Source organism: Astatotilapia calliptera, chromosome 12 (genome assembly GCF_964374335.1).
Source record: "Astatotilapia calliptera chromosome 12, fAstCal68.1, whole genome shotgun sequence".
Classification (NCBI taxonomy): Eukaryota; Metazoa; Chordata; class Actinopteri; order Cichliformes; family Cichlidae; genus Astatotilapia; species Astatotilapia calliptera.
The window spans coordinates 15,723,710-15,865,345 of record NC_137433.1 but is presented as its reverse complement, the minus strand read 5'-3'; the positions used below and the strand labels follow the sequence as shown (position 1 = coordinate 15,865,345).

General features: G+C 41.5%; 10 protein-coding genes across 12 annotated transcripts; 1 reads left to right on the top strand and 9 right to left on the bottom strand.

Annotated features, from left to right (window-relative positions):
- Positions 1-19,201: 19,201 nt before the first annotated feature.
- Positions 19,202-36,708, bottom strand: LOC113033703 (inositol polyphosphate-5-phosphatase A-like). Its single transcript, XM_026187755.2, has 9 exons — positions 36,584-36,708; positions 30,027-30,068; positions 29,242-29,342; positions 28,904-28,988; positions 21,609-21,682; positions 21,412-21,523; positions 20,596-20,664; positions 20,460-20,516; positions 19,202-19,809 (listed from the first exon to the last, which is right to left on the bottom strand). The coding sequence occupies exons 1-8, from the start codon at positions 36,593-36,595 to the stop codon at positions 20,472-20,474; spliced, it is 540 nt and encodes a 179-aa protein (XP_026043540.2). The 5' UTR covers positions 36,596-36,708; the 3' UTR covers positions 19,202-19,809; positions 20,460-20,471.
- A 19,311-nt stretch (positions 36,709-56,019) lies between these two features.
- On the bottom strand, positions 56,020-58,107 carry LOC145432364 (E3 ubiquitin-protein ligase NEURL3-like). The gene is made up of 4 exons (XM_080309149.1): positions 58,095-58,107; positions 57,056-57,565; positions 56,762-56,920; positions 56,020-56,612 (listed from the first exon to the last, which is right to left on the bottom strand). The coding sequence occupies exons 1-4, from the start codon at positions 58,105-58,107 to the stop codon at positions 56,437-56,439; spliced, it is 858 nt and encodes a 285-aa protein (XP_080165275.1). The 3' UTR covers positions 56,020-56,436.
- A 4,504-nt stretch (positions 58,108-62,611) lies between these two features.
- Positions 62,612-64,699, bottom strand: LOC113033334 (E3 ubiquitin-protein ligase NEURL3-like). Its single transcript, XM_080309148.1, has 4 exons — positions 64,687-64,699; positions 63,648-64,157; positions 63,354-63,512; positions 62,612-63,204 (listed from the first exon to the last, which is right to left on the bottom strand). Exons 1-4 carry the CDS (start codon positions 64,697-64,699, stop codon positions 63,029-63,031), a joined length of 858 nt encoding a protein of 285 aa, XP_080165274.1. The 3' UTR covers positions 62,612-63,028.
- Positions 64,700-69,106: 4,407 nt separating this feature from the next.
- Positions 69,107-71,848, bottom strand: LOC113033907 (E3 ubiquitin-protein ligase NEURL3-like). The gene is made up of 4 exons (XM_026188087.2): positions 71,716-71,848; positions 70,145-70,654; positions 69,851-70,009; positions 69,107-69,701 (listed from the first exon to the last, which is right to left on the bottom strand). Exons 1-4 carry the CDS (start codon positions 71,771-71,773, stop codon positions 69,526-69,528), a joined length of 903 nt encoding a protein of 300 aa, XP_026043872.1. The 5' UTR covers positions 71,774-71,848; the 3' UTR covers positions 69,107-69,525.
- A 4,348-nt stretch (positions 71,849-76,196) lies between these two features.
- Positions 76,197-78,453, bottom strand: LOC113033335 (E3 ubiquitin-protein ligase NEURL3-like). Of its 2 annotated transcripts, none has more exons than XM_026187031.2 (4): positions 78,333-78,453; positions 77,164-77,673; positions 76,880-77,029; positions 76,197-76,760 (listed from the first exon to the last, which is right to left on the bottom strand). In XM_026187031.2, the coding sequence occupies exons 1-4, from the start codon at positions 78,388-78,390 to the stop codon at positions 76,600-76,602; spliced, it is 879 nt and encodes a 292-aa protein (XP_026042816.2). In that variant the 5' UTR covers positions 78,391-78,453; the 3' UTR covers positions 76,197-76,599. The 2 variants fall into 2 exon arrangements, with proteins under 2 accessions (XP_026042816.2, XP_080165409.1); XM_080309283.1 differs by having other exon boundaries at positions 78,351-78,430.
- Positions 78,454-80,478: 2,025 nt separating this feature from the next.
- Positions 80,479-82,741, bottom strand: LOC113034186 (E3 ubiquitin-protein ligase NEURL3-like). Its single transcript, XM_026188576.2, has 4 exons — positions 82,593-82,741; positions 81,393-81,902; positions 81,121-81,264; positions 80,479-81,005 (listed from the first exon to the last, which is right to left on the bottom strand). Exons 1-4 carry the CDS (start codon positions 82,648-82,650, stop codon positions 80,842-80,844), a joined length of 876 nt encoding a protein of 291 aa, XP_026044361.1. The 5' UTR covers positions 82,651-82,741; the 3' UTR covers positions 80,479-80,841.
- Positions 82,742-85,759: 3,018 nt separating this feature from the next.
- On the top strand, positions 85,760-88,136 carry nkx6.3 (NK6 homeobox 3). The gene is made up of 3 exons (XM_026188134.2): positions 85,760-86,445; positions 87,022-87,191; positions 87,560-88,136. The coding sequence occupies exons 1-3, from the start codon at positions 86,031-86,033 to the stop codon at positions 87,788-87,790; spliced, it is 816 nt and encodes a 271-aa protein (XP_026043919.1). The 5' UTR covers positions 85,760-86,030; the 3' UTR covers positions 87,791-88,136.
- A 1,741-nt stretch (positions 88,137-89,877) lies between these two features.
- On the bottom strand, positions 89,878-110,716 carry LOC113033770 (inositol polyphosphate-5-phosphatase A-like). The gene is made up of 16 exons (XM_026187859.2): positions 110,271-110,716; positions 102,463-102,504; positions 101,554-101,654; positions 101,188-101,275; positions 97,328-97,391; positions 96,684-96,787; positions 96,398-96,450; positions 95,094-95,213; positions 94,833-94,917; positions 94,638-94,733; positions 94,472-94,546; positions 94,101-94,174; positions 93,904-94,015; positions 92,816-92,884; positions 92,680-92,736; positions 89,878-91,509 (listed from the first exon to the last, which is right to left on the bottom strand). Exons 1-15 carry the CDS (start codon positions 110,328-110,330, stop codon positions 92,692-92,694), a joined length of 1,188 nt encoding a protein of 395 aa, XP_026043644.2. The 5' UTR covers positions 110,331-110,716; the 3' UTR covers positions 89,878-91,509; positions 92,680-92,691.
- A 2,597-nt stretch (positions 110,717-113,313) lies between these two features.
- On the bottom strand, positions 113,314-129,365 carry LOC113033562 (glycerol-3-phosphate acyltransferase 4). Its single transcript, XM_026187501.2, has 13 exons — positions 129,228-129,365; positions 127,788-128,441; positions 125,474-125,543; positions 125,083-125,383; positions 123,720-123,794; positions 123,543-123,632; positions 118,317-118,410; positions 118,068-118,183; positions 117,801-117,856; positions 117,624-117,709; positions 117,403-117,531; positions 116,517-116,596; positions 113,314-114,691 (listed from the first exon to the last, which is right to left on the bottom strand). The coding sequence occupies exons 2-13, from the start codon at positions 127,953-127,955 to the stop codon at positions 114,583-114,585; spliced, it is 1,374 nt and encodes a 457-aa protein (XP_026043286.1). The 5' UTR covers positions 127,956-128,441; positions 129,228-129,365; the 3' UTR covers positions 113,314-114,582.
- A 1,120-nt stretch (positions 129,366-130,485) lies between these two features.
- On the bottom strand, positions 130,486-139,797 carry polr3d (polymerase (RNA) III (DNA directed) polypeptide D). 2 transcript variants are annotated; one of them, XM_026188322.2, is made up of 9 exons: positions 139,638-139,797; positions 132,833-132,995; positions 132,649-132,692; positions 132,413-132,567; positions 132,194-132,318; positions 131,673-131,832; positions 131,341-131,588; positions 131,106-131,258; positions 130,486-130,953 (listed from the first exon to the last, which is right to left on the bottom strand). In XM_026188322.2, the coding sequence occupies exons 2-9, from the start codon at positions 132,992-132,994 to the stop codon at positions 130,837-130,839; spliced, it is 1,164 nt and encodes a 387-aa protein (XP_026044107.2). In that variant the 5' UTR covers position 132,995; positions 139,638-139,797; the 3' UTR covers positions 130,486-130,836. The 2 variants fall into 2 exon arrangements, with proteins under 2 accessions (XP_026044107.2, XP_026044108.2); XM_026188323.2 differs by lacking the exon at positions 139,638-139,797 and adding an exon at positions 138,795-138,942.
- Positions 139,798-141,636: the final 1,839 nt, after the last annotated feature.

The following is a 141,636-nucleotide window of genomic DNA, read 5'->3' as shown; positions in this document are numbered from 1 at the left end:
GGGCTATTCAGGTATGATTCAGCTTTTTCAAATCTTTTACTGTTTTACTTTTATGCCTCTTAAAGTTTTGAGTTGCAAAATTGTGATTTTTCACAAAATACATGCGTTGTTATGGTTGCTATGCTCTTGGCTTCCAGTGTGCCACTGAAGGTTTTGCAATTTTCACTTCATGTCCGAACAACTTCCTGCTACTTGCTCAATTTTCACTCAACTTCCACAAATCATACATCAAAACGTAGGTATTTTTGCTGGCTTTCAGAAAATGTCACCATCATTGTTGTGGGATTTATAGAATTTTTGCAAATCTCCTCAGACTAACACAAGGTCAGAAAACTCTCCATATAAAGTGAATGGAGAGCTTGTTCAAAATCACCGCTGGATTTCTGTAATGAGAGGCATATTCGAATCGTCATATCTCCTTAACGAAGCAAAGTTAAGACATGAGGCTTGTCCCCGAATATCTTCAGACACCCCTGACGCTCACAATTCAAGAATTTCTTTCTCACCTATTACCGTTCTGAAATGAGTTGGACTTGTTTGAGGGTAGGAAATTCGTCCTTCGCTCAGATTTCTTCAGATTTCAAACTGTGGAAATGAACCACTTTTTTTCTCTCGTCATAACTTTTTGTTGGATTTCCACAGAGACCTGAAAATTTCCATGATTGTTCACCAAACCCTGCTGTCTCTTACGGTGAAAGAATGATATCGATACTCCAAATAGATTTAGAGTTACAAAGCGTTGTTTGAGGGCAAGTCAAGGCAGTTTTTGCTTCGCTCTACTCAGTTATGGTGCATTACAAGTCAAATATCTTTAATAATTCATATTTTAATGATAAATTGTAAACACTGGAAGATTCCCCCATCTCTTCTGAACAAAACGGTGTAAGAATGACCGCTCTAGCCCCTACGGTTTGGAAATTATGGTCATTTGTTTGAGGGGAGTCCTCACTATGAGAAATAGGCTGCAATAATCCTGTGCCTCTCTGTGCTGTGTGTGTAAAAAGAGGCACATGTTTTGGCGGGAAAAAGTACACAGGCTCTCTGATTGGTGGATTCAAATTCAGCAGCTCCCAGGCTGACCTAGAAACTTACTTCTCTCTCCCTGTGCATTTTTTTGCTGATTTTTTCATTTAACAAGTATATTTGAGGGACCCTCAGCATGTTCAGCATTTTTTCAGCTGTCCATTTTGCTTTTCCAATTTTTCTGTTTAACTTATTACTATTGTGCTAAATAATACTATTTCTGCTATTTTATAAGATTTGTGCCTAATATAGTATTTCTGCTAAATTACAATATTTCTGCTTTTTATACTAGTTGTGCTAAAACATAGTATTTCTACTAAATGTAGTATTTATGCTTAATCATACTATTTCTGCTTTTTATGGGATTTGTGCCTAATATAGTATTTCTGCTTTTTATAGGATTTTTGCTCAAACATAGTATTTCTACTAAATGTAGTGTTTATGCTTAATCATCCTATTTCTGCTTTTTATAGGATTTGTGCTTAATATAGTATTTCTGCTAAATTATAGTATTTCTGCTTTTTATAGTATTTGTGCTAAAACATAGTATTTCTACTAAATGTAGTATTTATGCTTAATCATAGTATTTCTATATATTTCTGCCAGGTCCCCAGGCAGCCAATCCTCTGTGAGGACTGAGAAATTCAAATTTTCAAATCAGGGCCTGCACGGCTTCCCAGCCAATCATATATGTGTCCTGAGGCATTCAAATTTGCATATTGGGGACTTCATGGCTTCTAAGCCAGCCAATCATATCTGAGGGCTGAGGAATTCAAATCCACAAATCAGGGCCTGCACAGCTTCCCAGCCAGCCAATCATGTATGTGGGCTCCAGGTATTCAAATTTGCATATTGGGGAATTCGTGACTTCTAAGTCAACAAGTCATCCATGTCATATATCTCTAAAAATTCATATTTTAATGATAAATTGTCAACACTTGAAGATTCCCCCATCTCTTCTGAACAAAACGGTGTAAGAATGACCGCTCTAGCCCCTATGGTTAGGAAATTATGGTCATTTGTTTGAGGGGAATCCTCACTATGTGAAATAAACTGCAAGAAGCAGGTCTATGTCTCTGTGCTGCGTGTGTAAAAAGATGCACCTGTTTTGGCGGGAAAACGTAAACAGCCTCTCTGATTGGTGGATTCAAATTCAGCAGCTCCCAGGCTGACCTAGAAACTTAGTCCTCTCTCCCTGTGTGTGTGTGTGTGTGTGTGTGTGTGTGTGTGTGTGTGTGTGTGTGTGTGTGTGTGTTTAGTGGGAGAGAGAGGACCCTGCCCTTATTTGACAGCATGTCATTGTAGGATTTAAATTGAACATAGTTAGACTGGTTGACTGGATTAGAGCCTGTGTTTGTGTGTCCCTCTGTGCATTTGTGTTTCAATAAGTTATTACTATTCTGCTAAATCATAGTATTTCTGGTACTTTTCGGTACTTGTGCTAAATACAGTATTTCTGCTAAATCATACTATTTCTGCTTTTCATAGGATTTGTGCCTAATATAGTATTTCTGCTAAATTATAGTATTTCTGCTTTTTATAGGATTTGTGCCTAACATAGTATTTCTGCTAAATTATAGTATTTCTGCTTTTTATAGGATTTGTGCCTAACATAGTATTTCTGCTAAATTATAGTATTTCTGCTTTTTATACTATTTGTTCTAAATTATAGTATTTCTGCTTTTTATAGGATTTGTGCTTAATATAGTATTTCTGCTAAATTATAGTTTTTCTTCTTTTTATAATATTTGTGCTAAAACATAGTATTTCTACTAAATGTAGTATTTATGCTTAATAATAGTATTTCTATATATTTCTGCCAGGTCCCCAGGCAGCCAATCCTCTGTGAGGACTGAGACATTCAAATTTTCAAATCAGGGCCTGCACAGTTTCCCAGCCAATCAAATAAGTGTCCTGAGGCATTCAAATTTGCATATTGGGGCCTTCGTGGCTTCTAAGCCAGCCAATCATATCTGAGGGCTGAGGAATTCAAATCCACAAATCAGGGCCTGCACGGCTTCCCAGCCAGCCAATCACATATGTGGTCTCAGGCATTCAAATTTGCATATTGGGGAATTCGTGGCTTCTAAGTCAACAAGTCATCCATGTCATATATCTCTAAAAATTCATATTTTAATATTAAATTGTCAACACTTGAAGATTCCCCCATCTCTTCTGAACAAAACGGTGTAAGAATGACCGTTCTAGCCCCTACGGTTAGGAAATTACGGTCATTTGTTTGAGGGGAGTCGTCACTATGAGAAATAGACTGCAAAAATCCTGTGTCTCTCTGTGCTGCTGCGTGTGTAAACAGATGCACCTGTTTTGGTGGGGAAAAGTGCACAGCCTCTCTGATTGGTGGATTCAAATTCACCAGCTCCCAGGCTGACCTAGAAACTTACTTCTCTCTCCCTGTGTGTGTGTGTGTGTGTGTGTGTTTGTGTGTGTGTGTGTGAGACAGAGAGAGAGAGAAAGCCTTTTAATGGGATGATCCCATTGTAAGATTCAAATTCAATATATTTAGACTGGTTGACTGAATTGGATCTTGTGTGTGTGTCTCTCTGTGCATGTGTGTTTCCTCATGTGTACATATTTGTAATTGTGTGGCAGTCATAAATTTTTTTGCTGATTTTTGTCATTTAACAAGTATATTTGAGGGAACCTCAGCATGTTCAGCATTTTTTCAGCTGTCCATTTTGATTTTCCAATTTTTCTTTTTAACTTATTACTATTGTGCTAAATCACACTATTTCTGCTATTTTATAAGATTTGTGCTTAATATACTATTTCTGCTTTTATAGGATTTGTGCTTAATATAGTATTTCTGCTTTTCATAGGATTTGTGCTAAAACAAAGTATTTCTACTAAATGTAGTATTTATGCTTAATCATACCATTTCTGCTTTTTATAGGATTTGTGCTTAATATAGTATTTCTGCTAAATTATAGTATTTCTGCCAAATTATAATATTTGTGCTAAAACATAGTCTTAATTTAAAATTACAATATTCATAGTTCATCACAGTGTCTCTGGTAAATCACAATATTTCTGCTCTGTTGTACTATTTTTCTAAATCCTAGTGTTTCTGTAATGTTTAAGTATTTTTGGCTAAATATATTCTTTCTGTTATCTTATACTATTTCTCCTAAATTCTTGTATTTTTGAGAAGTTATCATGTTTCTGGTAAGTTACAATATTTCTGCTAAATTCTGCTATGCTATTGTATTTCTGCCAAGTATTATGTTTCCTCTAAGATATTGCAGTTCTGCTAAGTTATTCCATTTTAGCAAACTTCTTTTGCTTCTGCAAAGTTTTTACAATTTCTGCAACTTTTCAGCTTTTTCAGCTACTTTTTGCATACAGCTTCAGCTTTAAGCATCCACACTGCATTTTCGCAGGAAATGCAAATTTTTCTAGTTCTTTATTATCTTTATTATTATTATTCTTCAAGTTGCTTCCGTACACTTTTCGCCGTAGAACTACTTCCACAATTTTCAGCCGATTTTCACCGTTCAAATTTTAAACTATTCTGCTATTTTTGCTCTTTCCGGCTATGACTTTTGCTATTTTTTGCTATTATACTTTTTAAAATATTAAGCTTTTTTCCTTTAATTTGTCCCATTGAAATGAATGGGAAACTTCAGCAATTCTGCTAAAATTTGCTTGTTTTTGAAACTTAACTACTTCCTCATACTTTCACCTAGAACAACCATTCAAATTTTAAAATGTTCACAAATTATTGGGCTATTCAGGTATGATTCAGCTTTTTCAAATCTTTTACTGTTTTACTTTTATGCCTCTTAAAGTTTTGAGTTGCAAAATTGTGATTTTTCACAAAATACATGTGTTGTTATGGTTGCTATGCTCTTGGCTTCCAGTGTGCCACTGAAGGTTTTGCAATTTTCACTTCATGTCCGAACAACTTCCTGCTACTTGCTCAATTTTCACTCAACTTCCACAAATTATACATCAAAACGTAGGTATATTTGCTGGCTTTCAGAAAATGTCACCATCATTGTTGTGGGATTTATAGAATTTTGGCAAATCTCCTCAGACTAACACAAGGTCAGAAAACTCTCCATATAAAGTCAATGGAGAGTTTGTTCAAAATCACCGCTGCATTTCTGTAATGAGAGGCATATTCGAATCGTCATATCTCCTTAACGAAGCAAAGTTAAGACATGAGGCTTGTCCCGGTATATCTTCAGACACTCGTGACGCTCACAATTCAAGAATTATTTTCTCACCTATTACCGTTCTGAAATGAGTTGGACTTGTTTGAGGGTAGGAAATTTGTCCTTCGCTCAGATTTCTTCAGATTTCAAACTGTGGAAATGAACCACTTTTTTCTCTCGTCATAACTTTTTGTTGGATTTCCACAGAGACCTGAAAATTTCCATGATTGTTCACCAAACCCTGCTGTCTCTTACGGTGAAAGAATGATATCGATACTCCAAATAGATTTAGAGTTAGAAAGCGTTGTTTGAGGGCAAGTCAAGGCAGTTTTTGCTTCGCTCTACTCAGTTATGGTGCATTAGAAGTCAAATATCTTAAATAATTCATATTTTAATGATAAATTGTAAACACTGGAAGATTCCCCCATCTCTTCTGAACAAAACGGTGTAAGAATGACCGCTCTAGCCCCTACGGTTAGGAAATTATTTTCATTTGTTTGAGGGGAGTCCTCACTATGAGAAATAGGCTGCAATAATCCTGTGCCTCTCTGTGCTGCGTGTGTAAAAAGAGGCACATGTTTTGGCGGGAAAAAGTACACAGGCTCTCTGATTGGTGGATTCAAATTCAGCAGCTCCCAGGCTGACCTAGAAACTTAGTTCTCTCTCCCTGTGCATTTTTTTGCTGATTTTTTCATTTAACAAGTATATTTGAGGGACCCTCAGCATGTTCAGCATTTTTTCAGCTGTCCATTTTGCTTTTCCAATTTTTCTGTTTAACTTATTACTATTGTGCTAAATAATACTATTTCTGCTATTTTATAAGATTTGTGCCTAATATAGTATTTCTGCTAAATTACAATATTTCTGCTTTTTATACTATTTGTGCTAAAACATAGTATTTCTACTAAATGTAGTATTTATGCTTAATCATACTATTTCTGCTTTTTATGGGATTTGTGCCTAATATAGTATTTCTGCTTTTTATAGGATTTTTGCTCAAACATAGTATTTCTACTAAATGTAGTGTTTATGCTTAATCATCCTATTTCTGCTTTTTATAGGATTTGTGCTTAATATAGTATTTCTGCTAAATTATAGTATTTCTGCTTTTTATAGTATTTGTGCTAAAACATAGTATTTCTACTAAATGTAGTATTTATGCTTAATCATAGTATTTCTATATATTTCTGCCAGGTCCCCAGGCAGCCAATCCTCTGTGAGGACTGAGAAATTCAAATTTTCAAATCAGGGCCTGCACGGCTTCCCAGCCAATCATATATGTGTCCTGAGGCATTCAAATTTGCATATTGGGGCCTTCGTGGCTTCTAAGCCAGCCAATCATATCTGAGGGCTGAGGAATTCAAATCCACAAATCAGGGCCTGCACAGCTTCCCAGCCAGCCAATCATGTATGTGGGCTCCAGGTATTCAAATTTGCATATTGGGGAATTCGTGGCTTCTAAGTCAACAAGTCATCCATGTCATATATCTCTAAAAATTCATATTTTAATGATAAATTGTCAACACTTGAAGATTCCCCCATCTCTTCTGAACAAAACGGTGTAAGAATGACCGCTCTAGCCCCTATGGTTAGGAAATTATGGTCATTTGTTTGAGGGGAATCCTCACTATGTGAAATAAACTGAAAGAAGCAGGTCTATGTCTCTGTGCTGCGTGTGTAAAAAGATGCACCTGTTTTGGCGGGAAAACGTAAACAGCCTCTCTGATTGGTGGATTCAAATTCAGCAGCTCCCAGGCTGACCTAGAAACTTAGTCCTCTCTCCCTGTGTGTGTGTGTGTGTGTGTGTGTGTGTGTGTGTGTGTGTGTGTTTAGTGGGAGAGAGAGGACCCTGCCCTTATTTGACAGCATGTCATTGTAGGATTTAAATTGAACATAGTTAGACTGGTTGACTGGATTAGAGCCTGTGTTTGTGTGTCCCTCTGTGCATTTGTGTTTCAATAAGTTATTACTATTCTGCTAAATCATAGTATTTCTGGTACTTTTCGGTACTTGTGCTAAATACAGTATTTCTGCTAAATCATACTATTTCTGCTTTTCATAGGATTTGTGCTTAATATAGTATTTCTGCTAAATTATAGTTTTTCTTCTTTTTATAATATTTGTGCTAAAACATAGTATTTCTACTAAATGTAGTATTTATGCTTAATAATAGTATTTCTATATATTTCTGCCAGGTCCCCAGGCAGCCAATCCTCTGTGAGGACTGAGACATTCAAATTTTCAAATCAGGGCCTGCACAGTTTCCCAGCCAATCAAATAAGTGTCCTGAGGCATTCAAATTTGCATATTGGGGCCTTCGTGGCTTCTAAGCCAGCCAATCATATCTGAGGGCTGAGGAATTCAAATCCACAAATCAGGGCCTGCACGGCTTCCCAGCCAGCCAATCACATATGTGGTCTCAGGCATTCAAATTTGCATATTGGGGAATTCGTGGCTTCTAAGTCAACAAGTCATCCATGTCATATATCTCTAAAAATTCATATTTTAATATTAAATTGTCAACACTTGAAGATTCCCCCATCTCTTCTGAACAAAACGGTGTAAGAATGACCGTTCTAGCCCCTACGGTTAGGAAATTACGGTCATTTGTTTGAGGGGAGTCGTCACTATGAGAAATAGACTGCAAAAATCCTGTGTCTCTCTGTGCTGCTGTGTGTGTAAACAGATGCACCTGTTTTGGTGGGGAAAAGTGCACAAACTCTCTGATTGGTGGATTCAAATTCACCAGCTCCCAGGCTGACCTAGAAACTTACTTCTCTCTCCCTGTGTGTGTGTGTGTGTGTGTGTGTGTGTGTGTGTGTGTGTGTGTGTGTGTGACAGAGAGAGAGAGAGAGAAAGGCTTTTAATGGGATGATCTCATTCTAAGATTTAAATTCAATATATTTAGACTGGTTGACTGAATTGGATCTTGTGTGTGGGTCTCTCTGTGCATGTGTGTTTCCTCATGTGTACATATTTGTGATTGTGTGGCTGTAATAAATGTTTTTGCAGATTTTTGTCATTTAACAAGTATATTTGAGGGACCCTCAGCATGTTCAGCATTTTTTCAGCTGTCCATTTTGCTTTTCCAATTTTTCTGTTTAACTTATTACTATTGTGCTAAATCATACTATTTCTGCTATTTTATAAGATTTGTGCTTAATATACTATTTCTGCTTTTATAGGATTTGTGCTTAATATAGTATTTCTGCTAAATGTAGTATTTATGCTTAATCATACTATTTCTGCTTTTCATAGTATTTGTGCTTAATATAGTATTTCTGCTAAATTTAGTATTTCTGATTAATTATAGTTTTTCTACTAAATCATAGTACAGTATTTCTGCTTTTTATGGGATTTGTGCTAAAACAAAGTATTTCTACTAAATGTAGTATTTGTGCTTAATCATACCATTTCTGCTTTTTATAGGATTTGTGCTTAATATGGTATTTCTGCTAAATTATAGTATTTCTGCCAAATTATAATATTTGTGCTAAAACATAGTCTCAATTTAAAATTACAATATTCATAGTTCATCACAGTGTCTCTGGTAAATCACAATATTTCTGCTCTGTTGTACTATTTTTCTAAATCATAGTGTTTCTGTAATGTTTAAGTATTTTTGGCTAAATATATTCTTTCTGTTATCTTATACTATTTCTCCTAAATTCTTGTATTTTTGAGAAGTTATCATGTTTCTGGTAAGTTACAATATTTCTGCTAAATTCTGCTATGCTATTGTATTTCTGCCAAGTATTATGTTTCCTCTAAGATATTGCAGTTCTGCTAAGTTATTCCATTTTAGCAAACTTCTTTTGCTTCTGCAAAGTTTTTACAATTTCTGCAACTTTTCAGCTTTTTCAGCTACTTTTTGCATACAGCTTCAGCTTTAAGCATCCACACTGCATTTTCGCAGGAAATGCAAATTTTTCTAGTTATTCTTCAAGTTGCTTCCGTACACTTTTCGCCGTAGAACTACTTCCACAATTTTCAGCCGATTTTCACCGTTCAAATTTTAAACTATTCTGCTATTTTTGCTCTTTCCGGCTATGACTTTTGCTATTTTTTGCTATTATACTTTTTAAAATATTAAGCTTTTTTCCTTTAATTTGTCCCATTGAAATGAATGGGAAACTTCAGCAATTCTGCTAAAATTTGCTTGTTTTTGAAACTTAACTACTTCCTCATACTTTCACCTAGAACAACCATTCAAATTTTAAAATGTTCACAAATTATTGGGCTATTCAGGTATGATTCAGCTTTTTCAAATCTTTTACTGTTTTACTTTTATGCCTCTTAAAGTTTTGAGTTGCAAAATTGTGATTTTTCACAAAATACATGTGTTGTTATGGTTGCTATGCTCTTGGCTTCCAGTGTGCCACTGAAGGTTTTGCAATTTTCACTTCATGTCCGAACAACTTCCTGCTACTTGCTCAATTTTCACTCAACTTCCACAAATTATACATCAAAACGTAGGTATTTTTGCTGGCTTTCAGAAAATGTCACCATCATTGTTGTGGGATTTATATAATTTTGGCAAATCTCCTCAGACTAACACAAGGTCAGAAAACTCTCCATATAAAGTCAATGGAGAGTTTGTTCAAAATCACCGCTGCATTTCTGTAATGAGAGGCATATTCGAATCGTCATATCTCCTTAACGAAGCAAAGTTAAGACATGAGGCTTGTCCCGGTATATCTTCAGACACTCGTGACGCTCACAATTCAAGAATTATTTTCTCACCTATTACCGTTCTGAAATGAGTTGGACTTGTTTGAGGGTAGGAAATTTGTCCTTCGCTCAGATTTCTTCAGATTTCAAACTGTGGAAATGAACCACTTTTTTCTCTCGTCATAACTTTTTGTTGGATTTCCACAGAGACCTGAAAATTTCCATGATTGTTCACCAAAGCCTGCTGTCTCTTACGGTGAAAGAATGATATCGATACTCTAAATAGATTTCGAGTTAGAAAGCGTTGTTTGAGGGCAAGTCAAGGAAGTTTTTGCTTCGCTCTACTCAGTTATGGTGCATTACAAGTCAAATATCTTTAATAATTCATATTTTAATGATAAATTGTAAACACTGGAAGATTCCCCCATCTCTTCTGAACAAAACGGTGTAAGAATGACCGCTCTAGCCCCTACGGTTAGGAAATTATTTTCATTTGTTTGAGGGGAGTCGTCACTATGAGAAATAGGCTGCAATAATCCTGTGCCTCTCTGTGCTGCGTGTGTAAAAAGAGGCACATGTTTTGGCGGGAAAAAGTACACAGGCTCTCTGATTGGTGGATTCAAATTCAGCAGCTCCCAGGCTGACCTAGAAACTTACTTCTCTCTCCCTGTGCATTTTTTTGCTGATTTTTTCATTTAACAAGTATATTTGAGGGACCCTCAGCATGTTCAGCATTTTTTCAGCTGTCCATTTTGCTTTTCCAATTTTTCTGTTTAACTTATTACTATTGTGCTAAATAATACAATTTCTGCTATTTTATAAGATTTGTGCCTAATATAGTATTTCTGCTAAATTACAATATTTCTGCTTTTTATACTATTTGTGCTAAAACATAGTATTTCTACTAAATGTAGTATTTATGCTTAATCATACTATTTCTGCTTTTTATGGGATTTGTGCCTAATATAGTATTTCTGCTTTTTATAGGATTTTTGCTCAAACATAGTATTTCTACTAAATGTAGTGTTTATGCTTAATCATCCTATTTCTGCTTTTTATAGGATTTGTGCTTAATATAGTATTTCTGCTAAATTATAGTATTTCTGCTTTTTATAGTATTTGTGCTAAAACATAGTATTTCTACTAAATGTAGTATTTATGCTTAATCATAGTATTTCTATATATTTCTGCCAGGTCCCCAGGCAGCCAATCCTCTGTGAGGACTGAGAAATTCAAATTTTCAAATCAGGGCCTGCACGGCTTCCCAGCCAATCATATATGTGTCCTGAGGCATTCAAATTTGCATATTGGGGCCTTCATGGCTTCTAAGCCAGCCAATCATATCTGAGGGCTGAGGAATTCAAATCCACAAATCAGGGCCTGCACAGCTTCCCAGCCAGCCAATCATGTATGTGGGCTCCAGGTATTCAAATTTGCATATTGGGGGAATTCGTGGCTTCTAAGTCAACAAGTCATCCATGTCATATATCTCTAAAAATTCATATTTTAATGATAAATTGTCAACACTTGAAGATTCCCCCATCTCTTCTGAACAAAACGGTGTAAGAATGACCGCTCTAGCCCCTATGGTTAGGAAATTATGGTCATTTGTTTGAGGGGAATCCTCACTATGTGAAATAAACTGAAAGAAGCAGGTCTATGTCTCTGTGCTGCGTGTGTAAAAAGATGCACCTGTTTTGGCGGGAAAACGTAAACAGCCTCTCTGATTGGTGGATTCAAATTCAGCAGCTCCCAGGCTGACCTAGAAACTTAGTCCTCTCTCCCTGTGTGTGTGTGTGTGTGTGTGTGTGTGTGTGTGTGTGTGTGTGTGTGTGTGTGTGTGTGTGTGTGTGTGTTTAGTGGGAGAGAGAGGACCCTGCCCTTATTTGACAGCATATCATTGTAGGATTTAAATTGAACATAGTTAGACTGGTTGACTGGATTAGAGCCTGTGTTTGTGTGTCCCTCTGTGCATTTGTGTTTCAATAAGTTATTACTATTCTGCTAAATCATAGTATTTCTGGTACTTTTCGGTACTTGTGCTAAATACAGTATTTCTGCTAAATTATAGTATTTCTGCTTTTTATAGGATTTGTGCCTAACATAGTATTTCTGCTAAATTATACTATTTCTGCTTTTTATAGGATTTGTGCTTAACATAGTATTTCTGCTAAATTATAGTATTTCTGCTTTTTATACTATTTGTTCTAAATTATAGTATTTCTGCTTTTTATAGGATTTGTGCTTAATATAGTATTTCTGCTAAATTATAGTTTTTCTTCTTTTTATAATATTTGTGCTAAAACATAGTATTTCTACTAAATGTAGTATTTATGCTTAATAATAGTATTTCTATATATTTCTGCCAGGTCCCCAGGCAGCCAATCCTCTGTGAGGACTGAGACATTCAAATTTTCAAATCAGGGCCTGCACAGTTTCCCAGCCAATCAAATAAGTGTCCTGAGGCATTCAAATTTGCATATTGGGGCCTTCGTGGCTTCTAAGCCAGCCAATCATATCTGAGGGCTGAGGAATTCAAACCCACAAATCAGGGCCTGCACGGCTTCCCAGCCAGCCAATCACATATGTGGTCTCAGGCATTCAAATTTGCATATTGGGGAATTCGTGGCTTCTAAGTCAACAAGTCATCCATGTCGTATATCTCTAAAAATTCACATTTTAATGATAAATTGTTAACACTGGAAGATTCCCCCATCTCTTCTGAACAAAACGGTGTAAGAATGACCGCTCTAGCCCCTACGGTTTGGAAATTATGGTCATTTGTTTGAGGGGAGTCCTCACTATGAGAAATAGGCTGCAATAATCCTGTGCCTCTCTCTGCTGCGTGTGTAAAAAGATGCACCTGTTTTGGCGGGAAAAAGTACACAGGCTCTCTGATTGGTGGATTCAAATTCAGCAGCTCCCAGGCTGACCTAGAAACTTACTTCTCTCTCCCTGTGCATTTTTTTGCTGATTTTTTCATTTAACAAGTATATTTGAGGGACCCTCAGCATGTTCAGCATTTTTTCAGCTGTCCATTTTGCTTTTCCAATTTTTCTGTTTAACTTATTACTATTGTGCTAAATCATACTGTTTCTGCTATTTCATAAGATTTGTGCTTAATATAGTATTTCTGCTTTTAATAGAATTTGTGCTTAATATAGTATTTCTGCTTTTTATATGATTTGTGCTTAACACTAGGAAGGCCCAGGCTTCTACCTTTCTACCTTTAAAACCCGCCACCAGCCAAATGGCTGGTAGGCTTTTAGCTAAGCTTTAGCTTCAGCCAAGTGGAAGCTAAATTGGCTAGTCATTCATATGTATATTAGGTTGTTACCTGGGAATTCTGGAGGGAGGGGAGTGGGGGTGTGTGATTGAGGGCGTGGGGGAGCTGCTAAAAGCTGTGCACAGTCACCAACTTGGAGTGTTTCAGTTTGCCGTCTTAGGGAGGACATTTTTACAAATAATAATAAAAAGTGAGAGTACATTCCAACATTTTCAGCAATCACTCACAATCCTGGCACTGCCATGGTATCTGTAGTCTGCATTTACCTTGGCTTGGCTTCCTGATCAATTGTCCACTACCAAAAGGAAGCCAAGCCCTGTGATCACACCCTGTTTTGTTGTAAAGGATGACAGGGCTTGATCAGTCGTCCATTGTGGCATCGTCCATTGTGGCATCAATGTGATCACACCTTGTTTTGTTGTAAAGGGTGACAGGGCTTGATCAGTCGTCCATTGTGGCATCAATGTGATCACACCCTTTTCCCATCAAGTTTTGGGTGGCCTGCGACCTAAAATCCAAGTACATTTGCAATGTCTTCCCATATCTTGGCAAGGACCCCAATCGTCCCACTGGGGAGAGACTTTCTGAAAATGTAGTAATGAGGCTGATGGAACCATTCCTAGACAAGGGCAGAAATGTTACCATGGACAATTTCTTCACATCGCTTTCACTTGCGCAAAAACTTCTTGGACGGAAAACCACCATCCTCAGCACAGTCAACAAGATTCGCAGGGAAATTCCTCAATCCACTAGACAGACAGATCGCAGTGAATTCACCACTCAGGTATGTTGCAGGTCTTTTGTGGTTCTATGTTTATGTGTTTCATTGTGTGTAAAAGGGCTATGGAAATAACAATTTATCTTATTTCTTAGGTGTTTTCAACCTCTGCTGCCACGTTGACGGCGTATGCGGCCAAACGGAAGAAGACAGTCTATATTCTTAGCAGCATGCACAGCGTGGTTCAGACTGATAACACTACCAAAAGGAAGCCAAACACGGTCACCCTTTACAACAAAACAAAGTGTGGCGTGGATGTGATGGACCAGATGGTTCGGGAGTACACTGTCCGCAAAGGAACACGGCGCTGGCCAGTTGCCGTGTTTTATAACATGATTGACATGGCAGCACTGAATGCACATGTGCTGTATCAAGCATGCACCGGGACGAAGGAAAGACGGGTGGACTTCCTGGTGGAGCTTGCAAGAGAGTTGGCTCACTCTCATGTAGCTGCGAAGAAGGCAAGAAAAGAACAGTTGCTTCGGACACAACCCTCCACACCGAGCCCTGGAAAAAGAGCCATGTGTCAGGTCAAACACAATTGCAAGAACAATCATGCCACTGTGCGATGTGTTCACTGCAACAGATACACATGTGGTAAATGCAGACTACAGATACCACGGCAGTGCCAGGATTGTGAGTGATTGCTGAAAATGTTGGAATGTACTCACTCACTTTTTATTATTATTTGTAAAAATGTGTACAAATGGTTGGTTTTTTGTACCGTTTTTATCAATAAATCTCAGCAACAAAGGACATACACCCATGTGTGTTGATTTCTCCCTAAGATGGCAAACTGAAACACTCCAAGTTGGTGACTTTTGGAGATTTATTTCCCTGGATGATTGAGAATGCATCAAACTGAAACACTCCAAGTTGGTGACTGTGCACAGCTTTTAGCAGCTCCCCCACCCCCTCAATCACACACCCCCACTCCCCTCCCTCCAGAATTCCCAGGTAACAACCCAATTTACATATGAATGACTAGCCAATTTAGCTTCCACTTGGCTGAAGCTAAAGCCTAGCTAAAAGCCATTTGGCAACTCTCCGGGTTTTATAGGTAGAAAAGCCAAATGGCTGGGCTCTGGGCCTTCCTAGTGTTAATATGGTATTTCTGCTAAATTATAGTATTTCTGCTTTTTATAGTATTTGTGCTAAAACATAGTATTTCTACTAAATGTAGTATTTATGCTTAATCATACTATTTCTATATATTTCTGCCAGGTCCCCAGGCAGCCAATCCTCTGTGAGGACTGAGACATTCAAATTTTCAAATCAGGGCCTGCACGGTTTCCCAGCCAATCATATAAGTGTCCTGAGGCATTCAAATTTGCATATTGGGGCCTTCATGGCTTCTAAGCCAGCCAATCATATCTGAGGGCTGAGGAATTCAAATCCACAAATCAGGGCCTGCACAGCTTCCCAGCCAGCCAATCATATATGTGGCCTCAGGCATTCAAATTTGCATATTGGGGAATTCGTGGCTTCTAAGTCAACAAGTCATCCATGTCATATATCTCTAAAAATTCATATTTGAATGATAAATTGTCAACACTTGAAGATTCCCCCATCTCTTCTGAACAAAACGGTGTAAGAATGACCCTTCTAGCCCCTACGGTTAGGAAATTATGGTCATTTGTTTGAGGGGAGTCGTCACTATGAGAAATAGACTGCAATAATCCTGTGCCTCTCTGTGCTGCGTGTGTAAACAGAAGCACCCGTTTTGGTGGGGAAAAGTGCACAGCCTCTCTGATTGGTGGATTCAAATTCAGCAGCTCCCAGGCTGACCTAGAAACTTACTTCTCTCTCCCTGTGTGTGTGTGTGTGTGTGTGTGTGTGTGTGTGTGTGTGTGTGTGTGTGTGTGTGTGTGTGTGTGTGTGTGTGTGTGTGTGACAGGGAGAGAGAGAGAGAGAGAGAGAGAGAGAGAGAAAGCCTTTTAATGGGATGATCTCATTGTAAGATTCAAATTCAATATATTTAGACTGTGACTCCCTCTGTGTCTGTGTGTGTGTGTGTGTGTGTGTGTGTGTGTGTGTGTGTGTGTGTGTGTGTGTGTGTGTTTAGTGGGAGAGAGAGGACCCTGCCTATATTTGGCAGCATGTCATTGTAGGATTTAAATTGAATATAGTTAGACTGGTTGACTGGATTAGAGCCTGTGTTTGTGTGTCCCTCTGTGCATTTGTGTTTCAATAAGTTATTACTATTCTGCTAAATCATAGTATTTCTGGTACTTTTCGGTACTTGTGCTAAATACAGTATTTCTGCTAAATCATACTATTTCTGCTTTTCATAGGATTTATGCCTAATATAGTATTTCTGCTAAATTATAGTATTTCTGCTTTTTATAGAATTTGTGCCTAACATAGTATTTCTGCTAAATTATAGTATTTCTGCTTTTTATACTATTTGTTCTAAATTATAGTATTTCTGCTTTTTATAGGATTTGTGCTTAATATAGTATTTCTGCTAAATTATAGTATTTCTGCCAAATTATAATATTTGTGCTAAAACATAGTCTTAATTTAAAATTACAATATTCATAGTTCATCACAGTGTCTCTGGTAAATCACAATATTTCTGCTATGTTGTACTATTTCTCTAAATCACAGTGTTTCTGTAATGTTTAAGTATTTTTGGCTAAATATATTCTTTCTGTTATCTTATACTATTTCTCCTAAATTCTTGTATTTTTGAGAAGTTATCATGTTTCTGGTAAGTTACAATATTTCTGCTAAGCTATTGTATTTCTGCCAAGTATTATATTTCCTCTAAGATATTGCAGTTCTGCTAAGTTATTCCATTTTAGCAAAGTTCTTTTGCTTCTGCAAAGTTTTTACAATTTCTGCAACTTTTCAGCTTTTTCAGCTACTTTTTGCATACAGCTTCAGCTTTAAGCATCCACACTGCATTTTCGCAGGAAATGCAAATTTTTCTAGTTATTATTCTAATACATAATCATTTCTAGTATGACTGGACGAACACTGTGCCTTCATTTCTGAAGGCTGTTTGAGTCTGAGTGTTGCACCTTGTGTGTCTTGTGTTCTCTGGCCTTTGCTGATCTCAGTCTTTTTGCAGGAAAAGAAGTCAAGTCAAGTTGCTTTATTGTCATTTCAACCATGTGCAGTGGTACAGTACACTGTGAAGTAGCACCAAGACCATGGTGCTACATAAAACAGACAATCAACACAGGACAACATAAAGTGCAAGTGTGCATTTCTGGCACACCTTCATACAACTTGATTTATGAAGGTGAGCATGTGTGTCAGACTCCTGAACACTCAGTGACTGGACTGACGGCTTGGTGGAAGAAAGTATTTTGCAGTCTGGCAATGAGGGTCCTAATCCTCCAGTACCTCTTGTCAAAAACACAGCAGGGTGAAGAGAGTGTGTGTGTGGGACGGGTGCGTGGGATTATCCCTAACGCTGGTTGCTTTGCGGATGCAACAGGTGCAATACAAAACCAGGTTTAGTTTAAATCTTTCTTCTTTCAGGTGGCTGATACCTCTTCCAAACTCTTCCTGGCAAAAGGCTTTGGTTTTGTGAGGGAGCAACGCTGAGGAAGTGTGACTGAGTCGTTATATGTGTACTGTTGAGAAGGATGTACAGGGATACCTGCAGCCAAAACCAAGCCTCCTCAGGTTAGTCATAGTTGCAGAATGCTACAGAGGGACTGAGACAGCTCAGGCATAAAATATTTGATTAAATGGATGAAAAAGAAGTTTCTACCCTGTAAGTATCACTTACAAATCTTTAAGTCTGCCAGCATGCTGAAGTCACAAAAACAAGAAAAGACTTCAGTGTTTCGACCTTTCTGTCATCATGAATTCCCCTGAAGTTCGTCACTATTAGCCAGGCAGTAATAGAATAGAGAATAGAATGCCTTTTGTTGTCACTATACACATGTACAATGAGATACAGAGAATCTCCTACTCAGTGCAAACATGTGGGAAAAGAAAGGAGGTGAGGTGCACAGTTTCTACAGCACTTTATACACATGAAGAGTATTAAGAAAAAATATAAAATGTACAAATATACAAATCAAAAAAAAAAAAAGTTTATATATTATTAATAGTTTTATATATTTACAGTGTGGGGTATTTTTGTTAAGGGAAAAGGAAAAAAAATGTAGTTTTGAAAAATTACTTTGACACCTGAATTGAAAGTGATACCTTACTGTATTCATTCAGAATTAAGAGATGCTCTATCATGCAACAATTCATTGGCCATAATTGTGAAATATAATGCCAAGCTGTCCACTAATCTCCTGTCTGTTCAATGGATTGTTGAAATTAAGAGCTAGTGTGACATATTTAGAGCTAAACTATCCAAACTTGAGCTCTAATAGTAGTAATGGTTTTCACTTCTGTGATTTTTCTACATGCTGGCAGAGCAGCAGTTTGTGCTCACAGATGGTGAAGGTGTGGCAAGATGGCAGTGTATCCTCAGAAGAACTACCAGAGTCACAAAGGGCACAAGTCCATCTCACCATCTTGACTGATGCTCTTCCGCACTGCACAGAAGAAATGGGGTGGCTGTAGCTCAGGTGGAAGAGCAGGTCACCTACTAACTGGAAGGTTGGTGGTTTGATCCTAGTCTGCTCCAGTCTGCCAAATCCCATGTTGCTCTCCGGTGCATTCAGGAGAGTATGAATGCATGTGAATGTTAGATAGAAAGCACTTAGAAAAAGCATAGAAACAGATGCTAATGCAAATAAGTGAATGTACAAGTTGTGTAAAGCACTTTGAGTGCTCAGAGTATAAAAGCGCTACATAGGAACCAGTCCATTTTGTCACTTCATGACATTCATACCAACAAACAGACGCAAGCACATCTTCTATCCAGACGCATATGAGAAGTATTACTTATTTCTTCAAGATGGTGAAGCAGAGCAACAACAAGAACTCTGGTAAGTCTTTATAGAGCATTTGATGCATAAAAAGCAACAAGAAAAAGTTGTTTTGTTTTTTTGCAGTTGATTTTACTAAATGAAATGGCTATACAAATTAAATTTCACATTTTAGAAGCATTTGGGTTTTTGTTTCTCTTTGTGTGTGTGTCGGGGGAAAGATTTTCTAAACGGTTCATTAAGAAATATTTTATGGCTGTGGTACCACTGGAGATAAGAGAGGGAGAATAGAAAGTTTATGTTTCACAGCAAATGAGCTGCTTGTTACTGATGAAGAGCATACACAATAACTGTGTCAGGCACACCTGCAAGATAAGTTTTTGAAGCTGCTTAGCAAACAAAGCTGACTGCAACTCTCTGATGAGGCAACTTGGAGAGTTCACTTTAAGCTCAAGTTTATTAAGCATGGATCAAACTTCATGTACTTCTCAAAAGTGAGTTTTAGTTTTTTATTCCTTCATTTCACCAACTATTTTAGTTACATTAACATTGTTTATAGTATATTTATTAATACACAGATTAAATATCAAGAAAATAATTTTTAATAAGATTTTGTTAAATGTTTATTTTCTGCTAGTTTAAATCTCGGTTTGGTTCAGATTGACATTTAAGTTTAAGGAAATATTGCCAATATTACAAATACAACATCCCTAAAAAGAAATTAAAAGTTAACTTGCTTAATTCCAAATAAAACAAAATATACACCCTACAAAAATAACCTACCTAATCACCACATAAACAGGAGAAAATTAGGGATAACAAATTAAAGGCAGCTCTACCCTACAAACACAGTCTAAACAAAATCACATGTGGCTAAAAATACAACTCAAAGGCATTTAAGCCTCTAAAACCCAATGAGTGAGTATGAGCAGTCAAAATGGCCAGAAGTACAGCTCCCCAGACATACAGGGCTTTGCTGATCGACTTGATTTAGGCAGCAGCACCCAATCAGGACGGAGGCAGCAAAGCCTAGACAAGACACAAGGCATTACTTCACAAAAAAACAACGGTTACATAAACAACATGTTTATGAACACACCTTGCAAGAGCTAAAATGTAGCCTAAAAATAATAGCAGTAGGCCAAACCTTTCATATGCCTTGAAATGTCAAAAACACAAAAGAAGATAGTTGTAGCCTCTTCAAGCACTCCCATTGTGAAGAAGGACAATCATGAAAAGGCAGTTCTTCCTTAAAAAAAAAATTGAAATGGCAGCAAAACAAAATCATGGCCATAAAAATGGCCGTAAAAATGCCCCGCACAATGTGAATGTGTCTCCAGCCAGCCATCCATGTGGTAATTAATGAAAAGCAGGCCAGCATTAAACCTAATGTGTAGCCACAGTGACAGTGAGGAGGATTCAATAGACATAGATCAGCGAGAGTGCAGATCGCCTGCACTCCAACTACGATGTGCACAAAGGATCTCTTATGTCCCGCACGCATTACTTAGTTCATATCCCGACTCCACTGGGCCAGTAAGGTTATGGCTCTCCAGGGACCAGAGAAAGATTACTGCGCTCACTCTCTCACACTGAATCCATTCACTGGAATTACCACATCGACTCAGCTGCACTTGCACATGCAGTACAGAACACACACACTCAGTGAAACTTCTTACCATTTAGAAGTATCAGATGTGGTCATTTGTCTTCAGTGAGAAGGACAAGAACACAGGCTACAGAAGAAAAACAAAAAACATCAGAGTCAGTCCACATGGCTGATGTGCACAACACACTGCTTATGTAATCTGTTACCTTATGATCTCCCATACAGACATTAGGACCCATTGTGTTGTAAACAACACTCTTCTCACCATCGTCTCTCTGAAAAGAAGAATGAACTTGAAGATCATTTATATGTAAACATAACGAACAGATTCTTCTTAAATTATATTAAGTTAAATTTTGAGTATCACATTTGTGTGGGCTGGATTATGTTCATAGTGGATTTACATCACATTATATATTAAAGGTTATACAGTATGTGTGCACGAATGTAAAACCGTGTACCAAAGTATGCGAAGCCCGTTGTCTAATGACTTGTGATTTACAACTTCTTATGCAATGAAGATGTAGTTTTACACCAAAGTTAATCCTCAATTTCAAAATATGATCCAGAACAATCCCAAAAACTCAGGAGGACTTTTACAGACTTTGGCTCACAGACTTCTACAGGAAAAGAAGTCTTTTTGCAAACACAGGTATCACCATCTGTTAGCTAACATTAGCTTTCCTGCAAAAACAGACAAACTGCAAGCTACATATTGTAGCGAAACACTATCTTAAATAGATAATGCTAGCTAATTTTTTTAAACCCCTAGAACTGCTCTGGCTGATAAATTAACCCGTCACTATCAGCAAAGGTTTACGAACTAACCAGAGTCAGAGTCATGCAGCATAATTGGTTAACCTTAAAATGTTGCTAACTAATGCTACTGCTAAAACACATTGACTAGAAATGTTGGCTGGCTAGCTTGCCAAAGTGCTTCCTTAACACGTCATGCTAACTCACGTATTATATCAAATTGTGTTCTTGTCATCATGAAATGATGTGATTGTGCAAAGACTCACCCTGTGGATTAAATCTTGGGCTGTATGTGACATAAGGATGCGATCACACCAGGCAGGACAGCGAGTGTTCATGTACTGGGTTGGTTTAGCATGCTCTTCACTGTATGGGTAGCTGAGCACAAGACAAGAGGGGAACAAATTCTTAAAGCATGAAAAGTAAATGGCAGAAATTTGCAGCAAGTAGCAGAGTTACAGACCTTGGTGGAAACTTGATGTCCTCTTCCCTAATAACATCATCGAAGGCTGCAACTTCTTTGTCATACTTCAAAAGCTGAGGGAAAGAAGCCACTATGGTTACAAATGACTACAAACATCAACACATGAAAAACAAGCATGATGTGAGTGAGTGCAGATTTAACATGGGGGATAATTTGGGTTACTGCTACTAATGTTTCTCCCTTTTTGTGTTTACTGCGCTGTCATTTCTTTGAAGTATTCCTGCTGATCTCCAAAAGTTGATTCTGTTCATCTGGACGTAGCGTTTTGTGGGAGAAACATTTCGTCACTCATCCAAGTGACTCCTTCAGTCTCAGTTCTTAGACTGGGGCAGGGGCAGTACTTTCTTCAAAGAAAGTAAGAACATTTGGTATGCTTTGTAGTTTGAATGTATGACACAGTGCATTGTTACTCTCCGAAAACACAGCAAACTTTAAATAATAGTCTTTCCTGGGGCCGATGCCCCAGGAGGGGCAGGAGGGGCTTTGCTGACACCTACTGCTTCCTGGCAGGAAGCACCATGCCACTCCTGTGTTTTAAATGCACTTTAGAACATTACACATCAACAAGACATATGAGCGGGCTGAGTAAGGTGTGGGGTCTTCACACCCCCATTCTCTGTACACGATCGGGGCAGGGGGTTGGGAGGAGTTGGCAGTCTGGTCGGGGTCTGGGACGCTGGGCCATCCCTGCAGCTGCCGGGCCGGGGGCAGTCCGTCCCTCCACCCCAGGGAAAAGGGTAACATCTCCTGGCTCTGGGGGCTCATTGCCCCCCTGGGGGCGGTGGTACCTGAACCTCGGAGTGTAAAGTATGTTTGGGAAGTGTGAAAGGGTGTATAGTGTTCATTTCTGTTTGTCTCCACGTTGCGCGAGTGCTGAGTATTTGTATTTATGTGCATGAGGGTGGGAATGTATGCTTGTGTCTGTGTGTGCCAGTTTGTCTATGTCAAACTGATGCCCTCAGCCCTCAGAACCTTTGGTGGTTCTCAGTGTCTGGGGCTGGGCGCTCAGGTATGTACCCCGCATACTCCCACTGGCTGCTTGGTGAGGCCTGGCGCCCCTGGCCAGGTCGGACCCTATCTGGGGGGGTGGGGTTCCCTCGGACCTCAGGGACTGGGGCTCGATCCGCTCTGGCATGACTGTCTGCCGGCATGGCCTGCGGGCTCATCACCGCAGCCACCTGTGGCATCTGCACCGTGGCTGCTGGGTGACCCCACATCTGGTGCTCTCCTCAGCTCTTTCTGGGAATGTGGTGCATTTGCCTCTCCAGTGGTCCTCCTTGGGCTTTCACACTCTGGAGGGCCTGTGGATGTCTGGGGCCTGGGTCTTCTCCATGGCTGCTTCATGCTCTGGGGCCAGGGCTATGGCTTCCCACACCCTCTAGCAGATTGTTACATGGAGAAACCTTTTGAACGCAAACGCGCTCATGCACACAGGTGTACACACGGGTGCTCACAGACACAAACTATATCTTCCTTGTATGCTATCTTAAAGCATATTGTGCGCTGTTGGCCTTGCGTGCTGCTCAATAACATTCAATATTTAGTATTTACTGTTACTTATACATATCTAGTTGTTGCTTTGATCTCTGTATTGTGTTGTTCTCTTGTTTGTTTTCTTTTTTCTTGTTTTAACAGGTGATCCAACGGATTCTCTCAGTGTCTTCTCTTACTGTCCCCCGTTCCCCTGTTTTTCTTGGCTGGCCTTAAGAAAACAATTCTGATTGCTAAAGTGACAAATGGCACAGGCAAATAACAACAACAACAACAACAATAATAATACTAAAATATTTCCAAAAGGGCCCTGAAGTGTGCGTGTCTGTTTTTGTACCCAATCATCCCTGACGTGGGGCTAACAATTTTAAATGTACTAACTCCCTGCTCCTCTTATCTGATTAATCGTGCAATGTAAAATCAATAAAGACAGAAAATTAAAACCATTTAAAAGGTATTAACCGCTTGTGCCCCAGCACACCTGGGCAAAGGAGGAAGAGTCTGTTTCATTGGCTGCAACACAAGGTTGTTGTGCAAGGACGTGTTGTGCCAAGGCAGGTATCCCCGACAGAATTTGCTTCCCTTGCATGGGGAGTACGCGCTGGGCAGGAAGAGTGGATCCATTTTACTCCACCTCCATTACAACCAACTATAGGTGGAAGTGGTGATGTTTTACTTTTGTGAAAGTGAAAGATGGATGTCGTTACATTACCGTTCAGTTTATGGGTTACAACAGAATGTGAACACACTAGTCCACTATCTCTGAAACGTGATTCTGTACTGTTCCCTGTTAATAAGGTCCGGTCAGAGACGGGGAATTATGTCACAGTGCTGAAGAACTTTATTTAAAACTGGCCCGCATCGAACACACGCTCTAGCTGGTACGGATGTGGTTCTTAAATTAGTACAATAACATAAACATCTTTCACTGGTTCAGCATCTCTCACATTAAGCACTACAGAGAACACCACCATTTAAGCGTGGACAGAAACAGACACCATGAAAAGATTATCATAAAGACATGACAGGATGGCTTATAGCCAATTTAGATTAAATCAACACCACCCTCTAGTGGACACAATTGCTCAATCAAATGCCGCTATGTTTACACAGGGGTTATTAGCAAGAACAGGTTCGTATGTTAGCACAGTAACTGCATCAGGTAAAACCTTTCTGAACAATTACTCTCCACAACAACAGAAAACAACTTAGAAATACCCTGTGAAGTCAGGCTACTATCTACTTTACTTCTACAGCATAGCTGTCACACAGGCAGTAGTAATGGGTGTCTACATGGGTAAATTAACTGCAACAGAAATAAAAATAGGTTCCCAACGTGACTTACTGGTTCTATGAACGCACACTTGCTAACATCGGCCCAAAGTATTGTTTATTTCTGTGCCTCTTCTCTGATCGCACGTTAAAAGAAATGCATGCGCAAATGTTGCATTTTGAGAAGAAGGTTATTTTGAGCGAAGAAAAGTTTAATTTGAGGGGACAAAATTAATTTCTTCATGCAAGAAGTGTATTTCAGTGTTTGCTATTATTTGTTATTATTGCACACACAATAACAGCCCCTCTCGCTCAGTTGTTGGCATTTGCTCTTGTTCAGATCTCTGCTGTGTGCTGACAGATACCTGCGGACCTGCCCTAGGTCTTCATGCTCACATCTCTGCTTCGTGCGCGCTCAACTCTCTATAGAGTGGTGCCTCGTTTATCGCGGGAGTTATGAAATAGATGAAATCCTCGAAGTAGCCAACTTTATTTTTTACAGTTATTATAGATGTTTTAAGGCTGTAAAACCCCGGACTACACACTTTATACATTTTTCTCAGACAGGCATGAACATTTTCACACTTTTCTCTCTTGTTTAAACACTCTCAAAGTTCAAACCTTCGTAGAAAAATAAGTCCAGTATCACAGAATGAAACCAAAGATACCCGCAGGTGCCTTTGACGACGGTGCAAAACGTTTCGTCGACATTGTGGTGTTTGTTGGGGAGAAAACGTACAAACATACAGTACAGCATTTCAGAGTCACACCGCTAACGATCGAATATTTATATAAATTGGACAACTGAACGCATTCTGTACTATTCAGGAGACAGGAGGCACGAGATTGATTGACAATGGTCTACAGCCAATCAGGACCGCGAGGGACCACTGTACACCGTTATACTGTAAGTGTGCCACAAAACCTGCCAATCACAGACTTGATGCAAAAATTCTGATTGGCTGTTACGGTCTCCAGTCAGCTCGCTACCTACTGCATTCGGAAACGCGGCCCAGAATGTAGCTAAATCCATTTTCGGTGAGTATGTTTAATTATTTTATTTTAAAATATATAATTGTTGGTTTTAATCTAGTTTAAACCAAACCACTCCACTGGATTTAGCTAGATTCTGTCTTCTGCCTTAGAAGACAGCTGCCCTAGTTTTAATCTAGACTTAAATGTATTGACTTTGTCCTGTCTCTACTCTCACCTGGCCACTGAGTATCCCCTTTTTTGACTTCACACAGCTTCAATCTGCAGATGCAGCCATTGACCCCTACTGTCAAATGTTCAGTGTGAGGGTATCACCTGGGAGGAGTGTGGGTTAATACTTAAAAAAACAAAACCAAAAAACACTACTGTGCAAAAGTCTTGAGTTGCTTTTCCTTTCTTTCTCTTTTGCTAGGAAGGTGGGAAAGTCATTCCAAAAACATCTATCCATCCATCCTCATCCGCTTTATCCGAGGCCGGGCCGCGGGGGCAGCAGCCTAAGCAAAGAGGCCCAGACCTCCCTCTCCCCAGCCACCTCCTCCAGCTTATCCGGGGGAACACCAAGGCTTTCCCTGGCCAGCCGAGAGATATAATCTCTCCAGCGTGTCCTGGGTCTGCCCCGGGGCCTCCTCCCGGTGGGACATGCCTGGAACACCTCACCCAGGAGGCGCCCAGGGGGCATCCTTGTCAGATGCCCGAACCACCTCAGCTGGCTCCTTTCGATGTGGAGCAGCAGCGGCTCTACTCTGAGCCCCTCCCGGATGGCCGAACGGATGCCGCTTGTATCCGCGATCTCGTTCTTTTGGTCACTACCCACAGCTCGTGGCCATAGGTGAGGGTAGGGACGTAGATTGACCGGTAAATTGAGAGCTTCGCTTTTACACTCAGCTCCCTCTTCACCACGACGGACCGGTGCAGCGTCTGCATTACTGCAGCTGCAGCCCCAATCCGTCTGTCGATCTCCGGCTCCCTTCTCCCATCACTCGCGAACAAAACCCCGAGATACTTGAACTCCTCCACTTGGGGCAGGAACTCATCCCCGACCCAGAGTGGGCACTCCACCCTTTTCCGGCTGAGAACCATGGCCTCAGATTTGGAGGTGCTGATCCTCATTCCCGCTGCTTCACACTCGGCTGCGAACCGTTCCAGTGCGAGCTGGAGGCCCTCACCCGATGAAGCCAACAGAACCACATCATCCGCAAAAATCAGAGATGAGATTCTGAGGCCACCAAAGTGAAAGTCCTCCGCCACTTGGCTGCGCCTAGAAATCCTATCCATAAAAATTATGAACAGAACCGGAGACAAAGCCCTGACGGAGCCCATCACCCACCGGGAACGAGTCCGACTTATTGCCGGCAATGCGAACCAAGCTCTTGGAACAGATGTATAGGAATCGAATGGCCCGTAGCAATGGGCCAGACACCCCATACTCCTGCAACACCTCCCACAGGACACCCCGAGGGACACGGTCAAATGCCTTCTCCAAGTCCACAAAACACATGTAGACTGGTTGGGCAAACTCCCATGCACCCTCAAGTATCCTCGAGAGGATAAAGAGCTGGTCCAGTGTTCCACGACCAGGACGAAAACCGCATTGTTCCTCCTGTATCCGAGGTTCGACTAGCAGACGAACTCTCCTTTCCAGCACCCTGGCATAGACTTTCCCAGGGAGGCTGAGGAGTGTGATCCCCCTGTAGTTGGAACACACCCTCCGGTCCCCCTTCTTAAAGATGGGGACCACCACCCCGGTCTGCCAGTCCACAGGTACTGCCCCTGATCTCCACGTAACATTGCAGAGGCGTGTCAACCAGGACAGCCCTACAACGTCCAGAGCCTTCAGGAACTCGGGGCGGACCTCACCAACACCCGGGGCTCTGCCACCAAGGAGTTGTTTAACTGCCTCAGTGACCTCGCCCCCGGAAATTGGCGGGTCATTCCCCTCATCCCCAGACTCTGCTTCCTCCTCGGAAGACGTGTCAGTGGGATTAAGGAGATCCTCGAAGTATTCCTTCCACCGCCTGACAATTTTCTCAGTCGAGGTCAGCAGCGCTCCGCCAGCACTATACACAGTGCAGGTAGAGCACCGCTTTCCCCTCCTGAGACGCCTGACGGTTTGCCAGAATCTCTTCGAGGCAGTCCGAAAGTCTTTTTCCATGGCCTCTCCGAACTCCTCCCACACCCGAGTTTTTGCTTCAGCCACTGCCCGAGCCGCATTCCGCTTGGCCTGTCGATACCTCGGCTGCCTCCGGAGTCCCACAGGCTAACCAAGCCCGATAGTACTCCTTCTTCAGCCTGGTGGCTCCCTTCACCTCTGGTGTCCACCATTTGGTTCGGGGATTACCACCACGGCAGGCACCAACCACCTTGCGGCCGCAGCTCAATGCAGCAGCTCCGGCAATGGAGACGCTGAACATGGTCCATTCGGACTCAATGTCCCCAGTCTCCCTCGGAATGCTGCTGAAGCTCTGCCGGAGGTGTGTGTTGAAGATCCCGCGGACTGGGGCCTCTGCTAGACGTTCCCAGCACACCCTCACTACGCGTTTAGGTGCACCAGCTCTGTCCAGCGTCCTCCCCCGCCACCTGATCCAACTCACCACCAGGTGGTGATCAGTTGACAGCTCAGCCCCTCTCTTTACCCGAGTGTCCAGAACATATGGTCACAGGTCTGATGATACGATTACAAAATCGATCATCGACCTATGGCCTAGAGCGTCCTGGTGCCACGTGCACTTATGGACACTCTTATGTTCGAACAAGGTGTTCGTTATGGCCAATAACAGGCAAATAAACCCCAACGTACCGGCAGCAAGCCGAGGGGATATTAGAATACCCACCCCAGCCCGCCGCCTCTCACCAGGGGCAACTCCAGACTGAGACAGAGTCCAGCCCCTCTCCAGGAGACTGGTTCCAGAGCCCAAGCCATGCGTAGAGGTGAGCCCGACTATATCTAGCCGGTACCTCTCAACCTCACGCACTAACTCAGACTTCTTCCCCACCAGAGAGGTGACATTCCATGTCCCTATTGCCAGTCTTGGCAGCCGGGGGTCAGTCCGCCAGGGCCTCCGCTCCTGGCCGCCACCCGGCACACAATGCACCCGACCCCTATGGCGCCTCCTGCGGGTGGTGGGCCTGCGGGAGGATGGGCCCATGTCACCTCTTCGGGCTGTGCCCGGCCGGGCCCCATGGACTAAGGCCCGGCCACCAGACGCTCGCCCTCGGGCACCCTCCCCGGGCCTGGCTCCAGGGCGGGGCCCCGGTAACCCTATCCCGGGCAGGGTAAACTGTTCCCTCGATGTTCTTTTCATAAGGATCTTCTGAATCGCTCTTTGTCTGGTCCCTCACCCAGGACCAATTTGCCATGGGAGACCCTACCAGGGGGCAAAAGCCCCCAGACAACATAGCCCCTGGGATCCCTGGGACGTCACTCTCAGAAACGTCTGATTTTCCCCAGCAGAATACATTGACTGCATCCAGTTATCACACAGCAACTGCTCTGTATGAGACATTTTTGTTTTTCTTACCGTGAAGCTATCTCCTTTGAACTGGTTGTCCACATAAATGCAAGACCTGTCAAAGTCTTTCATTTCTTCACTGGAACCGAGGGTCCTGGTAACAGCAGAGCAAAAAAGTATGATCACTGCAATGGAGGTTTCTTTGTATACATATCTAAAAGCCATCAATTAATGTTATGATTTTAAATAAAGATGTAATGACTTGACTGGTTCTCGCTTCTCAAATGACATATACTGTAACTGTAGATGGTTTTCATTTTTTTGACACATTATAACGAACTGTTTAATTGACAACAACGAATCAATGGAAATGGCAAAATGCATTATAATCAGCATATTAATCCTACCAGAACAAGTTTTCTGCATGGCCCATGTTTAACATGTAGTCCTTTCCTCCCACCTCCTGCAAGTGCAGGGCAATGAAGTGTGGCTTGTAGCTCTGGATAGTCTGTTATACAGCAAAGCAAAAAGTCTCAGTGCAACGTACATGCTTACACTAAAGAGCACTGAGCGGTGTAGAAGGTCAATAATGATGATCGTCTCCAGGGAAGCCTTTTAATTTGTAATGTCAGATACAAGAAATTTTGTGTTTGCAATGCCGCCCAAGTTAAATAGAGCAGGAGCAGCTCAAACGTACTAAAATATCCCAAATTATACTTAAAAAAGAGAGGTTCAGTTATCTTAAGCAGTTAAAGTATAAAAAAGGTAATCACATATCATTCCTGTTAATAAATAAAAACAGCAACATTGTAGTTAGCTTTGCTTACTGATTATTTGATAAAATAAAGGAAATCATCCTGCCTTTTTATCCTCACTAGTAAAGAACACCATTTGTACAAAAAGAGGCCACTTTCTCTCAATTTTAAAGTGGAATGTTTTCTTGTATGTTGAAGTATGTCCACATCTTAAATATTTGACCTTTCAGCTTGTCTCGAGTGGTCTTTTTAAAAAGCATATGCTTTAGTGATGTTTGAATGCAGATATGCTATCAGTAATTACAACTGTATAATAGAACAGTGGCCAGAACCAACACAGGTTTCGCTTCCTAGAAGTGGCCATACTCTCCACAAAACAAAACAAAACAAAACAAACTGTAATATTATTATTGCAACATGCAGAAGCTCAAGCTTACCTTGTACAGTTGTTTTAACCATTCACTTTGAATTTCACCGACCTATGAAATGTAAAAACAAACAAACATATATATATATGGGCTCAGATAATTTGGGCTCAGATCCACACATTTTTTTCAGTACATCTGGAAATCAGAATTTTTTTCATAGATTATTTATTTGTAGGTGTCAAAAATGGATAATATTTACTTTCCCGTTTTAATCTATGATAACATGATGTCCCTATTTAAATTTCACAGATCGTGAGGCTAAAGGCAGCAGAGGTTAACCAATTTGCAGTGAAGAAAAAGAAACTCATAACAAAATGGCGCCGGTGAGGTCGGCTGCCGTGCTGGATGCTCTGCCCTGACTTCTCCACTTTTTGCAGTTTTTCGTCACTTTTTGCTATATCTGCGATAATCTTGCATGGGCATCATGCAAAACACACAAATCTGCTACAGTAGAGACACTTTGGTTTCTATTGGTCTGCAGTACACGAGCATTTCACCATGTTTAACTCCGGACCCAACCTGGCCAAAGGAGATCCTGAGAGAGAACAAAGGACGCGACCCTAAGCGACGGCCTCGAGGTAAAAGAGCCGGCATCAGGAACAGGCTACGGGCTCGCGCACACCGCGCACCCATGCCCAGTATCCTGCTAGCCAATGTTCAATCCATCGAGAACAAGCTTGATGACCTCAGAGCCAGAATCAAGTTCCAGAGAGACATTCGGGACTGCAACCTCCTCTGCTTTACCGAGACTTGGCTGAACCCAGCGATACCAGACCACGCCGTACAGCCGACGGGGTTCTTTTCGGTTTACCGCATGGACAGGACAATGGAGTCGGGGAAGAAAAGAGGTGGTGGAGTGTGTTTGATGGTGAACAACAGATGGTGCGACAGCACAAACATCTCCCCACTCACACGCTCTTGCTCGCCCAATCTGGAGCTTTTGATCGTTAAGTGTCGCCCTTTCTATCTCCCTCGGGAATTCACTGCGGTCATTGCCTGCACTGTTTACATTCCGCCTCACGCGGACTCGGACACTGCCTTATGTGAGCTACATGAGGCTCTCACACATCAACAAACACTTCACCGAGATGCCGCACTCATTGTTATGGGAGATTTTAACAGAGTGAATCTCAAACGGACATTTCACAACCTTCACCAGCACATCAACTGCCCCACCCGGGGCACGAGGACATTAGACCACTGCTACACCCCGTTCAAGAACTGTTACAAGGCTCAACCCCTGCCGGCATTTGGAAAATCGGACCATTCCGCCATCTTCCTCATACCTGCTTACAAACAAAGGCTAAAGCAGCAACCACCAATCAGGAGGGAGGTCGCTCGCTGGACGGACCAATCGGTGGCCGCGCTGCAGGACGCACTGGATGACGCAGACTGGGACATGTTTCGGCGCAGCTCTGATGACATCAACATGTTTACGGAAGTGGTTGTGGGATTTATCGGGAAACTAGCGGACGACACAGCAGAAAGAACTATCATCCGAACGTTTCCCAACCAGAAGCCGTGGGTGGATAAAAACATCCGCGACGCTCTGAGATCACGCACCGCTGCCTACAATGAAGGGCTTGTCTCCGGTAATATGGACCTATACAAGGCTGCGTCCTACAACGTGCGCAGCGCGGTCCGAAAGGCAAAGCGGAGCTACGGGGAAAAACTAGAGTCACAGCTACGACAGTGCGACTCTAGGAGCCTGTGGAAAGGACTGCGGACTATAACGGACTATAAACGACCAGCTTCTTCAATGATGAATGCCGATGCTTCACTGGCTGATGAGCTGAACACGTTTTATGCTCGCTTCGACGCCGCATCAATTAAAACAACAAACGGCTGCCCGCGCTCGGAGTGCACCAATGAAGAAAATGCATTCGTCATCACAGAGCATGCCGTGAGGAACACCTTCAGGAGGGTGAACACCAGGAAGGCAGCAGGACCAGATGCAATCCCTGGCCGGGTCCTTAGAGCCTGCGCTGATCAACTAGCACCGGTGTTCACGGAGATCTTCAACCTCTCCCTGGCCCAAGCTGTGGTTCCCACGTGCTTCAAACGGTCCATTATTATCCCTGTTCCAAAGAAACAACAGCCCGCTTGCCACAATGACTACCGTCCAGTAGCACTGACTTCAATTGTGATGAAGTGTTTTGAAAGACTGATGAGAGATCACATCACTTCTTCACTTCCTCCCACCATCGACTCACTTCAGTTTGCTTACCGGACTAATCGTTCCACAGACGATGCCATATCTCACCTGCTCCACACATCCCTGAGTCACCTGGACACTGGCAGAGGGAATTATGTTAGGATGCTGTTCGTGGACTACAGTTCAGCATTCAACACAATAATTCCCTCTAAGCTTTTCACCAAGTTGACGGATCTAGGACTCAGCTCATCACTGTGTCAGTGGATCCTCAACTTCCTCACAGACAGACCCCAATCAGTGAGGGTAGGAAAACAAGTCTCCCCCTCCATCTCACTCAGCACTGGAGTGCCTCAGGGCTGTGTTTTAAGCCCCCTGCTGTACTCACTGTACACTTATGACTGTGTAGCCACATCCGACACCACCTCCATTGTCAAGTTTGCTGACGACACTGCTGTTGTGGGCCTGATCTCCGACAACATCGAGACGGCCTACCTGGAGGAGATTAGGAACCTGGAGACCTGGTGCCAGGAGAATAACCTCCTCCTAAACATCAGCAAGACTAAGGAGCTGATCGTGGACTTCACTACAAAGCAGGCGAGGAATTACAAACCCCTCATCATCAGTGGCACGCCAGTGGAGAGAGTGGACAGTTTCCGATACCTGGGTGTCCACATCACTCAGGACCTGTCATGGTCCTGTCACATCAACACCCTGGTTAAGAAAGCCCGTCAGCGTCTCTTCTTCCTCAGAAGACTTAGAGACTTCCATCTGCCACTGAAGGTGCTCAAGAACTTCTACTCCTGCACCATCGAGAGCGTCCTGACGTCAAACATCTGCACCTGGTTTGGGAACAGCACCAAGCAGGACAGACGAGATCTGCAAAGGGTGGTGCGCTCGGCAGAACGCATCATTCAATCAGAGCTCCCTGACCTGCTGTCCATCTACACCAAGCGGTGCAAGTCCAAAGCTAGGAAGATTATGATGGACCTCTCCCATCCCAACAATGGACTCTTCTCACTGTTGAGGTCTGGGAAGCGCTTCCGCTCCCTTAAGGCCAAAACAGAGAGAATGAGGAGGAGCTTCTTCCCCCAGGCTATTCGGGCCCTGAACCAGGTGTAGGACTGGACTCTCCCAAACACGTCACTATAAGACTGGACTCTCACACACGTCACCACACGCACCACCACACATTTCCTATAATCCTATAGTTCCTATAATTTATAATCCTTATCTTTATAATCTCTTCTGCTATTTGCACATTCTTTACTGTAAATTCCTAAGTTAATTTGTAAATTTTTGTAGTAAATTGTAAATATTGTAAAACTTTTCTTCTGTCATTTAATGGTCGGGCATTGTACAGCTACAAGCATTTCACCCCCATGTCATACTGTGTATGGTTGTGTGTGTGTGACAAATAAAATTTGAATTTGAATTTGAATTTGACAACACAATAGATATTTAATTCATGTTTTTTCCTTTCAAATGGTATTTTCTCCCTCACTTGCACAGATATAATCATATATCACTGCTATTGCAATGTCTCAATTATCACAGAGTCACAGTGCCATGATAGCAGTATTATTGTGGACAATGTATTTTGATATCACAGTTTTTTTACATTGCTCCTTTAAGTGGGCATGGAAATCATTTCCATGCCCACTTATTAATACATTTTAAAGTTATAACATCTCACTTTATATCATAACTACACCAAATTAAAGAAAAAAGGTTAGCCAATCTTCAACTATTTAAAATGTTCAAAGCTAAAGGACTAAAAATATTGCAGTCATGGTAAAATAAATAACACCCTCTCTCCGTTTTAAGCTTTTACTTACTAGGACATAATAAAAAATAGTTTATCTTGCCCCTAGCAGGTTCAAAAATTATTAAATACCGTCCCACATAAACAACTGCACATTACATATTACACTGTGGAATTATTTATTTAACAAAAACTAAAGCAAAATGCAGATCTAGTGTGTGGTAAACTAAGTAGACTAAATGATCTGATGTCTTGTAGGAGTATGCAGGAGTAACTTAGGAGTAATCATTATCTATATGACTTTATCACTCTCTCAAATCAATGTGGAGCTGCTTTGCTTGGGGTCATTGCCCTGCAGCACGACACAATCTGGGCTGTCAGACAGATGGCCTTATATTTGACTGTATAATACTTTTGCATACAGTAGAGTTCATGGCTCAATCACTGCAAGGCCCCCACAACCTCTGGCTGCTGTGCTGTGCTTGTCGGCTTGTATGAGGTCTTTGCTGATACGCTGTGTTTGGTTATTGTCAAATGTGATACTATGGATTATGGTGAAACATCTTCATCTTAGTCTCGTCTTTCTTAAGGACATTGGTTGAGAAATCTTGTGATTTGATGAGATGCAAATTTGCAAACCAAAGCTGTGCTGCCAAGTTAAATTAAATAAAATTAAATGCAGATAAGAGGCTTGTTATATACTTATGTGGTATGTGTATTTTGACTTTTTTTGCCATGATGCCAGGTCTCTCTTGAAAATGAGATTTTTAATCTCAATGAGATTTTTTACCTGGAGGTAAAAGGACTAATAATAATAATGAAAAACCCTGGTTATAGTGTGAATCGGTTGATAAAATAGTGCAAGTTACAGCGCTGATGTAAAATCTGTGATTGTTGGGAGCAGTTCTGATTGTACAGTCTGACAGCTGCAGGGAGGAAGGACCTGCGGAAACGCTCCTTCATGCATCGAGGATCCAGCAGTCCGTCACTGAAGGAGCTCTGCAGTTCACCAACATTTACATGCATGGGGTGGGAGACTCTGCCTATCAGAGATGTTATTTTGGCCAAAATACTGTCATGAGTTGTAACATTTAACATTCTAACTGAGACTTGTAGAATCTGATGTGTAGTTCTTAGGTTTTTATTTGCAATTTCATTGCGTTTCATTTCAAGATCATGGCTGGTGTCTTTCTGTCTTTGTTAACATATGCTAGAAAAACTTCTTTTTCATAAAGGTGCTCACACTTGCTGATGATCAGTTAATCACGCCCACTTAATTAGCAGCACCTGGCGGCTACTTACCTGGTATGGAAGCAATATGGTAGGGGTGCAACGATACACAAAATTCACGGTTCAGTTCGGTTCGATACTTTGGTGTCACGGTTCGATATTTTTTCGATACAAAAAAAAGGTTCATGCCTTTTTAATTTGTCATTTATTAAAATTATAAATATATATTTTAACTCAAAAGTACAGTTTTTAAATTTAACCCTAACCCTTGTGCGTGTTTTTTATTTTGACAGCGAATGCGCACCTGCGGACCACTTATGTGCAGCCCTGGTTATTTAGCTCGTCATATTGCAGCCATAGAAATTATTTTGTCCATGAAACCATAAAGCTGCACTTTCTTTTTGCCTTATAGTCTGATTTGTCATAACTTCTCCGTTTTGTGGTAAGCTTTTCTTTGGCTGTCACTTCTTCACCCTGACCTGTCTTATTTGGCTCAGCAGAACTAAAATATAAATCCTGCTGCTTTTACACACGCACTCACATAAGCTCAGCGATTCTCTGCACGATCAACCTCTCACATGTTTAAGCTTGCTGCGGGAGATTTCACTTGTCATGTTTGCATAGTAAGCTAACGATTAATAAGACGATGTCAGAGGAATTGGTGCACAAATTATCATCACTCACAGATCAGTGCTGTCGCTCTCTATACACAGTTCGCACGATTGCAAAGTGAAAGCAAAAAACAAGCGCAAATTCAAACGCGATTTCAATATGTCACATATTGACAGTGGCTCACCGATGCCAATGACATAATTACCCAGCTACATTTCTGAAAGAATGCAAAAGCATTGACATATATTTTTACTTCCTACAATAGCCCGACGGGCAGGGCAGAGATAGATTCTGGTAGCCCGACTGAAAAAATCTAGCCCCGGGACGTCGGGCTAGCGATATTGCAAGCCCTGTATCTGATTGAGGAATCACTCATCTTAGGAAAAGAGAGTTTATTACAGAGAAATGTCTCTTTCCAAAATAAAAGCGATACTATCCGCTTCTTCTGGGCTATATTCTCAGCAGCATAAGGAGAATCATGTGCTAACAGCTGTCTAAATGACTCGGCTAAAGTTAGTAGCATGCTTGTTGTTTTTGTCTTTGCACTAGGATGATGTAGGCGTAAATGTGCAGTCATATTCGTTGTGTTCCCACTAGTGCTTTCAGGTTAATCTCGTTGAAATGACCTTAACGCCACAACACGGCAAATCTCCGTTAACGAGCTACCGCCGATCGCCCCGTGCATGGGGCTAGACGGCCAACACGTTAACGAGCTAACTGCGCTAACACACTAGTTCACACCAATGTAATTGAGCATTGCATGGCACATCCAACATACTGTTTTACTTTAGTCCATGACTCGCTTACCTTCAGGGTCATACGTCACATGAAAACCAAAATAATTCCAAACGCCAGATCTGAATGAGGGTGGGGGAGTGCCATGTTGCAAGGAGAGCTTAACTTCTGTCTTGCTAGCTTGCCCTGCGCTCTTCCTTCTGACTATGCTGTCTGTGTTGAGCGCTCAGTGGATCTGCGCTTGACAGTGCAGCCTAGGCGGAGTAGTCGAACACAGATTCACTGAGCGCTCAACACAGACAGCATCGTCAGAAGGAAAGTTGATAAAATAAATTACAAATGTTGTATTGTTCGATACATATGCGTACCGAACCGAAAGCACTGTATCGAACGGTTCAATATCGATACGAATATCGTTGCACCCCTACAATATGGGTGTACTTAATTTTAGATACACTGTTTTTACATTTTCCCATAATAATAACATGTTGTTTTACATGTACATGTATAACATGTACATGTATAACTCAGTACATTAAACCTTAGAACTGAAAGAGAATGCCTTTTCTTTTTCACAAGACTATATCTGTGTGTGTGCGTTCTGTTAGAAGGAATTAATTTATTTTATAAAATAATTATAAATTATAAAATTATAATTATGAAATTATTTTTATAAAATAATTTTAAAATATAATATTAATATGCGTTTTTGCTGCACTGTGTTGCTGTTCCTGTGTTTTCATGCTTGCATGACTGGCCACACCTGAAGATATTGCCACGCACCTGCAGCTGATCAGCCTTGTCAGGGGAGCTATTTAAGAGTGTGATTGAGCTCCAAGTCAATTTTCCTAGTGAGCTGCGGCTAGTGAGTGTATGCTTTCTGTAGTTGAGTGTCCTGACAGATGCCTCTGTTATTTCCCCCAGAAGGAGCGTGGGAAAACAAGAAGACAGAGAGCACGGGGTGTGAGGACACACGGGAGCAGAGAACACAGAGCACCACACCCTCGTGACCATCAGTTGAACAGTACTGCACTGCAGAATGTAGTGTGTGGAAGAGAGACAGACCATCATAACATTCTAAACCTCCAGAAAAATTACAAAGAAAGTCAAGGTGTCAGTACAGTTTCCTTCACCGTCAAAAGGCACTCAGAAACAAACTCTAACAGGAAGAGGTCTGGCTGATCAAAAGCCACAGCTTAATCAGAGGATGTTTCTGATAGTTACCAGCTTGCGTGATAGGCGGTTCACAGGACAACAGCTTCAAGCGCAGCTTAATAGCGGTCGGAGTAAGCAAGTCTTAGTTTCAACTGTGATTAGAAGACTTCGAGTTGAAGGTTTGACTGGAAGAGTTGCAGCAAGAAAGGCATTGCTAAGATTTCAGAATAAGACAAGAGAAGACTTTTTCAGGATTCTAAACTTTTTCCTCGGAATTCTGGAAAAACAAACAAAAAGACGTCCAGTGGCCTTAATCCTCTTCCATGCAATGGAGCCCATTCAATGTTAAACCCCCCCCCCCCCCCCCCCCCCCCCCAGCTTTCCTCATACCCTATACCCTGCCTTACTTATTTATGCATGAGCCTATTAGAGTTTTTACATAATCCTGTGACTATACCATCATTATAGTGTGACTTTAATTGTGATGCCATTCTACTTACATTATTAAAGAGTGAGCCGACGTTTGCAGTGACAAGAAGCACATCCGTGTCTGTTTCCATGTTAACAACGCAAGCAGTTTCAAGGAAACTTCGTAGTAGCAGCAGCAGCGTCACCACTGACGTTCATGCAGCCCTGCGATACGAATCTGCAGGAGCTTATCAAGGTGTGTGTCTGAGAAAGAGAGAGCTTTATAAGCAGCCAGGACTGGGCATCTGCTGCTGACAAACCCTGGGAAACCTTCTGCAAGTGGGCGGTGTTCTAATGGGCTGACCACATGCTCTTCTATCCATTTGGTCAGATCGCAGCTTTTTTCTTTCTATTTCCATAGAATATGTTTATCAGTGATAAACCAACCATCACTAAATCAGAATCAGAATCAGAATCAGAATACTTTATTGATCCCTGGGGGAAATTATTTTTTGTTACAGTGCTCCATTTTAAACCAACATTAAGACAAGACAGACAATACGCTAACTAAGAATAGTACAATATATACATATATATACATACATACATACATAAGTCACTTATAAATAAATATTTGGAAAAGAAACGTGTAGTTGTAGCAGCAAACAGTGTGTTAAGTGGATGCGTTGTACAGGGAGATGGCCACAGGCAGGAATGATTTCCTGTGTCGTTCAGTGGTGCTTTTCGGTAATCTCAGTCTCTCACTGAACGAGCTCCTGTGACTGACCAACATGTCATGGAGTGGGTGGGAGGTGTTATCCAACATTGTCTTTATCTTGGACAGCATCCGCCTCTCCGACACCACCTTGAGGGAGTCCAGCTCCATCCCCACAACATTGCTGGCCTTACGGATCAGTTTATTAAGTCTGTTGGCATCTGCGACCCTCAGCCTGCTCCCCCAGCATGCAACAGCATAGAGGATCGCACTGGCCACCACAGACTCATAGAAAATCCTCAGCATTTTCTGGCAGATGTTGAAGGACCTCAGTCGCCTCAAAAAATAGAGACGACTCTGGCCCTTCCTGTAAAGTGCTGTGGTGTTTTTAGCCCAGTCCAGTTTATTGTCAATGTGTACTCCAAGGTATTTATAGTCCTCCACAATGTCAACACTGACCCCCTGGATTGAAACAGGGGTCAAGTGTTTCCTGGTCTTCCTGAAGTCCACGATCAGTTCCTTGGTCTTTGCCACGTTGAGCTGCAGATGATTCTGCTCACACCACGTGACAAAGGAGTCGACCACAGCCCGGTACTCTGTCTCATCATCCCTGCTGATGCATCCAACCACCGCAGAGTCATCAGAAAACTTCTGAAGATGGCAGGTCTCTGTGCAGTGGCTGAAGTCTGTGGTGTAGAGGGTGAAGAGGAAGGGGGAGAGGACAGTCCCCTGTGGTGCCCCTGTGTTGCTAATCACCTTGTCAGACACACACTGTGGGAGACGTACATATTGTGGTCTTCCTGTCAGGTAATCAACAATCCAGGACACCAGAGAAGCATCCACCTGCATCGCTGCTAACTTATCACCCAGGAGGGTCGGCCTGATGGTGTTGAAAGCACTGGAAAAGTCAAAAAACATGACCCTCACAGTGCTCGCCGGCTGGTCCAGATGGGTGTAGACACGATTGAGCAGGTAGATGATGGCGTCCTCTGTTCCGAGACGAGGCTGATAAGCGAACTGAAGGGGATCCAGATGTGGTCTTACTATGGGTCGCAGCTGGTCCAGGATGAGCCTTTCCAGGGTCTTCATGATGTGGGAGGTCAGTGCCACGGGCCTGTAATCCTGGGGGCCACTGGGACGAGGCGTCTTTGGTACAGGGACGAGGCATGATGTCTTCCACATCACCGGGACCCTCTGCAGACTCAGACTCAGCATAAACAGTTTATGAAAGACTCCACACAGCTGGGGGGCACAGGCCTTGAGGACAAGGGGACTCACTCCGTCTGGTCCAGCAGACTTGCCTGAGTGAAGTCTCCTCATTTGCATCTCAACCTGGTATTGAGTGAAGGTGATGGGTGGGGGAGGGGTGTCAGGAATCTCACAGGAGGCAACATGTGAAGAGAGAGGCTGGCACAGTGGTGTGGCTCTGGATTCCAGGCTGACTGCAGGTGAGGTTGTGGGGGTGGGAGCAGACACTGTGGTGTCGAATCTATTGAAAAACAGATTCAACTCGTCGGCTCTATTCTCACCTCCCTCAGCTCCCCTGCTGTTGGTTGGCCTGAATCCAGTGATGGTCTTCATGCCCCTCCACACCTCTCTCATGCTGTTCTGCTGGAGTTTCCACTCCAGCTTCCTCCTGTAATTGTCCTTAGCCTCTCTGATCTTGTCCTTTAGTAACACCTGGACCTTCCTCACCTCCTCTTTGTTGCCCCCTCTGAAAGCCCTCTTCTTGTTGTTGAGGAGGGCTTTGATGTCCTTAGTCACCCACGGCTTGTTATTTGGGTAACAATGAACAGTCTGAGCTGGAACAATGGAGTCGGTGCAGAAAGTTATGTAGTCTGTGATACACTCAGTAAGCCCATTGATGTCCTCGGCGTGAGGCTCACAGAGTGTTTCCCAGTCGGTCACCTCGAAACAGCCCTGTAGTTCCGCTATTGCCTCCTCTGACCACCTCCTAACAGTCCTGGTGGTCACAGGTTCCCTCCTCACAATTGGCACATAGCGGGGGGTGAGGTGAATCAGGTTATGATCTGACCTACCAAGTGGGGGGAGGGAGGAGGAGCTGTATGCATCCTTGACGTTAGCATACAGTAAGTCTAAAGTTTTCTCTCCCCTGGTGGGACAGTCCACATATTGTTTGAATGTTGGTAGTGTATTGTCCAGTGATACATGGTTGAAGTCACCCGAGATCACAATAAAGGCACTCGGGTGCTGAGTCTGTAGCCGAGCTATGGCAGAGTGGATAGTGTCACATGCAGCTGTGGGGTTAGCAGAGGGGGGAACATAAACAGCCACCAAGATGACGTGAGAGAATTCCCTGGGTAAATAATACGGCCTGAGTCCAACAGCACACAGTTCAGTGTCCGGGCAACAAATCCTTTCTTTGATTGTTATGTTGGCAGGGTTACACCACCGGTTGTTAACTAAAACAGCAAGCCCACCTCCTTTACGCTTACCGCTAGCGATGCTGTCCCTGTCCGCCCGAACAGTGTGGAAGCCTTCCACGGAAGCATTCTCATCGGGAATGACCTGGTGCAGCCATGATTCGGTGAAACACATCAGGCTACACTCTCGGTATTCCCTCTGACTCCGTACCAGTGCTGAGAGCTCGTCGATTTTACTTGCCAACGATCGCACATTTCCCATCACGATAGACGGCAGACACGGTTTAAACCTCCTCCTCGCTTCGAGCCTCCGCTGTCTCACCGTCACCTTTTTTCTTCTCTTCTGTCCTTGACCTCTGCATCCCCGATGTGTTTTCCTCCAAATTTCAGCTGGTACTTCTGCGGGCACTTCTGCGGGCACTTCTGCGGGCCTGGCCAGCGAGCCGGCCGGCATCAGGGCGATCAGCTGATCTCTGGAGTAAACAGTCCGTGCGTGTAGGAGATGTGCCGCGGTCCCGTTCCATGATAAAAGTAACAGTTCCACGGCCACCAGAAGAACAAAAACTCTCTCAATCCACATGATTGAGTAAGAGATAGAAAACGGAGGAAAATACAAGTCAGAAAAAAAAGAATACGTAAGAAAAAAGAGCTAAACTAAGAGAAAAGCAGGAGCGACTGTAACAGGCTGCACGCTGGTTGGCGCATGCGCACTATAAATAATAAGATAATTTGGAGATAATCTCAAAACATTTGAGCGTCCCAGGAACTTTTATATTTGCCTTAATGTACATGTCAAATCAGCTATCTTTTACTAACTGCAACCCCTCCATAACCACACTGAACATTATATTTTTACAACAATGATTTGGGAGGTGTTAGAAGCAGCATGTAATTTATGCACCACAAAAAGACACAAAAGAGGAACTTAATCATCTTCTCCCTGTGTAGCACTTCTTTTCACTTGGGGCAGGTTGCTTTTCTTCAGGGTGTATTAAAATTATATAACAGGTATATCTTGCCTTAATCTCACTTCCCCTTAGCTGTATGATCAGTGATTATACCCTGCTGCTATCACCATTAACTACACTGTAATGTGCAGTCCTGTGCCAACAGATGCATGACTTCCACTTTAGTCATTTTTCTTTAGATAACCCGCCTTCTCCAGTATCTTTTCATCACCACAGCAGCATAACAACATTTCCCCATCCTTAGTTTCCAGTGGAGCCAGAAGCTATAAAAGACTTATTTGGAGTCGATAGATGTTCCTTGAAGTCACTGTTGTTGTGATTTGGCGTTATATAAATAAAATTGAGCTGTCAAGTTTTCCACATTTTTTTCAATTGGTTTCAATAATCTCAAAACTAATTCTGTTTGATTGTTTTTTCATCAGTTTACACACCAACAAGATCAAGATGTTTTGATATTTTTATGCGTTCAAAATTCTTATTCAAACTACTTTAAAACAGGTCTGTCTTTTGTTTTCTCCCCTATACACTGTAAAAATTATCAACACTTTTAAGAATAAATGCTTTAGTCATTTGGACGCATATCATGAGCAGGTATCAGACTAAAAGTGAGCTTATGACATCTGACTGTGTGCTGAAACTCAGCAAATATTTGCTCCCTTCCTGGTTTATTCTCAGATTATCTACAACACAAGTCATTAATATGCTGCTGTGTGGTTTGGATGAATTTCTGATCCTAATCTTCATCTCCCCACTGAAATCTTAGTCAGCCTGGGAGTTATTCTTTTCTGATGGGTTAAAATGTTTGGTGCCTGGCAAACCTTGAGCCCATAGGTGGTAGATGTATGATAAGGTTTTAAAAACTGATCTTAGAGGCATTCTGCACATGAACAATGCTAACAAAGAAAAAGAAGACTGACAACAACCACTGGTTATTCTTAGTGGCTTGTTTATGTTAAATAAAACAGATACAAAATAATACAACACTTTAAAAAGACAAGAGTCTCAATGAACACCATAGGAGCTTGGGCATGAAAGCAGGAGGTCCATCATCATGTAACAAGCAGATAGGCTGCCATCTTGACTGCTTTTTAAAAAGCTATAGCAAATATATATACCAAAGGAAAATTGGATTTTTCATCTCAGGACAACAATGTTATGAGGTTTCATCAGTTTGCTCAATTCATCACATAGAAACATTAATGGATGTAGTTAAAACTGAGTAAACAAAATCTCACTCAAAGAGATCACGCACTGGGAATTATTTGCGTGTTGTCATTTGTTCACTGTAAATAAAAGCACTGTATTCTACATAATGTCTCAGGTTGGCCTTTACCATTTTCACATAGACACTCAATGTGTCAGGTTGGTAGAGTGTTATCTTACCTCAAGCGATCGCCTATGGTTGCGATTGGGAAACTGTACTGCATCGTCTCCCTCCTATTGGGAGGACCAACATAAATGTGATTCTGGTAAGCAGGTGGTCATAAATGATCAACAGCGTTGCTGCTATCAATTGCAAAATCTTGTTATTTTGTCTTGCTAGAAGAGATCTCGGTGGCAGCATATGTAGCTTCTATAGTAATAATATGTAGCAGATGCTCATAGGTTTACCAGTGATAAACCAACCATCACTCAATAACAAGATCATTTGGAGGTGATCTAACAACATATGAATGTCACAGAAACCTTTATATGCGCCTTACAGAACAAATCAAAACAGCTATCTTTTACCAAATGCAGCTCCTCCATAACCACACTGAGCATTACATTATTCCAATAATGTGAGGTGTCATAACATAACATGTAATTTATACACCACATAAAGTTGTTTGCAAGGATTTGAAACTGACAAATCAACGTGCCACAGGCTTGTTGTCCGCTCTTCCGGACCATACCCCTCCCAGTCCACCAAGTATTGGAAGCCCCTACCGCGGCACCTAGCGTCCATAATCCGCGTTATGGAATATGCAGGTGCGCCATCGATAATCCGGGCAGGTGGTGGGGACCCAGCAGGTGGGCACAACGGGCTGGTCTGGACTGGTTTCATCTGAGAAACATGAAACACATCATGAATCCGCATATTGCGGGGCAAAGACAGCCTCAATGTCACCGGATTGAGGACCGACTGAACAAGGAAAGGCCCGACGAAGCGGGGACCCAGCTTTTTGGACTCAGTCTGAAGGGGAATGTACCTGGTTGAGAGCCATACCCTCTGGCCAACCTGGTAAGCGGGCGCCAGGGTGTGGCGGCGGTCCGCCAAATGCTTGTTCCGTTCCACCGTCCTAAGCAAGGCTGCCCTAGTTGCCTTCCAGGCGCGCCGACATCGACGAATATGATGTTGGACAGATGGCACGGCAAGCTCACCCTCAATGATAGACAGGAGCGGAGGTAGATAACCCAGGGAGGCTTCAAAAGGTGACACTCCTGTTGCGGTTGACGTACTGGCGTTGTGGGCATATTCAATCCCGGCCAACTGCTCGCTCCAAGTGGACTGGTTAGATGAGATGACACAGCGGAGCATAGCCTCCAGTTCCTGATTTGCCCTCTCAGCCTGACCATTTGTCTGCGGGTGAAAGCCAGAAGACAAACTGACCTGGGCCCCCAGTTCCGCACAAAACTCCTTCCACACCCGGGAAGTAAACTGGGGCCCTCGGTCCGACACAATGTCTTGGGGAATGCCATGTAAACGGAAAACATGCTGGACGAGGAGTTTAGCAGTTTTGACAGTATTACCAGAAGATGGTGGCAAGCCAGTGACAAAGTCCACTGCTATGTGAGAACATGGATGGCTGGCGACAACAAGTGGCCGTAACTGACCCGAGGGTGGAGAGCTAAGAACTTTGTTCTGAGCACAGATGGTACATGCAGCGACATACTCCTGGACGTCCTTCGCCAGAGCAGGCCGGGATGATAGTCCTCTCCTCCTCCTCCCCCTCCCCACTGGGAGCAAACTGGCATGAGAGGTCATCTGACTTGGTGTTACGCAACCCTGGCCTGTAAGTGATGACAAGATCAAAATGAGTAAAAAACAAGGCCCACCTGGCTTGCCGGGCATTGAGGCGTTTGGCTGTTTGCAGGTACGACAGATTCTTATGGTTTGTCCAGACCAGCACCGGATGCACACTCCCCTCCAGCCAGTGGCGCCATTCTTCCAAGGCCAACTTGATCGCCAGGAGCTACCGATCCCCGACATCATAATTATGCTCCGCCTGGGAAAGACGATGGGAGAAGAAGGCGCAGGGATGGAGTTTACCTTCCACTCGTTGGGAAAGGACTGCTCCCACACCAGAACCGACGCATCCACTTCCACAATGAAGGGTTGAGATAAATCTGCTTGAACGAGAATGGGGGCAGACGAGAACAACAGTTTCAGTTGCACAAAAGCCTGTTGGGCCTGGGGTGACCACACAAACTGCTGTTTAGGAGAAGTGAGAGTAGTCAACGGCAACACCACTGTGCTAAAGTTACGAATGAACTTACGGTAGAAGTTTGCAAAGTCCAAGAATTTTTGGAATGCCTTTCAGGTCTTAGGTTCCGACCACTCCACCACTGCCTTGACCCTAGCAGGATCTGCTCTCAACTGCCCCCAATCAATCACAAATCCCAGAAAAGACACTGTCGGGACGTGAAATTCACATTTCTCACCTTTACATTACAGGCGATTCTCCAACAGCCGTTGAAGCACCAGTCTGACGTGTTCAACATGCTCCTCACGAGTCTTGGAAAAAATGAGAATATCATCCAAGTACACAAAAGCAAAGTGGTTAATGAAATCCCGAAGCACGTCATTCACCATAGCCTGTTCTTGATGGTTGTTTTGTTGAGATCACGGAAGTCAATGCAGGGGCGAAGGAATTTGTCCTTCTTTTCGACGAAAAATAATCCTGCCCCAAGCGGAGAAGTGGACGGTCGAATGATGCCAGCAGAGAGTGAGTCGGTAATATAGCGCTCCATGGACTTGCGCTCAGACTTGGACAGGCTGTACAGGCGGCTGGTGGGCAGTGTAGCTCCTGGAAGCAAATCAATGCCACAATCGTAAGGTTGGTGAGGCCGAAGCGATGAGGCCAAACTAGATCAACTAGCTAGATCATGGTATTCAGCCGGAACAACAGAGAGATCAGGAGCACAGACAGCATCCTTCGCCACAGTCGGCGTCAGATTGGGAACAGCTGACCGTAAGCACTGCTTGTGACACCACTCACTCCATCCCCCCACACTACCCTGGGCCCAATCTATCTGAGGGTTATGACGTTAAAGCCACGGGTAACCTAACACCAATGGAGTATCAGGCGCCTTAAACAGAAACAAACTTATATTTTCAACATGATTACCAGAAAGAACGTGAACGTGAAAGAACGAAAGCGTGATTTCATGCGTGCGATGCGTGACTTTGGCCAGCACTTCCCCATTGAGGGCAGACACATGTAAAGGAACATGCAGGGAAACAAGCGGGACCCCCAATCTCCTGGCTAAAGACTCGTCCATAAAGCTTTGTTCTGCGCCTGAATCCACTAGTGCGTTACAGGAATGAGTTATGGACTGAAAGATAAGCTTGGTGGGGTAGCTGAGGTGGGGTAACACATCTCCTGTCGCACCCATCAGTAACCCCACCGCTACTGACGGGCCAAATCTTTTAGCCGGGACGGGCAAGAGTCTGCAAAGTGCCCCTTCTTTCCGCATGCAAAGCACTCACCCATCTGTCATCTCTTCCTCCACCCGGAATCTAGCTGAATCTAGCTCGCCCTAGCTGCATCAGCTCCTCCTCCGTCTCCTCAAGCTCACGCTCCCCTTGTCCTCCCCCATCGGAAGAAGTGCTCAGCCAACCACCTGGGCTTCCTGTTGCCCGGCGGGCTTCCTCAGACCGCCCTCCATATTCTTGCATGTGGCCATCAAGGCTGATACACATATTAATCAAAGCATCCAACGATTTAGGTAATTCTTTGGTGGCCAACTCACGTCTGATTCCTTCATTCAGGCTATTGAGAAATGCCCCCCAAAGTGCTTTTTCCTCCCAGCCAGTTTCCTCAGCCAAGATCCAAAAATCCACAGAGAAATCCACCACACTCTTTTTGCCCTGTTTTAAAGAAAACAAACGGTGAGCAGCTGCATCTGGATTAGAACCTTTATCAAAAACACTGCGGAATTTGGTCAGAAAGTCAGGATAAGAAACATTGGGGTTGGAACGCAGCACTGCCTGAGACCACTTCAGTGCTCTCCCCGTCATGAGTTGCACCATGAGAGCAATTTTGGCACCGTCGGTAGCATAGGCTTGAGTCTGTTGGCGAAAACTCAAGTCGCACTGGGTTAAGAAGCCTCTACACTTATCTAAATCCTCTGAAAATTTTTCAGGCACAGGTAAGGTATGCTCACGCATGGGTGGAGGTGGAGAGGGAGGAAGAGGGCAGGCGGGTAAGGAGGGTAAATGAGGTGAAACATTAGCTGCTGCTGGGTGAGGGGAGTGCCACATACCTTTGAGTTCCGTTACTACCTGAAGCAGGGTGCCCTGTTCCTTAGAAATATGCTGAAGCATCTTCTCGTGTTGTTCCAATAGGTCCGCCTGAAGAGATAGCTCACGCTGTACAATCTAATTAAAACAATTAAAACCTCAAGGATTCGTAGTTTAGATTTAAAAGCACTTAATGAAATGAATTCAGTCATTTTCCATTCGTTCTGCAGTTTGTTCCAAGCCAAGGGTGCTAAATGGACAAAAGCTCTTTTACCAAATTCAGTTTGGGCAAATGGAAGAGAAAGCAACAATTTAAATGTATGTGAATGATAGATCATTCTGATTGGCACATTGACTTCAGGCTTATTTTTAATTGGTGGAGTTGTCTTCAGCAGACAGGTGGATTAAATCTAGGCAGCTGGAGTCAGTTGATGACTTTTAGAATCAACTTTTATGACTGGGTGATTATAGGGAGTGCAGAATTATTAGGCAAGTTGTATTTTTGAGGAATAATTTTATTATTGAACAACAACCATGTTCTCAATGAACCCAAAAAACTCATTAATATCAAAGCTGAATGTTTTTGGAAGTAGTTTTTAGTTTGTTTTTAGTTTTAGCTATTTTAGGGGGATATCTGTGTGTGCAGGTGACTATTACTGTGCATAATTATTAGGCAACTTAACAAAAAACAAATATATACCCATTTCAATCATTTATTTTTACCAGTGAAACCAATATAACATCTCCACATTCACAAATATACATTTCTGACATTCAAAAACAAAACAAAAACAAATCAGCGACCAATATAGCCACCTTTCTTTGCAAGGACACTCAAAAGCCTGCCATCCATGGATTCTGTCAGTGTTTTGATCTGTTCACCATCAACATTGCGTGCAGCAGCAACCACAGCCTCCCAGACACTGTTCAGAGAGGTGTACTGTTTTCCCTCCTTGTAAATCTCACATTTGATGATGGACCACAGGTTCTCAATGGGGTTCAGATCAGGTGAACAAGGTGGCCATGTCATTAGTTTTTCTTCTTTTATACCCTTTCTTGCCAGCCACGCTGTGGAGTACTTGGACGCGTGTGATGGAGCATTGTCCTGCATGAAAATCATGTTTTTCTTGAAGGGTCTTGTTCAGTGGTGGTCGTCTTTCAGCCTTTCTTACCTTGGCCATGTCTCTGAGTATTGCGCACCTTGTGCTTTTGGGCACTCCAGTGATGTTGCAGCTCTGAAATATGGCCAAACTGGTGGCAAGTGGCATCTTGGCAGCTGCACGCTTGACTTTTCTCAGTTCATGGGCAGTTATTTTGCGCCTTGGTTTTTCCACACACTTCTTGTGACCCTGTTGACTATTTTGAATGAAACGCTTGATTGTTCAGTGATCACGCTTCAGAAGCTTTGCAATTTTGAGACTGCTGCATCCCTCTGCAAGATATCTCACTATTTTTGACTTTTCTGAGCCTGTCAAGTCCTTCTTTTGACCCATTTTGCCAAAGGAAAGGAAGTTGCCTAATAATTATGCACACCTGATATAGGGTGTTGATGTCATTAGACCACACCCCTTCTCATTACAGAGATGCACATCACCTAATATGCTTAATTGGTAGTAGGCTTTCGAGCCTATACAGCTTGGAGTAAGACAACATGCATGAAGAGGATGATGTGGACAAAATACTCATTTGCCTAATAATTCTGCACTCCCTGTAGAACTGAAACCATTTACCCGTTTCTAGTGGATTCTCCCACATTTCAACTAATCTAACCTAATTTAATGTCTCTGTTTTAAATCTGACAGACACACAAACACAGAAGCACACTCACACAGACCATCTCACATACTGATACAGACATAAACACACAGACAGAAAAACACGCGCACACACACACACACACACGCATGCACACACACAGATAGACACACACACACGCACACACACACACACATACACACACACAAAAGTTGTGATTTTTTTTCTCCATTCACTTAAAAGGGAACCGTCTGAAAAAGTACACCAAACCAGCCACTTTGGATCCCTACTGCTCTGTAATACCTTATCACAAAAACATGATTTAAGGTTTATACGGGTCACAAGACTTTGGCTTGACAAAATCTATGTTTTGATATGTTTATGGTTTCTTCCAAGATTTCATGAAGAATTTTTATTTTTCATGGAATTTTCCTGTGACTGCATGATCACATGACCTGCTCTAAAAATTGAGTCTGGAGAATAATGTGAAAAAAAATATTTCTCTTTCTTTCATGCCCAAACCTTTTCTCTGACATGTATAATATTTACATTAAAATGTAGCCATTACTGTCCTCTTTCATGCAGTGTCATTCTCATTTAGATGGGATTTACAGTTCTGTCATAAATGTTATCAAAGTGCCTCCCCCATCTCTCTTTCCCATAGGAAACAATTTTAAAACAGCTCCCGAATTTTGGCTTAACTTCTCAGTCGGAAGCTGTCTTTACACTGTCACAATGTCCATATAATAAACTCTACAAATATGAAAATGGAGTAATTTTCCCTGCTCAAGGGAAAATAATTTTTCCAATATGACTTGTATTTTTCACTTGGGATGCATTTGTTTCAGACGTACATTTCTGTTTGTCGAGTCTGATTCTCAGGCTGTTTCCAAATTTAGGGGCTGTATCCTTAGGAGGACACATTACGTCACACCAACGCTACGAAGGCTGTTCAAATTCGACGGCTCCTCCAAATGCAGCCTAGAAATGCGCCCTCCTTTATATCAAATCAGTGATTTATAGCCGACCTGTCAAATGATTTATGACTTAGGAAGTAATAAAGGGAGGAATAAAAGTTAATGACAGTCATAACTTTTGTGAAATATCAAAAAATTATGATATTTCATAACTCGGTAATAATCAATAGTCAAAAATATGATCATGAAAATATTTCGATGGAATTGGATTACTTTTTTGACAAAAAGTTTACTTAGTTTTTTTTGATAAAAAATGCCACCTTATTGGACAACTGATTTTGGGGACCTGTGTGTGTGTGTGTGTGTGTGTGTGTTGTTGTTGTTGTTTTTTTGCTTTTTTTATACTTTCAGGAAGATTAACTTAATCAAAATAAGTCATCAGACAAGCAATTTTGATGGACACTAATTAAAGTAGATTCATGCACTTGACTGGTTGATTTACTGGTATTTTAATCTTTGCTAACACCACATGACCTTATTTAAAGTTTGACTTTGCCTACCAAAGCAGACTTTTTTGGCAGTTTAATCTAATGTATCGTGTCTGGGGGAAAAAAGAAAAACAACAACCCAAGAGTTAAATCTTTAAAGGCATCAGTTGCTATGTAACCATTGTTACATGTTAAAACAGTTCAATTAGAAAAAGAATGAAGAGGTATGGCTGATTTGACAGGGCTGACAGAGAAATGTGTATTAAACATGGCAGCATGTATGACTGCAGAGAGTCCCGTGAAAGCTTTCTTTTTCACATTACTGATGTTTTAACAAAAAGGAAGGTAACAACATTACAAGTTTTCGTGTTTGGATGTAAGATGCTGGTAAGTCAGATAGTCATATACTTTTTTATATTTCTTTTATGTTTTTGAAAATGATTTTAGTGTGATTATAAAAATAGAAGAATTCATGAACAAACAATAATGAAACTAGGAAGAGCCTGTGTTTGTACTTTAAAGAGGCACAGGAAGGTCTGGACTTTATCTGAAGACAGCACTTAAAGAGAAAACTGGAAACTGCTGCATTTGATTGTAAGAGGATGAGCCGCAGTCTAAAAGAGTCCACTAGATGGCCCTGAATTTCTAGTTCAGGAACTTGGATTTCACATGTGTCTGATGTCCTGGGTCTTTTTCCTTTTGAATGTTAAGATTGACCTGTTGAGAACCACAATTTTGCACAGAGATTTTGGAGAGCAGGTGCTTGAGCCAGCAAAGGGCACATAGGTTTTTACAAGATAAATAAGCTGAGCTCATTAGCAGTCCCTTTACATGCTTATGAATTTATTTATTTTAACACTGATACACTGATGCAGATGTCTATCACATCAAAATTCAAACCCAGCAGACTCCTACAGAATTATAAGTTCGCACGGAGACAATGGTATTTGTATTCATTATTTTTACATAGAGTTTTCAGGTGATAATAAATCTCCCTTACCCTTCTTACTGTTATATGGCCTGATGCACAACAGAAGAGAGCTGTTACCCTCTGCTGCCTGCTGTAGTTGCCCTTTTTTTCTAGTTTCTTTTACTGCATTTTTTTTGTCTGCAAATTAAAGGTGGGACCAGTTATAAAAAATAGTTATTGGACATTACTTTTTAAAATTATGAATTGATACAATGGATCAAATTTAAAATCAAAAATATGAAATCATAAAATATAAGTAATTGTTTTTAAAATTCTTGGAAAAAGAGCATTCATCAAAGAAGAGGCCTCGACCACCACCTGTATGGAGCCAAAGGAGTCACACACATCAAATAATTAAGTGTACAATAAAATATTGTTTGTTTTTCAAATATGACCACATATTTTCATTATGGTTGAAAATCACCTTCATGCCTACAAATATAATTCACTAATGTTTTCTGGGCTTCATCGAATTTACTGAGCATCTGTGCATGGAGAGACTTATCTCAGAGAAAACACAGGAATGATCAGTGAGAGCGTTATCAGACATCTGCGCCAGAGCAAATTAATAACAGATATTGGCAGGGGTTGTAATGTTTCTACAGTTCCCTCTGCCAGCACCTTTTGACAAAAAGGAAGGTAAAAGCGTAACATTTTCATGTTTGGATGTCACAGTGAGATGCTGGTTAGTCATATAGTCATATACTTTTTTATACTTCTTTTATACTTCTGAAATGATTTTAGTGTGATTATAAAACAGATTAAATCATAAAAAAGTAATAAAGAAACCAGGAAGTTACCATGTTTTACTATAAAGAGGCAGATGAAGGTCTGGACTGAAACAAAAGCTGGAAGCTGCTGCATTTGATTGTCAGAGGGTGAGCTGCAGTCTAAAACAGTCCACTAGATGGCCCTGAATTTGTGGTTCAGGAACTTGAACTTCACACATGTCTGATGTTCTGGGTCCTTTTCTTTTGTTAAGAGCTGTTGAAAATCAATCTGCCATTGTTCTGTGTCCAGTCTGTGTCTTCATGTCTGCCCTGGTCCCACGTCTCTGTGTTCCCACTGTTGCAGTGTCTGTCTCTGCTTCTGAGTCTGTGTCTATAAGTTTCCTGTTTTACTCTGAAGGTCTGTGTCTTATGTTAATGTGTTTTGCTTCCCTTGTCACGTTAGGCCTGATCTGTCCCAGCGTGTTTCCCTTCTGTCCCCCATTCCCTGATTGCTCCTCTGTGTGTTTAAGCGCTGTGTTTTCCTTTGTCTGTGCTGTGGTCTCCATCTTACTATACTGTGTTCTGCCGGTTAGCCTGTTTTTCTTTTGTTAATATTTGAAGTTTAGTTAGTTTTCTGTTCTTTTGCTGTGTAGCATTAAAGCTGTCGGGGCCTGGGGCCTGGGGCTCGCTCGGGCCCCTTTGGAGGTGGGGTGCCCCTGGCCTCTCGGCCTAGGGCTCGGTCACTCAGGCGCAGCTGGGGGCCGGCGGAGCTCACGGGCGCGTCACTGCAACTCCCCCTGACTTCTGCTCCGCGGCTGCTGGGCGAGCCCTCATCTGGGACTCTCCTCAGCTCTTACTAGGACAGTGGCGCGGCTGCCCCTCTGTTGGTCTTCCATGGTCTCTTGTGTTCTGGGGGCCTCTGGATGTCTGGAGTTTTGATCTCCTCCATACCCGCTTCACACCCTGGAGGACGGGGCTGTGGCCCCCCCACACTCCCTAGCAGATCATTACATGGAGAAACCTTTGGAATGCAAGCATGCTGATCCACACAGGTATGCACACATGGGTATTCACAGACGCGGACTAAAGCTTTCTTGGCTGCTGCCTCAAAGCACACTGTGCGCTGTCTATCTTGCGTGCTGCACAATATCGTTTATTACTTAGTAAATACTGATATCTATGACTAGCTAGTTTATTGTGATGGTATGGTGCTTTGTTTTCTCTATTATTATGTTGCTCTTTGTTGTTTGCTGTCTCCTCTGTTTGTTTTTGTTTGTTTGTTTGTTTGTTTTTTTTCTCCATACAGGTGACCCAGGAGTTGTTTTTTTTTTGTTTTTTTTTGTCTCTCTTCCCCCCCCTTCTCACCGTCTCTTCTCCCCTTTGGTTTTCTTTCTTTCTCTCCCCCTCTCTCTCTCATTCATTCCCCCTGTCCTATTTATTAAAAAAAAAAAAAAAATGACAAAGGATGAACTGAAGCTCTGCCATCACGTAATGTCGCATACTGCTGTTTCTGATGTCATTTAGAGAAAAAAAAAAAAAAAAAAAAGCATTAAAGCTGAGTTCTGAGTTCATATTCATCTCTGTGAGTCTGCACATTGGGTCCTCTATTCCTGCCTGCACACAGCCTTCATTTGACATAAATCCATTTTATATATGAAATATTTATGAATAGTAGTTTATTTAGGAATATTTATTTATAATTCTTTGTATTGTTCATTAATTTATTCATCCATCCATCCATCCTCATCCGCTTTGTCCGGGGCCGGGTCGCGGGGGCAGCAGCCTAAGCAAAGAGGCCCAGACCTTCCTCTCCCCAGCCACCTCCTCCAGCTTATCCGGGGGAATACCAAGGCTTTCCCAGGCCAGCCGAGAGATATAATCTCTCCAGCGTGTCCTGGGTCTGCCCCGGGGCCTCCTCCCAGTGGGACATGCCTGGAACACCTCACCCAGGAGGCGCCCAGGGGGCATCCTTGTCAGATGCCCGAACCACCTCAGCTGGCTCCTTTCGATGTGAAGCAGCAGCTGCTCTACTCTGAGCCCCTCCCTGATGGCCGAACTTCTCACCCTATCTCTAAGGGAGAGGCCAGCCACCCTTCGGAGGAAGCTCATTTCTTGTATCCGCGATCTCGTTCTTTCGGTCACTACCCACAGCTCGTGGCCATAGGTGAGGGTAGGGACGTAGATCGACCGGTAAATTGACAGCTTCGCTTTTACACTCAGCTCCCTCTTCACCACGACGGACCGGTGCAGCGTCCGCATTACTGCAGCTGCAGCCCCAATCCGTCTGTCGATCTCCGGCTCCCTTCTCCCATCACTCGCGAACAAGACCCCGAGATACTTGAACTCCTCCACTTGGGGCAAGAACTCATCCCGGACCCGGAGTGGGCACTCCACCCTTTTCCGGCTGAGAACCATGGCCTCAGATTTGGAGGTGCTGATCCTCATTCCCGCTGCTTCACACTCGGCTGCGAACCGTTCCAGTGCGAGCTGGAGGCCCTCACCCGATGAAGCCAACAGAACCACATCATCTGCAAAAATCAGAGATGAGATTCTGAGGCCACCAAAGCGAAAGCCCTCCGCCACTTGGCTGCGCCTAGAAATCCTGTCCATAAAAATTATGAACAGAACCGGAGACAAAGGGCAGCCCTGGCGGAGCCCATCACCCACCAGGAACGAGTCCGACTTATTGCCGGCAATGCGAACCAAGCTCTTGCAACGGTTGTATAGGGATCGAATGGCCCGTAGCAATGGGCCAGACACCCCATATTCCCGCAACACCTCCCACAGGACACCCCGAGGGACACGGTCGAATGCCTTCTCCAAGTCCACAAAACACATGTAGACTGGTTGGGCAAACTCCCATGCACCCTCAAGTATCCTGGAGAGGATAAAGAGCTGGTCCAGTGTTCCGCGACCAGGACGAAAACCGCATTGTTTCTCCTGTATCCGAGGTTCGACTAACGGACGAACTCTCCTTTCCAGCACCCTGGCATAGACTTTCCCAGGGAGGCTGAGGAGTGTGATCCCCCTGTAGTTGGAACACACCCTCCGGTCCCCCTTTCTTAAAGATGGGGACCACCACCCCGGTCTGCCAGTCCACAGGTACTGCCCCTGATCTCCACGCAACACGTAATTTATTCATGAAAATAAAAAATAATTGTTTTGAATTAATGAATTTCTTATTGCATGCTTTATTGTACAATTAATTATTGAAAAACAAAATGCGAGATTGTTTGTAATCTTTGCTAACCACAACATGACCTGATCGCTGGATTGAAAGTTTCGTTTTTTGCTTTAGCATCATTATTCCTGCGATGTCTTGACACAACTAAGTGTTTGAAAATGCTCTTGTGTTCCAAGCAAGCTTTTGTTTTCAAGCTACTCTGTCTCTTCTTATATGATGCCCTCCATTTATTTATAGTTCAGTTCAGTCATGACTGCAATTTGGTTCTCTTGTTAATCTTTAAGGTATGTTTAACCGCTGTTCACACGTGTGTATTTCTTTATCCCCCAACATGTTCTATTTAATATGCACTGCTATTGATTTATTTCTTATAGCAACATCCTTAAAAACACATTAGAGAAGAAAATATGATGATTGAAACAAGGTTATTTATGTTTTCTTTCCATTGTCTAAGCACAAACACTATAACAATTTTAAGACAAAACGAGTTTATGAAAATCAAACATCTCTTTAAGATTTACACCAACCTATAAAATATACTGTACAGAAATTTTTTGTTATAATGCTATTTTACATATTCACATACATACATATTTTGCACTTAGTGCAATATTTTGTCTCGTCACATACTGACTTAATTGCAATATTTACATAAAAATAGTCCAGTTTGACATCTTTACATGAATTTGAGGACATTTCATCACTCTGAAATTTTTACATGTTTAACAAAACAGAAAAGCCAAACATGACAAAGCGTCATAATAAGTGCCATTCACTGTGTGTCGGTAGTTTATATTTGGTGATTCTTGGCTGGTGTGTCAGAGCTTAGACGTCTATAAACCGCCTCTCCTTTACTGATGGAGCTCTGATCTTGTGTCGACACAGCGGGCAGGTGCCAAACTCTTGACAGACTCTGGAGTCACAGTGTTTACATAAACACCGGTGGCCACAAGGCAGTGTGATTCTGGCCTCCTTCACCATGCACACCACACAGACGTTATCTATAACCAGAAGAGAGAGACTCTAATTACAAATGCGACATCAGGCATATGTGAGACCACACTATTACAACTGATTTCACTGATCACACTCTGTGGTCAGAAATGTGCAACGGAAATCAGACATTAATGTTTGGAGGGACTGTTTTTACCTGCTGGGATTTCCATGTCAAGACAGGACATGCAGTCATCAGGTCTGAAGTCTGAAACATCAGGAACTGAACCAAAGTGACTGTAAGAATCAGGTGAGATGAGCGGTTCGGGTGCAGGACAGGATCTTCTAGTGCAAAGGAGCTTTGTTTTTTTGGAGCCTGCAGCAAAGACAAAAGCATATTTCAACAGTTAGTCATTGTTTATTGCTGTCAGTGCATATGAAATGCTCTGCCTTCACAGAACAGGAAAAACCTGCTGTAAGGCAGATAAAACTGTGGTTCTAGTGAACTTGCCTTGGAGTAAAATGGAGCGCGTCTTCCCGTAAATGTCTATCATGGCCCACAGCGGCTGGCTGAGGTCCACTCCTGTCAGCCACTTGTGCTGCCTGTTGCTGACAGCTACGTATATGCTGCCACCATGAGAAACCCAAAACTCCAGCTCTGAACCTGCTTGGCAGTAGGATTCATTTACAGGCACAGCCCAGTGTCCAGGTTTGTCAGTGAGGTTGGGGATGGCCAAGCAGGGCAGGGGCAGAGATCTGCTTGAGGGTGGCACAGTGGTAAAGCCCACACGCAGAGCTCCCTGCCAGTTGATCGAATCCCTCTCCACTCTCAGACGAATCCTCTCCTGGACTCTCACTGGACGGTTGCTGAACACCAGCCCATTCTTGAAGGTGTTATCAGTCTTCTCTGCGAGTCGACCTCCATGACTCAAGCGGACCTTTTCTCCCACAGCCTGACTGTCGAAGGACAGAGGACTGACACAGCGTGAGCTGCATCTGTGTGACACCTCTGACTTGCCAACTACACAGAATTAAATAAAACTTATTAGTGCTGATATAAAAATATTTCTTTGCATGTGATCAGATGCTTAAATATCATGCATACATTTAATGGTTTAATGGAAAATTAGTAGTCTGACTTACTATTAATAAAAGATAACTGAAAATAATGTGACAAGGTTTTCTGTCATGAGCTTATTTTACACCTTTAAGATGTTTCTGAAAAAGATTTTAGTGCAATAATAAAAGCTAATAAACTTGTAAACAAGTCGTAATAAAATTTGCAAACTCCTGTGCTTTCACTTTTGAGAATGATGTGACACTTTGGACTTCATCCTGATCATTAAATAAAGTGAACTAAGTTGCATTCAATGTCCACTAGGTGGCCTGTGATTATTCATTGTTTATGTCTCACACAGTTATTGTGTTTGCACTTTATCTTTGGCAATAAGCATTTCCTCTAAAATATAAACTTTATCTTTAAAGATTTTTGCATTTAATTCACAGCTTATAATTAAGAAATTTTTTTGCAGTCGTTTGCTAATCCTTACAGTACTTTGCCATTTTTCATATATTCTTTATTGTTTTCATTCAGTTTTCATGGATTTATTTCAATAGATAACAGCAGATTTTACATTCTTCAAAATTGCAAGTGAAAAACATCTGTTTCTCATATTTATGCACTATAATTTCCAAAGTCAATTATGTTGCTTGTTTTCATATAATATAAATAACTGTTTAGTCTAGTAACAATATAGAAACAGCTGACATTTGTTGATTTGGGTATAATAGTTATTGATTTACCAAACTGATATATAAAGCAGCTCTGTAACTTACATTTAAAAATCCTCATAGAGCGTGACCATGGCATTTTGAAGTTGTAAATAATACTTGTCAGCTGAGTCCTGATGGATGATAGTGTGTGTGCTCCTTTATAGTTTCCACATGTGGGTTGAAAACACAAACACTCCCAGCATAACCAGGAAAGGAAAAGAGGAGGGGCTGGGGAAGTGACTGTACATTCTGATGATGTCATTAACCTCCATTCACAGTTCAATGTCTGAGCTGAGTGAGGACATCAGGACACTCACAGTAACAGTCTTATTGAGCTTTTATGTTTTTGAAAATGATTTTAGTGTGATTATAAAAATAGAAGAATTCATGAACAAACAATAATGAAACTAGGAAGAGCCTGTGTTTGTACTTTAAAGAGGCACAGGAAGGTCTGGACTTTATCTGAAGACAGCACTTAAAGAGAAAACTGGAAACTGCTGCATTTGATTGTAAGAGGATGAGCCGCAGTCTAAAAGAGTCCACTAGATGGCCCTGAATTTCTAGTTCAGGAACTTGGATTTCACATGTGTCTGATGTCCTGGGTCTTTTTCCTTTTGAATGTTAAGATTGACCTGTTGAGAACCACAATTTTGCACAGAGATTTTGGAGAGCAGGTGCTTGAGCCAGCAAAGGGCACATAGGTTTTTACAAGATAAATAAGCTGAGCTCATTAGCAGTCCCTTTACATGCTTATGAATTTATTTATTTTAACACTGATACACTGATGCAGATGTCTATCACATCAAAATTCAAACCCAGCAGACTCCTACAGAATTATAAGTTCGCACGGAGACAATGGTATTTGTATTCATTATTTTTACATAGAGTTTTCAGGTGATAATAAATCTCCCTTACCCTTCTTACTGTTATATGGCCTGATGCACAACAGAAGAGAGCTGTTACCCTCTGCTGCCTGCTGTAGTTGCCCTTTTTTTCTAGTTTCTTTTACTGCATTTTTTTTGTCTGCAAATTAAAGGTGGGACCAGTTATGAAAAAATAGTTATTGGACATTACTTTTTAAAATTATGAATTGATACAATGGATCAAATTTAAAATCAAAAATATGAAATCATAAAATATAAGTAATTGTTTTTAAAATTCTTGGAAAAAGAGCATTCATCAAAGAAGAGGCCTCGACCACCACCTGTATGGAGCCAAAGGAGTCACACACATCAAATAATTAAGTGTACAATAAAATATTGTTTGTTTTTCAAATATGACCACATATTTTCATTATGGTTGAAAATCACCTTCATGCCTACAAATATAATTCACTAATGTTTTCTGGGCTTCATCGAATTTACTGAGCATCTGTGCATGGAGAGACTTATCTCAGAGAAAACACAGGAATGATCAGTGAGAGCGTTATCAGACATCTGCGCCAGAGCAAATTAATAACAGATATTGGCAGGGGTTGTAATGTTTCTACAGTTCCCTCTGCCAGCACCTTTTGACAAAAAGGAAGGTAAAAGCGTAACGTTTTCATGTTTGGATGTCACAGTGAGATGCTGGTTAGTCATATAGTCATATACTTTTTTATACTTCTTTTATACTTCTGAAATGATTTTAGTGTGATTATAAAACAGATTAAATCATAAAAAAGTAATAAAGAAACCAGGAAGTTACCATGTTTTACTATAAAGAGGCAGATGAAGGTCTGGACTGAAACAAAAGCTGGAAGCTGCTGCATTTGATTGTCAGAGGGTGAGCTGCAGTCTAAAACAGTCCACTAGATGGCCCTGAATTTGTGGTTCAGGAACTTGAACTTCACACATGTCTGATGTTCTGGGTCCTTTTCTTTTGTTAAGAGCTGTTGAAAATCAATCTGCCATTGTTCTGTGTCCAGTCTGTGTCTTCATGTCTGCCCTGGTCCCACGTCTCTGTGTTCCCACTGTTGCAGTGTCTGTCTCTGCTTCTGAGTCTGTGTCTATAAGTTTCCTGTTTTACTCTGAAGGTCTGTGTCTTATGTTAATGTGTTTTGCTTCCCTTGTCACGTTAGGCCTGATCTGTCCCAGCGTGTTTCCCTTCTGTCCCCCATTCCCTGATTGCTCCTCTGTGTGTTTAAGCGCTGTGTTTTCCTTTGTCTGTGCTGTGGTCTCCATCTTACTATACTGTGTTCTGCCGGTTAGCCTGTTTTTCTTTTGTTAATATTTGAAGTTTAGTTAGTTTTCTGTTCTTTTGCTGTGTAGCATTAAAGCTGAGTTCTGAGTTCATATTCATCTCTGTGAGTCTGCACATTGGGTCCTCTATTCCTGCCTGCACACACCCTTCATTTGACATAAATCCCTTTTATATATGAAATATTTATGAATAGTAGTTTATTTAGGAATATTTATTTATAATTCTTTGTATTGTTCATTAATTTATTCATCCATCCATCCATCCTCATCCGCTTTGTCCGGGGCCGGGTCGCGGGGGCAGCAGCCTAAGCAAAGAGGCCCAGACCTCCCTCTCCCCAGCCACCTCCTCCAGCTTATCCGGGGGAATACCAAGGCTTTCCCAGGCCAGCCGAGAGATATAATCTCTCCAGCGTGTCCTGGGTCTGCCCCGGGGCCTCCTCCCGGTGGGACATGCCTGGAACACCTCACCCAGGAGGCGCCCAGGGGGCATCCTTGTCAGATGCCCGAACCACCTCAGCTGGCTCCTTTCGATGTGGAGCAGCAGCGGCTCTACTCTGAGCCCCTCCCGGATGGCCGAACTTCTCACCCTATCTCTAAGGGAGAGGCCAGCCACCCTTCGGAGGAAGCTCATTTCTTGTATCCGCGATCTCGTTCTTTCGGTCACTACCCACAGCTCGTGGCCATAGGTGAGGGTAGGGACGTAGATCGACCGGTAAATTGACAGCTTCGCTTTTACACTCAGCTCCCTCTTCACCACGACGGACCGGTGCAGCGTCCGCATTACTGCAACTGCAGCCCCAATCCGTCTGTCGATCTCCGGCTCCCTTCTCCCATCACTCGCGAACAAGACCCCGAGATACTTGAACTCCTCCACTTGGGGCAAGAACTCATCCCGGACCCGGAGTGGGCACTCCACCCTTTTCCGGCTGAGAACCATGGCCTCAGATTTGGAGGTGCTGATCCTCATTCCCGCTGCTTCACACTCGGCTGCGAACCGTTCCAGTGTGAGCTGGAGGCCCTCACCCGATGAAGCCAACAGAACCACATCATCTGCAAAAATCAGAGATGAGATTCTGAGGCCACCAAAGCGAAAGCCCTCCGCCACTTGGCTGCGCCTAGAAATCCTGTCCATAAAAATTATGAACAGAACCGGAGACAAAGGGCAGCCCTGGCGGAGCCCATCACCCACCAGGAACGAGTCCGACTTATTGCCGGCAATGCGAACCAAGCTCTTGCAACGGTTGTATAGGGATCGAATGGCCCGTAGCAATGGGCCAGACACCCCATATTCCCGCAACACCTCCCACAGGACACCCCGAGGGACACGGTCGAATGCCTTCTCCAAGTCCACAAAACACATGTAGACTGGTTGGGCAAACTCCCATGCACCCTCAAGTATCCTGGAGAGGATAAAGAGCTGGTCCAGTGTTCCGCGACCAGGACGAAAACCGCATTGTTCCTCCTGTATCCGAGGTTCGACTAACGGACGAACTCTCCTTTCCAGCACCCTGGCATAGACTTTCTCAGGGAGGCTGAGGAGTGTGATCCCCCTGTAGTTGGAACACACCCTCCGGTCCCCCTTTCTTAAAGATGGGGACCACCACCCCGGTCTGCCAGTCCACAGGTACTGCCCCTGATCTCCACGCAACATGTAATTTATTCATGAAAATAAAAAATAATTGTTTTGAATTAATGAATTTCTTATTGCATGCTTTATTGTACAATTAATTATTGAAAAACAAAATGCGAGATTGTTTGTAATCTTTGCTAACCACAACATGACCTGATCGCTGGATTGAAAGTTTCGTTTTTTGCTTTAGCATCATTATTCCTGCGATGTCTTGACACAACTAAGTGTTTGAAAATGCTCTTGTGTTCCAAGCAAGCTTTTGTTTTCAAGCTACTCTGTCTCTTCTTATATGATGCCCTCCATTTATTTATAGTTCAGTTCAGTCATGACTGCAATTTGGTTCTCTTGTTAATCTTTAAGGTATGTTTAACCGCTGTTCACACGTGTGTATTTCTTTATCCCCCAACATGTTCTATTTAATATGCACTGCTATTGATTTATTTCTTATAGCAACATCCTTAAAAACACATTAGAGAAGAAAATATGATGATTGAAACAAGGTTATTTATGTTTTCTTTCCATTGTCTAAGCACAAACACTATAACAATTTTAAGACAAAACGAGTTTATGAAAATCAAACATCTCTTTAAGATTTACACCAACCTATAAAATATACTGTACAGAAATTTTTTGTTATAATGCTATTTTACATATTCACATACATACATATTTTGCACTTAGTGCAATATTTTGTCTCGTCACATACTGACTTAATTGCAATATTTACATAAAAATAGTCCAGTTTGACATCTTTACATGAATTTGAGGACATTTCATCACTCTGAAATTTTTACATGTTTAACAAAACAGAAAAGCCAAACATGACAAAGCGTCATAATAAGTGCCATTCACTGTGTGTCGGTAGTTTATATTTGGTGATTCTTGGCTGGTGTGTCAGAGCTTAGACGTCTATAAACCGCCTCTCCTTTACTGATGGAGCTCTGATCTTGTGTCGACACAGCGGGCAGGTGCCAAACTCTTGACAGACTCTGGAGTCACAGTGTTTACATAAACACCGGTGGCCACAAGGCAGTGTGATTCTGGCCTCCTTCACCATGCACACCACACAGACGTTATCTATAACCAGAAGAGAGAGACTCTAATTACAAATGCGACATCAGGCATATGTGAGACCACACTATTACAACTGATTTCACTGATCACACTCTGTGGTCAGAAATGTGCAACGGAAATCAGACATTAATGTTTGGAGGGACTGTTTTTACCTGCTGGGATTTCCATGTCAGGACAGGACATGCAGTCATCAGGTCTGAAGTCTGAAACATCAGGAACTGAACCAAAGTGACTGTAAGAATCAGGTGAGATGAGCGGTTCGGGTGCAGGACAGGATCTTCTAGTGCAAAGGAGCTTTGTTTTTTTGGAGCCTGCAGCAAAGACAAAAGCATATTTCAACAGTTAGTCATTGTTTATTGCTGTCAGTGCATATGAAATGCTCTGCCTTCACAGAACAGGAAAAACCTGCTGTAAGGCAGATAAAACTGTGGTTCTAGTGAACTTGCCTTGGAGTAAAATGGAGCGCGTCTTCCCGTAAATGTCTATCATGGCCCACAGCGGCTGGCTGAGGTCCACTCCTGTCAGCCACTTGTGCTGCCTGTTGCTGACAGCTACGTATATGCTGCCACCATGAGAAACCCAAAACTCCAGCTCTGAACCTGCTTGGCAGTAGGATTCATTTACAGGCACAGCCCAGTGTCCAGGTTTGTCAGTGAGGTTGGGGATGGCCAAGCAGGGCAGGGGCAGAGATCTGCTTGAGGGTGGCACAGTGGTAAAGCCCACACGCAGAGCTCCCTGCCAGTTGATCGAATCCCTCTCCACTCTCAGACGAATCCTCTCCTGGACTCTCACTGGACGGTTGCTGAACACCAGCCCATTCTTGAAGGTGTTATCAGTCTTCTCTGCGAGTCGACCTCCATGACTCAAGCGGACCTTTTCTCCCACAGCCTGACTGTCGAAGGACAGAGGACTGACACAGCGTGAGCTGCATCTGTGTGACACCTCTGACTTGCCAACTACACAGAATTAAATAAAACTTATTAGTGCTGATATAAAAATATTTCTTTGCATGTGATCAGATGCTTAAATATCATGCATACATTTAATGGTTTAATGGAAAATTAGTAGTCTGACTTACTATTAATAAAAGATAACTGAAAATAATGTGACAAGGTTTTCTGTCATGAGCTTATTTTACACCTTTAAGATGTTTCTGAAAAAGATTTTAGTGCAATAATAAAAGCTAATAAACTTGTAAACAAGTCGTAATAAAATTTGCAAACTCCTGTGCTTTCACTTTTGAGAATGATGTGACACTTTGGACTTCATCCTGATCATTAAATAAAGTGAACTAAGTTGCATTCAATGTCCACTAGGTGGCCTGTGATTATTCATTGTTTATGTCTCACACAGTTATTGTGTTTGCACTTTATCTTTGGCAATAAGCATTTCCTCTAAAATATAAACTTTATCTTTAAAGATTTTTGCATTTAATTCACAGCTTATAATTAAGAAATTTTTTTGCAGTCGTTTGCTAATCCTTACAGTACTTTGCCATTTTTCATATATTCTTTATTGTTTTCATTCAGTTTTCATGGATTTATTTCAATAGATAACAGCAGATTTTACATTCTTCAAAATTGCAAGTGAAAAACATCTGTTTCTCATATTTATGCACTATAATTTCCAAAGTCAATTATGTTGCTTGTTTTCATATAATATAAATAACTGTTTAGTCTAGTAACAATATAGAAACAGCTGACATTTGTTGATTTGGGTATAATAGTTATTGATTTACCAAACTGATATATAAAGCAGCTCTGTAACTTACATTTAAAAATCCTTATAGAGCGTGACCATGGCATTTTGAAGTTGTAAATAATACTTGTCAGCTGAGTCCTGATGGATGATAGTGTGTGTGCTCCTTTATAGTTTCCACATGTGGGTTGAAAACACAAACACTCCCAGCATAACCAGGAAAGGAAAAGAGGAGGGGCTGGGGAAGTGACTGTACATTCTGATGATGTCATTAACCTCCATTCACAGTTCAATGTCTGAGCTGAGTGAGGACATCAGGACACTCACAGTAACAGTCTTATTGAGCTTTTATGTTTTTGAAAATGATTTTAGTGTGATTATAAAAATAGAAGAATTCATGAACAAACAATAATGAAACTAGGAAGAGCCTGTGTTTGTACTTTAAAGAGGCACAGGAAGGTCTGGACTTTATCTGAAGACAGCACTTAAAGAGAAAACTGGAAACTGCTGCATTTGATTGTAAGAGGATGAGCCGCAGTCTAAAAGAGTCCACTAGATGGCCCTGAATTTCTAGTTCAGGAACTTGGATTTCACATGTGTCTGATGTCCTGGGTCTTTTTCCTTTTGAATGTTAAGATTGACCTGTTGAGAACCACAATTTTGCACAGAGATTTTGGAGAGCAGGTGCTTGAGCCAGCAAAGGGCACATAGGTTTTTACAAGATAAATAAGCTGAGCTCATTAGCAGTCCCTTTACATGCTTATGAATTTATTTATTTTAACACTGATACACTGATGCAGATGTCTATCACATCAAAATTCAAACCCAGCAGACTCCTACAGAATTATAAGTTCGCACGGAGACAATGGTATTTGTATTCATTATTTTTACATAGAGTTTTCAGGTGATAATAAATCTCCCTTACCCTTCTTACTGTTATATGGCCTGATGCACAACAGAAGAGAGCTGTTACCCTCTGCTGCCTGCTGTAGTTGCCCTTTTTTTCTAGTTTCTTTTACTGCATTTTTTTGTCTGCAAATTAAAGGTGGGACCAGTTATAAAAAATAGTTATTGGACATTACTTTTTAAAATTATGAATTGATACAATGGATCAAATTTAAAATCAAAAATATGAAATCATAAAATATAAGTAATTGTTTTTAAAATTCTTGGAAAAAGAGCATTCATCAAAGAAGAGGCCTCGACCACCACCTGTATGGAGCCAAAGGAGTCACACACATCAAATAATTAAGTGTACAATAAAATATTGTTTGTTTTTCAAATATGACCACATATTTTCATTATGGTTGAAAATCACCTTCATGCCTACAAATATAATTCACTAATGTTTTCTGGGCTTCATCGAATTTACTGAGCATCTGTGCATGGAGAGACTTATCTCAGAGAAAACACAGGAATGATCAGTGAGAGCGTTATCAGACATCTGCGCCAGAGCAAATTAATAACAGATATTGGCAGGGGTTGTAATGTTTCTACAGTTCCCTCTGCCAGCACCTTTTGACAAAAAGGAAGGTAAAAGCGTAACGTTTTCATGTTTGGATGTCACAGTGAGATGCTGGTTAGTCATATAGTCATATACTTTTTTATACTTCTTTTATACTTCTGAAATGATTTTAGTGTGATTATAAAACAGATTAAATCATAAAAAAGTAATAAAGAAACCAGGAAGTTACCATGTTTTACTATAAAGAGGCAGATGAAGGTCTGGACTGAAACAAAAGCTGGAAGCTGCTGCATTTGATTGTCAGAGGGTGAGCTGCAGTCTAAAACAGTCCACTAGATGGCCCTGAATTTGTGGTTCAGGAACTTGAACTTCACACATGTCTGATGTTCTGGGTCCTTTTCTTTTGTTAAGAGCTGTTGAAAATCAATCTGCCATTGTTCTGTGTCCAGTCTGTGTCTTCATGTCTGCCCTGGTCCCACGTCTCTGTGTTCCCACTGTTGCAGTGTCTGTCTCTGCTTCTGAGTCTGTGTCTATAAGTTTCCTGTTTTACTCTGAAGGTCTGTGTCTTATGTTAATGTGTTTTGCTTCCCTTGTCACGTTAGGCCTGATCTGTCCCAGCGTGTTTCCCTTCTGTCCCCCATTCCCTGATTGCTCCTCTGTGTGTTTAAGCGCTGTGTTTTCCTTTGTCTGTGCTGTGGTCTCCATCTTACTATACTGTGTTCTGCCGGTTAGCCTGTTTTTCTTTTGTTAATATTTGAAGTTTAGTTAGTTTTCTGTTCTTTTGCTGTGTAGCATTAAAGCTGAGTTCTGAGTTCATATTCATCTCTGTGAGTCTGCACATTGGGTCCTCTATTCCTGCCTGCACACACCCTTCATTTGACATAAATCCCTTTTATATATGAAATATTTATGAATAGTAGTTTATTTAGGAATATTTATTTATAATTCTTTGTATTGTTCATTAATTTATTCATCCATCCATCCATCCTCATCCGCTTTGTCCGGGGCCGGGTCGCGGGGGCAGCAGCCTAAGCAAAGAGGCCCAGACCTCCCTCTCCCCAGCCACCTCCTCCAGCTTATCCGGGGGAATACCAAGGCTTTCCCAGGCCAGCCGAGAGATATAATCTCTCCAGCGTGTCCTGGGTCTGCCCCGGGGCCTCCTCCCGGTGGGACATGCCTGGAACACCTCACCCAGGAGGCGCCCAGGGGGCATCCTTGTCAGATGCCCGAACCACCTCAGCTGGCTCCTTTCGATGTGGAGCAGCAGCGGCTCTACTCTGAGCCCCTCCCGGATGGCCGAACTTCTCACCCTATCTCTAAGGGAGAGGCCAGCCACCCTTCGGAGGAAGCTCATTTCTGCCGCTTGTATCCGCGATCTCGTTCTTTAGGTCACTACCCACAGCTCGTGGCCATAGGTGAGGGTAGGGACGTAGATCGACCGGTAAATTGACAGCTTCGCTTTTACACTCAGCTCCCTCTTCACCACGACGGACCGGTGCAGCGTCCGCATTACTGCAGCTGCAGCCCCAATCCGTCTGCACTCCACCCTTTTCCGGCTGAGAACCATGGCCTCAGATTTGGAGGTGCTGATCCTCATTCCCGCTGCTTCACACTCGGCTGCGAACCGTTCCAGTGTGAGCTGGAGGCCCTCACCCGATGAAGCCAACAGAACCACATCATCTGCAAAAATCAGAGATGAGATTCTGAGGCCACCAAAGCGAAAGCCCTCCGCCACTTGGCTGCGCCTAGAAATCCTGTCCATAAAAATTATGAACAGAACCGGAGACAAAGGGCAGCCCTGGCGGAGCCCATCACCCACCAGGAACGAGTCCGACTTATTGCCGGCAATGCGAACCAAGCTCTTGCAACGGTTGTATAGGGATCGAATGGCCCGTAGCAATGGGCCAGACACCCCATATTCCCGCAACACCTCCCACAGGACACCCCGAGGGACACGGTCGAATGCCTTCTCCAAGTCCACAAAACACATGTAGACTGGTTGGGCAAACTCCCATGCACCCTCAAGTATCCTGGAGAGGATAAAGAGCTGGTCCAGTGTTCCGCGACCAGGACGAAAACCGCATTGTTCCTCCTGTATCCGAGGTTCGACTAACGGACGAACTCTCCTTTCCAGCACCCTGGCATAGACTTTCTCAGGGAGGCTGAGGAGTGTGATCCCCCTGTAGTTGGAACACACCCTCCGGTCCCCCTTTCTTAAAGATGGGGACCACCACCCCGGTCTGCCAGTCCACAGGTACTGCCCCTGATCTCCACGCAACACGTAATTTATTCATGAAAATAAAAAATAATTGTTTTGAATTAATGCATTTCTTATTGCATGCTTTATTGTACAATTAATTATTGAAAAACAAAATGCGAGATTGTTTGTAATCTTTGCTAACCACAACATGACCTGATCGCTGGATTGAAAGTTTCGTTTTTTGCTTTAGCATCATTATTCCTGCGATGTCTTGACACAACTAAGTGTTTGAAAATGCTCTTGTGTTCCAAGCAAGCTTTTGTTTTCAAGCTACTCTGTCTCTTCTTATATGATGCCCTCCATTTATTTATAGTTCAGTTCAGTCATGACTGCAATTTGGTTCTCTTGTTAATCTTTAAGGTATGTTTAACCGCTGTTCACACGTGTGTATTTCTTTATCCCCCAACATGTTCTATTTAATATGCACTGCTATTGATTTATTTCTTATAGCAACATCCTTAAAAACACATTAGAGAAGAAAATATGATGATTGAAACAAGGTTATTTATGTTTTCTTTCCATTGTCTAAGCACAAACACTATAACAATTTTAAGACAAAACGAGTTTATGAAAATCAAACATCTCTTTAAGATTTACACCAACCTATAAAATATACTGTACAGAAATTTTTTGTTATAATGCTATTTTACATATTCACATACATACATATTTTGCACTTAGTGCAATATTTTGTCTCGTCACATACTGACTTAATTGCAATATTTACATAAAAATAGTCCAGTTTGACATCTTTACATGAATTTGAGGACATTTCATCACTCTGAAATTTTTACATGTTTAACAAAACAGAAAAGCCAAACATGACAAAGCGTCATAATAAGTGCCATTCACTGTGTGTCGGTAGTTTATATTTGGTGATTCTTGGCTGGTGTGTCAGAGCTTAGACGTCTATAAACCGCCTCTCCTTTACTGATGGAGCTCTGATCTTGTGTCGACACAGCGGGCAGGTGCCAAACTCTTGACAGACTCTGGAGTCACAGTGTTTACATAAACACCGGTGGCCACAAGGCAGTGTGATTCTGGCCTCCTTCACCATGCACACCACACAGACGTTATCTATAACCAGAAGAGAGAGACTCTAATTACAAATGCGACATCAGGCATATGTGAGACCACACTATTACAACTGATTTCACTGATCACACTCTGTGGTCAGAAATGTGCAACGGAAATCAGACATTAATGTTTGGAGGGACTGTTTTTACCTGCTGGGATTTCCATGTCAGGACAGGACATGCAGTCATCAGGTCTGAAGTCTGAAACATCAGGAACTGAACCAAAGTGACTGTAAGAATCAGGTGAGATGAGCGGTTCGGGTGCAGGACAGGATCTTCTAGTGCAAAGGAGCTTTGTTTTTTTGGAGCCTGCAGCAAAGACAAAAGCATATTTCAACAGTTAGTCATTGTTTATTGCTGTCAGTGCATATGAAATGCTCTGCCTTCACAGAACAGGAAAAACCTGCTGTAAGGCAGATAAAACTGTGGTTCTAGTGAACTTGCCTTGGAGTAAAATGGAGCGCGTCTTCCCGTAAATGTCTATCATGGCCCACAGAGGCTGGCTGAGGTCCACTCCTGTCAGCCACTTGTGCTGCCTGTTGCTGACAGCTACGTATATGCTGCCACCATGAGAAACCCAAAACTCCAGCTCTGAACCTGCTTGGCAGTAGGATTCATTTACAGGCACAGCCCAGTGTCCAGGTTTGTCAGTGAGGTTGGGGATGGCCAAGCAGGGCAGGGGCAGAGATCTGCTTGAGGGTGGCACAGTGGTAAAGCCCACACGCAGAGCTCCCTGCCAGTTGATCGAATCCCTCTCCACTCTCAGACGAATCCTCTCCTGGACTCTCACTGGACGGTTGCTGAACACCAGCCCATTCTTGAAGGTGTTATCAGTCTTCTCTGCGAGTCGACCTCCATGACTCAAGCGGACCTTTTCTCCCACAGCCTGACGGTGGAAGTTCAGACGACCAAGACAAAGCAGACTGCATCTGTGTGACACCTCTGACTGAAGAACTACAAAGAATAAAAACACACAGTTATGAATGTTGATGTCAAATCATGTTATTTCCAGAGAATTACTTAATAGCAACAATCACAATAACAATAAGTGTCCCTTACATTTGTGATGTGTAGGAACCTCAAAACTATTTTTTTTAACTGAAATTAGGTTGGGGGTTTTTTTTTTTGTCTGTCCCGTTTGGTTCTTTTGCCATCAGAATTATTGTCTTAAGGCGAGGAAAGATGCCCAACGGATTTACTTTACCAAATTGACCATCACAGCCTTGCCGTAATGGTCTATTTGATTCACCTTTTATTGTTTATTTTATTTTATTTTATTTTTATTTTCACTTGCTAGATACAGGACAGACTTGAATTGAAATGAGGTTTAAAATTTTAAAAAGTTCAACAAAGATTTTTTCAGTTTAAAGGTCAATTGGTCATGTCGCAAATTTTTATAATTTTCATTCTTATAAAATAATAATAATGATAATAATACTAATAAAAATAAAAATAATGCTGTATTAATAGGTGAATTGCCATATTAATTGGATTAAAGAAGCTACATATGTCAAGCTGTTTTTAATACTTCATATTAAAGTTAAATTGTGCAAACTGTAGCCAAAATTTCATTTTCATTTTAACAGTACAAAAGCAGACATATAAATAAGTCAGAATAAAACTAGCAAACTCCCGCACTCTTGTTTTTGCAAAGCATGCGGAAATCTGGACGTCTTTCAAGCTGACGAGCTAAAGTCGTTGCACAAAGTTTCATTTGTTTGGTACAAGTTGTCTGAGTGGTAAACTTAGTTCACTATTTGGCACTTTGCTTTGTATTGTGTTGTCTTAACAGGGATACTACTTCTTAAATGACAAAACTGGTGCTGCACTGGAGCACATGCTAGATTTGGGGAAATTTGCAAAATCTTTTGAGCTGCAGCATTTTGCACCCCCTTACTGTGTATTACAATAAAAGTACATAAACAGCTGTTATGTGTTAATTTATGCAACTAAGTATCAGCTTGATAATGATTTGTTTATCAAACTGAGAAATATAGTTCTCTCTAAAGACTTACCAGAGTTCTTGTTTTTATTTTCTCTTGCCATCTTGGAGATGTAGAAAAAACTTGTCATACAAGTCTTGATGCATGATGAGGTCGAGTGTCCTCAAGTCAGGTGTGTTGACTACCTTTTAATCATGGAGTACGTGAGGTTTGAAAACAGAAACACACCCAGACAAAGGGGAGGGACAGAGGGAGGCACCAAAGTTTGGAAATTTACCTGAAGTGTACAATAACAAAACTTGGTGATCTGGGCTTTTATTGTGGATTCCCAGTTTCCTTTCCACCCTTGTTAGTTTAGTATCTTCTCTTTGTGCATTTCCCTCCAGTAGTTTGTTGTTGTTTTAATCAGCTGATTGCCATTCAGTGTGTACATGTAACATCTCTATGGCTCTTCCAGTTTGAAATGTCACATGAGTCTAATCTTGCAATCACTCATCACAATAGCAAATGCAATAGAAAAAATCTAAAACACGAAAATTGAAACATTTCTTCTATTTTTTATAGTTACATTTAATGTTTTATAATAATAATACAAGTTTGTTGTTGAGTTGGTGATATACTTCATATGGCTTTAGCTGAATAAAACAAACTACATATTCAAAATCTTTTCTTCATGTTTATTTAATAAATGTAAATTGTGGAAAATATATCCAAAGTTACCTCTTAGCAGTGTAGATATACAGTAGTTAAACATGTAATAAGTCATAATGAAACTAGCAAACTCTTGTGCTTTCACTTTAGAGAAGAATGTGAAGATCTGGACTTCATCCAAGATGAGAAATTAAAGTCAATGCTGGAAACTGCAGCGTTTCTTTGGTAAAGTCTGAGTTGCAGTTTTAGTCACTAGATGGCTTGTCTTGATTTGTTTTGCTGATGTGACACACCCACACGCAGGTACCTTGTCAGTGTTTTATCGTCAGTGACAAGATTTTTATTTCCACAGAACCATAAAGTTTGTAGTTTCTTTTTCTTATCGCCATCATTTAACACTTCAGTGTGCAGCTCATTATTAGCACTCTTTCTTTGAACTCTAATTGCTTTACGGCACTTTGCAGCTTTTTAATGCTTATGTTTGGATTGTCTTGTTTTTGTGTCACTTAATCAGAGTTTTAACAGTCGTCTATTTCTTTCCTTTTACAAACCATACCAAGAACAATATATTACATGAGAGGGTATGGAGTGAGCTGTACAACACACTTTTTGGGGGTTTTAACAACGCCCCTATGACTACAGCCCTGGCCTTTCAAGAGGAGTTGCTTGTTGCACTAAGTTCTCATGTTTTGCTGTTCTCTCACCTGTACCACCTCAGTGGTTTCCCCCATTTGCCATGTTGTCCTTTCCATGTTTTTTCTTTTGATTTCAAGTTTGAGCATGTTTGTTTTATCCCTCTAGTCTCATTTCTTTCCTCAACCTTATTTTTTCACTCTCTCCATGTTTTAGATTTTTTGCCTGTTTTTTGGTTTTCAGGCTTCATCTGCTCCTCCTGAATGGTTTGATTCCACAAAATGACTAAACGGACCATCGCCTGGATTTAAAGGTTTTGAATTTTCCGAGAGTTTGGAGTCCTGAATGTGGGGCTTTTATGGATCCTTTTTCCAAGTGGGCATATCGACATTTCTGATGACTTCGATCCAAATCCAAACATTCACATTTAAATAATTATATAGTTCAAGTTCGAGTTCAAGTTTATTTATATAGCACTTTTAAAACAACAGGTGTTGACCAAAGTACTGTACAATAAAATGGACAAGGCAATAAACATAAAAAAACTGAATAGTGTTTTAGAAGAGAATAACATCCTTAAAAAGAGAATAAAATCATAAAAAAAGAATAATAGTAACAAACTCATGAAGAACCAAAAGCCAGAGATTAAAAATGGGTCTTTAGACGACTTTTAAAAGTATCCAGTGTTGGGGAGGATCTGATATGCAAAGGCAATGTATTCCAAAGTTTGGGGGCAGTCACAGCAAATGCCCAGTCTCCTCTATGTTTTAATTTGGACCTAGGGATAACAAAAAGCATTTGGTCTGCAGACTTCAAGGATCTTGGGGGAGAATACCAGGTTAGGAGATCAGCAAGATGTGTAGGGGCTAGTCCATGCAACGACTTAAAAACAAGTGTTAAGATCTTAAAGTCAGTTCGAAAGCTGACTGGCAGCCAGTGTAGTGATGGAAGTATAGGAGATATATGATCTCGCTTGCGTGTGCCAGTTAGGAGCCGTGCTGCAGCGTTTTGAACTAGCTGCAGTCGACCGATTGATGAAGAGGTGAACCAGAGTAGATACTATTACAGAAGTCGAGGCGAGATGAATGAAATCTCTGAAACAGAGAAAGGGCTTAACTTTTGTAATTAGGCAAAGATGAAAGAAACTGGTTTTGACTACATTATTTATCTGTTTATCAAATGTTAAATTGCTGTCAAAATCACCCCTAAATTTCTTGCAAAAGATTTTTTATAATTTTCTCAGGGGCCAAGGTCATAATGGTCAGAAGGACCAAAGACAATGACCTCAGTTTTCTATTCATTTAGATTTAGAAAATTTAGAGGCATCCATGCTTTGACATCTTCTAGACAATCAAACAGTCCCTTCAGAGGATTGACAGATTTTCATTTAGTGGAAGGTTAATCTGAGAATCATCTGCATAACAGTGAAAAGAAATTCCATGTTTTTTAAAAATAGATTCCAACGGGAGAAAAAAGGATTGGACCAAGGATAGAGCCCTGGGGGACCCCACAAAAAGGGTCCTCTTTGGAGACAATGTGTCTCTGAATCTAACAGAGAAAGTACGATTAGATAAGTAGGATTTAAACCATTCCAAAGTAAGCCCTTTAATTCCGGCACATTGTTCCAGTCGAGAGATAAGAATCCTGTGATCTACTGTGTCGAAAGCAGCACTGAGGTCTAATAATATTAAAATAGCAGAATCTCCAGAGTCGGTAAAAGTTAAAAGGTCATTAGAAACTTTTAAAAGAGCGGTTTCAGTGCTATGCCAATGTCATGTTATTCTAAGAAGGTCTGGAGGGACAATTTTCTCCAGCACTTTTGACAAAAAGGACAATTTAGAGATTGGGCGGTAATTTGATAGAACTGTTGAGTCCAGATTCTGCTTTTTAAGGATGGGTTCCACCACAGCATGTTTAGAATCAGAGGGAACAGACCCAGACTGAAGACTGCTATTGACAATAGAAAGCAGACATGTACCAGCAGTGTCAAAAAACATCTTTCAGTAACCTAGGTGGAATGATATCCAGGGTACATTTTGAAGGTCTCAAGTTTCTGACAACTTCATTAAGTAATGAAAGGGATACTGGCTCGAAGTGATCAAAAACAGCCAAGGTTGGAGTATAAACACCTGGGTCAGAAATGGGAGGAATAATGTGGGATCTAATATCTACAATTTTATTAATGAAGAATTTCATTAGATTCCAACTTATGTTCACTGCTATATGAGGATCAGCAGTGGGAGGATTAAGAACTGAGTTTATAATACCAAATTAAATCCGAGGTTTATGACAGTTGTTGGACACGATCTTGGAAAAGTATTTTATTTTAGCTGCTCTTACAACTTTCTGGCAACTTGACAGGGATTCTCTAAGTGCCTCAAACGACACTTGGAGATGGTATTTTTTCCATTTTCTTTCCGCTTTTCTACATGCCCGTCTGCATTCCCTGGTGTCATTATTTAACCACGGTTGGGTTTTAGGTTTTAGATACCTAGTGGTACAAGGAGCAATGGAATCCAGTATTTCCAGACAAGCTGAGCTGAACAAGGAAAGCAGACTATCAGTGGTCGAATGAGTGGTACTGTCAGTAGGTGATGCCGGATTTAGATTTTTGTAGGAATGGGCAAAGCGATCTGCTGTATTTGAATTAATCGTGCAAGATCGGAGCTTGGGCACAACAGATCTACCAGGCTGACCTGAAAAGGGAAACTCAAATAGGACAGGCATGTGGTCCGAAAAATGTATATTACAGATTTCAGTGTCAGTGACTGATAGGCCGTAAGAGAGTACGAGAACCAGGGTATGACCGCGTTCGTGAGTTGGGCCTTTGACTGACCGGACAAGATTAAAGGAGTCTATAAGGTTTAAAAAAATCATTGGTCAGTGGGGTATCTAAACAGCAAATATGAATATTAAAATCTCGTATGATTAAAACACTGTCATATTTTGGTAGAACACCAGCCAAGAATTCAGAAAAGTCTTGTATAAAGTTCTTATTATAGTTAGGAGGTCAACACACCAGCGCACATAGCACCGGAGTGGACAAGTGGATTTCATATAAACGTATATTTGTAGATTAAAGGGTAAAAATGTTAAAGGATAAAGGGTAATGTTTGGTGACAACAACATGACCTGATCAGTGATTTGAGAGTGTAATTTTTTTATGCATATTTGCATCATTATTCTTCCTACGTGCAAACACAAATGCACGTTTGGAAATGAACACATTGTAGCACATTTCTGTTCTTACAATCAGCCACACAGTCTGCTCTTATCTGAAAACCAACATTTATTTTTACTTCCGCTCATTCCTGACTGTAGAGATATGAGCTGTAGACAGATGCTTCTTTTCCTAAACACACTTCACTGAAAAAAATTGTTTTTGAGGGTTTTGTTACAGCATGTACCCTTAAAACATAATAGAGTTTATGTTTTTTACCATCAACACATTACAATTTTCAGACATACAAAAATACAACACTGCTTTAAGATTTGCATCGAGGTAGAAAAGTGCACTGTACAGACAAAGTTATCATTATAAATAATATAGAAATAGCAGCAGATTTTGCATTTAGTGCAGTATTTTCACTGTAACAGTCACTCTGTAACTTCTCTTTGGTGATTTCTGGCTTCTGTCTAGGAGCTCAGACCAGACTTGAAACACACCACTACTCACAAGATCAGAGCTGATGGAGCTCTGATCTTGTGTCGACACAGCGGGCAGGTGCCAAACTCCTGAAAAACTCTGGAGTTGCAGTGTCTACATAAACACCGGTGGCCACACGGCAGTGTGATTCTGGCCTCCTTCACCATGCACACCACACAGGTTATATCTGTGAGCAGAAGAGAGAGATCCTGAATTAGAAAAATGTGACATCAGGAAATGAGACCACACTCTGTGTGAAATGTGCAACTGAAATCAGATAGCGACTTTTGAAGGGACTGTTTTCACCTCCTGGCATTTTCATGTCAAGACAGGAGATGCAGTCATCACAACTGAAGTCCGAAACTGAACCAAAGTGGCTATAAGCATCAGGTGAGGTGAGGGGTTCAGGTGCAGGACAGGATCTTTTGGTACAAAATAGATCTTTTTTCTCTGAGCCTGCAGCACAGAGAAAATAATATTTTAAAAGTCATTCAGACAACATTTATCGCTGTCAGAACATGGGAATTGCTGTGCCTTCACAGAACAGGAAAAACCTGCTGTAAGGCAAATATAACTGTAGTTGAACTTGCCTAGGAGTAAAATGGAGCACGTCTGGCCGTAGACGTCTATCGTGGCCCACAGAGGCTGGCTGAGGTCCACTCCTGTCAGCCACTTATACCGCCTGTTGCTGACAGCTACGTATATGCTGCCACCATGAGAAACCCAAAACTTCAGCTCTGAACCTGCTTGGCAGTAGGATTCATTTACAGGCACAGCCCAGTGTCCAGGCTTGTCAGTGAGGTTGGGGATGGCCATGCAGGGCAGGGGTAGAGATCTGCTTGAGGGTGGCACAGTGGTAAAGCCCACACGCAGAGCTCCATCCCAGTTGGTCGAATCCCTCTGCACTCTCAGATGAATCTTCTCCTGGATCTTCACTGGACGGTTGCTGAACACCAGCCCATTCTTGAAGGTGTTCTCAGTCTTCTCTGCGAGTCGACCTCCATGACTCAAGCGGACCTTTTCTCCCACAGCCTGATTGTGGAAGGTCAGAGGACCAAGACAGCGTGAGCTGCATCTGTGTGACACCTCTGACTGAAGAACTACAAAGATAGAAAATGGAAACATATGAAACCATGTCTGTGTCCTAAGATTTATTCAAGATTTTTTAACTGCACATTTTTCAGGTAGGTGACATATCACATTTACTTAATTAAAAGAAGCTACATATCAAAGTTATTGCTTCATATTTAATAATACATTTAAAGCCAAAGTTTCCTCTTAATAGTCTAGAAATAGATAAACATGTAAACAGAAAACTGCTGTGGTTTCACAAAGAAGCTTGTTTGGTCTGGACTTCATCCAAGCTGAGAAATTCAGTGCTGGAGATTGCAGTGTTTGTTTGGTGAAGTCTGTGTTGCCGTCTCAGTCCACTAGATGGCCTGTGTTGATTTGTTTTCTGTGTTTTATCATCATTGGAAAGATTTTAATTTCCAAAGAAACAAAGCTTCTAGTTTCTTTTTATAAGAAACTTCAGTGTGCAGCTCATTATTAGCACTCTGTCTTTGAACTCATTTGCTAATCACTTGCTTTATGGCACTTTGCTGTTTTTCAATGTTTACTTTTGCATTGTCTTGTTTTTATATGATGTTTCTGTAAAAGAATGAAATGAGCTGCTGTAAGTTGATTTTTGCAACCAAACATCATCTTGATAATGATTCCTTTATCAAACTAAGATATAAAATTCTCTGTAAAGACTTACCAGCGTTCTTGTTCTTACTTTCTCTTGCCATCTTGAAGGTGCAAATAAATCTTGTCATGCGAGTCCTGATGGATGATGAGGTTGAGAGTCATCAAGTCATGAGTGTTAACTACCTTTGAATGATGAAGTACGTGAAGTATGAACACACGCCCAGCATCACCAGTAAAGGGAATGGGGAGGGACAGAGGGAGGCACCAAAGTTTGGAAAATTACCTGATGTGAACAATAACATAATTTGGTGATTTGATTATTAGTCATTTCCTCTTTTATTTTTTTATTCCAATGTTCTTTGCACCCTTGTTAGTTTCGTCAGATTCTCCACCTTGGTTTGAGAAAATTATTTTAATTATTTAATCATCTGTACCACCTCTGTGGCTTCTCCTATTTCCTGTGTTGTTCTTTCAGTAGTGACGTATTGCTGCTGTCGTTCTAATTTTCTTTTATTCCCCTTTTGAATTCAAGTTTGAACTTTTCTTCTATTTTATACATGTTGTAGATCTTTTGCCAGTTTTTTGGATTTCAGGCATCCTCTGCTCCTCCTGAATGGTTTGAATCCACAAAATGATTGAAACGACCATCGTCTGGATTTAAAGTTTTTGAATTTGGAATTTTTCCAAGAGTTCGGAGTCCTGAATTTGGGGCTTTTTTGAGCTCTTTGTTACAGTGGACATACCAACATTTATGGTCATCTAAATTTTAACTTGTGTTCACAGTTGGGTGTGTTGGAGCGCCAATATCAGCTAAATGAAGACATCAGGAAACCTAAAGACCAGTGTTGGTCAAGTTACTTGAAAATAGTAATTAGTTACTAATTAGTGACTACTGAAAGTAATCCTGTTACTTTACTGGTTACTTTTTTTCAAAAGTAATTATTTACTTTATTACTTAGTTACACAACTTGAATATCTAATAAAGCAATAGACATTTTATCCCAATTCTATTTATTCTGCAAAATCCATCATATAAAATTGAATCAAGTGAAAAAGTCTCTTTTAAAAATTGTTTTATTAGTTTTAATCTTTTAACTTTATGCATATTGCATTAAGCAAAAATTATACATGCAAGTCTTTGACTTGGAGACATTTTTTTAACCTACTTTCTGCATATTCCAGCATATAAAATAAAATTATTTTTTTGTGTTTATATTCACTCTTTCAAATAGATGCAAGTAAAACACAGCAATAAATAAATAGAATCAAAGATTCAGTGGCACTAAGTCCTGTCACTCTTGAGTCTATTTTCACCTGTTTAGCAGGAGTGGAGCAGGCGGAGGTTTGCCTGGTGCTGCAGCGGTCATGTCAGTGGGGGGATGCTGGGGTTTCTCTGTGAATTTCACATTCCTGTTCAGTGTGTACAGTGGAAGCTAATGTTTTTGTCACTTTTTACGGAATCAAACTCAAAGTAAGGTCAGTACGTCCACGCTTTAAACGCTGGATGGCCGTACTGTCTCCCACACTTCATATTATCCATTGCTGATCAACACACATCTGTTGTTGCCACGGGCGTCGCACGCTCGTACGTCATTGTCACGAGACACTCCCGCGAACAAAATCACGGTTTAGTAACGCAGCGTGCTTACAGGAAAGTAACAGTAATCTAATTACTTTTTTTGCAATAGTAATCCCTTGCTTTACTCATTACTTGAAAGCACGTTACCTTAAATGCGTTACTGCCCATTTCTGCTCACACCAAAGGTCTTACTGTTGTTACGTTTTCTGTTCACAGATTGATTTAATATTGTTAGTTTTTACTCATAAACACCAACTTTAAGTACTGAACACAAACTCAAAGGCAGCACAAACATATCTGATTGTGTTAATTTTAGCCTTCAAGGACAAAGTGCAAACAAATATTTGCTGTTTCAGTTTATTTTGACCACTTTTATGTAATAATTCACTCTGATTATTTATTTTTAGTTTGATGAAACATTTTATAAATATTGAAATATGTAAAAATCAAGTAATGATGGAACTAGGTTCATTTACTTTCACATTTAAAGAATTATATAAACACATGTTTGTGAATTAAAAGGTAAAAAATGTGTTTGTGTTAAATTAAGATCGCTATGGTTATGTTTGGTGGCCACAACATGACCTGATCAGTGATTTGGGAGTGTAGTTTTTCTATTATCAGCCACACAGTCTGCTCTTATCTGAAAACCAACATTTATTTTCACGTCCGCTCATTCCTGACTGTAGAGATATGAGCTGTAGACAGATGCTTCTTTTCCAAAACACGCTTCATTGAAAAATATTGTTTTTGAGGTTATTTTTAACCCTTAAAACATAAAAGAGTTTATCTTTTTTACCATCAACACATTACAATTTTTAGACAAAAATACAACACTGCTTTAAGATTTACATCGAGGTAGAAAAGTACGCTGTACAGACAAAGTTATCATTATAAATAATATAGAAATAGCAGCATATTTTGCATTTAGTGCAGTATTTTCACTGTTACAGTCACTCTGTAACTTCTCTTTGGTGATTTCTGGCTTCTGTCTCGGAGCTCAGACCAGCTCCTCTGCCGATGGAGCTCTGATCTTGTGTCGACACAGCGGGCAGGTGCCAAACTCCTGAAAAACTCTGGAGTTGCAGTGTCTACATAAACACCGGTGGCCACACGGCAGTGTGATTCTGGCCTCTTTCACCATGCACACCGCACAGGTTATATCTGTGAGCAGAAGAGAGAGATCCTGAATTAGAAAAATGTGACATCAGGAAATGAGACCACACTCTGTGTGAAATGTGCAACTGAAATCAGCAATGTTTAAAGGAACTCTTTTTACCTGTTGGGACTTCTGTGTCAAGACAGGAGATGCAGTCATCATCAGTGAAGTCTGAAACATCAGAAACTGAACCAGCAAGTGAAGTGAGAGATTCAGGTGGAGGACACGATCTTCTAGAGCAAAACAGCTCACGTTTCTCTGAACCTGCAGCAAAGAGAAAAAAATGTTTTAATAGGCATTCAGACATTTATCACTGTCAGAGCATGCTGTGCCTTTGGACACCAAGAAAAGCTGCTGTAAGGCAAATATAACTGTGGTTCTAGTGAACTTGCCTAGGAGCAAAATGGAGCACGTCTGCCCGTAGATGTCTATCATGGCCCACAGCGGCTGGCTGAGGTTCACTCCTGTTAGCTTCTTACACGGCCTGTTGTTGACAGCTACGTATATGCTGCCACCACGAGAAACCCAAAACTCCAGCTCTGAACCTGCTTCACAAACAGATTCATCCAGTGGAACAGCCCAGTGTCCAGGCTTGTCAGTGAGGTTAGGAATGGCCATGCAGGGCAAAGGTAGAGATCTGGCTGAGGGTGGCACGTTGGTAAAGCCCACACGCAGAGCTCCATCCCAGATGAGTGAATCCCTCTGCACTCTCAGACGAATCCTCTCCTGGACTCTCACTGGACGGCTGCTGAACACCAGCCCATTCTTGAACGTGGCCTCAGTCTTCTCTGCGAGTCGACCTCCATGACTCAGGCAGATCTTTTCTCCCACAGCCTGACGGTGGAAGTTCAGAGGACCGAGACAGAGCAGACTGCATCTGTGTGACACCTCTGACTGGAGAACTACAAAGAATAAAAACACAAACACAACAAATTATTTTACAGGCAGAACATGGTTTAGTAAATGAAAATCACTACTGTAACAATATACTTGCATTTAATGGTTAATTAACAGGTTCTATGATCTATCATCAGTCAGATTCAAGCTGTGTGAGTGTGATCATTTACTTTAACAAAACATTCTTGTGAAATTTTATTTGTTAATATTTGATCTATGTATTAGTAATTATACTTTAAATCATGTTAACGTAACTAATATAGTAGTTCAAGAGTGTTCACTTTTGACTAGTACATGAAGTTTCATCCACGCTTAGTAACCTTAAGCTTAAAGCGAACTCTACAAGTTGCCTCATCTATCTGTCAACGGTGAGTTGCAGTCAGCTTCGTCTGCAGTTTCAAAGATTTATCTTGCAGGTGTGACTCACACAGTTATTGTGTATACCTTCATCAGTAACAAGCAGACCATTTCCTGTAAAATATAAACTTTCTGTTCTCCCTCTCTTATCTGCAGTGGTGCCACAGCCATAAAACATTTCTTAATCAACAGTTTAGAAAATATCTTTTACACACAAAAAGAAAAAAAAAATGCTACTAACATGTGAAATTGAATTTGCATTGCTCTTTCATTTAGTAAAATCAATTACAACTTTTTCTTGTTGCTTTTTATGCATCAAATTCTCTATAAGGACTTACCGGAGTTCGTGTTGTTGCTCTCCTTCACCATCCTGAAGAGATAAGTAATATTTCTCATATGCGTCTGAATAGAAGATGTGATCGCGTCTGTGTGTTGGTCTGGAGCACATGTGGTTTGGAAACAGAAACAATTCCAGCATGACAAGTTAAAGAAGTGGGACGGACGGGAGTGAGGGAGGAGCCATACTTTGGAAATTCATCTAAAATCCCCCCCCGAAAAAAAAAAAGACCAGGGTAGTTTTTTGGTTTTTTTCCCCCATAGATTACTGTTTGTCTCGTGATTTCTTTTTAGGTACTGACCTTTGGAGTAAAAGTTCAAACAAAAAAGCACACAGACACATTATGATTTGTGTGAATTCTGCTCACGTGCAACTAGTTTCATTTTCATTATCTGTAATTATTTTGTGGCTTAGGACAAAAGACAATGTTCATGACGAATAAGAATGTGTTTGGTCCTGTATCACTGTCTCAAAAAGATTTTTCAGTATCGTTTTCTTCACTTAACATGCTGCACTCACTGCTGTTTCTATCAGAAATGCAGTGCAGCCTCCTTCCCATTAAACACATTAAATACCAATTATATTATCTTGTTTTAAGATTTGCATCATGGAAATTTTTCACCATATCAAACATATTATTTCCGGAATGACTGTGAGTGTGAACTTAAAGGAGAATCTAGACATGCCTGCAATGAAAGCACGTGACGCTTCATTACACATCTCTGGCTGGTTGTGATTAATCTCTAAAGCGGATGTGTCGCCCTCTACAGGCGCTATGATTGGCTGCTCAGGTCCCGTGACAGGACGAAATTATAGCTTGTAACAGCTGTGAGATCATGAGAGCTGGTAAATTCGGAAATTTACCAGCTCCCCCCCTTTTCCCAAGAAAATCCCAACATTTCGTCACTGATAGACTGTACGTAAAAGCAGCGATGTGTTCCAACGTGTAAAACTGATTGTGAAATGAGAAGAGCGTGTTGTGTGCACTAATTATGTCATTCAACTTGTATTTTGCGCCTATTGGGTTAAGAATGCAATACTTTCTATATGTCATGCACTTAAAGCATTGAGTACTTTATTTAAAAAACAAAAAAATACAAATAATAAAAGTCATAACCTGATATCTGTAAGTTTACATAAAGGTTTATTATTAAACTGTAATCAAATAGTTAAAGAAATTCCAAGAAACACGAAAAAGAAAAGTCCAGATATGAGGCCGGAAATAGTCCTCCCACAGGACATGTTTAACCTACATGATAATGGGTGAGGAAATTGTGCTAAAGCTATTGCAACACAGAAACCAAGGTCTGCCTGAGTCATTAACTCTTTTCAAAGCAGCCACTGTGCTGCTGCTGTTTCCCAGAAACAAGTCCACAGAATAACTCTAATATAAATCACAACAATTCATTTGCATGATTATAAAATCTGATGGGGTTTTTTTTATGCCACATAGTTAAATGACACAGTTGCCTGTCCTCCTCAATAGTTTGTTAATGTGCAAAAACAGAGTGGATTACATGACACATTATTACACTGATAAATAAAATAAGAAATGAGATTTTGCCAGTGAATATGGCATTTAATTTAACCAATGTCCTTTGCCTGACAACTCTGTGTAAGACACATTTTGTTTAAAGAGATTAAAGATATAGATGTGCGACAAATTAAAGTAAAACTCTGTAAGATGCTGGGCCACAGGAGCAACTTTACTGCATTTTTTTTCCTCCCTTAATTCTCAGTGTCCTAATTCAACAAGGTGCTAAAAATGTTCTTCAGAGATTTTGGCCCACACTGTCAAATCTGCAGCAACATCGTTTCTGTGCATCCTTGATGCAAAGCTCCTGTTCCACCACATGTCAAAGGTGTTCTATTAAAATGAAATCTGGTGACTACGGGGGCCAAGTGAGTACAGTGAACTCATTTTCATGTTCAAGAAACCAGTTTGAGATTATTTGAGCTCTGTGACACCCACCAGAACATGTGTGTACTGTGGTTATAAAGGAACAAATGTTGTGAATAACAACACTCAGGTAGGCTGTGGAGTTTAATTCATGTCACTTGGCACTAAGGGGTTCAAAACCAAGAAAATATCCTACCAACAACAAGAAGCCAGGATGGATCCATGGTTTCATTTTGTTTTCATGCCAAATTCTGACCAAATGTCTCAGCAGAATCTTATAATGGCAATTCAGTTCAATCCCGTTTCATTTCTATGGCACCAAATCACAAAAACAGTTGCCTCTAGGTGCTTTATAAAGACCTCACGATAATACAGAGAAAACCCCAACAATAAAACAACCTACTTATGAGCAAGCACTTGGTGACTGTGGGAAGGAAAATGGCATTTTAACAGGAAGAGACTCCCTCAGAACCAGCCTCAAAAGCCTTAAAACTCATGTAAATCATCTTTCTTCTCCATTTCAATACTTGCTTTGAACAGATTGTCTTACTCGCATCTACATGCTTCAGTTCACTGAGTTGCTGCCTGGTAACTGGCTGTTAGATATTTGTATTAACCAGCAGTTGTAGAGGTGTACTTAATGAAGTGGCCAGTGAGTATATATTTGACTAAGGGTGGTGCTTAGATTGATCACCTTTCTGATAATGCCTCGGTGGAGGTAAATAGATTTATAAATAGGAATAGGAAAGAGGAAAATAAATAATGATAGACCAAATCCTCACACATCACAGATTTAAGAATGTCTATCTGTAAACCAAGTCTTTATGTTTAGTTTTTCATTTTATAATTATATAATATACAACAAACATTTAACATTTTCTATATACAAAACTGGACTGTTCTGCTATCAAACTAGGAAACAGGGGAACCCTTCCTCCACTCCTCCTCTTCACTCCAGCTGCACTCACACATGGCAGGCCATCAAAAAATCAACTTGTTCCCACTCCACCTGTTCAAAATGCTATTAATCTGCTGCCTTCCAATAAAAGGCTTGGCTTTCACCGAGGAGCCAATAGAATGGCATTAATGCTGCGAGACCCAGGCCAATCCCAAGCTGCATTCTAATGTGGCCTATCTTTATCAAGGTGCCACTCCATTTCCAGATACTGCTTATTTATGATTTCTGAGGAGGGAGCCAGCGGGAGGCATATGTCTTTCGGAGAACACTAAAATCCGTGTCCAGAGGACTCGCAGGAGACTTCAGATATGGAGCTATCACATGCCAAGCTGTGGATAAGAAGAAATCAAATGTGCGAGTGAAGTTTATTTTTCGGATGTGGTGGCAACTTTGACAAAGATCAGAGACTTTGCTGCTCGTGTTCCTAATTGTTTGACTATCTGGAGACGGAGGGTGTGGTACCAAACTCCGACCTCATCTGCTGGTGAGAGAGCTCGTTCTTTGGCCACCAAATATCTTTTTCTACTTGGATCTCATTGGATGTGTTGATAAGACCTAGAGGAAGAGTTACCAGACTTCCCATGGATCCAAACATCCAGGGGTCTTTCCTGTTTAACAACAGCCTCAACCAGTTCCCCTCAGACATCAAGGCACCAGTGTGCCAGTACTCAATGCCCAACTCCTTCTACAAGCTCAGCCCGGGCCTGAACAGCCAGCTGCAGCCAGGGACGCCTCATGGCATCAGTGACATCCTGAGCCGCTCCATGGTCGGGGTGGGCTCCTCGGGCACCGCCACCCTGCTGCCCGGATACTCCAGCATGGGGGGGTTCAGCCCCTCTGTCACCAGCACTTCCATGTACTACAATCGAGACTACAATTCCTCACTGGGCGGCTTCTCCAAACCCGGCGCTGAGTGCCCGATGAAGAGTCGCAGTGTAAACTGCTGGGCAGAAAGCAGCTGTGAGTGGAGAGGAGGGAGGCAGCAGTGCACCAACAGTGAGTCTAAATACTGCAGAGCGGGCTCAGCAGCAGCAGCAGCTCCTCAGCACTGTCATCACACTCTGATCTTCCACTTTAAAAATGGAAACATTATCCAGTAAATACACAAATTTCAGAATCAGATCTGTTATAAACTTGTTATCTATTGAGTTCAGACTCGAGGTTAGATTTTTGATATGACTAAAACTTTTTCTCTCTTTTTGTATTAAAACCTTGAAAATCCATTTATGTAACAATCTGTTGTTTATTAGAGGTTGTGCAGACTAAAGGAAAATACAAACAGATCTTTTAAAAACAATTTATTTAATAAACATGTCAAATATTCATTCAAAAGATTTCATTCAATTATGTAGATGATTGAAAAATTATGTTTCATTTAATTCACAAATGGAGACATTTTACTTCGGTTCAGTGTATAAACAACAAATACATGCAGTCTATGAGGGAAATATATATGTGGTCATTTTTTTCCCTGAGCAATGAGCCAAAATGCTGTGGCATTTCAGGCAGAAATTCAGTCCTGTGTCATACATCCGTTTCCTGTAATGTGTTTTTATTTTATTTTTTTTTCAGGCAGTGGTCCTCTTGGGGAGATGTCCAGCAGGAAAAAACACACCAGGCCGACATTTAGTGGACATCAGATATTTGCTCTGGAGAAAACTTTTGAGCAGACAAAGTATTTGGCAGGGCCAGAGAGAGCGAGACTGGCTTATTCTCTGGGAATGACTGAATCACAAGTCAAGGTAACGTCGCCAGAATCTGCTTACATTTGAGATGAATGTAAATAAGATTTTTATTTTTGTGTGTGTTCGACAGTTCCACTGATATATATTCCTTGTGGTATATTTGTTTTTTATACCCAGTAGTGTTGACTTGTTTTGAAAGCTGCCACATAAAAAAAGCATACATGTCGTGTGTAAATTCAAGTGCAGCGATAGAAATCTGCAGATCATATACCAGCACATACTCACCCTCAAGCAGAAATGGGGACACAGATTATTTTTCCATACCTTTTCACGTAACACAATGCTTAAAAGAATACTCGATAAGCTGCAGGGCTCCGGTCTACAGGAGTTAGATGACAACTCCCCCGTGCGTTGTGTGTTTTCAGGTTTGGTTTCAGAACCGGCGCACCAAGTGGAGGAAGAAGAGCGCCTCTGAGCCCAGCTCCACACAGACCAACCACTCGGGGCCGGCCGGAGAGGCCTCGGAGAATGAGGTGGAGGACGAGGAGTACAACAAGCCTCTAGACCCCGACTCTGACGACGATAAGATCCGATTGCTGCTGCGCAAACACCGCAGGGCTTTCTCTGTCCTTCGCCTCGGGCCGCACCACATCTGATGCACTTCCTGCAGGCTATAGGCTACACAGGCACACACAGAGACACACGTACAGGCATAAAACTCTCTCAGCACATATGCATGCTGTAATAAATTTCAAACTAGTTTGCAATACGTTTAACTGCTGAGCTGTTTCGCATGATCGGAAAAGGCCCGACAAAAAACATTGAAAGGTCGAACTGACGCAGAGTCTTTAAAAAGTTACTGTAAAAAAATCGATATCTCTGACTTGTTACACAGTTACTTATGTCACAGAAAGTAACCTTAAGTTATTCCTGCACTCCAATTTTGAACAGCTGGGTCGTTTTCAGTTATGCGTATTTCAAAATAAAGCTCTTCTAAATCCTTGTGTGACTTGCATAATGCTGTCGAAATGCTTTAGTAAACTCTATATACCATAAAACACTAAGATCACAGAGCCTTCGCCCCTAAAGTAGACGCTAAAATTAAAAGGCAGTGTGAATTTTCTGAATTTACTTTTGAGTATAATTTCCAAGAACAAGGAGATTTTCCGTGATCGTTACAAAAAGGCCAGAGAAGAGAATGCGTGATCATATGACACGCATTCTAACGTATACGGTTTCCAACAAACTAGAAAGGTAGACTTTTTAAAAGTGGGGGTGGGGGTGTGGCCGGAACAATAAAAGGTAAGCAGACAGTGCTGACGTGCTGTAAAGTGTTTTAATCGTCTACAGTTTGTTTGCTTTAATTACATTTTAGCTTGAAGTTGGCTCAAATCCAGGTCTTTGACTTTGCTTTGTACTCATACTTACTTTTTAACCACACTGTAAAAATATCAAGGTGTATGATATAAAAAAAACATTACTGTGCACATTAAATTATAATTAATTATTTATCAGACATGTCTTTTTTGTCTTTTGTAATGTGAAAAATCAAACTTAAATGTAGACAATTTGGGTCTTGAGTTATGCTGATGTGGTAGCTGGTTAAAGGGGCCAAAGCAAAGGCACAAAAGCTAAAGAAGGTCAAAGGTCAATTCTAGTGTGATTTACTAGTGTGGTGGGGCTTAATTGAAGACAATGACCTCTGCAACCCATTTCAACTTCAAATCAATACCAGCAGAGCAGCTTGGTCACCATTTAGGCTCAGTGACTTGAAGCTGGCTGTGGTTTATCCAGCTGACAGGATATAAGGTCTGATGACTGTGTCCGAACAAAAGCATGGGAACGCCGCTAAGACAATCACATTTTGCTTCAAAGAAAAGTCTGAAAAAAAGGTAGTTGTTCTTGCAAGTGTTAAGAAAGATGTGTTTTGGTCTGGCACACAAGTTCAGACTCCATGTGTGGGTGAGAGAATTCCTTCTCTGACCACCAAATTTCATTTTTCAATTGGAGCTTGTTCGCTGCGTTGCTAACCAGTCCGACCAGCTCCTCTCACACCTCAGGGTGCCAGTACAAAATACCCAACTCCTACATGCTCAGCCTCACATCAGTCACGTACACGAACAGTCAAAAATGTGATTGTTCTTATCTGAGTGTCAAAGTGACAGAGGTGGCTCCAAGTCTTTTATTCTGAAAAACATATTTTGGTCTCTGCTGTTACTGATATTATCTGTTTTTTTTGTTTTGTTGTTGTTGTTGTTTATTCTGGACTTAAATCTGTATCTGAGTCCAACTGCTGCATCAACACAAAGTGAAAAAAGAAAGAATCCTGACTGTGATTCTCAGTCTGAAGCGCAGGTTTAATATTTCCTCAGTTTTAGCTGTCATTTTGCTCTTCTGACCCAAAGTAACCACAGTTTTTTTACAGGAACTAAATGCAATAACACACGCAGACACTAATGTAAAGCTTGTGTTACTTCGATAGGCTAAATTTGACATGATCTGACATTTTTTTAATGTGATCAACACAAAAGTATATATATACAAATATAAGTGAGAATATAGTTTACTTATAATATTTTTATAAGTCATTAAAGTCATAAAAAAAAGTAACTTGGTATACAGATAAGACAATAGATACCCTGTCAGGGTTAACTGCTCTCAGGAAATGAGGTCATTTACATAGTTTACAGCCTTTGCTTTCCCATAAGAGGCGTGACTTGATTGTAAACACAAAAAACAAAAGTGCAACAAAGGGTGATACTTTATTTACAAAAATGAAATATCACAAATGTAGTGTTTATAACCAGCTCCACTCCTGTGACAAAGCATTTATCACAAACAGACATTTGCGTTACTCTTTCTCGTTGCGATGAGGCTACAGTCACACTTTACAAACATCATGCCAAAGTTCTGAATCTGGGCATCAAAAAAGCATGAATATAGGAAAATGCTCTCCCATAAAACACCCAAAAAGCAACAAACACACTTTAAACAGAATCCATTAGTCAAAATTGTCAAAGCCTTGTTAACTCACACATGATATTACTACACTGGTACTGCAGTAAGAGACAAGGATCAAAGATAAATGCAATAATTCAAAAGCAAACAGCGCCCCCTCTGTTGAGTGTGGGTACACAGGTGTGATTATGCACAGGATTTTTTTTTTTTTTTTTAATTCAATTTATTTGATGCCAGGTAATCAAAACAGACGTTCTTCTTAACTACAGCTGTAGGTAAACACTACAGCATAACTACAGCGTGATTCTTTTTGGCAATGAAATACAGCTGACGCCGACCGCAGCAGGGTGAAGTCTGACCAGACATCCTGCATAGTAAACTGGAGGAGGACAGCTCAAATTAATCGGAGAAGAAATGCAAAGTCAAGGTAATAAAGCACTTGGTATAATGTGTATAATACAGCTCGGGAAATAAGAGAGATACACAAGTTCATTTTGGATGCTGCGGTAATCCATTCAGCTCTCACCACTGCTGCTAAAATGTTACCGGCCTTTTTTTCTTTTGCCTGTCTACTTTCATTTCATCATAACACCACTATTAAAAACCCAATCTGTCATGGCTGGAGCTGATGTGTATGAAGTAGCAACGTGTATGAAAAAAGGAAGGAAATCTGTCACAAATCCTGTTTTATCAGCGGAGATCATCCACACATGACACCTGGAAGCAAAGACAGCTGTGCTTCCCTCGTCATTTAAAAAATGCTATGGTGATGGCAAAGCAAAGATGCATGTACTAAATAGAGCATAAAAAAAACTAACTAAAAGCGTGCACACATGGCCACGAGGGTTTGATATTTCCCTTTTCAAGACACCACTACTACACAAAGTGTGGTTCATCATATACCCAGTACTCTCCTGAATCTTTTGTTAATTGTTGCTTAAGTTGGGTGTTTTAGAATATTTAAAAATGCCTTTAGTTAGGGCCAGTAAGAAATGAGTAAATTGACATTCATACAAAGTTTGGTTATTTTCGACACTGCCTGTAAAATGGACGGCATTGAAAAAACATGAAATACAATCAATTGAGCTAAAAATGATTTTTAAAATTCTTGATGTGTCTCATGAATGTGCAGCTGCAGGTAGGATTTGCAGGATTATCCCTGGTGACTCCGAGGTTTCGGGTAGAGGGGACTTATAAAAAATCTCAGAGGAAGCGGTGAATAGGAACAACTCTCAAAAACTCTTGACACGTCTTGATAAATCTGGGTTACATGATACAAGAGCTGTGGTCAGCAGTGTGTGGCAGGGAGCTTAGCTGAGGCTGAGTGAAACGCCGGCTTATTTTTGGTGGCTGATGGGACGGTTGTAGTGGAGAACAATCACACTGATCAGCCTCTGAGGATGCTGTGGTTACAGACCTGCAGCAGACAGAAACACACTTTGTAAATGAGCACTGAAAACCCTTTCTAATTGTTGTTCACACACACATTGTTGTGCACGCACACATTCACACAGCTAACACACTCTGGTGGCTACATCAGGGGCAACTCGGGGTTTAGCATCTCGGCCAAGGATACTTCAGCATGTGGACTGGAGGAGTCGGGGATCAATCTACCGACCAGCAGACGACCTGCTCCACCACCAGATCTTCAGCTACTGTTTAACCAGTGTGGATTACAGTGCAAATACAGGACACAGTGGGTTCAGACATCTAAATGCTATTGTAAGAAAATCAAGTCTAAATTAGCGTACATAAGACTGACTGTCCTGCAAAAGCCATTTCTCAGGTCAATGAGGTAAAATTAACTATGATTTTTAGTATCATTTGAAATGTAAACGGTTACATAAAAAGCACACCTTGCAAGAGCTAAAATGTAGCCTCAAAGTACTAGCGGTAGGCTAAACCTTTCATATGCTTTGAAATGTCAAAAACAAAAAAGGTGATGGTTGTAGCCTCTTCAAGCACTCCCATTGTGTGGATCTCATCATTTTGAAGCTTTCTGAAGAAGGACAATCATGAAAAGGCAGTACTTCCTTAAAAAAATAAATTGAAATGGCAGCAAAACAAAATCATGGCCATAAAAATGCCAATATACTGCCCCGCACAATGAATGTGTCTCCAGCCAGCCATCCATGTGGTAATTAATGAAAAGCAGGCCAGCATTACACCTAATGTGTAGCCACAGTGACAGCAAAGAGGATTCAATAGACATAGATCAGCGAGAGTGCAGATCGCCTGCACTCCAACTACGATGTGCACAAAGGATCTCTTATGTCCCGCACGCATTACTCTTAGTTCATATCCCGACTCCACTGGGCCAGTAGGGTTATGGCTCTCCAGGGACCAGAGAAAGATTACTGTGCTCACTCTCTCACACTGAATCCATTCACTGGAATTACCACATCGACTCAGCTGCACTTGCACATGCAGTACAGAACACACACACACACACACACACACACACACACACACACACACACACACACACACACACACACATGCAGTACAGAACACACACACACACACACACACACACACACACACACACACACACACACACACACACACTCTCAGTGAAACTTCTTACCATTTAGAAGTATCAGATGTGGTCATTTGTCTTCAGTGAGAAGGACAAGAACACAGGCTACAGAAGAAAAACAAAACACATCAGAGTCAGTCCACATGGCTGATGTGCACAACACACTGCTTATGTAATCTGTTACCTTATGATCTCCCATACAGACATTAGGACCCATTGTGTTGTAAACAACACTCTTCTCACCATCGTCTCTCTGAAAAGAAGAATGAACTTGAAGATCATTTATATGTAAACATAACGAACAGATTCTTCTTAAATTATATTAAGTTAAATGTTGAGTATCACATTTGTGTGGGCTGGATTATGTTCATAGTGGATTTACATCACATTACATATTAAGGGTTATACAGTATGTGTGCACGAATGTAAAACCGTGTCCAGGTAAATACTTTTTTAAATTGGCAGTGTGAGTGAAGTGTCGTGTAGTATTAAAAAAATTTGTGTGTCCTCTAACATCCTGTGTGCTGATTTATTTGTAAAAGTCTTAATTTTCTAGTAAAATCAGAAGAAAGTGACGTCCATGCTCTGCTTGCATGCTGTCCCAACGGTGTGTAAGACCAGCCAACATTTCTTTAGAACCAGAGCCCACTAACTTCAACTAACGACCATCTCCCACACAACACAGACTCCATCACAAACAAGACAAGAAAGAGAAGTATGCGAAGCCCGTTGTCTAATGACTTGTGATTGACAACTTCTTATGCAATGAAGATGTAGTTTTACACCAAAGTTAATCCTCAATTTCAAAATATGATCCAGAACAATCCCAAAAACTCAGGAGGACTTTTACAGACTTTGGCTCACAGACTTCTACAGGAAAAGAAGTCTTTTTGCAAACACAGGTATCACCATCTGTTAGCTAACATTAGCTTTCCTGCAAAAACAGACAAACTGCAAGCTACATATTGTAGCGAAACACTATCTTAAATAGATAATGCTAGCTAATTTTTTTAAACCCCTAGAACTGCTCTGGCTGATAAATTAACCCGTCACTATCAGCAAAGGTTTACGAACTAACCAGAGTCAGAGTCATGCAGCATAATTGGTTAACCTTAAAATGTTGCTAACTAATGCTACTGCTAAAACACATTGACTAGAAATGTTGGCTGGCTAGCTTGCCAAAGTGCTTCCTTAACACGTCATGCTAACTCACGTATTATATCAAATTGTGTTCTTGTCATCATGAAATGATGTGATTGTGCAAAGACTCACCCTGTGGATTAAATCTTGGGCTGTATGTGACATAAGGATGCGATCACACCAGGCAGGACAGCGAGTGTTCATGTACTGGGTTGGTTTAGCATGCTCTTCACTGTATGGGTAGCTGAGCACAAGACAAGAGGGGAACAAATTCTTAAAGCATGAAAAGTAAATGGCAGAAATTTGCAGCAAGTAGCAGAGTTACAGACCTTGGTGGAAACTTGATACCCTCTTCCCTAATAACATCATCGAAGGCTGCAACTTCTTTGTCATACTTCAAAAGCTGAGGGAAAGAAGCCACTATGGTTACAAATGACTACAAACGTCAACACATGAAAAACAAGCATGATGTGAGCGAGTGCAGATTTAACATGGGGGATAATTTGGGTTACTGCTACTAATGTTTCTCCCTTTTTGTGTTTACTGCGCTGTCATTTCTTTGAAGTATTCCTGCTGATGGAATCTAAAATCTAATCTAATCTAAAATCTCTGAAGACAGGTCAAACTAAGTTTCCCTTGAGTTTCTCAGTAGTGCAACTGATGATATCTTTATGGGTGAAAGGTGAGCTTGTGTTCTTACTGCTCTGCCATTGTCCTCTCTGAAAACCGCCTGATGCAGGTAGGCGAAAAGCTTCTCCTCAATTCGAAGCAGAACCTAGAGGTGAAAAGGAGGCAGAGAAAGTAACTTTTGAAGCAGATAATTCTGCCTTTTCTTTTTTTAAACGAGATTCTCTCGTTTCAATCACCTGGTGGTCGTTATCCTTTTCTTCATATATGATTCTCTGCACTTCGTTACTGCTGTCCTTCTTCACCATCTGCACATCGGCAGCAGTGGACAAATCCTGGTCAAAAAACACAAACGAGAGGGTTTATGTCAAAATTACAGACTGGTACATGATTGCAACACTTGAACTTTGTGGAAAATGAATGCTCTTGCATACCTGGACCAGACTAAGTGTATCCAGACGGAAGTTGAAATCTCCAAACACAAAGAAAGGCAGCACAGTTTGCCGACTGTCTGATATCCTGGAAAAATAAAAATACTACCTTAAGCCATAACACAGGGTTTTAATTCTTAATCCCAATGTACTTTGTATGTGTTGATTCTGTTAAAATGCTAATTCACTGGATAAGAGGAGCTACATGATAGCACATTTTGAATATTATGTTTTCATACAGTAGCGTGCAGCTGCTAGTCTCACCTGCTGATGACATATCTGAGAGCGTTATTGCGGTTGGCTGAGTAAATGGAAGGACTGGAGTTGCAGGCAATGAGGTTAGAGGCATCATGGAACAGGTGGACATTTACCAGGTCTAGACCTCTGTGAAAACACCCCCGACACACACAGGCAAAAGAAGGTGAGTTGTGGCAGATGGAGGGGAAAAAAACAGGAAACAATCCGATAACTCCAAAGCCTGACATCAGATAGGTGTGTATGTGAGTCTGTGTGTGAAATAACAGGTGTCTTTACAGGAGCTTTCTTATCAATGAGCACACTTGGGTTAATGTTCAGTCTACAAACAAGTGCAGTTCACTGGCTCCTTTTCTTAGGCTGTCACCAGAAAGCAATTAATGAGCATCTCACAAATGAGCTGTGTTGACTCACAGTATGATGCTGTGGTACATTCGATTTTGAGCTCCTGTTGTTCCAGTCCCAAGGTAACAACACAGCAGAGCAAATACTGACTACTACTATGAAATTAAAACCCTGCTCACCATCCTATAACATGCCGAGTCTAAGCTCCCAACAGAGCACCACATTAAATTAATTATTTATATTCTGTGAGTGTAACCAGTGAAGTAAAGAGGACATTTTTGTCAAAACAAAACCCAGAAGATATTAATAACTGGATGATAAGAAACCACAAGGTCATCGGAGCAGCTGAATGTGAGCCTCACTGTTTGTTTTATATCAGCTTTGATAGATCAAAGTAGGTTTTAAATGTCCTCTTAGATGTTTACTGAGTAAAATTTTATTTGCTTGTCTTCAAGGAACTACAATATTTGACCTTCAGTTTACTGAGGGATGCCGAAGCATGCTTTAAAAACAAGTATGACATAGTGGCTAACAGTTGCTTTAACTCCAGCAGTTATGGTTCCATATTGTAGGAGCTTAAACATACTGATACCAAATACTGTAAAAGATGGACAAAGCCAATGTGGACATACCAAATATGATTTAATAACATTTTTTTTAAATTATTATCAAAGGTTAGGTCCTATCAGTGAAATGTATACCCAGCCCTCTGATGTGATGTCTTATCTGAACATTGACCCATGGGACATTTTTTTATTTATTTAACTTTGACAGTCAGTCAAGGACTTTGGGCTCATAACAATCTTTTACGCTGCTTTTCCAATCTTTTAAAAACAGGCTACATATTTGTTCCCAAGGGTGTTTTTATTGTCAATGTATTTTTCCAAAAACGTCACCAAACAGCCACACATGAAAGTGTGTTCAACCCGGCTGGTGCATCACGGTGAAGGTGAGTGTTTGTTACGTACTGGTTGTGTATAATCCAGCGGGTCCTCATGAAACCCTTTCTGGACCACTTGAACTGCAACAGAGGAAAAACTGGAGTGAGTCACTAAACAGCAGTGAGCTGTGTCTTTAAAGGGCTAAATTGATAATTATTGATTCTTGCACATAATTTGTCTCATCACCCTGTCAGAGCAGGCAGACGGCCCCCCGAAAGCCCCAGTAGACTCATTTGTCCCAACATCTCCTTTGGCCCATGTTTGCCCCTCCCGACAGGCATACCCAGATGCACAGTCATGCATACATACTCACATCAGGCCAGAAATTCTTTGGGAATTTTTCTTTCTCCACGGTGGTGACCCTGTCCAGAGAGCCCATATACCTGTTCTTTTCCAGCACTGCTTTAAAATTCTTAACTGTGAGAGGCAGAGCCAAGGAGGTGACATGTAAAAGAGTGAGAAAACATGCAAACAGCAATCAATAAACTGGTGTTAACCTCATCAGAGGGGCATACATGATGAGCAAATCTATAAGCGGGCCATTAGACTGTGTTCGGCGAACAACAATCGTTTCGGGCCACGCAGCGAGTGGCAGCTTCGGGATGTTTATGGTCCTTCCATAAGCTTTTCTGAGGAGCTTTTTCACATCTAACGTGACTGGACTATGCAACAGCAAAATAGCCGCTCCACTTTAAATTCGAGTTCTTTGCAAATAGGAGACGTAGCCTTCAAACTGCCAGCACAGTTTGCCAGAGAAATGTCCAACAATTAAACACCGACAAGGATTTTGCAACAGCACAACCGACTGCACCAAAGGAGGGAGGATTCTATCAAAACAATGCATTGAGTAATAACCATTGGTGCGTTCCAACACGTTGTTTGGAAAATAAACTAAATTTAGCACAACATGATGAATGATGAAATAGGAAATCCATGTAAGCGTTGTGTTTTTTTTACCATGAAAGTCATACTGTTGTATATTTTTCAGTGCCTTGTGGATGAAGTACATGCTCCCCAAAGCCTGTGGATAGAAAAGATATAGCAGTTACAATCAGTTTTAGGTAAACCACTTCAAAAAAATCATAGTGAAACTGGACTTTTAATCGTTCTGCAGAGGCTTTTGGTTTCATTCATCCTCTTCAAAGAAAGCAAGAACACATGGTATGCTTTGTGCATTGGGAATGTATGACACAGTGCATTGTTACTCTCCAAAGAGATGGCAAACTTTAAGTAATAAAGTATTTCCAAGAGGACGTATAACTGCACAGCACATCCACGCGCTGCTTCTGAGACACGCACACTTCAGTACCCAATCATCCCTGACGTGGGGCTGACTATTTTTAATGTACTAACTGCCTGCTCCACTGATCTGATTAATCGCGGCCCGTGAAATCAATAAAGACAGAAAATTAAAACCATTTAAAAGGTATTAAGCAGTGAGCCCGCTGTCTGCCAACACCGCTGCTGCAAACTGGGAGCTGAAGAAAAATCAGCCGGCACTCAAGAGGGCTCAGGGCGTGACAGACCGCGGTGACAGACACCCCCCAAACACACACACACACAAATCCAGCCGCTACATGAGAAATTTCTCCCTGAAGAATTCATTTATCTTCAGTGCCAAAGTTGTCCACAATAAATAAAATTAGATATGTCTCCGTGTTTGTCTGCGAACTGCAGTTGGTGACCAACTTGTCTGAATGAAGATTTAAGCAATGAGTTATTTAACCGAGTCTGAAATTGTCCTTAACTTGTATAGCAGCTTGTAGACTCAGGAAGGAAGTCAGATCCCACTGAAGTTATGTTGGCACTTTTTTCACAAAATTGGGACATTAGAAATGTACTCTAACAATTCATAAAACACGAGATGGCCAACCCTTTTCGCTTTGTTTATGCTAGATTAGTAACAATGTTATATACTGTAAAGTATGTGCACACACGTCGGCGCACACAGAGGCACATTTCCCTCCTCGTTTTCCTCCACATACTCTGCCAAACACCTATCTTCATCAATCAGGTTTGTGCACAGTTTAATAAAAAAATATTGACTTACAAGTGATTTTTTATCAAAACACCATTTGTACTGGGAATTCATGCAAGTCTTCCCCCTCTGCTTCTGCAACCCCTCTGAAAAGAGAACCCACCACCCCTCCCCAAATTCTCTCATGGCCGTATAACTGATGATCGCAGCCAAGGGGAAACAAATTGAAAATCAATGCAGGTGGCACCGACGAAATGAGAATGAGGCATTAGGTGGGGTGGGGTGGCTGCAACCCTCCCAGGGCAAACAGCGGGGGGTGCAAACACTCAAGTGCAGAGGAAACTTAGTCCCGGCTGTCTTCTGCCCCCAACACACTTTATTTATTGTGTACAAATAGGCTGGGATCAATAGTTTTAATCTAGAGTTAAATGTATTGACTTTGGCCTGTCTCTACTCTCACCTGGCCATTGAGTTTCCCCTTTTTTACTTCACGCACCTTCAGTCTACAGATGCAGCCATTGACCCCTACTGTCAAATGTTCAGCGTGAGGGTATCACCTGGGAGGAGTGTGGGTTAATACTTTAAAAAACACTCTACTGTGCAAAAGTCTTGAGCTGACTGTCCTTTCTTTCCGTTTTGCTAAGAAAGTGGGAAAAAGGCACTGCGATTTATTGAAAAATGTGCAAACATGCATGGAAAAAACAGGTTGAACAATTCAAACAGCTTGAAAGTGAATATTTGGTGTGAGCGCCTCTATTCTTCAGTACAGCCTGAACTCTCTTAGACAAGCTTTCTTGTGTTTTTTTTTTTTTTTTAGGTAGTTTTCAGGAATAGTTTTTCAGGCTTCTTGAAGGACATTCAAAGCTCTTCTTTGGATGTTGGCTGCCTTTTGTTTTGCTCTCTGTCAAGATGATCTCACACTGCTTCAGTAATGCAGAAGCCCAAAATCTGTCCAATACCACTGGCCAAAATGCAGTTCCAGCCTCCCCCTGGTTTACAGATGCAGTAGACACTCACTGTCGTTCTTCTCTCCTGACCTCTGTACATACTGACATATCCATTTGAAGCAAGGTAAGGTCTTTACCTTACAATATATGGGCTTTGAGGCAACTCTTGTTGTGATTTAGAGCTATATAAATAACATTAAATGATTTGACTTTCAGATGCTGTTGATCTTCTGTATATAGATTTTTTGCCTGACTCTTCAGTTTCCTCTCTACAAAGTATGCCGAGACATGTTTTTGGCTCATAGCTTTTTCGGACTCAACTTGTTGATACAAAAATAGAAACAAATAGTAGGATTGCAACAGGCTGCTAGTAACAAAGTGCCTAAAGTTACAATTTAAAACTGGTTCTTTGCTAAGCTGTCCATAACACGGGCTTATCCCTTGAATTTCATGGCTTTTTAAAATCTTGAATGATTCATAGGCGAGTGTTAAGAAGCGTAACAAAAAACCAAAACAAAAACATTGCCCTGACTGGCCTGAAAATAAGCAAAAAAGCAGCCAGTGGTTAAAGAAAAACTTTAAAAGCTCGTCAGAAAACCTGGGGAACTATTGCTCAAACAACTTTTAAAAAATTACAAGAAAGTCTGGTTCCTCGAAAGTGAAATAAAAAAAATGAGGGGTGAGTCACAACTTTTGCACTTCCAGCTAGGGGCAAAATTTCTAGGAAACTAATACTGTTGAACCAGTTAAGAGCCACTGTGAACTTTAAGAAATCATTTTCATTACTTTCTAAGAAAGATATTAAAAACTTGTTTGTATTACATGAGGACAATAAAAACGAAGGTGCATACAGAAAACGTCTTTCATAAAAGGTGTGGACGATGAGGCTTAATCTGTGACTGAACAGCATTCCAGCGAAAGACCAAGGATTCAGCTCATGACATTAAGAAATGCCGGGAGCAGCATGAGATTTAACAGACCTGTCTTTAAGAGCACCTCCTCTCCCTGTGCTCATATTGCGCAACAGCTTTAGCGCTGTTTTGTGCTTCATCTTTGAGATCAATGTCACTTACACAAGGCTGTTGTTTTGCACATCTAACATTCTGCAGTGAACTGAAAACTGACTCCAGCTAGGAAGTACTACTATAGTATGTTCAGATTTCAGCAGATTTTATTTGCAATGTCCTGATCTTTAACATGATGATCAGAATAACAGTTAGACTCACAGAAAAGTCTGTTTGGGCAGTCTGTGGCAACCAGTGTTGGTCAAGTTACTTGAAAATAGTAATTAGTTAATAATGACTAAGTACTTGTCCAAGAAAGCAATCCTGTTACTTTACTGGTTACTTATTTTCAATAGTAATTAGTTACTTTATTACTTAGTTACTTTTAAAAAACATGACACACAACCTGAATATGTAATAACACAATAGACCTTTTCACCCTAATTCTATTTTTTCTGCATAATCCATCATGTAAAATTGAATCAAATGAAAAAGTCTCTTTTAAAGATTGTTTTAATCCTTTAATTTCATGCACATTGCATCAAGCAAAAATGCAATTATATGCAACTGTCTTTAACATTTAAACCTATTTTCTGCATATTGCAGCATAGACACTAAAATAATGTTTTGTGTTTACACTCACACTTTTAAATAGATGCCAGTAAAACACAGCAAAAAATAAATAAAATCAAAGATTGCAATGCAATCTGGAGTCAGTAAGCACGTTTTTTGTTTCACTGTGTTGCGTCACTCTCAGAAACTTCTGATTTTCCCCAGCAGAGTGCATTGAATGCATCCACTTATCATTGTGCATTAACATGTAAGAGAACTCCATCTAGTGGAAACACACAGCAACTACTCTGTATGAAACGTTTTTGTGTTTCTTACCGTGAAGCTATCTTCTACTTTGAACTGGTTGTCCACATAAATGCAAGACCTGTCAAAGTCTTTCATTTCTTCACTGGACTCGAGGGTCCTGGTAACAGCAGAGCAAAAAAGTATGATCACTGCACTGGAGGTTTCTTTGTATACAGATCTAACGAACTAAGAGTCTTCTGACTACAACTATACAACCATCAATTAATGTTATGTTTTTAAATAAAGATGTAATGACTTGACTGGTTCTCGCTTCTTGAATGACATCAAACCGTAGATGGTTTTCATTTTTTTGACACATTATAAGGAACTGTTTAATTGACAACAATGAATCAATGGAAATGGCGAAATGCATTATAATCAGCATATTAATCCTACCAGAAGAAGTTTTCTGCATGGCCCATGTTTAACATGTAGTCCTTTCCTCCAACCTCCTGGAAGTGCAGGGCAATGAACTGTGGCTTGTAGCTCTGGATAGTCTGTTATAAAGCAAAGCAAACAGTCTCAGTGCAACGTACATGCTTACACTAAAGAGCACTGAGGGGTGTAGAAGGTCAATAATGATTGTTACAGGATGAAGGCAACTGTCCTTTAGAGAAGGGCTGGTAATGCTATCAGTTTAAGTACTGGATTGCACCGATGACGCACATGCATGCACACGGCTGAGTTGTAGTTCCTTCCGTAAATCTATGTAACCACATCAGACTGACTTCATGAAACCATATGTCTCTCACATCTCTTACTGCCTATCCCTCTTCATCTGCTATACATCATCATCCTCACATGTCGCTGCTTGAAGGATGTAATTTCTTAACATAAAACCTCTTCGAAACATTAGCGTTTTCCACAGAATGTTCCTGCAAATGTTTCATAATATAATCCAGTTTAAAAAATTAAAGATTTCTCTCTAGGGAAGACTCTTAATTTGAAATACAAGATACACAAAGTATGTCCAATGTGTGGGCAATGCAAATCAATCAGCACATCTTAAATATTTGACCATTCAGTTTGTCTCGATTGGTCTTTTAATTGTGATTTTTGAATTTCAACACTACATCTATGAATGGAGGCCAGGTGAAGGTTTACTATTACTGACTATCGGTGTTAGTCCTTCTGCAGATATGTTATCAGTATTTACAACTGTATAATAGAACAGTGGACAGAACCAACACAGGTTTCGCTTCCTAGAAGTGGCCATACTCCCCACAAAAACCCCCCCAAAAACATGAAATATCACATTCTGAAATCTGTAATATTATTATTGCAACATGCAGAAGCTCAGCTTACCTTGTACAGTTGTTTTAACCATTCACTTTGAATTTCACCGACCTATGAAATGTAAAAACATACAAACAAACATATATATATATATATATAATTTGGGCTCAGATCAACACATTTTTTCAGTACATCTGGAAATCAGAATTTTTTTCATAGGTTTTTTATTTGTAGGTGTCAAAAATGGACAATATTTACTTTCCCGTTTTCATCATCTATGAGAACATGATGTCCCTATTTAAATTTCACAGATCGTGAGGCTAAAGGCAGCAGAGGTTAACCAATTTGCAGTGAAGAAGAAGAAACTCATAACACTGACAACACAATAGATATTTAATTCATGTTTTTTCCTTTTAAATGTTATTTTCTCCCTCACTTGCACAGATATAATCATATAACACTGCTATTGCAATGTCTCAATTATCACAGTGCCATGATAACAGTATTATTGTGGACAATTATGTATGTATGATATTATGATATTATTATGTAAGTATGATATCATCTGAAACAAATGTACAAAATATGTTCTCCTTCATTTCTGTCAAACAAAGCTGTATGAAACGTTTCCAGCTGTTAGTATCGTGGTTGCTAGGCAACCTGGGCAGCGCGACAGAGGCTAGACCGTCCCATTTCACAAGCCTACAAGCCTCGCACTTCCGGCCTCAGCGGTCTTTGAGTACGTATTTTATGCCTGTTTTATTTTCTCTTTTTAAATATTTTTATGACTTGTAATCTTATGTTCAGCACTTTGTGAATCTGTCTTGAAAGGTGCTGTATAAATAAAAATTTATTTATTTATTTATTTATTTACGCGGCCCTTGAGGACCGTTAAGGCTGCAGACCCTGAATTGGGATACAGCCTGTCGCTACCCGATCCGTACCAGAAACCCGATCGGTACCCCGCATGCGCAAATCTTACGTCACTTCCTCTCTTTGCCAACATTGCGACATTCAATATATTTGAATGATACGGTTAGCGCCCAGTTAGCACCTAGCATTTCTCAACAGCTCTGCCTCCTTTTCGACTACCGGGACATTTAAACAATGGATAATCCATATACAAACAAATTCATGCTTTTCTCCTCAACAGAGAGCATTCCCCGATTGAACAACAGCGCCGTAAAATAAGAAGAATGGCGCCTAATTACAGAGTTAATAATACAGACTTTGTAATGTGTCATGTAAAGATTCATGAGCCAGATGAAGTGTTTACTGACAATTGACAGTGATAGCGGTTAGAGCAGGGCGATATGGCCAAAAATATTTATCACGATATATATATGAAAATTTGCGATAACGATATAACTGACGATATAATTGATGGGAGACAAAATACAACTCCACAACATTACTAGCGCAAAAAGACAACCTTCCATTTATTTTCACTTAAACAAGAAGCTGGTTTTTATGTACATTAAAGCTTTATAAAAATGTAACAGTGCAAATGCAAATTCCTTGCTGAAAGTATAACCAAAAGGCATTTCCAGTAGAAATAGGCTGACATATCCTGAGCATAACCATGTATAATATCCACTGAAGTTAAAAAGAGGTGCTTTGCAACATTAAACTGCAGTGTGCAGTACATATTTTTCAGACCATAAGGTGCACGGGATTATAAGGAACATTAAGCAAATCAAAGCAGTCAGATAAATCAAACTTTATTCAACTCATTCTTCTTGCTTCCTCCACTTCTGTACCATTGATTCATTAATGTTGAATTCTTTGGCAGCTGCTCTATTCCCATGTTGTTGCAGTATAACTAACCTCGTATCGTGGATGGATCATCTCAGTTGTTATCCTGACTGAAGTTTGGTCCGTTTACAGCATCCTGCCATGCGATTGCATTTGTCTCTAACCATGAGGAACCTTCACGTTAACTTTTATAAGTGGAAAAGTGTTAGTGTTCGTCCTCCAGCTTCACTGTTTATGTTATGCTAACATAGCTGTGTCGCTACCGATCACGTAGCACATCATTATATACCAGCTAGCCCAACTTCAGTAACCCTACAAACGTCACTGCTGTTTAGTTTCCTGTCTTCATTTATGTTGGAAGTGATAGCAGAGCTGTACGTTTGAATTTTTTCAGAAATCTCTCAGTTAGAACATGCTATATCATGCTTAGGTAACTAGCGAAACTAGCGAGCTAACTTCCGCTAGCTTCCTGCTAACTTCTAACTCCGTTAAATGTAATAACTTTAGTTTTCATGGATGCCTGGAAGTTAAACTTTATAGTTACACCTGGTAAAGCAGCAATGCTGATTGTTTTATTAAAGATGAAAGAATTTAGACAGTTTTTAACTCTCAGTGATGCTGCAGTGTTGTTTGACCTGAAGCATACAGAGTTTAGGACCCAGATTACTCCCAGATTTAAGAGCATCTTAGTCCGACAAATATGACAATAACGACGGCCGCTTGCATGTTCTGCAAAAAATGTGCTTTGTTGTGTATCTGACGGACAAACACCAAACCAGTTCCACATCACGGAAGTTGCACCATTTTTACAAACCAATTCTGGTTCACCTGTTTCACTCAACAATCGGCCATGTGCGTATGAAAACAAAGGCACTGCGCATGCGCGTTTTACTCCCATTCTATCGCGATATTTCATTTTCCTATCGTTGCCTAACATTATACCGGTATTACCGTGAACGGTATAATATGGCCCAGCCCTAATAGCGGACATCATCATCATTATTCCAATCAATCCTCTCCACACAGACAAGCATAAACACACTCAACTATCACTAAATCAAATTTAACACACGTTTGTAATGACGCTAATTCAGTTTACAATAGGGTTCATTCGCTTGGTGAGCAGTATCCTCGTACACTGGGGAGTAAACTGCCATTAAACGAACAGAAGAAGAAAACCCCTGCACATGCGCGGTACGGATCGGGTAGACCCGATTTGTACGGTCCGCACAGTTTTTTTTTCGTTTTTGTCTACATTATACTGAAATGTTTCATTATTGGAAACATTTTAAGAGATACTTGTTATTCTTAACATCTTAACAGGTACTCTGACCCGTAACTATCGTAAAACGCTTCGACCGAAAGTAGACACCGTTCGCGCATGCGGGGTACCGATCGGGTTTCCGGTACGGATCGGGTAGTGACACAGTCGGGTTATTGTCTCCCCAGAAACATTTTGCAAGTGTTTTCTGAAGTTGCATTCCATTTGGCCTCTCAGGGCCACCGTATCATTCCCCTGCGTCATGACCCAATCTGGGCTGTCAGACAGATGGCCTCACATTTGACTGTAGAATACTTTTGCATACAGTAGAGTTCATTGCTCAATCACTGCAAGTCCCCCAACAACCTCTGGCTGCAAAAGAATCCCAAATCATCATCCCTCCACCGCCGTGCATGACAACTTGTATGAGGTCTTTGCTGATACGCTGTGTTTGGTTTTTGTCAAATGCGGAGCTGTGGATGGCGAAACATCTTCATTTTGGTCTGGTCTTTCTTAAGGACATTGGTTGAGAAATCTTGTGGTTTGATGAGGTGCAAATTTGCAAACCAAAGTTGTGCTGCCATGTTTTTGTCAGAGAGGTTTTCTCCTGGCAACACAAACAAACCGTACTTGTTCAGTCTTTTTTTAATTGTACTGTCATGAATTTTAACATTTAACATTCTAACTGAGGCTTGTAGAATCTGAAACCTAAGAATCTTAGGTTTTTATTTGCAATTTCATTGCATTTCATTTCAAGATCATGGCTGGTGTCTTTCTGTCTTTGTTAACATATGCCAGAACATCTTCTTTTATAAAGGTGCTCACACTTGCTGATGATCAGTTAATCAAGTTCATTTAGTTAGCAGCACCTGGCAGCTACTTCCCTACTTAATTGCTATGGAAGCAGTAAGGGTACACTTAATTTTAAATATACTGCTTTACATTTTGCAGTCAAGAAAATGTCACAGACTTCTGTTAGAATAAACTAATTATTTATTTTATACAATTATTTTTTCTTTATTTTACTGCTATGTATGACTCTAACAGGGCACTTGGTTCACAATAGTTTATATTTCATGTGCCAGATTAGTCGTACAGTCCATGGCCTGATCTATCTAGCATATAAGGTGTGTGTTATATGTTTTTTTTTAAACCCATTGACTTAATGTTGCAAATGCTCATTTCATCGTCCTATGAAAAAACAATTATGCCCGAAAGATTGCGATTATTGATCAAATATGATACTGAGTGAAAGAAAGAAAGATATATGGACAATCTCTCTAGGGGACAACAGAAGTCCCCTACAGAGAAATGTATGGAAACATGCACAGAGCTACAAGTGCAAATTGAAGTAAAAAAATAAGTGACTAGTAAATGTGACAGAAATGGTCAAATTCTTTTTAATGCTTAAGAGTTACATAACTTGCAGCTTCAAATATTCCACCTAATTCTTACATGGAGTCCATAAATGATGATCAAATGATGATGTATTTTTGCTCATTTATGCTGCCCAACAGAAGGGACATAAGGACAGAAGTAGAAACCTCAGATTAATGCAAAACAAAGAAAAGCTTCTGTATTTAAAATTGCACTGCCATATCAGCTAATGGATAATCAGCTCAAATGGAAGTCAGGAAGTCATCTCAAACTCTGAGCAGGTTAACATAAACATTAGGGATTTCCTGGAAACATTATCCTGTGCCATGTACAAGTACAGCTGCACCTGTTGCAGTCCAGCCAACATCAGCTTGTCATCTATGAAGGTCTGTGTCTTTTTTCATAGACAGTTGATATTCAGGTTTAATAGTAAAATGTTACTCAAAAAAGTCAGCAGATAAGCCTTATACACAGCTAAAGAAGCCAAACAGGTTCAGTGCTTCCAGGTTTAGAAAAGCAGGCAGATATTTTAGATGCTACATGTGAGGTGCTGTACCCTGACAATACTGATCCACCCATCTCATCAAATAAAATTCTGTTTTCATCCCATGATTTTGTTGTTGCTGTTTAAGGTCATGTTTTGTTAACTTGTATAGCTAGTAGCTGGTACTACCAGGTAAAACAGTTGTTTCTTTTGCCACAATCTTCAGTCTTGTAGTTCATCAATTGATACCAACTTTGATCATGTACTTTCTTACAGTGACACTACTGGATTTACAGCCCAGAGTAGGCGCAGAGTAATATGCAGTCTCCTGCAAGGCCATTTTTTTCCCTAGCACCTGAGAAATGACTTTGCATAGTGCATTTGCATGCCAGGGATAACAGCGACTCAGCCATTGTGACCGATAGGACTCCTCTCACGTCAGCCTTGCTCCAAACACTCTGTCCACCAGCTGTAATAGATTTGCATTTAGTTGACATACTTTTAATTTATACTTTCTATAGACGTGACAACGTTAAAAACTGGATGAGGCAAACTTACAACAACCAGTTGGACACTTTATTTTTTCTTTCTGACCAGAGCAATAAGCAAACTGTCAGACAGCAGGCATAGTAGAAATTAAACTCTTTTCTTTGTCTATTGTTGTAATCTGCACTGCAGCACTTGTGTGAAGCTGTGGTCTTTTTAAATGTGCTATAGAAATACATTTTGATTGATTGATTGATTGATTGATTGATTGATTGATTGATTGATTGATTGATTGATTGATTGATTGATTGATTGATTGATTGATTGATTGATTGATTGATTGATTGATTGATTGAATTAAACAGGCTGATTAAGTTGATTGGTCTTGTCACAGAGTGGTGACCACATCCCGTCCTATGTCAGCTGGGAATGACTGAAAATGAAGGCATTTGTTTTTATACAAGGGAAAATATATAAATAAGTATATATTTAGTCATTACACAAGCTCAGTAATAAACATGGTAGCCAAGATGGCAGTAAATATCGGTGAGAGTTTAATGTCTCATATGCTGAGCTGCTCTAACAGGACACTCAGCCAGCCCAGAACTGCAAAGGAAAAGGATTTACTCTGTCTTGTGCTGCAGGTCCTGCTCTCACCCAAAAGTTGGGTGAATAATTTAGGAATGTTTGTTTATAGAAATGAGAGGGCTTAACTTAAGTAAGTGGAAAAGTTCAAGTCCACCGCGGAAGATATTCATCTGTTTACATATCTCCCACAATGGGACCTGACATGTTTTCATTGGAGCAAGGTCTGGCAACCGGAAACGGGTCCTGAGCCAAATTTCCATGAGTCTAAGAGCTCTCCTCCCTGAAAGTTAAGCAAAGCCGAGGTAAAACAGAGAAAGAGCTGGAGCCCGTTGGGACAGTTAAATTACAGTTTAAATTATTTAATCTTGTGTTTAAAATGGTAGTTTTACTGTATGTTTTTGGACACATGCAAAAAAGTGAGACTGGGCTGTTACAGACTCATAGAGCTACCATGGCGCTCTAAATCTCCGCAGTTTTACAAGGCTGCTATAAACTGACTACTGAATACAAAACAAACACACTTTCCCAGTAGTGACATCATAAGCACTGATTTTACACCTGGGATTGATGAGAAATAGTATGGTTGCAATCTGAGAGGCAGCAACTTCATTACCCTCATAGAGGATCTGGAGGACTCCTGCAAAGGCACAGCTACCTTTGCAGACTGAGAGGATGCCAAGGATGTTAACTCAAATGAGTTAACATCCTTGGCAATAAATCAACTTCTGCACTAAATCTGTTATAAACTTTATGTAACCTGCAATCCTCTATTAAACCTTTGCTGACCTTAGTTTACTTTGGAATGAGTTATGCCCAACACTCAATGCAACTTGATGTTTTGTTCTGTGAATTATGCACTGCATTGTGTATGCATCTGTGTGTATGGAGATCATTAGGTTTGTACATGTGTGTGCACAGATGCTGAGCTGATCATTATCAAACAGCATCAAAAGTTTACAAAGTTTTCCAGCATGTAAATTGCACAGTATTGTGTTGGTGGTGGTGTTTTTGTTTTTTCTCGTTCACCTGTTTACACTGCACTCTTGTTGTTTATTTTATTTTTTATAGGAAAAGGGCAATTTGTTACTTCATGTCAACATGACGAGGGTTAAAGAGGTCTATTCACTATTTATTATCAGTATGAATGTATAATTGAATTGCAAGCATAACTGTAAACGAAAAAAAAAAACACTTCTGAATGACAACATTTATTTGACCTGTGTGTTGTTATTGTTCATGTCTGGGTGTTGCAGACAGGTTCAGAAGGATTTGGTAAACGGTAAAAGGACTGGTTCTTATAGGACTGGTAGATATAACTACTTTATCTGAGCACTCAAAGTAGCTTCCCTCATTAAGAAAAGCACGCTCTTTCTATCTAAAATTCACACCCCGATGGATGTATCGGAGAGCAAATTGAGGTTAGCGTCTTGCCAAGGATGCTTGGCATGCAGACTGGAATTGAACCACCAACTTTCACGATTTGTAGGTGACCTGCTCTACCACCTGAGGTGCAGCCACCCGTTCCAGTCTGGCACGTGACGCGTCCAACAGGTAGCTTGTCTAATTATGAGTCAACTTTGACTGTTTCCTTTTAATTAACAGTATCTGCTGCTGACAGCTGACAAGGAAACATTGCTTGGTAACTTGAAAGCGTCTCATTACGAGGCAAATGTACGTCAATTACCGAAAAGCCCCAACAACAAACAAAAAAAACATAAAGCACCAGAAGAGCTCAGCTCACTGCTTACATCCTTATACCTATGATGTAAGCTAGCAATGTAGCCGATTCAATATTTAAAAAACAAAAAAACTTGCCTCCTACCCTACACCCTCCTACCGGCTTACTTAAGCCTATTAGCGTTTATATAATCCTCTGACTGTACCTTAAGTATGGTGTGACTTTAATTGTGATGCCGTTCTACTTACATTGTCAAAGAGTGAGCCGACGTTTGCGGTGACAAGCAGCACACCGGTGAACGTTTCCATGTTAACGACGCGAGCAGTCCCGAGGAAACTCCGTAGTAGCAGCAGCAGCGTCGCCAGTGATGCTCATGCAGGCCTGCGATCAACTCTGCAGGAGCTTACCGAGGCTTATAATGTGTGTGAGTGTCTGAGAGAGAATCTGAGTCGCGACTAGCAGCTATCCCTCACGGACGCCTTCCCGCTTCTGGTCCAAATCGTTTGCTGATAGCGGGCTTCGGTGTCGCACGGTTAACGTACGCCTGCAGAGAGGCGCTCGTCTTCATCATCGTCGTGGAGTCAGGGAGCAGGTAACAAGTTTGTGTAACTGCCCGTTCAGACGTGTGGATTTCCGCCTCCTCGGGATTAATTGGACTAGTAGGTTCTTAAGGGCTTCTTAAGCTGCCTGGACTGGGCATCTGTTGCTGACAAACCCTCGGAGAGCCTTCTGAAAGCGGGCGGTGTTGCGTTATGAACTCCTGGCGCTCCGCCCATTTGCTCCGATCGCTGCTGGTTTGCTGTATTCAATAAAATACAATACAAGTTTATCAGTGATAAGCCAACCAGCACTCAATAATAAAATCACCTGGAGGTAATCTCACAGCATTTGAATGTCACAGAAACCTTTACATACATACATACATGACTTGCTGTACAAAACAGCTAGCTTTTACCGCAACCACTCCTGAACCACACTAAGCATTACATTATTACAACAATGCTTTGTGAGGTGTTATAACCTAACATGTAATTTATAGACCACATAAAGTTTTTGTTGTTGAAAAAAAAAAAGACCTGAAAGGATTTTAAACTCGCAAATCAGCGTACCACAGTCTCGTTGTCTAAAGACACAAAACAGGAAGTTAGTGATCTCCTCTCTGTGTAGCACTTCTTTTCACTTGGGGCAGGTTGCTTTTCTTCAGCGCACAATCAAATTATATAACAGGTACATCTTGCCTTAATCTCACTTCCCCTTAGCTGTATGATCAGTGATTATACCCTGCTGCTATCACCATTAACTACACTGTAATGTGCAGTCCTGTGCCAACAGATGCATGACTTCCACTTTAGTCATTTTTCTTTAGAAAACCCGCCTTCTCCAGTATCTTTTCATCACCACAGCAGCATAACAACATTTCCCCATCCTTAGTTTCCAGTGGAGCCAGAAGCTATAAAAGACTTATTTGGAGTCGATGGATGTGTGCCATGTGGCAGGGTTGGACTCTGGCACTCCGTAATGTTGTTAGTGAGCTACTCAACCAAGGCATGGGTTACACAATCGAAAGCCGCTGTCTGCTTCCTCTTTCTCCTCCTCCTCCAAGCACTGTGTGCTTTATTTACCCGCATCAACGAATCCACTTGAAGCTATGCAATCAAATGGTTTGGAAGGACGCCTCATTGAAAGGAGGAAGAAGTGGTTTATTGCAGCCATGGATTCTTGGATGAGGCAGTGCAGTATGAAAGTTTTCAGACCTTGTGGTTGTTGTTCATCTCTGTCTCACTTCCACAGTGCGTCTTTGTCCTGTCTTCCTCCCCTCATGGCAGATGGCTGTCCTCCCCTAAGCCTTGTCCTGCTAGAGGTTTCTTCCTGTTAAAAGGGGGATTTTCATTCCCACTGACACCAAGTTCTTCTTTTTAAGGGGGCACAATGTAAAGTGCTTTGAGGCGACTGTTGTGGTGATTTATAAATAAAACTGAACTGTCAAGTTTTCCACATTTTGTCAAGTTCCAATAATCTCAAATTCGATTCTGTCCTCCTGGTGCCAACCAGCATTTTACTGCACAGCTTCTGCTGCTCTTCTTCACAGGTATCTTTAACCTTTGCCCTTTTCAGTTCTCCATCCGTATGAAAGAGCTTGAATTCGTAAACAATGTAGCCACACATGTTCTAATGATTAGTTTCTACCCAAGCGATTAAAATGTAAACAATATAAACTTTATCATAAATAGCAATACTGCAATAAATTCTTATTCTTTAAAAAAGGGCAACCAAATGGTACGAGGAAGCAAATAGTCAACTATGAAAAATGAATTGAATATAAGGTCTCCATGTAGTTGGTAAGAATAACTGAATAATTAAATTATAGGTTGATTGGCCTTGTAGAGCCAATCATCTTCATAAGTCTAGATCCAGAAATAGCTGATGTTTATCGTCTTTCCATCAATCGACACCCATGAGATCAAGATGTTTTGATTTTTTTATGCATTCAAAATTCTTATTCAATCTACTTTAAAACAGGTCTGTCTTTTGTTTTATCCCCTATATCAGCACTTCTAAGAATAAATGCTTTAGTCATTTGGACGCATATCATGAGCAGGTATCAGACTAAAAGTGAGCTTATGACATCTGACTCTACTGTGTGCTGAAACTCAGCAAATATTTGCCCCCTTCCTGGTTTATTCTTTGCATAATTGTCACAGTTACATGTGTCAGACTGTCAAAAAAATATTTAATGTGGGACAATTATAATGACAAAACACACAATGCAGTTTTAAAATCGTGACTTAATAAATTAAGGGATAAAATCTACCCAAACCTATCTGGCTCTGTGTGACAGAGTGATAGTGTAAACCTAATAACTTGTTTTGCCACTTTTGGCAGCACGAACTGAAATCAAGTGTGTGATTACTGGCAATGTCTTTCAAATCACTGTGAAGGAACTTTGGCCGACTCGCCTTTGCAGAGGTTTTTTTTTTTTTTTTTTTTAATCAACCACACTGCAGGGTTTTCAAGAATGAAAGGCTTGTTTAAGGTCACACATAAGCATCTCAGGTAATCACATGTTTAAATCTCTTCAAATGTGCTGTACATTCACGCACTGATCCTTAGCACTAAACCCTGATAGGGAATAAATGCAAGAATACAGTGCTAGAAAAATAAAGATTCCAATCTTGATGCCAGACTGGAGGCATCACAACGAAAAACTATCCAGAAAGACAGAAAACAACAGCAAGTCAAGGCAATACTTATAAACATTAGATATAGTGAAAAAAAAAACAAAGTCAAAAGTAGTGAACATTCTTGAACATTTATTTTTATGAAATGATTTGACATAATCTAAAACGACTATCCCTGATAACAGCAGACCAGTGAGACAAAGGTCCCAGGGAGAAACCAATGAGGCCGTCCACCAAGTTTCTTGAGTTCAAAGTAAAGCTGCAGTCTGTTCATGAAACCTCCTTGAGGCTGCTAAGTTAGGAAAAAGGTCATTGGTGAGGCGGGGCAGATAAACACAATAGCTTTTAGAGTTTACTTAAAATAAACTAGCCACTGTTCACTGCAATGGCAGGAAGTCAATGAAAAGATGTATTTTTAAAAGGTGTATGAGTATGTTTTGGTTATTTGCCATTATATCTATGTGTTTAGTGAAGAGACCCACTGTTATGATTTTACATCGCTACCTGCGTGACACAAGCCTTACAGGAACAATGCTGACGAAATTCCTAATAATCCCTTTTTCCAGTTATACATTATTAGCTGGAAGAAGAATAGGTGTCTAAATCTACAGACTTCCATCAGAGTAACTGTGGGTGCACATTTTCCACTTCATAATGTGAGCACTTGCACATTCAGTGGAGAGAGGAGAAAAAAAAGAAAAGAAGTCACAGACAGCATATCAGGAACACGTCTCAAGCGCAGCTCCTACAGTGGCCATGTGTTGATACAAGTCTTAATGTAAAACTCAATGTTTAAAATACAAGGTTTTTTTTTCATCTTGGAAAAAAGCCCATAAAAATATCTGAAATGTAACAAAATCTGGCACTGTGCCCTGAATCAAGGGTACAAGCCGGTCATGAAAAACCCCAAGTCAGTCACAGGTTTCAGCTTTAGAACAATTTAGTTTTTATCTACAATAACTCCTTTATACACCCAGGTATAATCAAGTCTGAAACGGAAACATAACATAAAAACATGACTGTAAAATCTTAAAAACAAAATATAAAACGATTAAGTGAAAAAGAAAAAAACAAACAAAAATAAACACTTTTCCTTAAAAGACTGCCACCAAGGAAGACTCTCCTTTGCTCCGTTTCTAATGCAAGCGAGGCTTCGGTCAAGCTATTCCAACACAGGGCAGCAGACTCAGAATGACCTGTAACAGCGAAGCCAACTTAACATGCCAGGCTGAGGCAGTGACCGAGGAAGCCAAATGGAGTACTTTTGACATCAGGGACAGAATTTTCCAGTCCAGGGGCTCCGACAGAAAAGGACCGCTGCTGATCGCCTAATCAGTAAGAGGTGCCCAGCTTTGAGCCAGTCCATCTCCATAAAGGTCCTTCAGGAGCGGCTGCGGTCCTCCTGGGTGCCAACCAGCATTTTACTGTACAACTTCTGCTGCTCTTCTTTAAAGGTATCTTTAACCTTTGCCCTTTTCAGTCCTCCATCCCTATAAAAGAGCCTGAATTAGTAACAATGTAGCCACACATGTTCTACTGATTAGTTTCTATCCAAGCAATTAAAATGTAAAAAACTTAAACTTTATCGTAAATGGCAATACTGTAATAAATTCTTATTCTTTAAAAAAAATGGCAACCAAATGGTATAAGGAAGCAAATATTCAACTATGAAAACTGAATTAAATATAATAATGTCTCCATGTAATTGGTAAGAATAATTGAATAATTAAATTATAGGTTGATTGGCCTTGTAGATCCAATCAGCTTCATAAGTCTAGACGCAGAAATAGCTAATGATGTCAAACTGTTCTTCATTTCCCAGAAATCAAACATTTTTGGCATCACTGTGAGTAACAACAGTCCAAATTCTTGCAGCGCCAATAAAATGATGAGTGTGGGAGTTCACCCTGGTGTTACAAAAAAGTTCAACATCCATGAAAAAGTTGTTTAACAGAGTAAGACGTTAGCTAACTATACTCTCCATCAAAAAATTATAAATCATGTTCTGAAAGTTAAGAAAGAAAGAAAGAAAGAAAGAAAGAAAGAAAGAAAGAAAGAAAGAAAGAAAGAAAGAAAGAAAGAAAGAAAGAAAGAAAGAAAGAAAGAAAGAAAGAAAGAAAGAAAGAAAGAAAGAAAGAAAGAAAGAAAGAAAGAAAGAAAGAAAGAAAGAAAGAAAGAAAGAAAGAAAGAAAGAAAGAAAGAAAGAAAGAGACAGATCTGTTGTCACTCTGGACAAAACAAAACAGTAGCAATGTTTGTCTGCATGCTCAATCATCCAAGTAAGGAAATCCCCCAAAGTTGATTTTGTTCTGAGTGACGAAATGTTTCTCCCAATGAAAACACCATGTCCAGATGAACAGAATCAACTTTTTGGGAGTAGCGATGTTTGTAGTGTTACTGAAGTTTGGCTAGCTGGCAATGGCGTGCTACCTGGTGGCTACCTACAGAGCTATGGTTAGAGTAATATAAACTTAATAAATGTTAATGTGAGGGTCTCTTAACTAAACTTTAGTTAAGAGAACATTTCAGATAATCCATCTAACGGAAAAATTTCTGATTCTAGGCTTCAGGTCCCCACTGAAATCTTAGTCAGCCTGAGAGTGATTCTTTTCTGATGCGTTAAAATATTTGGTGTCTGGCAAGCCGTGAGCCCATGGGCTGTAGATACAGTAGATACAAACTGAGCTTAAAGGCGTGCTGCACATAACCAGTGCTAATAAAAAGCCAGACAAATTGACAACGACCATGGATTATTCTTAGGGGCTTGTTTATGTTAACTAAAAAAAAAAGTATCCCAGTACATTAAAAAGACAAGAGTCTAAACAAACGCCACAGGAGGACAAGGAAGCAGGAGGGACATCATCATGTAACAAGCAGATAAACTGTAATTCAGATGGCACCCTACAACGCTGTAGTAACTAAAGGAAATTTCAGTAGTTCATAGCTCATAAAAAGAAAGGAAAGCAGTGTTATTAGGTTGCATCAATTTGCTCAATGCATTTCATGGAAACTAATGGATGCAGTTGAAACAGTAAAGAAAATCCAGTATATTTTTAGACATCTAAAATGATCTGTGTGGGACTATAGTACATGTAACATAATTATGGATGGATTTGGTTAACAGCTCCAACAAGCTGGAGCAATGATTGTGTATGTGACTGACAGAAAAAAACCTTTTATTTTGTAAGGTTTTGCTATTGCTTTTGGTTACACTTGTGCTTTTCTATGATCCAGTGTCTGGTATGAATAGTCACACGTTTTTCTGCCTTGTCCTTCATTGAATGTGTATGTGAAAATGAAAGAGTGTTATCTTACCATAAGAGATCGACAAGTCCTCCTTGCCTGGCTATGGCTGCTTTAACACGATTTGCGAACTGTACTGCATCCTCTCCCTCCTGTTGGGAGGACAAACATGAATACAGTTCTGGTAAGCAAGCGGTCATAAACAATGAACAGCTTTTCTCCTAAAATCTTATCATTTTGTCATACTGAAGGAGATCTGGGTGGCAGCATCTGTAGCAATGCCATGCAGCACATGCTCATGCAATATGCACTAATGCACCACATACCATGGAGGATGCTGGTTTTTGAGTTGTGTGCTGATGGTTGCTCTTTTTAGCTCTTTAAGACTATGTATATGATGAATGAATGAATAGATTTTGATTGGTCAGGTCACCGGACAGATTTATGTTACATTTCAGTCGATCTTAAATAAGAGAGTTAGCAACATTTCTGAATCTTGTTTTAATTCTCAAAGACTTTGCTTCTCTGAGATGATCTTTGCATAATCAATAATGTTAATGACCTGTTGCCAGTTAAGATAATTAATGCTGAGATGTTTCACTAAGTGCTTTATTCCCCTCATGTGTTTTGTTGCCCTTGTCTAAAAAAGTATAAAGCCTTGAAAATGTATACCATCAAAAGTTTGGTATTATTCTCATTGTAGGAATTTGTAAACAGGGCGACAAAACAATACAGAGGGTCTACAGCTGAAACGCATATTCTGTTATTGTGACTGCAGGTCCTGCTGGTCAAATTTTGAGGATGGCTGGTCAAAATAAAATGTAATAAATCAAGATAAAAAAAATCCATTACAAGTATATGGATTTTAAACAACGTGCTCTCAATATATAAAAACAAAACAACAAAAAAAAGAAACACAAAGCTTCTCTTTGTTGAGATGCCTCGAGTTGAGTCTCACCTCTCTAGACATGGGAGGAAGGTACCACACGCTGCAGACGATGGCCCAGCTGCTCATCATACGCAAAAGGTAGTTGACCATCCCGAACTTGCTGCTATTCCAGAAAGCATCTCCAAAGCGGGGATCATACTACGAGGTTCAGGCACACACCAAAATGATTAATCAGTACATGTGTTACTGTGGACAAGACTGTAGTTAAAAACTAGAACAAAAACTGTTACCTTAATAGCCACAGGGTAGACTGTGGCACCAATTTCAAAACTGCCCTTCTTAAACATCATAACCGATGTGTTGTTAATGCAGGTACCTTGAAATAAGAATTCATAAAACACAAGGTTTATGTAAGATAAAATAAAACTTGCAGTTAGATAACTATATGATTTTCTATATGAGCTCACCTTCTGGGAAAATGAGGATAGGCAGTTTAGATTTATCTTCTACATGGTCGCTCAATCTGTAGTGAAAGAAGTATGCAGGTTAATGCAAAAGATTTCTAAAGAGATCACTTTTTAAAGACTATTAAACCAAAAATTTGAGTAGACTTATTCCAATTTAAAGTTTTACTTTGAATGATCCAAAAACAACCCATGGAATAATTTCTAAAAAGGTAAAACGTCATAAAAACGTACAAAAAAAATATCTTTAAACACAGACTGTAATTCTACCTTTTGGCCACAAGATGTCTGTCTTTTACTTCTGAGCGTTCAAACCAAATGTGTGGACAAGCTTTGACCATGGATCTCTGAATGACCCCCATCAAGCCGCCATGGATTTGTCCAACCTAACAACACAAACACAAAGATAGCAACAGATCTATTTCTGGGAGAGTTTCCACTCCAACAAATACCTGCAGTAGAAGAAGTGACCAACGTAAATGTTTTGTTCTTTTCTACATTTTGTGCCAGTATAGTTACCATAGCATAACAGCCATCGCTTGCCAGGATGATGACATCAATTGGTGAAGTGTGGTTAGCGACACAGATGCCTCCATTTTTGGGTTTATTCTCACTAGAAAAGGGGGAAACAACAATTAAATTATGATGGGACTTAATAAAGATTATGAAGTGTGGGGGGTAAGCAACTGTTAAAATCAAATGCAAAACCATGCTTAATAGAAATTTTGGTATGATTTGGTGCAGTGCCTCCCACCCTCTTCTCTGGTGAAAACAAAGCAACCCATGCTGTCCATGTTGAAATGTGCGACCCCCTGAGTATGGAGGATCTGACAGCTAAGACTACATTCCACAGATAGAGTTTCCATCTTAAATAGGGAGAGAACATTGCTTACTGTATCACTTGAGTATTTTTAGAACCAGACTGGGGAGGAGTACATGTTACAACAGGCTAGGCCCAACAGACTCAAAGTTACAGCTCTGGCTTACCTACAAGTGCACCTAATGTGCATCAGTCCAATCAACAAATGTCAAACAAGTACTGACTCGACTTCTACTCGTATCTCTCAGTCTCAACAGAATCTGAATTTATATTCTCATTTCAACAACAAACCACCATTGTTCTGCAGGTGAAAGCATATCAGGTCACATTTCCTTTCAGAAACGTAACAAATATCACTAAAAATGTCAGCTGATTATTTCAAATTCCTTCAAGCCTCCAATACACTTGGCACTGCCAAGAAAACACCAGCTGCTAGAGAGTGCACAATGTGAGTAATAACTTCCTCTTCCACATCGGTTGCATGTGCAACCCTTTTGATCAAAGTCCTCTGTCACGTTTTATGTTCCTCCAACGTTCTTGCGAAAAAAATATATATATTTAAATTATTTCTTGCATCACTTAATAAATCTCTCAAACCCAAATCTAATTGAATCAGTAATGGTTCATGAAACACATTCCTTGGCTCCAAGCATGTCATATGTAAAAACTTGGAAAGTTTGGTTGAGCTCACAATGGTTGTGTGAGCATCTGTTGCTGACTTCTGTACTTCATCTTGCATCAGAATAACTGCTGTGGTGAAAATTAATTCAGAAAGTCTTGAGTCTAGCTACAGACACCCTTCCTTTCATGCTCACACACTATATGCACAGATTTCCATTGTTAACACCATGGCTTCTGCTCTCTGAACATAAGTCATCTGTCATCATGTAATCTGACACCTTTCCCCTCAGGACAAGATGTCAACTGAGCCTTATGTTTCTGAAAGGCAAAATGATGGGACCATGTGAACAAGCGGTGCAGCCGCTGCATGGTTGGGATTATTGCATCCTTCTAGATTTATGATAACTTCAAACCAAAGCTTAAATCTTGACATCCTCATTGCCCAAAGTAGGGCTGGGCCATATCATACCGTTCACGGTAATACCGGTATAATGTTGGGCAACGATAACAAAATGAAATATCGCAATAGAATATGGGTAAAACACATGCGCAGTGCCTTTGTTTTCATACGAAAATGGCGGAAAAAGCATGGCGGTGACAGAGAATGAGAAGGGCGAAAGTGGAATGAATGAAACGGATGAACCAGAATTAGTTTGTCAAAATGCTGCAACTTCAGTGGTGTGGAACTGGTTTAGCTTTCGTCCGTCAGATACACATCAAAAAACTATTTTTGGTAGCGCATGCTAGTGGGCCGTCGTTATTACCAAGTTATATTTTGGAAAATACAGCACACTTAAAATCAATCTTTTGATTTTTCTGAAAATCGACAGTGCCCCTTATAATCCCGTGTGCCTTATATATGAATTCTGGTTGTGTTTACTGACCTCGAAACGATTTTATGTATTATACACGGCGTTCGAAAATCAGTCAAATGTTTTAGTACGACTTTGCTAAGCTACGAACCCGCACCGCTTGATGGATTGTCGGAGCATTACGGCTGTCGTACGCAGGAGCCTCGTGGAGTGATATGTACTGTGCTTCAACATAATATTACCGTATTGTGTGTGTATAACCTCTTTTTAAGTTTTGTAGATATTATACATGGTTATGCTGAGGATATGTCGGCCAATTTCCACTGGAAATGCATTTTGGTTAAACTGTCAGCAAGGAATTTGCATTTGCACAGTTACATTTTTATATAACTTTTAATGCACACTAAAAAAAATAAAAAAAATAAAAAACAGCTGCTTGTTTAAGTGAAAATACATTGATGTTTTTTTTGTTTTGCACTAATAAAGTTGTAAAGTGTTTTGTCTAGTGTCAATTATATCATCTTATATATAATTATCGCAAATTTTCAAATGTATATCGTGATAAATACTTTTGGTCATATCGTCCTGCTCTAGCCCAAAGTGTCATAGGCTACGTTCACACTGCAGGTCTTAATGCTCAATTCCGATTTTTTGATCAAATCCGATTTTTCTGTCTGGTTGTTCACACTACAAATAAAATGTGACCGCAAAACCGCTCTAGTGTGAACGGTTCACGGCCCTCAGAGTGGCCCGCACGCGCAAAAGAAGACATCACACACAACGCACTCCGTTTACGGTAGTAAAAATGGCAGCTACAGAGCTAGCAGGTGTTGTTGCAGCAGTCTATTAATTTCTGCACAGTCGTAACTGACAGAATTTTGACAAATTAGAGGAAGAAGGACACTGAGAAAAAAGATAGCCTGTGCTTTAACAATGGCCTTGTTTGGAGCAGTGGCTGCTACCTCCGTGCAGAGGTATATATGGACACGGAGTCGTTTAGCTTGAATAGAATTGTCTCCCCATATGCTAATCAACTCCAAAACCTCAGTTTTTGTCCATTGACTCGCTCCGTCTCCAGTTTCCGCCGCCATGCTTTCTCATTTGTCTTCTCTGGCACTGATAATTGGCTTCTGTCTTGTGTCAGTGACATAAAAGACTGATTTAATGCAACATGACCATTCAAACAGCAGTCACTTTCTAAAACATTAGATATCTATTGGATTCAGTACCACATACAAAAGTGACCCAGATCGGATTTGAAAATATCGGATTTGTGCCGTTCACACTGTCATACCATGATCGGATATGGGTCGCATAGGGTCAAAAAAGTCGTATTTGATGCGCTTTCGCCTGCAGTGTTACGTAGCCTAAAGTAACCCCAAAACGCATTAAATCTATCCATCCATCTTCATCCGCTTTGTCCGGGGCCGGGTCGCGGGGGCAGCAGCCTAAGCAAAGAGGCCCAGACCTCCCTCTCCCCAGCCACCTCCTCCAGCTTATCCGGGGGAATACCAAGGCGTTCCCAGGCCAGCCGAGAGATATAATCTCTCCAGCGTGTCCTGGGTCTGCCCCGGGGCCTCCTCCCGGTGGGACATGCCTGGAACACCTCACCCAGGAGGCGCCCAGGGGGCATCCTTGTCAGATGCCCGAACCACCTCAGCTAGCTCCTTTCGATGTGGAGCAGCAGCTGCTCTACTCTGAGCCCCTCCCGGATGGCCGAACTTCTCACCCTATCTCTAAGGGAGAGGCCAGCCACCCTTCGGAGGAAGCTCATTTCTGCCGCTTGTATCCGCGATCTCGTTCTTTCGGTCACTACCCACAGCTCGTGGCCATAGGTGAAGGTAGGGACGTAGATCGACCGGTAAATTGACAGCTTCGCTTTTACACTCAGCTCCCTCTTCACCACGACGGACCGGTGCAGCGTCCGCATTACTGCAGCTGCAGCCCCAATCCGTCTGTCGATCTCCGGCTCCCTTCTCCCATCACTCGCGAACAAGACCCCGAGATACTTGAACTCCTCCACTTGGGGCAAGAACTCATCCCCGACCCGGAGTGGGCACTCCACCCTTTTCCGGCTGAGAACCATGGCCTCAGATTTGGAGGTGCTGATCCTCATTCCCGCTGCTTCACACTCGGTGCGAACCGTTCCAGTGCGAGCTGGAGGCCCTCACCCGATGAAGCCAACAGAACCACATCATCTGCAAAAATCAGAGATGAGATTCTGAGGCCACCAAAGCGAAAGCCCTCCGCCACTTGGCTGCGCCTAGAAATCCTGTCCATAAAAATTATGAACAGCAATGGGCCAGACACCCCATATTCCCGCAACACCTCCCACAGGACACCCCGAGGGACACGGTCGAATGCCTTCTCCAAGTCCACAAAACACATGTAGACTGGTTGGGCAAACTCCCATGCACCCTCAAGTATCCTGGAGAGGATAAAGAGCTGGTCCAGTGTTCCGCGACCAGGACGAAAACCGCATTGTTCCTCCTGTATCAGAGGTTCGACTAACGGACGAACTCTCCTTTCCAGCACCCTGGCATAGACTTTCCCAGGGAGGCTGAGGAGTGTGATCCCCCTGTAGTTGGAACACACCCTCCGGTCCCCTTTCTTAAAGATGGGGACCACCACCCCGGTCTGCCAGTCCACAGGTACTGCCCCTGATCTCCACGCAACATTGCAGAGGCGTGTCAACCAGGACAGCCCTACAACGTCCAGAGCCTTCAGGAACTCGGGCGGACCTCATCAACACCAGGGGCTCTGCCACCAAGGAGTTGTTTAACTGCCTCAGTGACCTCGCCCCCGGAAATTGGCGGGTCATTCCCCTCCTCCCCAGACTCTGCTTCCTCCTCGGAAGACGTGTCAGTGGGATTAAGGAGGTCCTCGAAGTATTCCTTCCACCGCCTGACAATTTTCTCAGTCGACGTCAGCATTAAATCTACAGTGGCATTTTTGAAAGTGACTGCTGACATTATGCAATTTTTGGGGGTCTCTTTTTGTTAAACATAGTTTTCCCCTTGACAATGAAAAAGTAAATCGCTCTGAGCGCTATCTAATTGTAATTTGATTTTTTTTTTAGCGAAGTCAATAATCACCAGCAGCACTGTTACACTTTTCGGACAGACTTTTGCACTGTTATAACTTTGGCTTCATGCAATTTCTTATTGAGTGCGAACAGACACATCAATCAATATTTTTAATGAAAACTTATCAGGGTGTATGCCATTAAAGAGCAAGAGTGAAAAAAAATTGGGAAATTAACCACAATGTTGAGAAAGCACAGAGAAACACTGGGGCAGTTGTGTGAAGCAATCAACCAGCAGATGCACCACCCATCATCCTGTCCTCTATGACGGACACTGATCCAAAAAAAAAAAGGAAAATTATGCAATTAAATGAGCAATGTCAAGTAAACACTTCCAGTGGTTGACAAATGGAATAAAACAGTCACATGACTTGGTGGTTATATGGGAAAACAGTGTAGGTCCTTACCTGTCATGGTAGGTTATAATGGCAGTCAAAGCTCTGACGCATATTCTGTAGCACATCAAATGGACTTTCTCACTCAGAAAATTCTTCATCCTGGAAAGAGTACACAGCAGGATTAACACATCTGCAGGGCTGATCTGATACTTTTGATAGAGTTAAAGTCGTAACCATCAGTTATACCTTCCATTTGGCAGCAGCCCAACAACAGAGGTGAGGAACACAAGCAGACCTACACCAGTGAAGGCAAGAGTGACCCTGATAGAGGGAGACAGGACAATTCAGAGAAGCATATATAAGGAAGCATTACAACAGAACACTGTAGTTGTTTTGGTTTAATTAATTAGTCTTTGTATGGACATTAACATGCAGATATATTACTTAAAAAGCTTTCTTCTGAACCACAAGCTTTCACTTAGAAGAGCTCATGTAAAAAGCAGTAGTGTAAGATTCTTGACATAAACTCAAAGTATCATGCCCTCCTCTACACTCCACTGTCTCAGACAAGACTGCAGAACCTGCAGAAGGACATATTAGGTGACAGTTAAGCTGGCCGACACGTCGACTTAATCTGGATGAACCAATCATCCAGGGCTGGAAAAGGTGCTGATTATATTGTGTGGGGATTAAGAAAAATATAAGAGAGCTAAAGGTTTCACAGTGTCATGAGCAAAGCCAATATTCAATTGGACAAAGGCTGAAAGAGAGAATCTATTAGGCTTGACAGGAGACTAGAAAGGAGGGTGTCTGTGCAGCGGTGGCCTGATTTGTCTCCCCACTGGCGACTGGAAATGAGCCAGCCACACTTAGCACTGAGTCACCATCTCTGTGTCTTTCTAAGATGAGGCTGGTAGAGGATCTCTGTATGTGGCGTCTTTAGTTATGTAACAGCAAGTTCGCATGTCAAGTAACCACACAAAACTGAGTAACCAGTTAGACTTGCATGTGGTTAAAACATAAATGTGAAACTTTAGTAACATTCTCTGGGACAGTTTGTTAAAACTGAAGAACTTAATACAAGAAAAAAGCGTTCTATCATTGCTCAGTTGGGCAGGACTGCTGCATCACACAGTCAAACCACACACCCAAGGGCTGGAATCTAGACGTCCCATAGATGCGAACATGTGCGTTAATGCTGTGACGGCCTAAAGACCTATCGAGGGTGTACCCGACCTTTCTGAAATATCCCTACTGGAAGCATCGATTGTGAGGCTGGTTTGGCCTACAGGTGGTACATTTGCAACTTTTTATTGGACTATTTAGATAGAGTTACATGACAAAAGATACAAACATACATGCTAGGGAAGGAGATTATTAGTATGTTACATACGTAACATATTTCTCATGTCGTTGAGCGTTTGTGACGAGCTAAAATATGGAAAAGTATTCAAACTAAATTTTTATGCTAGCATTAGCATTTGTGACAAGGTTATACCAGTGCCTAGTTGTACAGGAGGGGCTAATGTATTGTGTGTATCCATGTTTTTGGTATTTCAAAAGCAGCAACTGTGCTTTTGCCTGTGACTCTTCAAAGTACAGCTAATACCTGAGAGGCAGCAGGAAACCATAGCGGATCAGCAGGCCCAGCCCCCATAGGACAGTCAGCCTCAGGCTGATATAGTGGAAGTTGTAGTTGCTCCGGGTCAGCAGATTCCAGGACTTCAGCTCCTCAGCAGTAAACCGCTTGGTCACTTCATCATCCATGATGCTTTCCACTCCTCGCCGGGCAAAATAGAAAATGTCAGATAACTCAAACTCAGTGGCTGAGTCCAGGTCTTTATTGCTGCCGCTCCGCCGGATCTCCTTGATCTCCTCCTCCAAGGAGGTTGGCTCCTTGGCAATGATAGCTGGAATAGTTCAGACAGACAGAAAGTCAAAAATATTCACCTCTAAAACAAATACATCTTTTGAACAAATATTTCCAAGAATGATCTTACCATTTGAATAGGGTTTGTACAGGAGGTGATTCTTTTCTTTTGCTCCTCTCTCTATCCTAAGTGTGGCCCACTAGAAAGAAACAAAGAAAGAAATGGATCTACAATTAGAAAGAGACGCAAAAATGTTTGAGAAATTAAAAAAAAAAAAAAAACCAGTTCATTCTAGAGAGGTGCACAAATATTCTCCACACCCTGGCCTAAAGGCATCTAAAATGAAAACATGTGCGCACTGGTTATCAGCAGAGTTGTTATTTTAAAGACAGGTTTCAGCCTTGCATTCAATCATCATTGCAACATTACATTACATGAAAGAAAGGTCAAACATCTGGCAGCAGAAGGAATCTTATATGGACAAATGGTCACATTTTTAAGCAAGCCAATATCCGATACTCGTTTCTGCTCAAGAGGCAATATGAATGAACTTTCCCCACAAAAAGAAATATTACATCTATTGTTTTTCCTTTTTGCACAAATGATTAAAAATGGCAAAATTCCCCAGTGTTGTTCAAGTATATCGTGCTTATCTTCAGACACCCAATGTTTGCTTATTCAAAAAAAAAAAAAAGAGGATTTCCATGTGTAGTACTTCTCCAATTTTTCTGACTTATCTGTGCTTGCAGAAACACTAAAATGCAGACTACTCCCTGTTTAACATGTATTATACTGCAATAAATGTCAAAAATATTTCCTATGACGCAAACATCTAGTCATTTACGTATGCTGTGCTAGGTGAGATAAAAAACTAAATGAAGTGCATCAAAGAACGCAGTGTTCTCCCAAGCTGGAAAACAACATGTTTGTTTGTGTGCGTGTGTTTGGGGGGGATATCAGGAAATGAGTAACCTGGTTGTGCTCGATCAGTTTCACCTGTGCCTACAGCCTGCAGAATTTTGGCAACTTTGAGGGTTTTCTGCATCAATCATAAGAAAATCAACTGACACTGGAACAAAACCGAATGTTTGTAAGTACTCAAACACATTAAGGCATGAAAGTCTGCTAAAACTCAAATTAGTCAAAAGGACTGGTACAAACAAGAACGCTTGGTGGCTGGACATCTCACAAACTTTCAAACGTTTGGCTCTAAATCACAGAAAGCCTAAACACCTTTATTTAGGCTGGATAACCAAGATGTTTTATTACATTTCCTAAAAATAACTTTATTTTACAGCAACAATTAACATTAACGCTAGTAATGAAGGCTCTACACAAGCCATCATTAGTCAAATCTGATACAAGCAACACTAGTCAACCAAGGTTTTTCACTTTTTTATTTTGTTCTTTTACAGCTACCTTTAAACTGTGTCGTGACAAGTTGTCTTACCGAGTCATCATATGAAAATGCAGCTGCAGTTGTCAGTGGTGACTGCAGGAGTAAACAGAGAGCGGCTCCTTCTAGTAAAAAGATGAGGACCAAAATAAAGCAGCTGCTTTGCAGCATGTAGCCCCCAAGCTGCATGCGAGCGAAAAGGTCCTAACTGCTACATGCACATATCTTATGAAGTATTGCCATTTATACACTCATTGGTTAACAGTAAAGCAAATTCTTCAGACAAGTAACTGCAAAAACAAAGTATCATTTTAGGTTTTCTGTTAAAACTGTCTATACACAAACATGGCAGGTTTCATGTTTTTATTTCCATCAAACCTAATGAACCAAATCCATGTGCTACATCTTCATTCTCTGCCTTGCACGCTCTCGGTCGTATCTGTTCTGTTCTGGAAATCTCACTGCTGCTCCTTGAATCATGAGCTAAGAACATCTGATTATCTTCCAGTGGTTCATTTATTTCTGGCACAAGTTCTGCTCTCAGAGGTACATGATGGAAAGTAATGACTGCTTTACTAGTGACACAACTGGGCAGAGCAGCTGATGCACTGTGCCATTATTAGGAGTTCAAATGCATTTCTTTAAAGTAACGACAGCAATTCAGTAAGCAGAGACAACACTTACTGACAAGCACTGTTTTCTAAACTTGAATAACAAGGGAAGTGGCTGTGGTGTTGATCTCTATCAGTCAGACAATGCCTACTGGTCAGTCGTTAAAGGCACAGATAAAGCTGGAGACGTGCCAGTGAACAATCGCTGTTTTCTACAACTTATTTCCTTTTTACAACTAAGATAAAATTTTAATGACACATTTGAGGAACAATGCTAGCAACTTTTATGTCCTTGCCATTGTGCTTGGCAGCAGAAGCAATCGTTTTAACGGTCAACTGTACAAAAGCACAAACACACCTTTATCCGCAACATTTATGATTGCCACAGCACATCAGACTGCAATAAACTTTGAGTCACGAGGAAGCACGCTCTTACCTCAAAGACCTTTAAGAGTGTTTTCATGTAAAGACGCCGGATACCAAAGGACACCCCAAAGATGGCAGGCACAATAATGAAGACCAGCAGCAGGGTGAACCACACGGTGAAGGAGATGCCCAGCAGGATACACACCAAGTTATCAAAAGGATTGAAGAAGAGTTCCATCTTTAAAGTTGGATGAGTTCAGTTCAAAAACAGTGTAAAATCCCAGGATTGAGCAGATGTGAGAAGAGGTGCAGGTCTTCACCTCCCGGCCCCAAGTGGCCTTTACCTTTTTGTCAGAAAAAGGTCTTCATCAAGATAACTAGGGGATGGAGCTTCTCCTTGCACTGAAATGCGAATCATTACAAAAACAGGAGACCACCTTGTTGTTGCCCTCTTGGGCAGTGTTAAGTATTTCAGTAGATTCACCTCGAACTGGATTCTGAAACTGAGCTGAGAAGAGTTCCGGGAAAAGGAGGGGAGGGGGGTTACGATTAAGGCAGGTGTGCTAACAAACTGCCTGTCCCTTGTTGCAGATGTTTTCTGCGGTTTGAGAAATGCCTCCCGCTGGCGGAAACAATGTAAACACTGGGACAAAAACAGCTGGGTACAGCAGGTGGTTTTTCTTGTGTGGTGAAGATCCGGGAGCTCGGCAGGAGTCACAAAGGCCTGGAAAGATGTAAACACATGGTCAGGACCAGCTGTGTCTCAGTACTAAAACCTCTTTGGTCGGATTGCTGTCTGTGTAATTTAATAACGCAAGACAGACAACGTGTCCTTGTGTCAGCGCCTGCTCAGTACATATTACATATACCGGTGTACAAACTTAATGCTAACGTGAACATAAATAAACACCACTGGTCTTTATAAGGTTAGCGCCCACCTATTTTCTGCTAAGGAGCAGATAACTTTAAATGTTACGGTTATGGGCTGGGGTGCAACGATAACGTTAGCTTAGAGGCCCTTCTCGTACCAGCTGCTGATGCTGCAGTCGGGCGGCTAACGACAGGCTCCGTCCTCAATTAAAAAAAACAAAACACTTTGGATTAGCGCGGCTCATGCATTATTTAACGGCTATTGACGCTTTCCAGGACAATTTGGCCGCCTCTCAACCCCGAGGAGGCTATTAAAGCGATATAAGCAAGAACTCGGTTGCGAAACTCAAAGACTCCTGAACGCACACTGATGACAAGAAGCCAAGGATAAAGTTAGCTTGTCGCCTCTGAGCTAACAGTGAGGCTCAAATTTGCCTCCTTGTGCGAATTGCCTCGTTTTGCTAACGTTAGCCTGCTTGCGCTCAGCTCAGTCCTCCACGATGCTGTCCGGTAGTTCACGCTCCGCTAAGACAGCCTTTCAGTTACCAGCTTGAATTCGGTACGAGGACTTGGTGTGTTTCCAGTAATTATCCTAACAACAAAACTACACGAGGCTTAAAAGGCTTCACAGTTAACCAACCTTCAGCCACGTTAAGTCCGGCTCCGGTACAGCAGCGCTCCGTCCCCCATCACTTTGTCTTTGTCTTTTGGACTGCAGCCAAACTCCACCCGTCGGACAGCACAAGCGTACAGCTGGCGGCTCGAGGATCACTGAAACGACCAACTCCTGCCGAAACCCCCCCACCCCACCGAGCGGTGCTGACCTCTGGTGGTACATGTACGCTATTACAGTTGAATACTTTATTGGGATTTTTTTTCTAACCACTAGTGGCGCTATAGAGCAACTTTGCCACACGCGCTTGTGGTCAGAGGTTTACATCCACTAACCATGGGCAGGAATATCATGATAATTTGGGGCTTTAAAGATTTCTTTAAACCGTTCTTTTTCTCAGGATGGAAGGAGTTATTTTGGATTTTTTTTCCAGTCCAAGCAGGCTCAAAAGTATGCATCCACTTTCTTAAATCCTTTAATACATGGTGTTCAAGGTTCTACAATGTCTTTTAACTTGACAAGTTCACGACCTATTAACTTTAACTGCTAGTTTCTTTTGCTAGCATATGGATGTTTGACAACACTCATTGGACCACCACTCAGAACAACGAGAAAACAAAGGAACTCAGTGAAGACCAAAAAAGGAGAATTGTAGATTTACACAAGTTGTCAAGACCTCCCTGAGCCATTTCTAAACACTGCAAATTCTAAGATCATCAGTTTAACCAGCTGTCCTTAAATAAAAGTTATTCAGATGTCTCACTACTTTTTAAGGTCTAAAAAGAGGTCAAACTATCACCCTTAGATGAGAGTAAATTGTTAGAACAACCCAGGAATCACCAAAGCTCAAGCCTGCCATGAACGGGAAACTGCTGGATGCCAACCAAGAACAAGACAATGACCCAAAACACATCAAACCTGGTTTTGGATTAGATAAAGCAGGCTAACATTAAGTTTCTTGAATGGCCTTCCCAAAGCCCCAAGCTCAGTCCTGTTGAGAATTTCTGCACTATATTTAAAACTGTCATACTGTATTTAAATTTTTTTGACCACAACTAAACAAAATAGGAAATATTAGTACAAACCTGCCATTTGTACTGCATCAGAATGATAGAATTAATACACCTTTTCTAATATTACTCTTCACGTAATAGCAAATTCCCCCAAAACAAAAAATAAAGCCTTTGTTGTTTATGTTTTTTTTAAATATATATATATTTTTATCTACAAAAAGAAAGTAATTATTTTTGTAATTTCCACAAACCAACTTTTAAACAATTGAAAATACTTTGATAACAAAAACAGACCCTTTTTATTCACACATTTACATCCATGTAAAGTCTTTTCAAGTAATTTCAGATACAGAGAAGGAAAAATGGTACTGATACTTGGCACGTCATTCAAGCTTACAACCATGAATTAATAAACTCTATGAATGAGAGAAAATAAAACTTTTGTTTCCTAATTATAGATAGTGTTTTATAACCACTCTGTAAACACAAAATCTCAGCCAGCTACCTCTCTACTTGTAAGCCTTACGGGTGCAGCAGCCTTGTAGTATCTAGCCTTTTGTCAACTTCTCCGCAAGTGTCCATCGGACTTGAGGAGGATCAGTCGCCTGCTCCTCTGATGAGCATCAAGAACTGCTCTCCAGCAGAGCTTCAAAGTCCGGTGAGCAAACCATTTTGTGTTTGACGTTCCCTAATACAGTCAAGTTACCCGTTTTCCCCTCTGTATTGATAGAGACAAGTTCCTGTGAATAGAAGGGATGGAAGGAAAAGCGCGTCAGAAATGTTTTTATCGTGCAAATACAACAGATCGGAGGAGAATGTTGGAAGATGGAAATAAATACATTACTCAGAAAAAGACATAAAAAATCCTCAAAGAAATAAATTTGTGTTGTACCTGCAGGAAAGAGCAGGATGTTCCTAGAGACACATCGAGCGTCACCTGCCCCAGTATGAGCTGCACTCGGCCAGACTTGCGTACCAGCATCTTTCCCACAACACCCTCCCGCAGATCCTTCAGATTGCAGCTGTTGTCCTCAGCTTTCTCCTCCTGTTTGGTATAAAAACACCACCTACTCAGAAGAACACGACGACATCGTGGACTTAAACTTGGACCCCAGCTGTATGCTTACCTCTGATTCTGTTTTCAGGAGCACAGACTGCCCATCCTCTGACTGCACCTCTGTTTTCACCGGCTTGTGCTCTTTTGTGGGAGGCTGGCCGGGCAGCGAGTCTGGTAGCTGAATGAAGAAAAGCTCCTCCACTTTGCTCAGACTCCATCTGTGCAGCAGGTCAGGGAGTACTTCGGGCTCGGGGAGAGGAGGAGGCCTGCAAGTTGCCTCGGGCTTCTTTATTTCAATTTCCTCTGGCTCTTGTTTCACTGAAGACAAAGTTACGATTAATTTCATGATGCTGCAAAGGAAATTAAACAAGTTCTGAGTCCAACGCAGGTACAAACATTTACCTTCAGCTGCAGGCTCCATTGGTTCACAATCCTCCTCTTTCTTCTCATTTTTAATAGAAGCGTCACTAAATTCATCCTTGAATCCCCATCCTGACACAGCGAGGGGGAGCTGGACAGGGCAGCTCCTCTTCTCACTCCGCAGGAAGGGATCATCCACAAACTAAAAGAACACAATAAGCATTGGGAAAAAGATATAATCCTTTACTTGTCTAAGCAAAAACCCCATGGAACATCTGCAGGTTGTTCAAAAACCTGCAGCGAGGATTCAGACTAAATCTTCTAAATACATTTAAACCGTTGTTGATCCAGCTGCACCGGCTCCCCGCTGAACTCGGAGCCCATTTCAAGATTGTCGTTCTGACTAGAGCTCATCATGGACTAGAACCAGGTTACATCAGTGAATGTTTTACAGCTATATGACCCAAGCAAGTCCCTTAGGTCTTATTCTAAAGGTGCTATATAAATGAAATTGTACGTATTTAGTTACGCAAACAAAGACGAGTGAAAACCAAGAGACTCACGTTGTCTCGTTCCAGCTTGCGCAGGATCTCTTTGGTCTCCTCCTCGGTCTCTCGCTTTTCCTTTTTGATATTAATGATGGGCGAGGGTCCCATGCTTGGAGCGTCTCTCTCGCTTTCATAGCCGCCTGTGTGTGTGGGTGACACAGAATTATGCTGGTGCGATAGAGACTCTGTAAGACACACACGTAAACGATGCGTGAGGAGCACCGGGTCTCCCACCTCTCTTTTTCATCATCATGTCTCCGGGCCCCTGTTCAAAAATGGAGTGCGACTGGATGAGCTCTTGATGGCCTCGGCCCCTGCCTCTCATTCTGGGACCCCGACCTCGATCCGTTTCCTTCCTCTCTCTCCTCTGCCCATCTTCAACTTTTGTTCTAGTGTGAGAAAATAACAGTCAAAGAAACAGCTGGCTTTGGATGTCTGCACTTTATTTATTTAGCGCTTCGGGAACTTACTCTTCTTTAACTTTTCGGCCAATAATGTTGGGTGTAAACGTTTTCTAAAGAGTAAAAAGAAGAACGATAAATGCAAGAGATGAGACAACAAATGTATTCATTTAAAGTATCCATTTGCGCTTTTTTTTTCTGTTGTTGTTGTTAAATGAAGCGAGTGAGTTAGTGAAACAGAGGCATGTCAGACCTTCTTCACTCCTCCTAATGTGAGGTCTCTGGATCGCATCGTGGGGAGGCGGCCAGGAGAGATGCCAGCTGACGGGCGACGGCTCATCAGGAGTCCTTTGTTACCGCTCCCTCCAGGAGTCGGCACCCGACCAGCAGGGTCGCCTGAACCTGCGTCCGACATCCTGAATTGGGGCAAAGGCAGGGGATCGACCATGGGATGGATATTACAAATATTAACATTGTTTCTTATAACATTCTCATATTTATATATAACATACATTTCAACAGTCAGCATGCCGATTGCCAATGGTTACAGTCCTGGATCAGATTACCAATCACACTATGTGGACATGGCCAAATTGGCCTTGCAAGGCTACTTACTGCTACTGCCTATTGATTACTCTTAACTGTTTAGCTATATTTACTTTATGTATGAACATTTTTACATTGGTACTTATGCCTCTTAGCACATTTTAAACTCTACTTCCACAAAGACTGGAACTGGTAAGTAGAATAGGTCTTGAAAATGAGACATATATATATATTTTTTTTCTTTCTCCACTGAATGATTGATTTATTTTGAACATGACTAAAATAACAACAAAATACACTTTAAACAATAATGAGATAAAGAAAGGGTTGGTACAAACAGACTTAAAGGTAAACTCATTTGATCCTACCTCAATATACAATATACATGTATAATTACATACAATTATATAAGTCTACAAACAGATATCACGCATAAAAATCCTAATAATGATGAAGCTAAATGTTGGGTTGCCTGTCTGTAGAACAAATGAAATGTTTAACATTAAAAACTGTTTAACATTATCTCTCAATGAAAATGTAATTTTCTCCAACTGTAAATGATACATTGTGTCTCTTAACAAGGCAGAGTGAGTTGGGGGAGCTTTATTTTTCCAATTTAGAAGTATGTTGTAGAACGTTGGGTTACTTAACGTAATCCCTGGTTCTTTGATAACAGAGTGAGGTGTTTCACCAACACTTCCCTCCTTGCTTAGGCACGGAAAGAAATCTGCTTGGAATGAGTTAGGAGGAGCTGGTCGGCCGTGTTAGTACGAGGGGGCGGAGCCCTGAGCACGGCTCGACAGGTCTGTCATAGACAGACGTGGTGTCATTGGAGCTTCCGTAGTTGGTCACGCCGAGGCGATTCCCATAGTGAAACAAGAGGGGTGAATAGACAGAGCCTGTAATTCACTAACTCGCTTGGCTGTGGTTAGAGCCAACAGCAGAGTGGTTTTAAGAGAGAGAAACTTCAACCCCACTGCCCCAATAGGCTCAAAGGGGTGGTGGGAGAGGGCGTCTAAAACGACTGACAGATCCCATAAAGGGACCAGTGGTCTAGAAACTGGGAGCGTTCGACGCGCTCCTCTCATGAAGCGACCTACAAGGGGGTGCTGCCCAGCAGGTTTATCACCAAACCCCACGTGGCAGGCTGAAATAGCTGCTAAATAGACCTTTATAGTGGAAAAAGCTTTCCTTTTGTCCAGCAAGTCTTGAAGAAAACACAACAGCTCCACCACTGAACACTGAAAAGGGATAATCTGCTTTTCATGGCACCACTCTTCAAAAACACGCCATTTACTGCTGTAAATGGAACGGGTGGAGGAGGCTCTGGCATTCTGAATGGTTTCAATAACCTTCGGAGGCATGCCTGCTGCCTTCAAATTCCACCTTTCACGGGCCAGGCCCAGAGAGCAACCTGGTCTGGATGGGGATGGTATATCTCCCCCCGCGCCTGAGACAGAAGGTCCCTGCGGATGGGGAGTGGCCATGGCTCGTCCACCAGAAGCTGGATGATTTCTGCTATCCAGTGTTTGGATGGCCACCGTGGAGCTATTAAAATCAGAGACAGCCCCTGATCCCTCACTCTGATCAGTGTTGGGGAGATCAGGCTGAGGGGAGGGAAAGCATACAGCAGAGTTTTTGGCCAAGGATGGGCCAGCGCATCTACGCCCAGTGGCGCGTGTGCGTCTGACAGGGAGAAAAACAGGGGGCACTGTGTGTTTTCTCACGAGGCGAAGAGATCTACGGCAGCCCGGCCGTATCTCTGCCAAATCTGCTCCACCACCTGTGGGTGAAGCCTCCATTCTCCGAACAGTGGATTTCCTCTGGACAGGAGGTCCGCCCCCCTGTTCAGAATTCCTGGCACGTGAGTTGCCCGAAGGGAGAGGAGCCGAGTGCTGCTCCACATAATTATTTCCCTGGCTAACCTGTGTAGCTGCCGGGAACGGGTGCCGCCCTGGCGGTTGATATAAGCAACTACAGTGGAGTTGTCTGTTTTCACTAAAACATGTTGACCCCGGAGATACGGCAGAAAATGCCGTAAGGCTAGGAGCACCGCGCGGAGCTCCAGCACATTTATGTGATTCAGAGTGAGTCTCTGTGACCAAACGCCATTCACTGCTCTGCCCATCATAGTTGCACCCCAACCTGACAGGGATGCATCTGTGGTCAGCGTCACCCTGGATGATACTGCCCCGAGCGGTACCCCCGCCACGAGAGCTGTCGGGCTCCTCCAGGGCCGGAGAGCCGCAATACACGGCTGCGTTATTTTTACACCACGACTGAGATGTCGGCGAGGGCACAGCTGCAGAGAAGCGACCCACCGCTGAAAATCTCTCATCATAAGCAGCCCCAAGTGTACCACCGATATCACCGAGGCCATGAGGCCGAGGAGGCGAAGACGGAGTCGGAACCGCACGACTTTCCCCAGCTGAAAACGGGAAAGACAGTGAGTGAAGGATGCGATCCTCCGCTCTGAAAGTGCGATACGATAAGAGATGGAGTCTATTCTGAGCCCCAGATACTCTGTAAACTGTGCGGGTTCCAAGTGGCTCTTTTCCAGGTTGATAGTGAACCCAAGCTCCGTGAGGTGATTCACCACCACCTCGGAGTCTTTGATCGCCTGCTCGCGCGATCGTGAGCATATTAGATAATCGTCTATGTAAGAAAATATTCTGATGCCGCTGTTCCTTAACGGAGACAGCGCTGCCTCCACACATTTGCTGAACACCCTCGGAGCTAAGGATAGCCCGAATGGGATAGTTTGAAACTCGTACGCTACGCTCTGATAAGCGAACCTGAGATATTTCCTGTGTGGAGGATAAATGGCGATGTGAAAATATGCGTCTGATAGGTCGATTGTAACAAACCAATCGCCTGTGTGAATTGAGCGACAAAGCGTCTTGTGTGTGAGCATTCTGAACGTGTACTTTCTCAAATGCTTGTTTAACACACGCAGATCCAGAATAGGACGGAGCGACGTTCCATCCTTTTTCGGGATGAGGAAATAGCGGGAGTAAAAGCCCTGCTGAGCTTCTTCGCTCGGAACCGCTCCGATTGCCTGTTTGTGTAACAGGGAGGATATTTCCTCCTCCAGCACATTCGCTGAATCGCGACTGGCCACAGAAGCTGACACTCCGCCGAATCTCGGTGGTTTTGCCGCAAACTGTAGTCTGTAACCATGGGAAATGGTTGACAAGACCCAGGGATGAACTGCGCATGCGTGCCACCGCTCCAGCCGCTCTGCGAGTGGGCCTCTGAAGAAGCGGTAGCGTGACGTCACCCCTGTCTCCCGGAAGGAGTTGGGGCTCTCCCCCTCGGGAAGAGCGTGAGCTGGGAACACATAATTGCAGTGATTTTCTTTTGTTTTTATTTTGAAACTGGGGAGACATTCTGCCCTTGGCAAACTGCCTGGCTGCAGAAATGCACGTTTTATTTCTTTTGTTACCCCCAAACCACAGTGAAGTGTCTGGTGACTCTGGGCAGCGCTTGGTGACACAGACAGAGTGTTTAGAAGTGTTTGGTGACACTGCGCCATTTGTCCACAAGTCTGTCCTCCCTGAACTGGAGGAGGAGACTGAGAGGGTGCTCCTGGTGAACTGGAAACTTCCGGAGACCCTGAACTTTGGAGTGATTTGGTTACCCCTTCTAACACCTTCCTTCTCTTTGGGGAAGAAAAGAGGGGTGACACAGAATGCTGCAGGTGTGCTAGGCTGACCGCTTCTTTTTTCCCTCTCCGGGGTGTGACGGCTTGTTCTTTGCAGCAACTGCTGCAAAGGAATGCTTGCCCCAAGGTCTTCGGTTCTCTACCTTGGCCTGGTGGGCACCCTGCTGGCCTCCTGCTCCTCTCTGCATTCTGACCCCACTCTGTCTCCCTCTCGCAGCTGCTGCTGTTGCTGCAAAGCCAGCTCTTGGCACCTGCTGGGGCTGAGAGTTAGGTTTTCTGGGTAAGCAGAGATTGAATGCTTCACCCTCCTGCTTTCTGCGGGTGCTTGTTTCTCTCATTCTCTCCAGGGCTGGGCCAAAGAGACCCTTGGTTGGGTCATAGGCTGCATCCATGACCTCAGCCTTCTGAGCATCACCCAGGCCTGACAGGTTTAGCCACAAGGCTCTCTCACCCGAGACTGCAAGGCCCATAACGCGACCACACCCTTGGACTGCTCCCCTGGAGGAGCGAAGAATGAGATCATTAACCACGCAGATTTCATCCCAGAGGGCTGGGTTCGGGGAACCCGAGTCAAGCTGACGGCCCATGTCTTCCAGAATTTCTGCCTGATATGCTGATAGCAGTGTGACTGCATTAAGCGAGCACACTGACTGTGCAGCATATTTGTATGTCCTTTGATAAATAGATGCCGTGAGGCGATCTATCTTGTTGGGCAAAGAAATGCTAGAAGAAGCTGAGATTGCCCTGCGGTTAGGGTGAAGGTGATACGCCACTGAAGGCTCCACTGCTGGGGGTTCAGTCAGCCCCAGTTCACCCATCCCCTGGATCTCAAGCTTAGAGCAGCCCTTGGTCGGAAGCTTGCTTTTAAAAGGGCTTGACCAATAGCGACTCATTTCTTTCATGCAGGCTGGGACTGCTGGCAGAAGCTGCTTTGATGGCGGCAAGGCTGGTGGGAGCCTCTTGCCGTCATACAAGTCACGTTCTGCCCCTTCGGCATCCTGGGCGGCTGGCCATGGGATGCCTAGCTTGGCAGCAGCCCGTTTACAGACCTCGTACAAATTGCTGTCCACCAGGGGTGCAACTTCAGCCCCACTCGGTGGCCTGGACTGCTGGGGAGGAAAGGTAGAGTCATCCTCCTGTTCCTCATCCATGTCCTCCAGGTCGAGGAGGTCGGAGTCGGCATCGCCCTCCGCGTCCTCGCCACCCGGCTCGCCCACGTTTTGATCGAGGAGGTCCTCGAACGATGGGGGCATGAGCGGGGACTCTTCTTCCATCATGTCCGCCCAGCTTGTGGAGGCTCGCGGATGACGGATATCGCTCGTAGCAGTAGCAGCCGACAGGCAGGGGTCCTGACTGTTCGTTACTGCTACTCTCAGCCTCCTTTCCAGGACTTTCTCTGGCATCAAAGCACAGTGTGGGCATCCCTGAGGGTCCGCCAGTGAAGCCTGAGCATGCTTGGCACCCATACAGACGATGCACATTGGATGAGGGTCCCTGCCCGAGATGGTGGCACCGCATGATGCGGGGCACGGGCGGGATGCAGCCTCTTTAGCCTTCGGCTCCGACCTTTTGGCGGGAGTAGGAGCCGTAGACATGGTTAGCGGAAAGGGGTGAGACTAGGCTACACCAGGCTCGTCTCGACACGTTAGCCCGTAAGTAACTAGGACTAGCAGCGGGTGTTAAATCCGATCTAGTCGCGGCGGGAGTCAGCTCGTCGTGACACGTTGGCTGCACTCCGCTAGCCAATATCGTTAGCAACTTAATGCTAACCGAACCCTACGTCGACCAACAAGCTAATGCTAGTGAGACGCTAATGTGGTTCGTGGCCTGCTAACAAGTTAATGCTAGCCGGACACTGAACGAACAGCTCGCCGTAACGCGTTAGCCCGAGTCACACAACGTCGGCTACCTCGCTAACTAAAACCAGGAACCGCTGGGACAGCTCGCCTGACGCGGTTGCTGTTCCACAGTGCAACTCTAAGTACACTTCTTTCGAAGGACTTACTCAGCACGATCCAAACTGGAACCGGAAAAACTGCGTTCGGCGACGTACTCCTACACGGGACGCCTGAGAACTGTTAAGCAGCTAATCAAGTTAGCCTGGATGCGCTGAGGGAGCTCAAAGTAGTTTCTCACGGGAAGAAAGCAAGAATGAGTTAGGAGGAGCTGGTCGGCCGTGTTAGTACGAGGGGGCGGAGCCCTGAGCACGGCTCGACAGGTCTGTCGCCGAGGCGATTCCCATAGTGAAACACCGAGCGAAGTTAGAAAAAGAACTCAATTAAACTAGCTACTGGTTTATTTATTTATTTTTGTTTTTAAATGGTACAGCTTGTCCCATTGGTCCAATGCAGCATGAAAGCTGAAATAGAATTTTCTTATTTTTTTAAAATTAAAATCTTAATGTTAAAAAGGATTAAATGTTTATATTATATAGTATTATATGTTTAAATGTGACTTCAGATTTTAAAGGGTGAATATAGATATAGACCCTGCTCTATAAGACCGCAGAACATACTGTTGACATAATTGATTCATGTAGTATGTACTTATTAATTTCGTTGTAATATACATTATCTTTTTGTTCTGAACACAGACAACAATGTAAATCTGAGCTTCTACTTTTTGTGTTTTTACTAAAGTAGCGCTTATAACACTGTGACATAAATTACTGACACGTTATTGTATCACTATAAACAGAGATCCTGCAGACACATTTTAATTCTTTGAAATGATTTTAGACTACCTCAGCAACACGTGGCCACATTCCAGTGAAATACAATGACACGGGAGACTTTGTTTTAACTTTCAGGACGAACTTTTCATATGCTGTGCTTTCTCGCCTACTTACGTTATTGTCCCTCTGACGTCCTTATGAAATATTAATCCAAAACCCCAGAGTCATTACAGACTGTTTCTACCAGTGCTGTGTGGGACACTGCATGACAGTGTTGATGATTCTGCAGCACGACGCCATGACACTTCCGCATTTGTCACCGTCCACTCAGTTCAGGTGGATCAAACCTGCGCAGAAACATACGCATGTTCACCACGGAACTCGATAGACCGGCGTACATTAATACATTTAGATCGACTTATGTATATATATGAAAAATGTTATTTTACTGACATATAAATATGCTTTGTTATAAAACACACCAAATGCGATGATCTGCAGTAGCTATTCACTGATGCTCATAATCATAAGTAAACGGAAGAGGCCGTTGTTCGCTCCTATGCGCAGCTGTGAGTAGGTCGAACACAGCTGAATCACTTTGAAATTTATTAAGATCCCTTAATAATCTCATAATATAATACTGTTATAGATTATATAATTGAACTTCATTTTAGGCAGCAGGGTGTGAAAAGGTTCTCCTGACCTGTAATTGTGTAAATACATAATATAGAATGTATAATATAGAAGATGCAGAGAAGGATGAGAGAAAGACAGAGCAGGAAAGGACAGACTAATAATACCAAATTGTAAATTTGGTATTTGGTCCATGCAAAAGTCTTGACTCACCCCTCATTTCTTTATATTTTGTTTCCAAGAAGCCAGACTTTCTGCTAATTTTTAAGTAGTCTAGAGCAAGAGTTTCCTGGGCTTTCTGAAGGTGATTCAAAGCTCTCTTTTTTTTGGAGATCTGCTGCTTTCTGGTTCATTTTCAGTTCGGTCTGTCTGTTATTTGTAGCCAAAACACTTGAACCACTATTGTGTTTACACATAACAGACCAGTTAGCAAAGAATCGTGTTTCATTTGGCATTAAATTTTAAATTGTGTCTTTAGGTACTTTGTTACTAGTTCCTGTTTCTTTTGTTGAATCTACAAAATATGCCAAACATAACACAGTTTGATAAACATAAAATACTATTATTGGGAGTCAGCAATGTGGTTCCCAAAGAAGTATAAGGTGACAACCTGGCATATCTTAACATGGTGTGGAGTGTGTCCTTAAGAAATTTGAGGAAACTGGACAAGTGAAAGGCTGAAGAAGTAAGATAAGATAAGATAAGATAAGATAAGATAAGATAAGATAAGATAAGATAAGATAAGATAAGATAAGATAAGATAAGATAAGATAAGATAAGATAAGATAAGATAAGATAACCTTTATTAGTCCCACATGTCAGAAATTTGTTGTGTCACAGCAGAAAGTGGACAGTGCACAGTTACAGTACCAAAAAATAAGAAAAACCCTGGAATAGGATAAGATAATAAGAACAAGATACTATATACAACAGAATAAAATACTGCGAAGTCTTTGTTGTGGAGTCTGACAGCAGTGGGAAGGAAAGAGGGGTGCCGCAGCTTGCCACTGAAGGAGCTGTTCAGTGCTGTTAGAGTCTCCTGCATGGGGTGGGAGATGTTGTCCAACAGGAATGACAGCTTAGCCACCATTCTCCTGTCACTCACCACCTCCCCTGGGTCTAGAGGGCATCCTAGAACAGAGCTGGCCCTCCGATTCAGCCTGTTCAGTGGCATACTTAAAATACTATCTACTGCAGACGAGTTCAAAGAGTCGTGTCTTGAAGAAACAAGACGTTACTGAAGAAGTGTGGAATCATCTTGCCAGAGAATGGAACAAAAAGCAGCCACCATCCAAAGAACAGCTTTGGATGTCCTTCCAGAATCCTGGAGAGCTATTCCTGAAGACTAAATAAATTACAATGAAACTACCTAACAGACTGTGCTGAAGAATAAAAATGTTCATTCCAGATATTGACTTTCAAGGTTGATACAAATTATACAGCTTCTGTTTTTGCATTATACTGAATTTGGGTTCCCAAATTTAGTTTAAGATTTTGAACATCACACTATTTATATCAGTATAGCTCCCATGTGGCCACA

What these genes read in the sequence shown, in the direction of transcription:
- nkx6.3 (XM_026188134.2), top strand. Translation starts at nt 86,031, where the DNA reads ATGGATCCAAACATCCAGGGGTCTTTCCTGTTTAACAACAGCCTCAAC. An exon ending in GAGGCAGCAGTGCACCAACA is followed by an intron (nt 86,446 to 87,021) that starts GTGAGTCTAAAT and finishes TTTTTTTTTCAG; the next exon opens with GCAGTGGTCCTCTTGGGGAG. An exon ending in TGACTGAATCACAAGTCAAG is followed by an intron (nt 87,192 to 87,559) that starts GTAACGTCGCCA and finishes GTGTGTTTTCAG; the next exon opens with GTTTGGTTTCAGAACCGGCG.
- LOC145432364 (XM_080309149.1), bottom strand. An exon ending in GCGCTCCATTTTACTCCAAG is followed by an intron (nt 56,921 to 57,055) that starts GCAAGTTCACTA and finishes TCTTTGCTGCAG; the next exon opens with GCTCCAAAAAAACAAAGCTC. An exon ending in TGACATGGAAATCCCAGCAG is followed by an intron (nt 56,613 to 56,761) that starts GTAAAAACAGTC and finishes TTCTGGTTATAG; the next exon opens with ATAACGTCTGTGTGGTGTGC.
- polr3d (XM_026188322.2), bottom strand. Translation starts at nt 132,994, where the DNA reads ATGTCGGACGCAGGTTCAGGCGACCCTGCTGGTCGGGTGCCGACTCCT. An exon ending in CATTAGGAGGAGTGAAGAAG is followed by an intron (nt 132,693 to 132,832) that starts GTCTGACATGCC and finishes TTTACTCTTTAG; the next exon opens with AAAACGTTTACACCCAACAT. An exon ending in AATGGAGCCTGCAGCTGAAG is followed by an intron (nt 131,589 to 131,672) that starts GTAAATGTTTGT and finishes CTTTGTCTTCAG; the next exon opens with TGAAACAAGAGCCAGAGGAA.
- LOC113033335 (XM_026187031.2), bottom strand. Translation starts at nt 78,390, where the DNA reads ATGACAAGATTTATTTGCACCTTCAAGATGGCAAGAGAAAGTAAGAAC. An exon ending in GTGCTCCATTTTACTCCTAG is followed by an intron (nt 77,030 to 77,163) that starts GCAAGTTCAACT and finishes TCTGTGCTGCAG; the next exon opens with GCTCAGAGAAAAAAGATCTA. An exon ending in TGACATGAAAATGCCAGGAG is followed by an intron (nt 76,761 to 76,879) that starts GTGAAAACAGTC and finishes TTCTGCTCACAG; the next exon opens with ATATAACCTGTGTGGTGTGC.
- LOC113033334 (XM_080309148.1), bottom strand. An exon ending in GCGCTCCATTTTACTCCAAG is followed by an intron (nt 63,513 to 63,647) that starts GCAAGTTCACTA and finishes TCTTTGCTGCAG; the next exon opens with GCTCCAAAAAAACAAAGCTC. An exon ending in TGACATGGAAATCCCAGCAG is followed by an intron (nt 63,205 to 63,353) that starts GTAAAAACAGTC and finishes TTCTGGTTATAG; the next exon opens with ATAACGTCTGTGTGGTGTGC.
- LOC113033770 (XM_026187859.2), bottom strand. Translation starts at nt 110,330, where the DNA reads ATGGAAACGTTCACCGGTGTGCTGCTTGTCACCGCAAACGTCGGCTCA. An exon ending in TCGGCTCACTCTTTGACAAT is followed by an intron (nt 102,505 to 110,270) that starts GTAAGTAGAACG and finishes TACATTTCATAG; the next exon opens with GTCGGTGAAATTCAAAGTGA. An exon ending in CTCAGATATGTCATCAGCAG is followed by an intron (nt 94,918 to 95,093) that starts GTGAGACTAGCA and finishes TTATTTTTCCAG; the next exon opens with GATATCAGACAGTCGGCAAA.
- LOC113033907 (XM_026188087.2), bottom strand. Translation starts at nt 71,773, where the DNA reads ATGACAAGTTTTTTCTACATCTCCAAGATGGCAAGAGAAAATAAAAAC. An exon ending in AAATAAAAACAAGAACTCTG is followed by an intron (nt 70,655 to 71,715) that starts GTAAGTCTTTAG and finishes TATTCTTTGTAG; the next exon opens with TTCTTCAGTCAGAGGTGTCA. An exon ending in GCGCTCCATTTTACTCCAAG is followed by an intron (nt 70,010 to 70,144) that starts GCAAGTTCACTA and finishes TCTTTGCTGCAG; the next exon opens with GCTCCAAAAAAACAAAGCTC.
- LOC113033703 (XM_026187755.2), bottom strand. An exon ending in CATGCAGAAAACTTGTTCTG is followed by an intron (nt 28,989 to 29,241) that starts GTAGGATTAATA and finishes TGCTGTTACCAG; the next exon opens with GACCCTCGGTTCCAGTGAAG. An exon ending in TCAAAGGAGATAGCTTCACG is followed by an intron (nt 21,683 to 28,903) that starts GTAAGAAAAACA and finishes TCTTTCCCTCAG; the next exon opens with CTTTTGAAGTATGACAAAGA.
- LOC113033562 (XM_026187501.2), bottom strand. Translation starts at nt 127,955, where the DNA reads ATGGAACTCTTCTTCAATCCTTTTGATAACTTGGTGTGTATCCTGCTG. An exon ending in GGGCTGCTGCCAAATGGAAG is followed by an intron (nt 123,633 to 123,719) that starts GTATAACTGATG and finishes TACTCTTTCCAG; the next exon opens with GATGAAGAATTTTCTGAGTG. An exon ending in GGACTTGTCGATCTCTTATG is followed by an intron (nt 114,692 to 116,516) that starts GTAAGATAACAC and finishes GCTCTTTTATAG; the next exon opens with GGATGGAGGACTGAAAAGGG.
- LOC113034186 (XM_026188576.2), bottom strand. Translation starts at nt 82,650, where the DNA reads ATGAGAAATATTACTTATCTCTTCAGGATGGTGAAGGAGAGCAACAAC. An exon ending in GTGCTCCATTTTGCTCCTAG is followed by an intron (nt 81,265 to 81,392) that starts GCAAGTTCACTA and finishes TCTTTGCTGCAG; the next exon opens with GTTCAGAGAAACGTGAGCTG. An exon ending in TGACACAGAAGTCCCAACAG is followed by an intron (nt 81,006 to 81,120) that starts GTAAAAAGAGTT and finishes TTCTGCTCACAG; the next exon opens with ATATAACCTGTGCGGTGTGC.